General features: G+C 39.9%; 1 protein-coding gene and 1 pseudogene across 2 annotated transcripts in view; both read left to right on the plus strand.

The window, feature by feature from the left end:
- Positions 1 to 14,888: 14,888 nt before the first annotated feature.
- LOC144373844 (syntaxin-18-like) lies at positions 14,889 to 119,155 on the plus strand. The gene is given in 9 exon segments (XM_078036804.1): positions 14,889 to 15,102; positions 56,103 to 56,170; positions 72,271 to 72,386; positions 74,121 to 74,198; positions 74,362 to 74,405; positions 74,408 to 74,430; positions 86,175 to 86,290; positions 90,214 to 90,302; positions 113,794 to 119,155. Coding segments are annotated over 9 exon segments (657 nt in total). The 5' UTR covers positions 14,889 to 15,048; the 3' UTR covers positions 113,863 to 119,155.
- Positions 119,156 to 135,795: 16,640 nt separating this feature from the next.
- LOC144373842 (secernin-1-like) overlaps positions 135,796 to 144,179 on the plus strand; it is a 50,776-nt pseudogene continuing 42,392 nt past the window's right edge. The window contains exons 1-2 of the transcript XR_013433381.1: positions 135,796 to 136,103; positions 136,860 to 136,970. The product of XR_013433381.1 is annotated as a secernin-1-like (transcript). The remainder of the gene's footprint in view (positions 136,104 to 136,859; positions 136,971 to 144,179) is intronic.

A 144,179-nucleotide genomic window follows, 5' to 3' on the forward strand; every position in this document is an offset into this window, starting at 1 on the left:
GCCCAGAGGACTTAGAAGCAGGTGGTAGATGACTGCTCAGTGGCAGTGCTTTCTGGCAAATGTGGTTTGGAGAGCACAACTGGCATCCAGTGGGGTTCTCCAGCATTGCTGTATTTAATACAAAATTGATAACTGGTATGTATACCTATTGTGGGAGATTGAGACCTGCCTCACAGTCCAGCAACACATTAGACCTGGTTTGTTGTGTCAGGAAGTACTAGACAAATCTCACTCCTCTGAACATGGATGGGGATTGAGACTCCTGAGGGCTGTGTGGATGCCAGGTTCTTCCAGTTCTTTTCAGTTGTGCTGACTTTAAAAGGAAACTCGTCTTGGTGGTGGCAGTTGCATTATGTTGGGGAAGCATGGTTCTTGGAGATTGTTGGCTGAATTCCTCCTTCATTCCTAGTAGAGTCTATGGTGGGTCAAGGAATTCTCCCTTTCCTCACTTCTAGTTGGCAGGTATCAGCAGTTCAGCGTATCAGCTCTTAGGGTAGGGCTGCTGAAATAGGTTCCCTCAGTGTGACATTTTTAGTGAAATTCTCCCCGTTCATGGTCTGGTTTCATATTGGAATCAGATTTGTGTACATGTTCAGATAGAACCATCCATAAGGGCACCTATCAATCAAGCTTACATCAGCTTGTAAGTCAGAAAGCAGTTGACCCTGCATATCTGCCATCTGCATCTGTGAATTCAACCAAGTGAGGACTGAAAAGATTTTAAAAAATCGAATCTGTACAGAACACGTACAGACTTTTTTCCTTGTCATTATTCCCTGAACAATATAACAACTATTTACATAGCATTTATATTGTATTAGGAATAAAATATTTAGATTTACAATAGAGGACAATGTGCTTAGATTGTATGCAGCTACTGTGCCACTTTATATAAGGAATTTGAGGATATGTTGATTTTGGTATCCACAGGAGTTCAGGAACTGATCCCCTGCAGATATGGAAGAGGGATGACTTTACCAGTTTGTTCATTTATTTTGAACACTACAACCAATACTTAGAAGGTTACAAATTTTGGAAAATCAAATCATTTTTGAGCTTCTGCAATAAGTTGGAAACTCTATTATACCTGATCTCATTTATTTTTTCCCATTTTGGGGGAATAGAAATATAATATTAAATGATTATATAATATAGATTGATTGTATTATATCAATAATGTGATTCTAGAATTAATGTAAATTAGATGTTTAAAGTTTCTTCTGTGGAAATCCACATTTGCTCCCTCTGGTGGGTAAAGTATCAGTGAAGTCTGCAGATGTTCATTACAGCTTAAGGTATAAAAACTGTTTATGTTCAAAACATTAGGTTTCAAATTGACTTTACAAAGAGGTCTGGCTTGGGCTGGGGCTGTGGCTCAGTGGTAGAGTGCTCTCCTGGCATGTGTGAGGCACTGGATTCGATCTTCAGATCTTCAGCACCACATAAAAAATAAAGGTATTGTGTCCACCTACAACTAAAAAAAAAAAAAAAAGGAAAAGAAAAAAGAGGCCTGACTCCTGACTTTCCAGTTCTCAAGTCTGGGAATACTATAATTTGCCACCTCCTGCAGATCACAGCTAACATGTTTGTTGAAATGTTCTTATGGAACTCATAAGTCACATTTAACCAAGAGAGTCTTTTCACTTCACAGTGTTAAATACATTTCTACCCAATGTGTAGCCAAATGATAAGAAAGCTAGTAAAATGAACATCACCTTTTCTTGGATATCTTCTCCAGCAACAAGTCCTGTAGTCCAAGTAGCAGAGATAGGTAACAGCATATCTTAACTCAGAGCAGTTGAGAAAGGAATTAAAGAATATATATTTTGAATTTAAAGTACTTTTTGCAGCTTGGTACTTTTAATGATGTGATCTTGAAGAACTGCCAGGCTTTTTTTGAGCCTCACTGTTCTTGTTTAGTTGGAGGATTTGGCTGGATGGTCCTTAAGACCAGTAGGATTTCTCTGTGATTCAGTACTCTTCTCTCTGCAATTCCTAGAATATCTTTTTAGATGCTTTTTGCAATAATAATGCCCTTTGTCTTGTGATATTCTCCCTGAGGCCCTGTGTACTTAGAATTTTTCATCTAGATAAGAAAAAAATTTTTTTGTTAAAGGTGGCATTTTGTATGATTTTACAAATGTACTTAATACTTAAATATATTTCTTACAATGGGCTGTTGTCTGCAAGATACATTTTCAAAGTTGACTCTCTTTAAATCTGGTTATAAAAGTAGTTAAATGCTCATTAAACAGAATAAGGAAGGACATAAAGTTCATAATTGGTGCTTTAAGCCAGAAATATCCATTGTTACAATTTTAGTGTCTCCAAACGTTTTATCTATTAAACAAAAACAGGATTTTTGCAGTCCTTCTCTTCTTATTCCATCTTCTTTTCTTGATCATTTAACACTATATTATTGTGGACATTTTTTGGTGTCATTCCATATTACTCTGTATCATCAATTTGTTTGGCGGCCTGGCCATTAAAAATAATATCACATAATTGATTTACCTGAATGCCTGTTGAGAGACATTTAGATTGCTTCCAGTTTGTTGCTGTTTTAAACAAAACTTTATTTTTACCAAATTTGTTTCAAATTTTTCATAATCTCTTAAAAAGGCAAAAAATATAAATTCAGTTTGTGTTTATTCTTCAACAGAATAAATAGAAAGTTGAGGAAAATTACCACTTAGTTATTTGAAAGTATTCAATGTGTTACGACTTACTGGATGAGCGTGGGAAAGGGGGTGACTGGGGTCAGATTACTGAGGGACACTTCTCGGGGGAACAGACTAGAGAGCAAGTGCAGTTGGGGGGAGGCCAGTGTAAGTCCACTTTTTCAAGCCAGAGGATGTGAAGTAAGTCCAGGGAGGCCTGATTACAGAAGGCCTTGAGAGCCTTCAGACAAAACAAGTGTACATACTTCAGTGGTGATCCTGTATCTGTTTAATGACCACTTAAAATGCAGTGGAAATATTTAGAGTAGTAACACAAAGAATTTCTAGTAATAACTTTAAAAGAAATGCTGATGACCCAGTTGAACTTCGAAACTTTGCCAACAGATGCAGAGGACCACTAAGTAGAAACCTATTGTATACCTGGAATGGAAGGAAAAGTGTAGCAAAGGGATCAGCTGTTCCTAAATTAATTTGTAAATTTAATACAGCTTGGATCAGAATTCCAACAGAACTTTTTTGAGTGAATCTGAAAGTAGTTCTGAAATTCATCTAGAAAAAAAGAAATGAGAATATCTAATTGATTTTTTTAAAAAAGAGTGGAGGAGGAATGGGGACACTAGTCTTATCAAATATAAGAACATTTTAAAGCCAAAATATAGTAAAGATATGCACATATGACTTATTCAGGGAGACCTATTAGGCCAGGGTGTGTGTGTGAATTTTGTTCATATTAAAGAAAGCATTGTAAATCAGTTTTAAAAAAAGGAGTATTCAATAATGGTTTGGGGGTAGTTATCACTTTGGGGGGGGGACAAAGTTTGTTTTACATCCTTACCGCATAAGAGATACATATGAAAATAAATTTATAAATGGACTACAGTTTGTAATTATAAAAGCAAGACTGAAGAAAGTGAAAAGGGAATGTTGTCTTACCTTGTAGAAGTGGGAGGTCTCTGAGTAAAAGCAGCAGCAGTTTTCATGATAGTTATGGTGGTGACTATGGTGGCAGATAGCAGAGCTGTCACTTTACATAGAGATGCCTAGCATTTTCCCAGGTAGGGAGAAATTATTAGGTAAATATGGCTTACCAAAGAATATGTCATAACAAAAAATAATTGCTTATATTATCATATTAGGCTAAAAAAGTAAATACGAACACTGGTTATAATTAAAACTATGTATACAAAACCAAAAACAAATAATAAAGAAAAAAAGAATGCTCTAGGCATAGAAATACTGACCAGAAGGAAATATACCAAAATGTCAAACATGGCTACTTCTATGTGATTGGTCTATGGGTGATCTTCTTCTGTCATCCAGAATTTATTTAATGAACACATACTACTTCTGAAATGAAAACAAAACAGAACAAGTAAAGCTCCTAGCAGACAAGTTTTTACTTGTGGTAGGAATTGGAGAAGAATTAATAGCTTTTGATTAGAAAAATGTCATGAGTAAGCAGTATCTAATTATATTTAAAATGTGCAGTGGAGGAGACCCTATTTAAAGGAAGTCTGTGGTAAAACCTTTTGTAAAGGGAGTAATTTTCCTGTAACTCAACTGGATTTCCAATTTGGACTTTCTTAACTTATGCAGGAAAATCATCCACAAATGTTGGGTTAATGTCTTAGCTTTCTGGTTGTCATTCTAAAAATAATAAACGATAATAATAGCTACCACTTGTTGAACATGTACTCTACCTGGCCCTGTGCTAAGAGCTTTATAACTTGTTTGACTGTCCTTACAAGTTCGGTTCCATTACTCCTGAAGAAACCAAGGTTCAGAAGGCCAAGTCACCTTCCCAGCTGATGTCCCTGGTGCTGTAAGATGGTAACAATGATGAGAGCTTGCCTTGTCCCTTGATTGACTTCTGTTGTTGCAGGCTCTTGGAAGTGAATGGATTTGCCTGGGTAAGCGCTGCCCCCACCTGTGGAGCTGTATTCTGCTTGGCATTCTCTGGTGATTTGCTCTTTTGTATGTTATCACATCATTTGCTGTTTTTAATGGCACATTTGGTACATAATCACACACATTGAAAGTTCTTGGCTAGATTTGGGGAAAATATTACTACTATTGAATCAAACATTTCTTTCTTTTTTTTTCCTCCAAACCAAAAATTTTATTTGTTTCTCTCTTCCTATTTTTCCTATTTTTTTAATAAAAAATTTCCTAGCAATAACACATTTTGCATAGATTGTATTGAGGTATGCTTTTGGGGAAAAGGGGAAATGGTTTGTGGTTTAGTTAATAAAATTACCAAGAAGGAAGGAAACCCAATTTGTAGATTGTAGTCATTTGAAAAAGTCTTATTCCCTTTTCTGCCTTTGGGATAGTCAGGCCATGGAGAGCTCTGGTGTTTAAATGGCTTTTTAGAATTGTTCAGTCACAGCAAAGGGCCTGGCCTTTTTAATTATTGCACTGGCCAACCTTTCAATACCGGCTTGCCCCAGAGAAGGGCCCTAATGTGGGATGCAACTTCCTTCAGCACAGGACCTTGAGACACACAGGCTGTGATCTGTCATCAGCAGTTAGGTCTAGCAGTCAGTGGAGAAGGCTCTATCCTGAAGGTGGTCCTATACTACCTTTTAGCATTGCTGTAAGGATTGAATGAGATACTATCTATGAAGCTGCCAGTGTTGTATTTGGTGTATTCTTGATACTCAGGAAATACAATCACTTTATTATCACCTGTGTGTTGAGTGTCCACCTATGAATAAGGAAGGCACTTAGATTGGTTTCTCTTTATGATAGAAGGGTCAGTCTGATCATCAATATGCTTAGAGCCCAGAAGGGAGCATCCATTTTGTAAATGTCTATTGAGCATCTAGTATGGGATATGCTTGTTTTGGTTCCTAAAGGGCAGAGCAAAGGTAAAAGACACAGAACCTCTGCTTTCATGGATTTATAGTCTAATGGGAAATTTATAGCAAGCAAAAATACAGAAGCATACTTAGAGAATGATAATTTCACACTCATATTAACTTGTATGTCTAAGATATCCCCATAAGTAATTATAGAAATCTTCAAAAGAGGAACTTTGGAAATTCAGATGGAGAGATCACTTCTGGGTGAGGTGGAGAGAAGACTGGGAGGAAAGGTGGTTTTTGAGTGGTCTCTGAAAACCCATATGTTTTCCACGTGTGGGAATGAAGGGGAGAGGTGCTGAGTGTGGGAAAGCGTGGGGTGCTCAGATGAATGAGGAGCTAGCTTAGTGGGAGGACCATGAGAGGAGGCATGGCACATGTCATGTTGTGTTCTTTGACCCTTCTGGGTCCACTCTGTCCTCTGGGCTCTGCTCTTGTCGCAGGAGGCAGGTCTTCATGGATTGTATGGTGGGCTTTCATTGCCCTTGGCTTCCCCTGGGTTTCACCAGTGGCAGACTCCAGCAAGAGATCAGAAGATGGGGAGAGAGTTTTTGCATCCATAGCCCATAGTTAAATGTCCAGGATTTTTTCATGTATGTCAGTCATCCTGTGGGTTGGGATGAGATAGCCAGCAGGCTGGTTTCACCCAGCAGTAGACAGGGCCACATTGCATCCCTCCTCAGGTGACCCTGAAGACAGTGAGAAAGGGAAGTTCTCCCCATGGCCATAACTTTGGACAATTTATCTCTGTCTTTTTATCTAAAGTGGTTTCTGTATGAGGTATATTTCTCTCCCCTGTTTTCTAGCTCAGCATTGCAGTTGAAAAAATCAAGTATTTTAAGCTCCCACATACTTTTCCTCAGTGATGTGGCAGTTCATATTTTTCTTCCAGATATGACCAGAAAGGTTAGAGGTGGTAAGTGGCTCTGTGGCGTGTTGACTGTAAATCTGAACTGAAATGGAATCTGTAACCCATTATCAGATTCTGAATCAAGCTGCTATGTCCTTCTCCAGTTTTTGTTTTAGTGGAAATGTGTGTTTTTATTCTGTCCAATAGACAGTGTACATAACTAATATTAAAAGGGAATTACATAATGAATACTTGATATGAAGGAGACTAGTTAAGTACTTCAACTTCAAGGGATTTCATTAAAGTAATAAGGAAATTATATTTAATTTAAATGGTAGAAAGATTTTTTAAATGTTATTGCCATTAAGCCTTTATTACCCACGCTCAACCTTATTTTGCAAGTGAATTTCCAAGGGAGACTTCATCTTTATAACAGGTAGAAAAGAAATATCCTTGCAAAATGCATAATTCGATGTCTTCTTCTTAACTATGGAAAGAAGCATACTTTTCCAAAGAATAGAATGTGATGGTTGATTGGAAACCTTTGGAGTTACAGGCTTTTAGCTCTACCTCTTGTAATAAGAAAATATATATAAGAATGGGTCCCCAGATGGAGGCACGGAGGGATACTTTAGAGCCCTAATTGACTCCAGACACAAGCTGTGATTTTTAAACAAGCAGTGACAAGGGGAAGTTAAATCAAAATTAAATTAAGGAAAGTAAGGGGAAAAAAGATATCAAGGAGAGGTGATGAATTTTCTGAAACTTCTAAATACTGCATGTGGGTAAGTGATTGGAAATCTGTGAATGTATCTCAGTTATGTCAAAAATGAAATCTGGAAACATTTCAGTACTTGCAAAGATCTTTCCTCATTTTTAGAAGTCTTTCTTAATATTCATTACTTGGTACAGCTCAATCAGCACAGGCATATTTGCTTCTATACTTTTCTATAGATCCAATTGGCAATAAAGTCATTATCTCCCTTGATGTACATGAAATGATACTTTGGCAGGATTGATTTTTCTGTTTATATTTTGGCATTTTGATGTTGAAGTTTGTGTAAATAAAATTTCTGGGAATCAGCTCCTTCAAGCTTACTGCCATTTTTGCAGTTGTTTCTGTCATTGTCCCTTTTCATGGCCAACCCTGCCAGCTAATGACCAGACTGAGGGGACAGACGATTTGTCTCACTCCTTTGCAGCATGAAGCACAGTTCAGCACATATATGGAAGTGAGTTAAGTGAGTAAGTGCCTGTGTCTTCTCGCATCCGTTAGTGGAATAAGCTGTGTGGACTCAGTCCCTGATGTCCTGAGCCTGGGCTGTCGCAGCAGTGCCAAGCCCTCCGTCTCTCCCCTCCCACAACACAGAGAAGGCTGCTTTCATCACATTTTTTTTGGCTCAGAAGCCTTCAGTATAACTCATTTCCCACATAGTGGATCCTCAGATATCTGCTTGCTGTCTAGAGGCTCCCCCCTCTTCCAGGGTTGAACCCTACACTTCTCCTGCCCATCCCCTTCAGCTCTGATGAAACTGCGATAGTCGCAGTACCCTTGGCCTCCTTATCTCCTTGTCTTGCTGCTTCTGTTCTTCTTGCCTGGACTGCTGCCCCCTTCGATTTCTCAAATTCTTAACTTGAAAGGCACATTTGGGCCTATACTAGTCTCCTTCTGAATTCTAACTATTGCTGCCTATATCACTTACTAAATAAATAAATATATACGGCCTGTGACACCCTTTGTATTGTTTTATGTTACTTAAAGGTTACCATGGCTTGGCTTCCTTCTGTTGGAGTAGTGCTATTGCTATTGCTTCCCACATGATATTGTTTACTTTAGGGCATGGGGGATGGAAAAGGAGAGCAGGATTCCATCCTGCTGTTGGTTTATAGTGCCTGAAGTGGCTTTTGTTTCTAGTGGTACTGCCTTTAGACAGGACATGGTCTGTATCTTTTTCAACTTTGTATGACTTGAGCCTAGCACAGAGCCTGGCCCTTGACCCGCTTTCATTACACAGTACTGGAGTAAATGCTTGGGGAAATCCTCAGCTCTTGGTTCAGTTGTTTGACCTAAAATTGAAAGAATCAGCAGATATAATTTTCCATCTTTTAAAAGCCATAAAAATCCAGTTTTCATTTAGCTTTTTTCATCATTAACAGTTCTCCCTCAAGCACTTCTTCTCCTTTGCTGCCTTCAGCTTCAAACTGAAATTTAAATCAATTTCGTCTTATTCTTTTCCTTGTGAAATTGGAGAACAACTGTTTAGTCACCTCCTTATAAATAAGCCTTCAACAAGTTAAATTGCCTCTAGGACTTGCTTTCTCCAGATTAAATTATCCCAAAGTCTTTTCTTTTTTCTCATAAAGACCTTTTAAAAAAGAAGCATTCATTATTTTTTAATTTATTTTTCTAGCTCTTTATAAAATTTTATTTCTTTCATAAATGTACCACAGGATGTCCCTGTAAGGGCCTGATTGATGCTGTCTGGAATGGCAGGCTTCTTTCCACATCTTGAGCTGCATTCTGTTTGGATTTTGAAGTGTGCTGTTAGCTTTTTCTCTCCCTTCATAGCCTATCTCATTTAACTTAGTACCCACTCCCATTCACCATTTTTCTAGCATTTCTTCAAATATGTAGCTTGATTTTTTCCCCCACAAGCATGAACTTGCTTTATTGGGAGTCTCATGGTTACAGGTTAGAGACCCCAGTGCAAATTGGCTGAAATGATCAAAGGACTTGTTGGCTTATCCCTGGTTGGATTGGGTGGACAACACAGTGTTACCACAGGCCTGTTTTTTTTTTTTTTTTTTTTGTTCCCCTGGTCTGCCTTCTACAGTGCTGCGTCTCTTTGAGCACTTCAAGGCCTTGCGTTGTGATAGCCAAAGAGCTGTGAGGCTGGCAGACCCCACCTTCCATCAGAGGGAGAGAGGAGTTTGCTCTTTCCTTGTAGTACTTGCCCATATCTTGGGGGTCTGTCATTTTCACTGACTCAAATTGAATCATATGCCTATCCTGAAATCTACCCCATCTCCAGAGGAAAAGGCTTTTTTGCCTGCCTCAGTCTACTTTGGACCCAGTTTTGGAGCTGGAGCAGTGTGTCACTTCCCCTGAGTATGTGTGGCAGGGAATTGAGACAGGATGATTTTCAAAGGAAATTAGAGGGGCTCCTTTCTCAGAAGGATGGGAACAATTTATATGGGTGGCCAACAAGAGATATGCATACATTCAAAGATGTGCCCCTTCACTCCTCTCTAGACAGGTTATTAAAATCGCTATGAACTGAGAATATCTCTGAAAATAAGTTCTGTATTCTTTTACTCGTCATCACTCTGTTTTTTGAGTATCCACTATGTGCTGGGCATGTTAAGTAGCATACAAATGCGAGTGAGATACCACTGACTTTGAGAAACTCAGAGTCTAGTGAAAAGATAGACTTAAAGGCAAACAAACATATAGAAATAAGTGCTGTTATCAGAGTGTAAGGGGAGGGTGCATGGGAGAGGTGCATTCTCAATTGAGTCTTGAAAGGTAAAGAATGCCTCCTCCCAGATGGGAAAGGAATGACATCAGCCTGAAGGCCAGAGTGAACCCCAGAAAGCTTTCACTAGGGGACTGACACAATCAGGTGTGCTCATTCTGCTGGTCACTGGTGGATTCAGCAGGTGAGAAGTGGATCAGCTGTAAGCAATACAGAAATGGATAGCAGGCAAGGTTTCAGAGCCAGGCCTGTAGACTGGGGAGACCTGGGAGCAAATGGTGGTTGAAACATTGTAGCAAGAGAGGGTGTTCAAGGAGAATTTCAAATGAAAAGAAAAGAAGGCCTTGGAGTGGTTCTTGGGGAAAAACAATGTTTGGAGGGATGACAGGGTAAGAAGCCAGAGGGGTGGCTCCCACCAATTAACAGATTTGTTCTTTCTTTGATAAAGACAGCACCATCTGGGATGGTTTGTGGCCTGGGCTAAGAGCATGGACTCTGGGCTCTACTCCCTGCTAGCAGGTGATCTGTGGGCAGATTACTTCACCTCATCTCCTCCTCCTAGCAGGGAGAAACTAGTACCTTACTTGGGAGGATTAAAATGAGTAAAGCACCTGCAAGTGCTTCACAGGCAAGCCCACCCCTGCAGGTGCTGTGCTGTGTTTCTGCTGGTTTCCCACACTCTTGTGCCCGCTGACCAGTTCATCTGAAATCCAAAATTAGCCTTTTTGGGACTTAAATAATTTGCTCTTCTGAAAACTAGAGGTCCCAGTGCGACAATGCAAGTGTCTGACTCAAAGGTTTTTCAGATGATTTATTGAATTCTGTTTTTTTACTGGCTGACAGTTTTATTCCTGAGTTACAGTTTTGTTTCGTCCACATTTTACCTACTTTAAAATTGTTTCTAGTACTTCATAGCATACAGCTTTTCTTGCCTCTTCTTTCTCACTCTTCTTTTTTAAAGTTTCTTCCCCAGAATCATTCCTAAAATTGTAGAACACTCAGGTAGTCATCCTGTCAGTTTGTTCAGTAAGTTTCTGGCACGGTACTTTTAATCAGGCTGGTTTCTTTATCCATCTGTAGAAATTGGCAATATTTTCAACCCCTCTCCATTATGCTCAGAAATATGAACTTGCTGTCGTTTCTTCTTCCTCTTCCATTTTCCCAAGTAAATGTCTCGAACCACTGATTAGATCTGTGTGCCCACAATAACTTAAGCAAGCACAAAGCTGAAAACTGATTTAAAGGAGAGTACTGTGCAGAGTCTACTACTCACTGTTTTCTAAAGTCTAGATTAAAATAGAACAATACTCAGGATGTGAGTATGTCACTGAATCTCCAACACTCATTGAACCAGACGTCGTGTGTGTTCATTTCTAAATAACTGGGTGGGTCACTTTTTTATTTATTATGAACACAAACACTGATGCTAACAACTGACATGTGAAAGGAAAGCAGGCGATAGTGATGAAAACCATTTAATGATTAGTGAGGAAACAAATATTGTTTAATGAAAATAAAAACCATGTCTAAAGGGCCTAATGCTGACTTTTGGAAATATAACCATGTTGTGGTCTTTTGTGTACCCTCTGTCCTGTACAGTATATATTGTTTAAAATTGCTTGGGAACTGGAGCTTGCAATTGTGAGCCTGGAATGTCCTGCAGATAATTAAGTTTTGGTCAGGCTTTGGAAAAATAAAAAGTTCTCGAACTATGATTTTATAAACATGCTACAATAACATTTCTTTATATTTAACAGTTTCTTATATAAAGTTGATACTCTCATGAGGCATTGATTAAAGGTAAAACATCAAGAAAGAAAAAATATTAAATTAAAACTTCACTTAGGATGTTGACAGTTGGCTTGTAATATTAAACAGATGTGTGTGTTCCCGGGGATATTCTTCTTTCTGAACTGAATTGCTAAGTTGTATTTTTTTTAATGACAACTACAAATTTTTGATCAGTTAATAATTTTAAATACCCTTTCTACAATCTTCTGTATCTAACTTCGTCTGTAGTTTGACCCTTCTCAATGATATAATGACTGGTAAAGCCTTTGCTGCCTCTTCTAAAGCCTTTCATTTTCTTTCTTCTCTTTTCCCCCCTCTTAAAGCTTAGCTGGGCTCTTCTGATTTCATGATGCATTCTTGGAGACTGATTCCTTGAAATAATTTTGGGATCATTGAGTGGAATTCTACCCGTGCAGATTTATGTCTGTAGTTTCCTTCCATATAAGCTTTGCTTTGGCATTTGAGTGCACAAGTTGACCTACATTGTGGTATTGTGTTTGTGTGGTCACTTGTAAAGGCTTCATAATGTGTCTGTATAGCTAGCCACGCAGATCGCCTGTACCCCACACTGTGGGGCCAAAGAAATGTTAGTAAGGGGACCTGGAGGAAACCAGGCTGTGGAGCAAGAAGAGATTCAAGAAATTCTTTGCTTACAAGGTTTTTGCCATAGGTAGACCTTTGCATTCTCTTAAGTCTAGATCGATTGGAGGCATGGGTTAGGTGGGGCTAGGCTTTGGTAAACTGAGGAGGAGTTAGCTTGGATTTTGTAGCATGAGATGAAAAGTACTTTGTGTCTTCAGAAATTCCTCAAATCAATCTGTAATACTAGGTAAGTTGTACATTGTTGTGTTGGGCTGATGAAATGGTTAATTTAGAGATCATTTAGCTGTATGTCTTTGACATATAAATGTCTTATGTTTTCTGAACGATGTATTTCTCTAGGCAGGAGGGTTTGATTAACCTGGACAAACAATTTTGTTGCTTTGGATAGATTTATTGACCTTGGAACGATGTATTATTTGCACAGTTCTCTTTTGAGAATCATTGTTTTTTTCTCTGCTTTGGGGCAGAGAGGTATTTGGGGTATATGAGAGGCATTTTCAGTAAACACTCAACTGAACAAATATAAAAATGTATTTTGTGTTACAAAACTGTGTGTTTAACCTCAAGAATAATGGACTCATTTTTAATAGCACACTACTTAAATGTGACTATTTGTTCTTTAAATCTAATACCATGAATAGCTTCTTAACATCCACTTTGAGCAAAAGTACTTAAAGTGCATTTTACATGAAAGGATTTGACTCTTACACTTTTCAACTCTTCAGCTTTTGTTCTCTTGCTCTTTGTTTTAAATTACTCTTATCTTGTGTGTGTGTGTGTGTGTGTGTGTGTGTGTGTGTGTGTGTGTGTATGTGTGTATGTGAAGAAGGAGAGCAAATTTTTGTGTCTGATATCTTAGTTTTAGCAGATAAAATGAAATCACCACCATAATCTCTTGGAAATTTGAATTGCTAATTAGTGGCACCCTGTTAGAAAGAGTTGAGAACTTTGAGAGATGTTAAAAAATACTATGTTGTTTCCCTATGAGGAGCCATCCATTTTTAATTTAAGAATCTGAAAGACAGTTAAATGTGTCTGTCGTACTTGTATCCATTAGCTGTTTCTAGATCTTATATCATTTAATTCCATTTCTCTTCTAAGAAGAGAAGGAGTGTTGGGGGTATTTTAAATAGTTCTCTCTAACCAGAATTTGTAATTATTAACAGATTCAAGCAGAAAATGCTCTTTCACTTTACCATTATTACTACCCAGTAAATTGTATTGGTTTATAGATATTTTGGCTCGCCTCATAGGACTTAATTTCAGTATTATGCTTGACCTAGCAATAAGCTGCTGTGATCAGCTACAGGGTAGTATACTACCTGTATCCGTGTGGTAGAATGGTTTCTTCCACCTTCAAGTTAGAAGTGCATGGTTTTAGAATTTTTTTTTAATTTTAATGTTCAGTAATTCTACCACAGGGAGAGGGAATGTAGGAAAGTTTCAATGTCTCTGATGATTAAACTGTTTGAACCATGGATATTGAGTTTTTATAAAATCTCATTTGAAATCACTGTTTCTCTGGCTTGTGTTCAGATCTTTTAGCAGCTCTACAGAGTGAATCAGTTTAGCTAGGGAGAAGGGAATGCATTGCTCCTTCCTTCCTTCCAGGTTTGGGAATGGAAGGCATGTATTGGTCCCTAGTGGTCTGAAATGGGAAATACATCCTTGAAATTGTACTGGAACCTTCCATAAAGCTTCTTATTTTGTTCAAAACAAAAATGTTAATAATTTGAGGTAGGTTGATTGTGTTTATTAAAGGGTTCTTTGAGTTTCAGTTGAAATTACTTATTTTCTTATTCTTACACTGAAAAGTAAATGAACTACTTATTAAAACATGGGTAATAGATTAGTTCCTGTATGCATTTCTAGCCACTTAGAAAATGGAGGGAGATTCTGGAAATACTTGTATGCTAAGTAGATTGAGAAAACGCCATCAGGATTTTTCCTTGTCATCTTTTTGTCAGCTTTATCATGCTTAATTTTCATGAAAATAATGTGTTTGTTACTGTGGTCACACCTTGATTTAGCATTGGCTTGTGTATGATATTTTATTGTCCCTGTCCTGGAAAATTATAGCAGCTTTTATGAGGAGTGGTTTGTGGGTTCACACAACCCACTTGGAGTGCCATTTACTATAATTCTCTTCTAAAAGGACCATAAAACATCATGTAAATTGTTTGAAAAGGGAAAGGCCTTTTCTGAGAAGGGCTAAAAAGAGGTCTCTCCAGGCTTTCTTTTGTTTCTTATAGCCAGTGTCATGACTTTAGGCTCATAGTTTATTTAGAGCATTACTGTTGTAAAATAAAGCACACATATATGTAAGTAGAGATGGTTGTGAGCTCTACTTACAGTAAGTAGAGAGGCCAAAAATGGGTGTTGGTGAAAACTAATCATCAAGTTCATTATATTATAATTTCTAAGACTTAGGAAATGGAATCAAGGAAGAAAAAGGAAGAAAGAATTAATCGCACATATATCCTTTTAAAAAAAATCTTGATATTCTCTCTAAGGTTAATCTACTTTAAAACATAATTTTTGGTAACCAGTCTTGTGAAATCACATTTAAGTTCACAAATAGCTTTATCTGAAGACACTCTCCTCTCTCGGTAGTTTTACCTGTCAGCTGGCTTGCCACACTGTTTATGTGCCCTACAGAGAAAGCATAAAACAGGACAGCAACAGCACCAGAGACCTGTCATGGCTTTCTGTACAAATGCTGTGTTCTGATATTATCTTGGTTTGAGCATGAGCCCTCTGGAGAGCAAGGACAGAAATTGTTAATGATTTTCTACAGCATGCATATGGTACTCTGTGCTTCTAGTCATTTAATACAGGTATGTCTTATGTTGGAAAATGTTCTAAGAAAATCCATATAAATGTGAAATATAAAATTGGAGCAGTTGTTCATTTTGCATAGATACATTTGTAATAGATTTAATTTTAAAAGCCACTTTCCTAGTCTGTATGAGATCATTATATTTGCAACCACATTTTATAGGAACACTACAAATGAAATGATGATGGCTGATGGTGTAAATAGTGGTAAAACTTTACTTCTGCAAAATGTTGTACTCAAGGTAAAAATTTTAAAACACAAGATAATCTCTGTGTTTAGAAACACAAGTTTTGTGATAAGAGCTTATAAGTAGATCACATTTATGCATCTGTTTAAGACTGCCGGTTGCCAAATTTTCTTGAACATGGCTGTTAAATTAGAAATCTAGTAAATCTGCATTGGATTTATCTAGCTTTCTGAAGACATATTCTCTTCAGAGGCTGTTAGCTTTTTCTGTTTTAAGTATAAATATTTCTGTATGCATGTGACTTCATGAAGAATATAAACTTAGGTTTTATAACATGACTATAAATTCCTTTTTTCATTATGTGTGAAAACATAATACATACAAAATCAACTTCCTAAAATATGGAAACGTTTGGGGATTATTCCTTATTCTACATTCTTCTACAGTATCTCTGTGATATTAGGATATTTCTATCCAATCTGCTACACAAAATAGTTAACTGAAGTGAATTTTGGGAATAGGAAATGAAGCCATAAAGGGAGAGGAGGGGGTTGGTAAGCAGCACTGAATGCCTTACCTTGTGTGTCGGCAGGAGGTGAAGAGCAGAAGCAGCCTCGCTTGGCTGCCCCATAGCCGGGCTTGTCCAGCACTCCCCCAGCTGACCAGTATTAGCTGAGAACCCACTTTCAGTGGCTAACCGTACTAAGTGAAGAAGATGTCTTATGGCATTTTAAGTAATGTGGTGGAGTATGCTACAGACTTTCATAATTAAAAATTTTGTGTAGAGCGCTTTGGAAAAAATTGTTTCAATGTGGATGTTTGGAAATAGGATAGGCACTCCATGAAGGGAGCAGGCCCTGAGGTCTCCAAGTTAGATATATTTTTCACGATGAATTTCTTATACACAGCTATGTCATGACATCATTATTATTGTGACAGAGAATGCTATGTTTAGGCTTTTTTTGAGAACTTTTTTGTTTTAGCACCAACAAAATACTTCCTAGTCATTTATAGGTATTAAATAAAAATGCATAGGATTTTAGTAAAAAATGTTATGCTTTATAAATTATTCAATTTTAAGATAACTAAATTTATTTTGCAAAACTTATATCCAGAATCTTGATGTTTCTGTGTTTCTGTTTTTTACTTGAGTCAGTTATTTTTCTTGGACTTGGAGGGTACTGAATCATTTATTACCAAATAGCCAACATTTTTATGTGAAAATCATCAGAATGGCCAATTCCTGCTGGGAAGAGGCACAGTTTTTCAATTTTTCCCCCCAAAACTGCAACTTCAAAAATATGTAAGAGATGTAGCAATTAACCTACATGCACATTTATAATACTAGAAAATGGGCAGCTAGTTACATTAAAAGACAGGATCTGATAGACCCAAATTGCTTAAAACATCACAGTTATTGAAGATATACCCCAGGGAATTTGAGAAACCATTTAACAGATGAAAGTACATTTTGAAAAGTCTGACCTTACAGGCAATCATAAAATGAATCAAAACAGTGCTTTTTTCCCCCTGAAATGTACAGAGCCCATCTGTGTCTAATCCAGTAATTATAGACTGTGTTCAATTACCTTTTCAAACTTGGAGCAGACTGGAGACTAGGCAGTGAACAAACATAGGGTTTTGTCTAGACCTCAATTGACCACAGTCTAAAACTTGAATTTATATCTAATTTTATTTTTTGTTTGGTTTGATAGTTCTTAAAAGATTCATTTTGCTACTTGGTGTTTTACCTTCTTGGTTGTAAGATACTGCCTTTTTGTATCACATAAGTTTTTGTATTGGCTATAGCTTATGTTTAATCAGATGTTTGTTTTCTAAATACATACCTTTTTATACAAATCAGTAATTTGTGCTGGAGAAAAAACTGCATGGGATGGGGGAGTCCTGAGATTTTACCGTGAATAGTAGCTTTTACAAGTAGCCTTTAAAAATGTTGCTGCGGACTGTACTCATTTTTATGTGCTTGGAAAAAGTAATTTATTTTCCTTTAGCTTAGAAAACTATAGTTTTGCTAATTATCAGTTATTTTGTGTGCTTAAAGAGATGTTTTTAAAAATATGTGCAAATTGTTAAACCATATTTTTCTCTTTCATCAAGTGTGTTACATCTTTTTCCCTATACATTTTTTTGCATTTGCTAATCAGACTGGCATCCAGTATGAGGTAAGTGTATTGTATTCAGAATCCATTTCAAACAATTTCTTAATAAAGTCATTTTATGATTGGATGAATATTTGAATGAGAGTTTACTTGAACTGCCACAGCAATTCCAGATTTTTAAATTTTGTCCAGGAACTGTAGCAATTCAAGTTTTTGTTTATTTGTTAGTTTGTTTTTACAACACAAAGATGCCCACAAGTTTTAAAATAACCTATGAAGCATCAAAGCTCTTTTTCTTCATTATTATTCATAATCATTCACATCCCAATTAACATTGGAAATAATTGTTTAGAGATATTTATTGAAAGTTTTATTACATATTAGGCCATGAATTCTTCTAGAAATATTACAACCATTCCTAGTGTGTTATGTTATTTTTGAATAGTTGTATTCATTCAGGTCTCATCCTGCTTTGAAAGTTTTAAGGACTTTGTCACTGGGGAGAAAAGCAATTTTATAAGTGGTTATATGAATGTACTTTCTGGGAACTGTATACAGAGAAAATGAAACTTAAACAGGGTTACAAGTACCTTATGCTGCATGTTTCCATGAGGCGTTTGCTTAAGAACACTTGAGAATGTGATTCTTTCCCTCTTTCCTGTGCCCATATTTTATGACCTACTGCTATAGTGTCATTGGATGCTTCTTAGTATCTTCACCAAGAATGAAAGATAAGCCTTCCTAACTAGTGGTGGGAGAGACTCTTAGGAGCCACTCTTAGCCAGCCCTTATCTACTCCGTAGAAAGTGCTTTTGAGTCTTTGTTCATCCTGTTCCACAGACCAGCGCTCCCTGAGTTCCTGTATTCATTATCTAATATGTGAGTACCTCCCTCAGTGGTTTCATTAAACCTGTCTTTGCCACTCCTGCTGGACTGTAAGCTCCTTCAGATCAAAGCCTGGTTGGTTGTTATGTTCTCCCACCATAGTCCAGCTTCACACCCAGTGCTAGCTCGTGGCAGCCACTCCAATTGTTGACTGAATGGGGACAGAGTGGATCACCCATTCAGAGTTCCAGGTCAAATTGAAGGACTGTTAAAAGTTAATAGTCACATTTAATAACACTTAAGGAATCTTTCTTTTTTCTTTTTTATTTTTTGGCTATAACCAAATAACTGAAAGATAGAACTTTATGTTTCCACTCTAATTTTTTTTTAGTGTTTCTAGGGACTGCACCTAGGGTCACTTTATCACTAAGCTACATTCTCAGCCATTTTTCTATATTTTATTTTGAGACAGGGTCTCACTAAGTTTGCTGAGTCTGTCCTTGTGATCCTCTTGTCTCAGCCTCCCCAGTAGCTGGTCTATAGGCATTACATTCTAAATTTAAAAAAAATGAGAATGATAAAATAAAGTTTGTTCATGAAGTCTCTGTTTTCCATTGATTCTACAGTGTCTGTTGCTGTTCTTGACAAAAAGAGTTTATTGCCTAACTTATGACAGTTTTGTGCAACTGCTTTTCCCATCTGCAGTAAGAAGACTGAGAAACATTTCTCCGATTTGTACAATTTTTCCTGATTCACAGAGAGACCTTGCAGAAGTAATCAGTTGATAAACATTTTAGAACTTGCACTGCTTCCTTCACTGCTCCTTGATGCAGTGAAGTTATACAAGTCCTTGGGGTTGTGAGTTTTGAAGTGTGAGGTTGCCGATCATGTCTCCTTGAGGCTGGATTCTCTTCTGCAATGGAAGGTGGACTCTCAACACTTCTCCCTCCAGTATCAACACTTACATATTTGCCTGTTATTCCTCCTCAGGACCTCAGTGTCTTTATCATAGCCCTGCCTTCAGTTGAAAGGGAGAGGAATCATAACATTTATAAGAGCAATGATTGAACATTAGTCTTCTATTGAAAAATAAGAAGTTGGTAGTTGTCTAATCCCATCACCTACCTGCCAGTTCTTATTGTATCAGCAAGGAGGCATTCCAGACCTGTGGCTTTTCCCTGAAGATGGACATGCTTAGTGGGTTAAGAATCTCATTGGCCATTCCCTTTTGTCAGGTATCTATTAAGATGTAGAAATGTGATTTTTACCAACTTGGGGATTTTGGAAATTTTCAGTGTGCCACATTTAAGTAATAGCACTGTGGACTTTGAAAATATTGCTATTCCTGTGACTTGGTCACTGAGGAATGTGGTCCCTGAAACCATAACACCATAAGATCCAGGAACAACCCAATGAGGGCTTTGGCCATTATATCAGAGACTTCCACAATGCAGATTGAGATGACAAGGCAGGTTTGAAATCTCCCACTCTCTTTTACTTCTAGTGTTATTTAAACCTTATTCTATCTTTGGCCTAAGATGGGAGGCAGTATTTCTGAGATAAGGTTTCCTTCAGGTCTTGGAGGGTCCTTCTTCTGGAAGTTAGCAAATGAATGGGCAACCCCTACACACTGGCTTGCTGAAGGCAAAGCAGAAACTGGAGATCTAAGTCAAAGTCCACTTTATTTTGAGCCCCACTCATAAGGTATAGGTGCCTCTTTAATTCACATAGAACATAAGTGCTGGGATTTGATATTGAAAAACCCAAGGAAAGGTTTCCTATTTTCTGTCTTCTGGCGTAGGGAAGTTTAAAAATTTTTAAACTTAGATTGCTTCATTCCTTACAGTATGAATTGAATGCAATCCTGTCTGTTTGATATGTATATCATCATATTCCTGAATTTTATTCTTGAACCCAGTTGGAAAGTTTCAAGGCAAACATTTGGTTTTCTGTTAGCCCACAAATTGGGCAATGGTTGTTCAATTATGGTCTTCTGTTGATTGAAGCATGGTCACATGTTGAAAGTATATTTTGTTAGTATCCCACAAATCATACCAACTGTCAGTCCTTTGTCATGTCTGACTGTGAGCAATGTATAATAATAATAATCCCGAATTTCATCGGTGGATTGCTTAAATGTGTCATCCAGAAATCACTTTAAAGTCTATCAGTGAATGAAACCTCCAGCCATAGATTTTATTTACTCTTTTTGCCCACTTATTCAAAAGTTGATGGTGGTCTCCTGGTGGAATCAAATGCATCCTGGAGTATCCATCCCACAAACTGCATCGGGCAGAGAAAGCAGATCAGTTTGTTATGAGGAAGGACTGTTAGTACTGTGATGTTTGCTGGATGTTGTCCTTACTGGTAGTATTAAGTGGTTGTGGTGGGTACCTATTGTTCTTTGTCCCCAAGCCACCCTTCTGTCAACAGTGGCCCTTCCTCATTTTAGGAACTAATCCTAACTCTGACTTTAACCAGATGGTTCAAGTAGAAGCCACTGTGTTCCCAAATAACGTTTTCTACCCTCCAGGCCATGGACCTGGTACTGGACTTGAATCAGGCCCTGCAGGATCCTTTCCCTGGATATTTCTAAGCTGGAGTTGAGACAGAGCTGTTCTTTGTCTAGCAGCCTGGATTTTAACAAACAGAGCCCAGGAGCTGTTGGTGGCCATTTATCATTGCTGGGCTGCACTGAGAGAGTTAAAGCTAAAATGCAGAGGAAACAAGGACTAGGATCAAGGGAGACCTAGAGGTCTGAATGTCTGCTTCCATTTGTTTCAGAGACCCAGCTCTATTTTAGCCCTTTACTTGTTTGGATCATTTAAACCAGAGGTTCTTAACTGGGGGCGGTTTTGCCTCCAGGGCCTTTGCCAGCATCTGGAGTTATTTCTGGTTGGCATGGATAGGAGCTGCTATTGGCATCTGGGGCGTGGAGGCCAGGGTTGCTCCCAACATAACTATACTGTACAAGATACTTTTTCCACAGCACATTCTCCACCTCCATACAAAGAATTATTCAGCCCAAAGTGTCAATGAGAGTCAAGGTTTGTTTTAATTCATCCTTCACATATTCCGTAGTATCCACTGAAATCTCCCTGAGCCCTTCTTTGGAATGCTAGCTAGAAATATTTCTGTGCAGTAGGACCTTAGCTAACCTAGAGGTATACATGAATGAGTTGTGGAGTGTATATACATTTGTGTATACAATGAGTGTGGATTGGTATACATTTCTGTCCCATTTTTAAGATCTCTCAACATTTAGCTTTCCTAATATGCAGATCTCCCATCACCCAGGTTTAGGAGGACTGTTGATTTGCCTACCATTCAGGTTCAGGTAGATATTTATATATACCCTAAAGTTTAAATCTTTTGGAGTAAAGCCTATTCATAAATTGCTATTAGGATCACATCCAAAATATGCTGCCTGCCATATGATTTCTTTTAAGATCTACATTCAGTTCACATAGAAGGAATTAAATCACCATGTTTAGGAATAACTGATAGAAGTCAAGTGTTCAGCTACATGGAACAGAGTGCATCTCTCAGTGGCATCAGTGAAGCATTGCTGCATCAGTATTGCCACCAGGGGCTGCCTCAACATGGGCTGCACAAGTGGAGCTCCTCTTTGAGACTGTCAGCATTCAGGGTACCTTTGATTCACCTTCCGGTTCATGTTCAAGCCATAGCATGGATTTCTTGTTGGATAAATTGATGCGGAGAACATGAGTGAATGAGTAGACAGCATAGATCTGAGCCACTGAGCTGGGGTCTGCAGTTAATCCCCTAGAAGGACCAGAGTCAAGGTTATTGACATTTTACACCAAAACTTTTTTAAATTTTCTGAAAACTGACTAAATTTTTTAAAACCATGAATGCAGATTCTCTCTGTTTCTCTTCTCCCTGCCTTCCATCTTTACTCTGGATAAACTTAGAATTAAACTAGCAGAGGATTTTGAGAAGTTGGGTTTCCCCTCTGCCTGTTTATTCTTGACACATGGTTGACGTACAGTAGGTACTCATTAAATGTTTGTTCATAAAGTGATGAATAGTGATTTCATCCAGCCCCATGGCTTTAATATTATCTGTAGTCCAGAAACTCCAAAATTTATATGTCTATTACAGGCTTTTCTTTCAAAGTCTAACTTAGAGACCTGTATCATCTATGAAATCTGAAGGTCTCTCTACATCCAAGTCTTTGCTTGGATGTCTGCTGTAGAGTCTCTGCTGGTCATCACTCATGCAAGGTACACACCTATCTCAGGGCCTTTGTACTTGCTGTTCCCACTATATGGAATGCTTTCCCCCCAGATATCTGCCTAGAGATATGTGCCTGGCTGACTTTACCTGCACTTTGCGAAGCATTTTCTTGCCTGCCATCTTCTTAGTGAGACACTCTGACACTCACCTTAAAATTGTAATTCACTTCCTCTCCTGCACTCTGCTTAGGTCTACCTCACCTTGCTGTTCTTGTGTTCCAACTCTAATAACACACATCACCATCTAGACTCCAACCAGGGCCTCACCTACACACGGGGCAAGCACTCTACTCATGAGCCACACTCCCAACCTTTTTTTACTTTTTTATTTTGAGACAGGGTCTCCCTAAGTTACCCAAGCTGGCTTTGAACTTGCAGACTTCTGAGTTGCTTTAATTACAAGCATGGCCCTCATGCCTGGAACCATCTAATACATTTTATTAACCTTCTTCTTCATGACTGTAATTTTGTTTTTCATGTAAATGTAATGTTGTAGTATGTACCCTTTGCAACTGACTTCTACTCAGTTTGACTAAAAGAATAATGTCCTTTCAGTCCCTTCAAGGTAGGTGTGTGTGTGTGTGTGTGTGTGTGTGTGCATGTGCGTGTGTGTGTGTGTGTGTGTGTGTGCACACATGCTCCGGGCATAATGGCACATGTCTATAATCCTAGAAGTTCAAGAGGCTGAGGCAGGAGGATTGCAAGTTCAAAGCCAGCCTCAGCAATTTAGTAAGGTCTTAAGCAACTTAGACCTTGTTTCAAAATAATAGCTTAGTTGTAAAGCACCCTGCTTCAATCTCCAGTACAATAAAAAATATGTTTATCAGCAGTTCCTCCCCCTTTATTACTGAGTAGCACTCCATCCTCTAGTTATCTGCCATCACCTCTTGATGGACATTTGGGAATGTCCAGTTTTTGGCAGCTGAGCTGCTACAAATATTTGAGCATAAGTTTTAATTTCTCTAGGGCAGATACTTAGGAGTGACACTGTCAAGTCATAGTGTAAGTGTATGTTTTAACATAAGAAACTGTCTGTGTACAAATGTTCATAGCAGTATTATTTATAATAATCAAATAGTTCAAAGTCTATTAACTTATGAATAGATAAATAAAATGCATATCCATCCAATGAAATAGAAGCAGGAAGTAGATGGTTGCCTAATGCTGGAGCCTTGGGGGGAAATAGGGGGTGACTACTAATGGGTAGAAAGTTTTTTAGGTGGTGAGAATGTACGAAAATAGATTAGGGTGATGATTGCACAATTTGTGTACTAAAAAACCACCACATTGTACATTATAAATGGGCAAATTGTGTGCTCTATAAATTAAATTTCAGTAAGGGTGTAGTTTTAAAAAAAGAACAAACTTGCTAGCTTATTTCCCAAAGTGCATACTATTTTCTATTTCCTCCAGCAATGTATGAGAGTTCTAGTTGCTCCACATCCTTATCAATGCTTGATGTTGTCAGGAAAATAAAATTTTAACTATTTTACTAGATGTGTATTGCAGTTTCTAAATTAGCATTTCTCTAATGATGCTGAGCATGTTTTTTATGTGCTTTTTTTTTTTTTTTTTTTGGTCCTTGTCATTGAACCCAGGGGTACTTTACCACTGAGCCACATCCCCAGCCCCTTTTTAATTTGTATTTTTAGACAGGGTCTTGCTTACTGAGTCACTTAGGGCCTCCCTAAGTTGCCCAGGCTTGCCTCAAACTTGGGATCCTCCTGCCTCAGCCTCCCAAGTCACTAGGATTATAGATATGCACCACTGTGTCCAGCTTGTTGACCATCTTTTTGTGCCTGTTTTCCTTTTTTTAGTGAAATGTCTGTTTGAGTCTTTTGCCTCCTGTTAAACTGGGTTGTTTCCTTAATTTTAAGTTTAGAGATTTTTTACATATGCTAGATAAAAGTCCTTTTTCATATGAAATATTTTTGGAGGCTCACAATAAGCTTGTCTTTTTATTCTCGTAAAGTAATTCTTCGGCTGGGAATGCAACTCAATGGTAGAATACTTGCCTATTGTATGGAAGGCCCTGGGTTTGATACCCATCTCTGCCCAAAATAACAAAAGCAAAACAAAACTTCTTCATGGGTTGCGGGTTCTGTTTACCACATATCCTCAGTGCCTAATAGGGTACCCAGCACAAAACAGGTCAGTTAATGTCTGATGGATGGATGGATGAATTCCTTCTTCTGAATGATTAGTAACAGATTTTTTTCTGAGAGATAAGTACGTGAAAAGTGAACCTGAATAGTCACTTTTTTTAAGAGAGAGAGAGAGAGAGAATTTTTAATATTTATTTTTTCAGTTTTCGGCAGACACAACATCTTTGTATGTGGTGCTGAGGATCAAACCTGGGCTGCAAGAATGCCAGGCAAGCGCGCTACTGCTTGAGCCACATCCCCAGCCCAATGAATAGTCACTTCTTGATTGAAATGTTTCTTTCCAGTTATCTCTTTAGAAAAAAATAAAAATAAAATTAAAGTGAATCCCCAATAGAGTTTATAGAGCATAGCATGAACGAGCCTGATTCCTTGGACATTTCACCTCCACCTCTGAGCCTTTACAGATGCTGCTCCCTCTGTGAAAGCCCCCTCCCCACCCACACACACTCTTCTGGGCTTGTTCCTTTTAAAATTATATTTCTCAGCCCAAACATTCCTTTCATTCATTTATTCTAGATCCCAGGACTCTCAGAGTGAACATGACAATCACAGTCCTTCTCTCCTGAGGTTTGCCTCTGCTCCTTCCCCAGACTTCATTGGAAGCTTCTCTTTTATGCTCTCCTAGGATCCTGATGCTTTCGAGTCACAGAGCTGCATTTGTAAAGGTATTCTTAGTGTTTTTCTCCCTACCACATTATAAGCCAGTGACTTTTAAACATTTTTGTTCTTGTATCTCCCAGAAGAATTCTGAAAAGAAAAAAAAAACAGGTAACACTCTGACATCTTTCATTTTTCCCCATAAATTTAAATAGTTGCAAAGAATATAATTTCTAGCATACTATGAAACTTGACATTTTAAAATGAAACTTTTTTTCATTCATTTAAATGTAGCCCATGGAATCCAGATGTCATAATTTGTTAAAACTCTGACAAAGCTTTTATACAGTTGTAAATTTTATCACTTTTTCTCATGAAACCCATATTTCCTTTTTGTTTGGAAATTTTTCATTAATTATTCTATCATACTTCTGTGCATCAAAAATAGGTATGCAAGTTGAAGCTTAACTTAAAATAAATTCCCAGTGGTGACTAAAAGACTCCAAGTGTACTGTATTGAGTTACCTTTGTGATTATTATTGGTGCACATAAATTAAAACAGAAAATACAAGCCAGGCACAATGGCATGTACCAGTAATCTTAGTGACTCAGGAGGCTGAGATAGGAGAATCTGAAATTCAGGAGTAGCCTCAGCAACCTAGTGAGACCCTCAGGAACTTAGTGAGACCCTGTCTCAAAATAAAAAATTAACACAAAGGGCTGGGATGTAGCTTAGTAGTAAATCAGCCCTGAGTTCAATCCCTAGTACCAAAAAAATTAAATAAAAAGAAACAAAAAATACATTAGTTTGTCAGGAAAACCTCTCATGGCAATGGATAGACTCATCTTGTTTTTCTAAGTAGAAAACTTAGAAAGTTTTTCTAAGTTGCAGGTGGACAAATATTACCTTTTTCTGGAATGTGAAAGGGGTCAATATCAATTACACTATTAGTTTTCTTGTCTTACATTAGCACTAAGAAGCCTTATTTGCATAAATAAGGAGCTAAGAATGGAAGTTGGCATCCTAGCTCTGAGAACTTCCTCTGAGTTCCAGGTCAGAACTATCATCAACTGTTTTTTTTTTTCTTTAATGATTGGTCAAATAGCAACTCAGATCTTTCTTTAATTTTGTTTAATTGAATAAATTGGGAGTTCCTGGACTTGGGAACTGTGTTTCTTTCCTGGAGTGGGCCAGGGATAGAGTGTTGGGTGTGGGAAAGTCACCCTGCAGAGCTACCTTAGTGGAGAGGATGGATGTGGGGCAGGAGGGGAGCTAGACTGCAGTTCCCTTGAAATTATTTGTGCCAGGAACACTTAGCAATTGAGGATCTACTTGCAGGGATGTTTGTCCCCTTACAGGGTGGACTGCTGCTGAAAGCTACACCAGAGTCAAGAGTCGTGTGTGTTGTTGTTGTTGTTGTTGTTGTTGTTGTTGATGACCACAGTTTCCTCAACCAAGGTATGGTGCGAAAACTCAGTAAAAAACTTTTTTTTCTTCACTGGTATTAAATACAAGAAAAAACTTTCTCTGTAAAACTTGACTCCAAATCTATAAACTTTTCATTTTCTTTTGAAAAGATATAAAAGGAAAAGTATTTTATTCCTGAAAAGTCTTTTATGCTACAAGATTAATTTTCAGGAATAAAAATGTTCTTTTACAAGTAAAGTTTTTGTCGATTCTCTAGCCTCTAGCTAACTTCATAGTAAAGCTGTTTTCTCTAAACTTATTTTCTCTGTTTTCCTACCTATTTTGTTTTAAGTGACTTTTACTGTTTTTCAACTAACAAGATTCTATTCAAATTCTCTATTAAAACAACATTAGGTGTTTTGGTACTTTTCATACTAATGTGGTTTTTATACAGTTTTAAAAATTCATGTTGTCATTTGTTTTCTTTCGCCTTTGGTACTTTTAAGGTACCAGGTAGGTATGTTTTACCTCATAGAGGTCTCTGTGTGATCAAATAAGTATATTGTTGTTGCTAAGAAATATGTACTGCAAATTGGCAGCTTCATCTTTTTGTTGATGTTCAGATACTTTATGCTTACTAGTGTCCTGGAGGTTTCTGTTTTCTGTAGAAAATCTAATGCAGATTTTTGATTGCCTTTTAAAATGCTGCCCTTCTCCAGGAAACCTTAGATACTTTATGCTTACTAGTGTCCTGGAGGTTTCTGTTTTCTGTAGAAAATCTAATGCAGATTTTTGATTGCCTTTTAAAATGCTGCCCTTCTCCAGGAAACCTTATCTTCACTATAGCATATGGTTTGCTGTGAAGTCATAATTTTGAATCAGAATTTCCAGCTGTGGCATCTAGTTTTATGGAGCCTGAATTGAGAATCAAAAACTAGGTTATATATTTAAATACCAGAAGGGAATGTTATCTTCTTTTTATGAAAGAGTGTGGCAGTTGTATATAAGTATTTTTAATTTGCAAGGTTATTCTTCATGATCTGCTCCAAGGAAAACAGGTTAAGTGACAGCTTGACAGCTCTAAGTGAGCAGGTCCAGTTTTGTCCTTCTGCTAGTGTCTATGAACCTAAACATGTGGTGTCTGCACACAAAAGAAGAATCATAAAATGTCAGAACTCCAAACAGCCTGAGAAGTCATTTCATCTGACTTCCCTCATTTTCCAAATGAGAAAACTGGGGTCTTAATTTGCCCTGCATAGATAAAATGGTTACTAACTTGACGTGCAAGGAGTTAGATTTTCTCATGGTTGAATAGACACATTTTATACTACTCCCAGGAAAAAACTGTGGTGCAGTTTAAAACAACAAGCACAGTGGTGCATGCCTGTAATCCCAGTAGCTCTGGAGGCTGAGGCAGGAGGATCATGAATTCAAAGCTAGCCTCAGCAAAAAGCAAGGCACTAAACAACTCAGTGAGACCCTGTCTCTAAATAAAATACAAAAAAAAGGCTGGGCATGTGGCTCAATAGTTGATTGCCCCTGAATTCAATCCCTGCTACCAATAAAATAAAATAAAATAAAAATAAACTGTACCATCTGAATAGGGGAGGGGAGGCCAGGGCAGCACTATTGTAAGACCATTGCCTTGTGCCCAGGATTGAGGCAAACAGGACAGGAAGCACTTGGGCAAAATGCATCAGGATTTTAGAATGCTTCTCTCTTACTTTGCAATTGCTCTTTTTAGTCTTTTCCTTAATGAACTACAAACACAGAAGAAGGTTTAATGTACAGAAATACTCTGGCATAGCAAAATAGATATTCTTTATAGCATATTTAGTCCTTGTGAAAATTTAGAAGAAACAACTTGGTTGTCTAACAACAGAGAAATAGTTAAATTACAATAAATTTTAAAAATAATAATAAATCTAAAAAATTATTGATTTATTTTTATGTGATGCTGAGGATCGAACCCAGTATCTCACACATGCTAGGCAAGTGCTCTACCACTGAGCCAGAAGAATTTTTAATTTCATGTGAAAGTACTCATTATGGCATTAAGAAAATACGTAGAATATAGAATTGTATACATAAGGTGGTTTCACTTATATAAAGGATATGCATAACCTGGATAATAATACAAGAGCTAATTTCAAGGTGATGTTGTTATGGGTAGTTTTTATTTTCTTTGTATTTTGTGTGTTTAATAAATTCTCCACTGTATGCAGAAAATAAGGTTATAAAAATTTAAAATACAATTGAATAGGTAAGGTTTTATCTTTTCTCTTTTAATAATACAAAGTAACAGAAAAGTAATTTTAAGATCTTACTGAAGATAGCATCATAGATATGCAGTCCCTGAAGCCTATGCTTAGGATCACTCACACACACACACTCACACAAAGCTGCCCCACCTCTACCTGCAGTGCACAGATCCCACTGGTGTGAAACAGTGAGCCATTTGTGGGTTAAAGCCAAGATAACTTATTTAATTAGTAGTGATTTTATTTGAGAAAAAAAAATTTAAAGCCATTTCCCCCTCTTGAATGAGCACTCCTTTATTCTTTCATTTAACAAAGCATTTTAGAGCGCCTCTAGTTAGTTTTTCTGACTCAAAGGTAATTTTCTGCTGTTGGTGATTCTTTGCCCAGTGATTGTTTAAATTTTCAACAAATCTGCTTTCCAGAGTATTCTGTTATACAGGTAACTTGATACAGGTCCTATTCTTACCTGGTTTAGGTTTAATAATTCAGTTGGGTTAGCTATTAAATAATGAATAGTTTTGTAGAAGCTAGTCATGAATACCCATGAACTTGAAAATGCTGCTTTAGTCAGTGCTGAGGTTGGTGAGTCCATGCTGCTGTTTCTTTGCAGCACACCATGGTCAAGCAGCTGTGTAAATTAAATGCTGTTTTTCTAAAAGGTAAGCTTTTCCAGAGTACGGTGTGGTTTTCTTTGCTTTTGGAATTCTTTGAAATAATCTACGAATATTTTGAAGTCCTCAATTCCACTTTATAATTTCAAATTAATAACTTCCTACTACTGTAATTTCATACGTTTTATACTACCCCCAGGAAAAAAAAAGTATTTACTTACTTCAGATTTCTTATATTTATTTCAGTTGGTCTCATTCCACATTACAATTATGGCTTTCCATTCCACAAGGTATGGTTTAGACTTGTGTTTCAAATTTGAAATGGATCTTACATTAATAAAGCTACTGTTTTTAATTTGAAAGAAAGGATCTTTTAAAGAAAGTTTGTTGGGCACTGGGATAAAATTTTGGAGTGTTTGTCTTGTGTGAGTTCATGATGGCCTCAGAGTGTTACTTTTCTGCTAGGAAGTGGCACATTAGCTTCTTCCTTTGTCTCTTTGGCCCAGTTGTAAATTTTGTTCCCTGTGCACCAAGGGATTCTAGAGCTGGAATGTGCTGTGGAGGTTAACCTCCTGCTGTGTGCAGAACTTCTGGGAGGCTTTGTAAACCAGGCCAGGTCTTGTTCTTCAAGGCCTGTGGAGTGGAAAATGCCATTGTCCTTTCAGTGTTTGGCCTCTCTCTGGTCCCCTCATTGGAAACCTAGATCTTTTTCTTAGAATTCATATTTCTTTCTGTTTGCCTTATATTTGTGGGTATTAATTTATGCCCATATAGAAACTGTTTCTGATCCTACCTCTTAAGGGTCTTGAGTACCTGTATTATATGAGCTGATAATTTTGTTCTGTCAGTGAATTAATATCACAGCACTGTTTTCCTTTGGGAGTTTGTGAAGTTTTTAATTTTGGATTAAACTAATGATTTAGATAGTCCAAACACATGTACTTACTTTTATTTATTCAGTAAATATTTATGGGATATTTTTAAGCTGATGATTGAAGATGTATCGGCAGTAATATTATTATTTCCAAATTTAGGGAAGACCTATACAGATGAGTTGCAAATTTCTGGTGAAAAACAGTATGCATGGAGGGACGTTCTGTGGAATGAGAATCCCTTTTCTAGAAAAGAGTGATTCATTTTGGGCTTCCTAATGAATATTGTTATGAAGGTCTTACATGATTTCCTTTAGTATGTAGAAAAACATATCTGCCCACTTAGTGCAATTAATAACCCTGCCTCTCTTATACCATGTACCTTCCCATGCAATCACTTGTGAGTACACATTCTCTGCCCCAAAGCCTGGCATCTTCTGGCATTCGTATGTATAAGAAGATAAAGTTAATATGTGCTCAATTCCATAAGAACAAGACAAATTTCATTCTAGGTGTAGTTGATGGATCTCAGGAAGGTGTGACAGAGGGAACCAGCAAACAAGTTTGTCCTTAACAGAGTTCATGGTTTGCTTTCTTGACAGTTGAAACATGACAGGCAATACAGACAGTACAAAGGAGCAAATTCCACAACCAGGTTAGCTGGGTTATGATCCGCTTCTGGTACTAACCAGCTGAGTCACTTTGGGCAAGGTATTTAACCTTTTTGAGCTTCGGTTTCCTCTGTATAAAATAAGAGATGATGAATTCCCCTATGTGTAAATTAATAGCAACCACAAAAGGTCACTAATGATAATTAAATGACGTAATATTTGTAGGACTGGATGAAATTGCCTGTGCATAATGCCACAAGAGTGCTATTGATATTTTTTGGTATTGATTATACCAAATAATAATAAAAAGTAACATTATTGATAGTTCAGGGCCTGATCAGTCAATGCTGATGAATTGAGTGGTGACATTTTCCCCTGAGTTTTTCTTCACTGATGGTGCATTATAAACATCTTAGAAAAATGGAAGTCTGTGCTCCTCAGTGACATATTATCAGTGATTCTGGGAATTTAGCCTTAGCCTAGAATTGGAGGTCAAGCTGTGCTGGGTCCATCCCAAGGAGGCCTTTTTGTACAGGTACTGGGATGGGAGAGTCATCATGCTGTCACAGCTTCCCTGGCTCTGGAGCTTGAGGGCATTCTGGCAGATATGCTCTCTGTGGCCAATCTAGAGCCTAGATTCTGAGCCATTGTCCTCAGAAAATGCTCTGGTTGAGACACTGGCTTTGTGGAATTTGATTGTGTCAGACATGAAGCAGCTGGTGCTTTTGCTGTGTAGGCACTTGGGTGAAGCCTCCTTTCAGTTTCAGGCTGCTGGTCTTGGCAGTGTGGGAAGGAGTCTCCCCACCTCTTTGAGGACTTCAAGTCAGCTGCTTCCCACACACTGCATCTGGCTCTTTCAAGCATCTGATTTTTTTTTTTTGCATCCTAAGTGCTCAAGTCTTGCAAAATTTTAGTCTCCTCGATGACAGGATGATATACTGTGACTGGTAGCAGCCCTCCCCCTCCCCCGTTGGGTAGAATAGCATCATAAGTTTCCTTGAAATGACACACAGAAGCTACTGATTTTAAAATAGCACAAATATCCCAGACCTCAGCTTTTCCTCCCTAGTACAAGCTTGGGCGGGGCAAGCTCAATGGTGACTGAGAAAGGGGAGAGGCTGCAAGGCTGAGACTGAGGGATGCGCCAGGGGATGTAAATTTAGGAGCCCTTAAAGGTGTGTGATCTGTAGGCCTCTGTGAAGGGTTAGCTGTACCAGTTCAATAGGAGACAGTGGTGAGCTATGAGGCCTTAGCCTGACTCGCAGACAGGGATGGTCTCCTAGCCAGGACAGCTGGCTAACATGGGGACTCCAGCTGTAGGATTGCACTGGAGTAGCAAGATGGGATGAAGACCGGATAGTCCCCAGTGATTTTTGGATACCTTTTTGCTGCATAGACCCTTCCTCCCCCTTAGCTCACCACTGTTTAAGAAGTCAGTTCCCATCTCAGTTAACAGTGACCTGACCAAGTCTCTCTGAGTCTGTTTCTTCATGTTTAAATGGAGCATGTTATATTACTTGCTTTACCTTTCTTCTTGGAATATGAAGAATAAGTGAAAAAATATTCACCTTTTTGAACATATATATGGTAAAGAGCGCTTGATGAAGAAACATTATTTAAGGAAATGAAATAAGACCAGAGTATAAAACATTGAATCATCTGATAATCATATAATTTCTCATTTACTTTCCTTACACTTTAGAAGTTGGTGATTTTTAGAGCCCCCGGTATGATAATACTACAGAATTTTGTCACCTACCTTGAATTTTAACTGCTTCCATTTTTTTAATGCTGGGATACTATAAGAACCTTCTCTTTAAAAGCCAAACTTAACTGTTTTAATTTATTTAGCAAAATTCAGAATTCATTTATCTAAAATTGAATTTCATTGTGTCATTTTGGTTTTAAAAATTTTGCCTGAAATTGAGAGGCTGGAGATGGACTAATATAAGATTGTCTTTTTCTTGTTTTTGTGTTTAACCATACAGTTTAAATATATAAGAAGGAAAGTACAAAAACTTCCTTCTTGTGTTCCAGGATTGTAAGAGGACATTTTCAAGCCATGGGCTCACAGAGATTCCTTCCCTGGGCCTTCCAGCATTTGCACAGCACTTACTCTGTGCCAGACACTTTCCTGGGCCCTTTACATTTCACATACCTTATGAAGTGTACTCTGCTGTTGCCCTCATTTTACAGATGAGGATACTTGGTCAAGATAGAATAATTTGGGAATGGCAGTGCAGCTCATGAATGTCAGAACTGGTGGATCCAGATTGCCTGACGGCGAGGTACATGCTTGGCCACATTCCTGTGTCTCCTGCAAGAGTTATTCTCAGCCTGGCTTATGCAGAGAGTCATTTGGAGAGGGATCAGCTGGGAGAGCAATACATTTTACAAGGCTTTGCATGAGACCTTTTCTGCTTTCGAGGTCAAATACTACTCCCTCCATTTTCTAGTTCACCATAGTCTCTCCTGTCTCTCATTTCATGGCACTGTGGGGCTCCTGTGGCCCTTTGCAATTAAGGACATATAGCTTATACAGCTTTATAGTTTAGCCCCATAAGGCAGGCACTGGGGAGAAAAGAACAAGCTTCTTACCTTTGCATATCTTGCACAGTGCCCAGTAGAGCACACTCAACATGACTTGATTATTAATTTGTAGTGTGATTCCATATGTTGTTGCTTTGCATTCCAGGAGATTCCATAATGTCTGGAAAAAGCATGGAGAGTCAAAAGGACAGATATAGGTTTGTTTTTCTTATCCATGAAATGAGAAAGGTATTAATATCAGAGGGTTATTGTGAATATTAAATGAGATATGTAGAAGTTTGGAATATGCCTTATAATATAGTAGGTGGAAAGAAATGTTAATCCTTTCCCTTGCAAATGGAGCATAGTACACACAAGATGTGGATTTGAAAACTTACTTGAAAATATCCTGTTGAGTTTTCAGTCAAATGCAAGAAGCCATGGAATTTTTGGAGCTAGACTAGACCTTAGGGATCAGGAAATGCAATCCCTTTGTTTTATATGCAAGAATTGAAGCTCAGAGAAGTTACTTGATAAGGTTACACGGTAAGCCAATATGTAGTCTTTGTGCAGAATACTCATTCAATACTGAGTACAAGTAAATGGTTATAAATGCTTTCTTACTACTGTAACTTATTAGCTTTTATTCACAGTGTTTGCATTATCTGTCACCTCAGTGCACTCTTGTACAACTTTGCAGACTTAGATTACCTGACCCCAGTGTAAGGCTTTGTCTGCAAGAGAAGATTCTAGAGGGGACCACCATGGAATATATGGGGTTAAGAAGGGACAAGGAAAGAATATATGTTTACCTTGTTGGGATTTTTTGCATGGGAGGAAGAAGATTATAAAAACTTAGTCAAAAGCCCATGAAGCGCTTTCCAGTTTTCAGTTCCTCATGAGGATAGGGCTCTTGCATCTTTCATAAACTCCTGCATGTGTAGGCTGACCTGGGGGAAGGTGAAGACATTCCAGTGCTACTGCCACTAACACTGACATTTTGTTGTTGCAGCCATTGTGTGTTAAAAAATTTTAACATGGCATTGTGCTTTGAGATTATTTTAAACTATCACAGATAATATTTTTATTGGTATGCTAGCACAGACTTTATATTTTTAGCATTGTTGATTAATTGAATCAAAGTGAAAATGTATGTGTGTGTGTGTGTGTGTGTGTGTGTGTGTGTGTGTGTGTGTGTAAATTTGGGAACCAATTGCTGTGGAAATGCATAGACTACAATGAAGATAGTAAAAACTGTCATTTGAATCAAAATTCCTGATTTTTATCCCACTATGCAAACAAAAGCCCCTTTGACCATCAAGGAATAGCTTTTTGGACTATCAAAGTGAACGTGCTGTAGTGTCCTTAAATACAGTGGAAACGACCTACTCTTGCCATTTATAAATTCCGCACCATTTTCTGTCCCATTCTGCAACTCATTATATACACCAAGATGTCTTAATCTTCTTAAGTGCTCAGTAAATTTTTCCTCCGTAGGACTGTGAATTTAGCCATGTGCAATGGAGGAAGAAAATACCCATACTTCTCCCCAAAAGTGGGGTAGCTTACAGAAGGCAATGGATGCTTAGCATTCTTACCAGTGCATAAACTTCTGTGGAGAAATACCTGTTTTGGGCCTCTTACCTAAAAGCAGAAATATTTGTAGTTTGGACATTACTTGGTGTGTACAGTGTGTTAAAATGACTACTTCACAGGTATTTAAAATTTGTTTTATGATATGATCAACAATAGATTCATTTCCAAATGGGCAGTTTTTAAAAATATAATGAGAATCAGAATGTGACTAACTTTTAAAATTATTCATTATACAGAGAAAACCCAAAGCTACAGATTTTAAATCTCATGAAACTTAATTACATTTGGTAGTCTACAGAGTTCCTCAGCATCTGAATTTCATAAACCTTGAAAACTGACGTTTTAAAATGTTTGAAGGGTTTGTCTTTACCATCCCTCACATGCATGTGTTCTTGAAAAGAATGGTGCACGAGAGCATGGAGAATCTCCTGGCTTCCTGGCCAGGTTTTAAATCAGAAATAAACTTGTTTTAGCCACTGGGTGATAAGAAGAATTAAGAATATGTCTCCATTGCAGTACATGTGAAACGGAAAGTAACAGTCACCACCAGAATGGCACATGGTTGGATCTTCATGGGAAGGAACACTGAGTGAGACATGCAGTTTCCTAATAAAAACAAAGTCACTTCTGCCATGAGTGCTGCTCCTCATTGTTATTGTTAAGTCATTTTCTTGGCTTTTTCTTTTTCTGCTCTTACTTAGATGATCTACAAATACTACTTGGATCCTGTGTGTTTCACTTTCTTTTCTTATGGAAAGTTTTCAGTGGATATAGTCTCTGAGCAAAATCTTTCCAACAAAATATTTAACTTTGTTTGCACACAAATTTAAGAGCCAGCTAAATGTGTTTGATTAATTTATCACTGAGTACTACCTTGAGTTTAAAACAATTTTACTTGGTGGAAAATTCTTTCTGTTCAAAAGAAGGTTCTTATTTCTAAGAGCAGAGCTCTGATTTTAATTAAATAAGAACATTTTATGCAATTTTTTCCCTAAAGCTTAAGACTAATTTCTATGGTTACTAGGAATATAAATCTCTAGATTGCTTTAAAACAAAGATTTTTGTTCAAGGGAGAGTTGACAGCTCCCTTTAAGAGGAGCTATTACTCAATTTTACTTTCCTAAATTTAAACACATAAAAATATTTGTAATGATACCCCAAAGGCATCATAAAAATGTAAAATAATTGTACTCTAAAATATCTGAAATTGCAGGAAATAGACCTCATTTTGAAAATGAACTGGGATTCATGACTGGCAAACTGTGGTGTGATAGACTTCAAACCAGGATCTCTTTTCAGGAGACATTTTTTTTAATGGTAAAAAAAATATCTTTTTTTTGTTGTCATTATTATAGACTTTAAAATGTGTTCATTCTATCAGGAAACATTTCTTTTTAATTTCATTACCTTTAGCTTATTTTACCGTGTGGTTGCCTTAAATCCCCTGTGAGAAACAAGTTTCTGGCTCTAGAGAGGAATTAATTTGTGGATTATCACAGATACTCTTTAGACTGTTTGTAAATATTATTTTAAAAAGTACACAGCTTAGTTTTTTAAGCAGCATAGTTTCCGGATTTTACTTACCCAAAGTGGACTTCCTCTTTGAGTAGATAATGTGAATTAGTAAACTGTTCCCAGGTTAAAGCTTTGTCATATTTTAATAAATATACTACCAAATCTATGGTAGAGTTGGACACTTCAAGGAAAAGCCCTCATCTTTTTCAGTAAATGAAATTAATGCTTACCCTTGTTCCCACATTAATATTTCTTTTGCTTTTTTATTTATCATTTTTTTAATTAGGCCTTATGTAGTAAAACGTACTCATTAGAAAAAGCCAAATTAGACTTATAAAGTATTCAGACTAAAGTTTTAAAAGAAATGGCATTTATATGTGATATGAATGGCATTGAGACTAGATGTGCTTGTTAAAACATGTCTGCCTGACCCAGGAACGCTTTGCATTAAATGAGTTTATATTTTGAGAGCAAAATGGGGGAAAGGAAGGCTACTTTCCCTCCTTTTTTTTTTCTTTATGAAATAAGAAAATTAAGTTGAATGTAGATATTGAAAGTACTGCAAGATGAATGTTTGACCAACAAAAGTAAACAGTGATTATTGCAAATGTACATTTGGACCAATTTGCTTTTATCTTCCAAGCAAAACATTTGCCACAGTTTTTGTGGGTTTTTATTTAAGTTGGGAAAACTTGGGAAGTTTGTGTGAACGTATAAATAAGTTTGGGAAAGTCATGATTAGAGTTTGATAATAAACATGCAAAAGCAAATTGGGAAACTATATTAAAATCAGATGTAATGTTTAATAATGTTTTCTATAAAACTTATTCTCAGAGTAACAGTGATTTATGTGGATTTGGAACAAAGGCTTTGACTGTAATTTAAAATAAAGGCTAAATATGAAATTTTCAACACGGATGATTTGTTGTTGTTTTTCATATCAAAGAGCTTTAGTGATTGTTATAGGAGTGTCCAACAATGGTCGTTTCAAATTTTGAGCACAGAAATCACATATATTTATAGATTCCATTTAAAAAACAAGATATTTAGTTTTCAGTAAAATTTAAACTTTTTTTTAAACCACAAACATATATGGGAATTCTGTTTTTGGCATGGAGGAAAAAATTAGTTTTGTTTAATTAGTAAAATTTACAAACATATAGAATCTAAATAAAAATAAAAATTAAAAACCTTAATCTGTTTTGTTTTTAATGTGAAAGTTGTTGAGATTGGCTTCATATTAGCAAATTGGCATTCAGATGCTTATGCTCCAATTCTTGAGGAAATTTGTCTGTTTTCTGTTTTATTAATTGCTTATAAGTACAGGAAAATATTGCTTTGCTAAGTTTACACATAGGCATTTTGGAATAGTAATGTTAACATTTGATCAGATACTGACTGTTGAAAAGCTTCTGAAGAATTTCCTAAAGTTGTAAATTTTGACTTTCTTTTCTTTGGTGTACAACTGTGTGTCCCTTAAAAATGTTTGGGTATTTGTTGTTTGTGGTGGGGGGCAATTAGTGTTAAATTTTGATGATAATTTTTATTGCATATAAACTGATATGTGATTTTAAATGAAATTCATTACTATGATAATGAATGCTAATTTTTGTATATGTGATGTATCAAACACTTTACCTAATAAATGATCTGAAAAGTTGTTAAAAGGAATTTAAATTACATACACTTAGTTTATTTTCAAAGCTTTCAAACTGAGTTCTAAATGTAAATTTCAAATATGGGCCTTAAAATATTTTGTGTCCAGTGAAATAATAATTCTTAAGAGTATATTGAAAGTGTATAATTTGATTCTCAAATTTAAGGTCTATAATATACTACTCAGGACCTAACAATTGTTTTTCTAGTGGTTTTTATCAATATTTTTTCCTAGCAAGTATTTTATTAGTTATTAATTAATATATATGCTATTTTGAACATATAAGCTACAATTTTTTATCAGACAAGCTCTTATTTTTTGAAGTATAGTTGTTAGTAATTTTCTCCAACTTCTTTAAATTCTAGAATCCACTGAGTTTTATATGTTCTTTTTTTAAGCAAAGAGGATGTTAGAATGTTTTGTAACTTATTCCTTGGAATAACATTTTCTGCATTTGTGTAGGAGGGTACTGAAGTACTTAAAGTTACATGCCTTATTTATTCCATAGGAGACTATAATGAGAGAAAGGAATCTTGTCGATCATTCATATGTGTGTGTGTGTGTGTGTGTGTGTGTGTGTGTATTCTATAACATATAACTCCTCTTTTTTTTGCAGACTGGGAATGGTGGATTTTGCGGGAATCAGAAGAGTTGTCGTTGGTCGAGGCGATCATCCTCTGCACTTTATTGCCATTCACTTAGTTGACAGATGACTTTGGAGGGAAGGTTGTATATTTTGTTACCAAATGCTTTTCTTAGAGCTTCATGATAAAATGAACATTCATTCTTTTGCTTTTGTTCTTACTAAAAGAGAAAAGAAATAAGTTTGAATGGAACAGAATTCTTCTGCTTCTGGTTTTGAATGTTATCAAAGCTGTATGCTCTGTTGAGTGTAAATTATTGGCATCTATCAAGCAGTGTACAAGTGGAAGGTCTGTCCTCCCTTTGTACCACTCTCAGTTGCTTTTGCTGTTCTCTTGCTGATGCAAAGCAGAAACTGAACAAGGTAACAGTTTTGATGGTGAGATTAGAGGTAGCCAGGCAGACTATCTCCTGGATTTTAGATATCCTTGTAAGCTCAGGCCACCCCTGCCCTTTTGAGTTTCAGATTACAGGAGCAATTGATCTGCATGACCTATCTTAAGAACTTTAACTTTGCAGTAGAAACTTAAACCAAATGTATATCCTCAAGAGACAAATCATCTTAAAACCAGGCTGTTGTCATTTTGACGTACTGTACTACTTGGAGGAACGATGTGGTGGAGAGCACCACCTAGTGAATGGGACTTTTACTTGCCGCAGTGGGTAAAAGATTAGAAAATTGGTCTGCACTGGTGTAACTCTTGCTACTTGGCTTGCAAAGAAGCACATTTTTGTGTTGCTCCTAGCACATAATTTTAACCTGGGGTCAGGATTCCACGAGAGCAGTTTTGATGTCTTGTCTTTATTTGTGGCTTTCCCACTGCTACTAGGCCTTGCTGTCTTCACAAACATTTCCTCCTTATATCTGATATTATAATTCAAAGAAAAAAATATTGTCTGTTGGGGCAGTGTTCGGTCTTTGAGGGCTTCATGTTTTGAGTGCTGGTGTTTAACTTCAGCGATAGACTACCCACAAACCTCATACTGCCCTGCTAAGCACTCGCCTCAGAGGAGGAGGAGTTAGTGCTGACTGTGAACGGTAGGTTATAAATTGCTGACTGCTTACTAAGAGCATGTGTGCCTTTGTAAAAAACTATGTGAAAAAATTTCATGTATTTTTTTTAAACTTAAAAATCTTTAACACTTCATAACCACCAGTGTTTAAATATGACAGTTCTTTAATGTTCATTTTAGAGTGACAAATCCCTGATAAAATATATCACTCATTCCTTTGTTACATGTTCCTAGACATTTGTTGAGCTAGAAACTGTGCCAGTTTTGGGTAATCCAAAATGAGCATTACATAGTTCTTTTTGGACTTAGAATATTTAAAGAATCTTTTAATTCTTCATCACAAAAGGGAGTGAACGTATTCCTGGAATGTGGAATGCACTATAATACATTACTTGGTATTTTCAGCCATGGATTGGAAGAATTTAGAAGACGGTTAGCAAATGCTTTTTTAAAGTTGATGGATTCATTTTTATGAGTTTGGAGTGTGGTAGGTAATAGAAGGCTTTGTAGTAACTCTTCTCTGTTTTAGTCCTTCAACTCAAGTTTGAGCTTTAGAGAGCCAAGTTTGGAGGCACACAATGAAGAATCTAAGAGCAAGCTCTGGAGTCGATTCTGAAATCTATTCTAGACTGGGACCCTGACTTTCCAACTTATTAGCTGGAGCAGTTTCCTCATCTATTTTCTGATTGTTGTGAGAATTTAATAAAATAATCAGTGCACAGGCTTAATACAGTGCCTGACACGTTAAACACGTTGAACACTAGGTATTTATCGTGACCCATGACTCCATCTCTCCCTTCTTTGTGTGCTGTAAGGCAGACGTATGAGTGGCCATCATGTGTACTGTCTTGCCCCCACCCATCCCTGAGAGTGGCTGGTCAGTGTTGTTTCACAGACAGACTCTGCCAGCTGCCCTCAGTGCTGCACTGCGAAGTCCATCCTTGTGAGTGGTGTGTTACAGAAAGCTTGCATGTGTGCTGGCACATTTGTAATCAGAGTTTCTTAACCTGAGCCCAAGTGAGCCAAGTGCCTCTGAAGCTCAGAACGATGCGTAGAAAGTGTCTTGTGTGTGTGGATGTCCTTTTTTTCTTTTTTCTTTTTTTAAGGGGAGAGATCAAATTCATAACTCTATCAGTCTTAGAGGCATCCGCACCCTATGAAAAGGTCAAGAACTCTACTTTGGATGTTCAGGACTTCCTATAATGCCATTTGAGAAATTATAAATCTAACCCCTTCTAGAGAGTGAGACTTGTGTTTGAATATTTTTAAAGATATATATTTTTAAAGATATATAAGTAAATTTTAAGAATAGAATTGAGATTTTAAATGGACAAGCTCAAATATAAGTGAAATGGTTTCTTCCTCTCACCCATGTTGTCAAAGTTCTGAAGAGCAAGGAAAAGTAAAGCGTGCAGGCTCTGAGAGTAGACTCTGGTGCCTGCACGGCACTGCTACTTACTAGTGAGGCATTGGGCCAGCTGCTTTGCTTCTCATGTCTGTCAAATGGGAACAATAAGGTCATAACAGGACTGTTGAGTGGAGTGCTGGTTAAAAAGCTCCCCCTGGCACTTAGTGAGCGCTGCCATCAATTCAGTTGCACATTCACCCAGCAGACATTTATGGTATTTTCAAATCAGTTCCCTTTTATGAATTGTATAGGTGAATATCTTGTTGTCTGTTTATCCTACTCGTTATCAACATGTGAACAACTGTAAATACTTATTTCCTTTTTTTAATATTTTTTTTAGGTGTAGTTGGACGCAGCACCTTTATTTTATTTATTTTATTTTTTTGTGGTGCTGAGGATCGAACCCATGCTTCACACGTGGTAGATAAGCGCTCTACTGCTGAGCCACAACCCCAGCCCCGGAAAATACTTATTTCTTCTGATCAAACTTTCATATGAGTGGTCATCACGTGTACTGTCTTGCCCCACCCATCCCTGAGAGTGAGAGTGGCTGGCCAGTGTTGTTTCACAGACAGATTCTGCCGGCTGCCTTCAGGGCTGCAGTGAATTGCTGTGAGTCAGAGAGCCTTCGCAATTGAGAATCTTAAGTACACGGGGGCCTTAGAATCATGCTGAAAACTTGGGAAGCATAAACAGGAGTAAAAAGAAGCCAACAGAGTTTCCCTGTAGGAGCTTTCAAGTTGAAACATCAAACATCATCTTGGAATTTCTGAGCTGAAAAGCATTTCGGGGATCTTCCCCATCTGACCTTCGCAGCATGAGGATGAGAAAGCTCAGCACAGCCAGAGAACAGCTCGGAGTCACCCTGGGCCTAAAGGTGGCATTCTTGCTTCCTGCCTATCTACCACTATAATTTCAAGAGAGAAAAAAGCCCCCTGTGGAGTTCAAGTAGGAGCAGCCATTCCAGAACAAGCATGTAGTAATGAGAAGACTATTCCGTGGAGCAGAGACCCATACTGGGAAAAAGAAAGACATTAGGAGCAGGAGGAAAGATGTAGAGGAGGTCCCTAGGAACCAGTTAACTGATTAACTTGTGCTTAGCAGAAGAGAATACCTGTTGGCACTGAACTCACTGCCCACCAAGCACATGCACGCTATGGTGTGACATTGCAGCAGGGCTGGAGAACCCTATTCCCTTTACAAGATTTATTACGGGGCCTCTTCTTGTAAGAGTATCTTGCCTCACTGCTAATGACTTGAGCATCTAAGAATATGCATTTTCTCTCTTATCCTGACTCCTAAACTCAAAACAGCCATTTTCTCTGATAAACATCTGAACAAAAAGCTGTCTCTTCCTTCAAGGAAACCATTGAGCTTCTTTGAACTTCAGGTTTCGTTTGAGTTGTGTGTGCTGTCCACCATAACACTCTGTTAACCAAAGTCATGGGAGACCATGGGTTTCGCCCAAGCTCCTGCACTAGGCTCCAACAGACCAGGTCAAACCAACATGGGGTCACTCACGTTAATGCCACATAAGCAAACTGAAATTTTAAGGTGGATGAGTTTTTCTTTTATATAGGAGATTTCAGTCTGAGTATAATAAGGAAGTCCTCTCTGTTTAACCCTTTTGGAAAAATGACCTAAAGTACTCTAATGTTAACCAAGCAGTCATTTGATTTTATTATTCTGTTTCCTTGTTTATGAAACACATTTTCCTGCTTACACCAGTGGGAGCTCTCATTCTCTTTTGCACAGTAAAGGCTGCCTCTTAATAAATGGCAAGTTCCATCTGTAACTAAATTTCTTATAATTTTGTCAGTCATCATCATCTGACAGCTTAGCTTACCACAAGGTACAATTTGCCTCGTGGGTGAAGAAGAAAACTTAGAGTGACTGAGCACCTATCTTGTACCAGACACAGGGTCAGAGTCCTTACAGACATTATTCTTATTAACAATTTGTAGTCACTTTCTGCAGCCTTATTGACCCAAGCTTACACCTGAGATGCGACTGGAAGAGGCTAAGGAAACTGGCCCAAAGTCACAACACGAGTAGGGGGTACAGCTGGGAGCCATCTGGGTCAGTTGGGATGGGCAGTTCATCCCTTGTGTGTGCACCCTCCACACACAGTCTCGAAACCAGACAGGTCCTGGACTAGACATGTACAGCAGTGTGAAGCCACGGCAGACCCGCCCTGAGCTACCTACCCTGCTCTCACTCATCCCCATCCCTGTTCCTCAGTACCCTCTTAGTGCACCTGGCCCACACTGGGCCTGGCATAGTCATCAAATGGACAAATGAAAGGAAGGCATCCAAACACACAGAAGAGATGGGAATGATTGTTGACCAGCATGGATCTGCAAAGCCCCATACTCCCACCTCATTGTGTGCTTTTAGGCCTGTAGGAGTGAAGAGTGTTTGATTCCAGTAGGCAGTAGTTATCAAAGACTCTCTTGTGATATTTTTGTGGAGGAAAGATTTTAAAAATGGACTGCTAGGGTATCTAACTAGTTGATTTTCCACTGGGAGGGGTCTGGAGAACCAACGCAGGGGGACAGCCAGTCACTTGCTTTATAGTCTATGCACCTTCCAGCCTTTGTTAGGCAAATTGAAAGGGCAGATAAACACTAGGAGTAGACAGAACTCTGGAAATACAGGGAATGCATTGAGCAATGCCAAATAAACGCAGTTTGGGGAATGCAAATACATAATTAGATTATAATATTTAGAAAAAGTTGGGGCTGGAAGAAGAGAGGAGAAGGGTTGAATGTGTGGTAAGCAATTGATTTTTCTTCAGGTTGAAGAACGCTACACCAGTTTTAAAAAGGAAGCTGTACTGAGCTTCATGAGAAATGCAAGCACTGTCTTGGACTGCTCCGCTCTTAAGACTGAATCTTGAGTTCTTTCATCTCATCATTCACACTAAGAATCCAGGATTTACTTTTTCTTTTTTAAAAAATTTTTATTTATTTGTTTATTTATTGATATCAGGGATTTAACCCAGGGAGTACTTAACCAGTTAGCCACATCCCCAGCCCTCTTTTATATTTTATTTAGAGACAGAGTCTCACTAAGTTGCTGAGACTGGCTTTGAACTCGCGATCCTCCTACCTCAGCTTCCAAAGATGCTGGGATTACAGGAGTGTGCCACTGTCCCCAGCCTCTAATTTTTCTAATTTTAAAATTTCTTTAAGGAGGATAGGAGCTTAGTATTAGAAAGATAGCAGTACTTCTCAAGGTTTTAGAAAGTTGCTAATATCAGAATTAGACCACCACATCCATCTAACTCACGTTACTCAGCCTTGTCCCCTGGGTTTAACCAGCCCTATTGCCTGCTACTCAGCACTCTGTGAAGTTAGAACAAAGGGGTGGAATTCAAAAAATTGACTTTCTTTCATGCACATAGTTTTTTTGTGTGTTTCTTTAAAAAACATGCTATAGTCTTGGACTTGCAGTCCAATAAGATTAGTACAGATTTTCCACAAAATTGAGGAACAGGTTATTTAGCTATTTATTACAGTTCTCCTTGGATCAAAGTAGCCTTGTGGTATTTCTAATAAGATTTCCAGACTGATGGGATAAGGTACTTTATGTATTCAGCTAACATTTAGCAGACATTTAGAGCATGCCCTGGAAGACTGCATGCAGGCAGGGTGGGAATTAACCAGAAGCCTGCATTTTAGAACCTCCCTGGGCCCTGCACCTTGGAGTAGAAGTTGGAAGTCAGAAAGAAGACACTCAGGCAGAGAAGCAGGTACCAGAGTGCAGGGGCAGACAGGAGGTGGCTTGCTGTGCTGTGGTGCACAGGCAGGCTCACGCCACAAGTACAGGAGGAGGAGCCCTTGTGAGGCTTGGAGCAGATAGATGTTTAACAGGAAGAGTGGGTAGCACTGGTGGACCAGCTTCATTTGTGGGTGAAAAAAGAAGGAAGGGTCGAAATATTTGATTTTCTGACTTGGGGAATTTGGAAAGAGAGGATCAAGGGTTTGTCTTTGGGGCAATGGGTACAGGAGGGACAGAGGACACGAGAGAGTGGAGTGTGAGCAGTTGTGTTAGTATCCCACTGGGACATGCTGCTTTCAGAACACCAGAGAGATCCACAGTGGTATGTGCAGCACTCTGAGCCGGAGCATGGGAGAGAGGGGGGCTGGGTGGCTATTTACGGACCTGGCAAACAAAGCTGTGGGTTGGAATGAGGGGAGCAGCAAGGAAGTGTCAAGGAAAGAGCCAAGGGCTAAGTAAGGAAAAAAAGTCAAGTGTCAAGGAAAGACTGCCAAGGAAAGGTCAGAGGTTAGCATAGGAGAGAAACCTGTGAAGGAAGGCAGAGGCTGAAGAGAGAAGCTGCAGAGGGTGATGTTCTGGAAGACAAGGGGGCTGGTGCTTCAGGAGGGGCGTGGAAGAGCTGCAGAGGCTTGTGATCACAGAAAGCAGGCTGGTCAGAGCCCCTGCCACTGCCACCCCTCCTGGCTCCACAGTCACTGAGGGCCCAGCCCTTAGAACTTGCTTGCTAAACAATTGTCGAAAGAAAAGAAGAACAAGAAAGGAATGGTTCATATATTAGTTCCTAAAAAACTGGCTGCTCAGAGCACAGTGGAATGTCTGTGACTGTGCCAGGCTCTCTGTGGGTGACTGGTCCCAGGGAGTCCTCTTGCATAGGGACAGGACTCATCCCTGCAGTGTGACTTTAGCAGGGTCTAGAGGTATGCTAGTCTGAACTTCTAATTCAGACTTTTAGTAATTGGTATTGATGCATTTTTCAATTAAGGCTGAAGGGAGTGGATTTGGAATGTAGTTAGTGGACTCCAAATTGTGAAAAATCATTCAGCTTATCAGTAGTTGGCAAACGTTTGTACAGCAGTGGTTGTTCTGGCTGTGCCTTTGGCTGCATACTAAACTGAGCAGCAAGCTGTGTCCACTGATTGAATGAAAAAATAATGATTTTGTGTTACAGGGAACTTTTTACAATATGCCAGAGGGACCTACTGGAGTCTCTTTAATCTTGAACAATGCTCGATTCTTGCAGAGGCAAATTATGCAAATCATACTTAGTGTTTCATGATCAATCAGGTCTTTGTTGGAAGTGTTGTGAGTGCAGAACAGAATTCCTATCACCTCTGGAAGGGGAGGGGGTGCAAGTCAGACCACTGCTGTGATCAGTAAAGGACAATTGTCAACTGCTTTGAACTCGCCCTACAGTTAAAATGCAGTCATTCTTTGTGAAGAATCCCACCGTTTTGCACAGTCTTTTGTTTTACAGTTTATCTTGCTTATAATTTACAAAGTCCCCCTGAAGGAGCAGCTAGCCAAGCTGTTGTGTGGGTGACACACATAAACAGAGCTGGGCCTGCCATCTGGGATGGCAGATGGCATCCTTGCTCTGGAGCTCCCTTTGTGTGGACTCTGCCTAGAGTGCAAGGTTTTAAATCTTCCTGGACCCATCCAGAGTGCACAAGGATGTGTAAATCTAGGTCATTTCTGCCTCAGCATGTGCACAACTGTTAACCTTGATTAATCCTTGATTCTAGACCAAAAAGAAAGAGCCAGAGAAATGTTAAAACCTTGGGGAGGGGGGAATCGTGACATTTCTGAACAAGCTTATATTATTGATCCCTGCTGCTCGAATTCTTGCGTTGCCACCTAGTGGAGCGTGGGAGGAATGCAGCTGATTTGCCGGGCTTGTAGTCTATCTCCCATCTTAGTAGTTCTTGAAGGAGCTAGAAAAATCAAATCTATCTGGAGCATTAAATAATTATTGAGAAGCCAGGTGTGGCAGCACATGCAGTCTCAGCTACCAGGGAGGCTGAGGCCGGAAGATCTCCAGTTTGAGGCCACCCTGGGCAACTTAGTGAGACCCTGTCTCAAAAAACAAAAATTTAGGAGTCACTTTGGGCGCGTGCTTGAACAGTAGTATCAGACATGAAAAAAATTCAGATACGATTGTGACACTTCTGGAATCAATACACTTGCAGGAGGGTCTAAACTGGCCTAGAAATGGTGAAGGCTTTCCAAGTGTGAGCCCTGAGCAGAGTATTATGAGCAGGAGCAAATCAGAAGCCTAGATCAGGCAGTGGCAAGGGCTTTGTGCCTGGAAAATGCAGCAGGAATTAGATCCTGGGGGCACTGAGAAGTATGTGGGAAGATTTTAAAACATTTCTGTTTACAAATATTATAAATACTAATGTAGGAAAATCTCAAAGTGCAAAAAATATTAAGAAAGCAGTGTCCATGCCATACCCAGAGAGCCATTAGTGTTTCTTTTTTTAATTTTTTTTGTTGGTTGTTCAAAACATTACAAAGCTCTTGACATATCATATTTCATACATTTGATTCAAGTGGGCCATTAGTGTTTCAACAAGCAGTCCTGTGGATTCCTGTGGATTCCGTTTTAATTAGGCACGGCATGTAGTGTACACAGTGGATCACGTGGCCCATACTTTGGGCAAGAGCTTTGGCCAGCCTCCTTTCTGCCTGGGTTTATCCTCACCAAACAATGTATTTGTGGGAAACTGCCTGTGTCATAAGTCCCTGGTGCTGAGTCCTTGTCAACAGCAGATGCACCTGTGTGACCAGATGTCTCGTATGTACACTTTGGGTGTTTGTTTCTGTTTGGACCCTCCTACTAGAACCTCTGTGTGTGTGAGGACAGGAACATGAGAGTCTCTTTTTTTTCTCCCTGCCAAATGCCTCCAATAAAGGGCCCACATTGCTGCTGTTTTATAGTCAATTTGCTTGTATTTTATAATCAATTTGTGGAGAATTTCAGTGTCTTGATGCTTTGGAGAATTAGCCTTTTTTAAATGTAGCCAGTGAAAAGTGAATTTCATTTATCTTCAGAGAAAGAAGGGGGTGAAAAACCTGTTGTTGTAGAGTTTAACTTGCTTAGAGTGGTGTCAATTCTGTGCTGCCCTGGGCTGAGTATGCTGCCTTTCACCTGAATCAATTTGATCTCAGTACATCCTGCCTACACTTCTGGTAAAACTAGCCCTTAGAGATGTGATCATGCTAAGGCTAAATGGCAAAGTCACCTTCACGGGTAGACCTGTGGAGGTTGGAGGCACTCAGACACTGTGGGAGTCAGGCAGACTTCCATTTATTTTTAACAATTTGTACATAATGCGTTAGTTACCTCAGTGTATTCTCATCCAAAATGGAGTGAGAATGGGACCTACTTTCTGTGGTTGTTTGAAGAAATACATGAGGGAATAGATTTAAATTGATGCATGCTGCAGAGGAGATGTGCAGGGAATTAACATTAACTTGTGCTGCTACTACTACTGTTTTAAAAAAAACAATTTTTCCCCCTTCCTTTAGTATTGAAATCCAGGGAGACTAAGCAATTTGCTCAAAATTGTAGTTGTCAAAACTTAGGGGCGCTTATAAAATATAGCCCTTTCCTCTCAGCCTAGTGTTGGAATTACCTGAAAGAAATATACAGAAGAGAAAAAAGCCAAGTAGAGAACCTGGCTTTAGATTTTTGGCCAACTCTGGTTGGACTGCAGGCCGGAGTACATCCTCTCTGCTGTGGGCTGATCTGAGAACGGGGCGAGGGTGGGGGCCAGTGCAGCAGCTCATTTTTTTCTCCAAATGTCCTCTGGCTCCTTTCTCTGGAAGAGAAAGAGCAAGGAAAGGTTGGGAGATAGACCTAGAACCAGACTAGCCCAGGTCCCTGCACATAGGGTATCAGGACTCCTTCCACTGGGGGTGACCCAGCAGGGATCCCACCCTGAATCCTGCCAACCCTCTATATTTCTTATTTATTTCTCTTCCTGGCCCGCAGTGTCCCAAGCCCACACAGTCTTTTACCCAGGATTTCTTTTCTGCCCTATACTCAATCCCAGGTTAAAGGACAGATATAGAGGAGCTGTAGCAGGAAAGCCAATTCTGTATATTTCTTTCCTTACATGTTGAAATCATCTTTTGAAGTGTCTTGATGATTGATATTCAAAATGAACTGCTCACATTGTCCTACCAGTTTTTCTGGCCATCCTGTTTTTGTGTGGACCTTCTTAGCATCCATGTGACCTTGCCAATTCTGAGTCTTGTGTTGCAAACACAGGGAACAGTAAGTAGCCAGTTTGGGAGAAGATGGCTTTTGTTAGGAAGTCATACCTTTATTGCAGATCTTTCTATATCCATTGTAGTTTAAATTTTTTTCCTTTGTTATGGATTAAACCCAGAGTCTTGCTCATGTTAAGCAAGCAAAGAATTTTTTTTTAAATCAGCATACAGAAATACTCCCACATGAAACCCAGTTTATATTTCTATGAAAAAACTCTCAAATTTAGATAGGTAAAATATTAGTAATATATTAATCTTTTGATGGCATAGTATAGAATAAGTAACATTGCCCTTAAGTCACCTAGACCTATAGTACCAGTTCTGCCCACTTAATGACCTTGTGACCGTGCGTGGGCCTCAGTTTTTAAGCAGTATGGTAGGTAATGTCTCATCCATGAGATTATTACGAGGGATGGGAGTGGGATTGACTATGTGTGGAGTAATTTATGCACTGCCTAGCATACTTGTGGCTGGTTCTTGGTAAGCACTGATCTCTGTGGGTAAATCAAGTGTGTAAGGTGTGGCTGGCTGTAGTTGCTGAAGGAAGAAAGCAGCCTGAAATTGCTCATGTTGACTGCTTTTCCCAGGTCCTAGTCATGTTCCTTGTGAATATAGAACTAGAGAACTCAATCCTGGTACTTAGACTGCCTGGCTTCAATCCAGACTTCAACCCAGGGTGCCCAAGCAAGGGACTCATCTTTGACTCAGTTTTCTCATGTGTGGAATAGATACGATAACATTACCACCTCCCTGGGGTTGCAGGAAGGAGTAGATGAACTAATGCATACAAAGCTCTAGAAACTGTCAGCTTCAGAGTAAACTCACCAAAGGTTTTGTTGTCATTGATTTTTTAAAGTGACATTGATCCTATTTCATAGATGTAAGTGAAGATTGCAAGTATGTAGAAATAAATAACTAGAGGTTGTTGGAATTTAGTTGTTGGATTAAGTATGGATTATTACTAGTTTGGTAGCAGAAAATATATGCCTCAAAATGACTAAAAGTGTTAAAAGTAAGAAGGTTCTACATGGATGATTTTGAAAACTATTTGTGTTCTGTTATGGAAAATTTCAAGTGTTTATTAGAGTAGACAGAATAGTAGAAGGAACCTCTAGGTACACTTGTGCCCATCTGCAGTGACCTCACTGCTGAAACCACTGATCCTGTTTCATCTGTTGCATTCCCATCTTATATTGAAGCAAATCTCAGTTATTATATGATTTCATTTATGAATTGTTCAGTACTTATCTCAAAAGGAGAAGGAATTTAAAGCTAAAAAAGATAAATAAAAACATAGTCATAATATATAATGCCTTTTTTATACCTAAATGAAAATTCATCATAATTTCTTAATATCATTAAATATTAAGTGGGAAATTACTTGACCAGTGAAATGATGACAACAATACTCAGCAGGCATTAAAATGACTTTAACACCAAAGGAAACTAGAAAACACCAGCATGTCATTAATACTGGCACTGAGAGAGCCTATGCCAGCTCAGCACCGGTAGGGGCCAGTTCCAGCTCTATCATTCCTCTCACCTCTCAGAGTTTGGGTTCCTTCCCACTAAGAAAATCATCTGTTTCCACAGGTCATGGTCAGAATGAAATGAAACAACCCACTCTGCAGTGACTGGCACAGGAGATATAAAATAAATATTCATTCCCTTTCCTTTTTACTTTTCTCTTTTAGCTAGTTTGAATTTTTATCTTAAACTACAGTTTGTGTTAGAAATACAGGATTCTCTAGTCTTTGTCCATACCTATCCTCTGTTGGTGACATAGTTAATATCAAGGGGCAGTGCCATCAAACCACAGCTGTGATAAAAACTCTTTTCCACAACTGACTGTCAGTCAGGTGGAAAATTGTCCACTTCGTGGGGCACATGATCATTTTGTGAAGCGCATCAGACCGTAGTCTCAGTAGATTGTACATGGTCTGGCAGTACCTTATGAATACCCCTTGCAGTTTGGAGAGAACTACTTATTTGCACAAATAGGTGTCTTGTCCCTCTTCAATTGCTTGTTCACTCAGATATCTGGGTGTAGAATGTGCAATACCTTTCAAACCTTTTTGATCCCATCAGGGTATCAGGATCCATCAGATCGTGAGGCCTTTTTTGTTGAGTTTCTTTCCTCCTCACCCCTTCCATTTTTTCTCCTTTCCTTGTTTTTAAACACTTAAGAACTGTAGGGGATAAAAAAATGTATAGACAGAGATTCTGACCTCAGGAGCTGAACTAAAATTTGCTAGGGGTCACAGATAAATACTTGTCATGTAATCTGGACAGTGCAAACAGGTGTCAAAAAGGGAGGTGTTCAAGAAGCTTTTAGGAGGAGGTGGCAATTAAGTGAACCTGGAAGAATGAGCAGAGTTTCTCCTGAAGCAGTGGTGTCAGCTCCCCAAGCAGAGGGAGGTACACAGCAGTGACATGGGTGTCCCTTTGCTACGAGCACTCCCTATACTTAGCCCTGGCATCTTGTCAGCCGCCTGGTCCCACCAAGGGTTCACCAATGGTGCTTTCCTTTTTCTCCGTCTCTGGCATCTCAATTGTAAGAACACTAATTTTAAAGGGAAAATGTACTTTCTTTTTCTCTGTTCCCCTTCCAAACTTCACACTGGAATGTTTTTTTCTCCTTTTAAAAGAGGCATTCTCTTAAGTGTATGAATATTCCTACTTTATCATGTGACTCAAAACTAGCACTGTATGTAGAATCATTAAAAATCAAAGCATACAAGTGTTCAGCTGCTCTAAAAATTTGAAAATTGTAAGGGGCTCATCAGAATTGTGTGAAATATAATGTGGTATCTTCAGCAGTTAATTCAAAAACGTAGGTCTAAGCCTAATAGTAAACAGATCAGAACTTGGCCAAAAATCTCTGATCAAAGATGATGGTAGTGTGCGATTAAACAGTCATATCCTGTTTTGTAAAGATGACCCTGTTATACGATGCTTTTTTCTTTGTCATTGATTTGTTACGATTTTTTTGGTACACGATTTTAGGAATTTAATAGAAATTCAGAGCTCTCAAATGTCTGAAGAAATCTTAATGCTCCTATGTTTCTTTTCATTCTTGGCATTAAAATATTGTTTTATACAGCATACTTTTAAGTTTGAGTTACTGTACTGATGAATTATTAAGTCAGTAATTACTTAATACCTCTTAATTTACCAAGAATTCAATGTAATCCTAAACAGCCTTCACTCTATTTTAATAAACTTATTTTATCAAAATCTGCCATTACAGAGCACCTGAAGCTGGGATCACATTTTGTTACACTTTAACTGAAACCGCTTGCGACTGTGTTTTTATCAGATGCCATGGGCCTTCTTGTTCCTGGCACTCATTCCTTCACCATTTGGTCTGCTAGTTTGCAGAACCAAACTAACTAAAAATGGGTAGCAGGGGCAAAGGACAGCTGATCCAGCCATGTAGTAGATTCCTTGGACCTTTTAAAACATTTTATGCAAAGTTTTATGATTCGTAAAAATATTGTTATGGTGATTAAGGCTCTAAGTATATTTGTTTCTTATTTCCACTGTAACAAATTATCATAAACTTGTGGCTTAAAACAATGTAGAGTTATTATCTTGTACTTCTGTAGTTCAGATGTCCAAAAGGTGACTCCCTGGACTAAAATCTGGTTTTCACAAGGTCTGTGTTCTCCTCTGAGGGCTCTGCCCTTGCCCTCCCCACAACTAGAGGCACGCAAGTTATTCTGACTCTCTTCTGCCTCCTCCTTCCGCATTTAAGGGCCCTTGTGACTACCTTGCTACCTGGATAATCCAGGATAGTCATCTTATTTTAAGATCAGCTGACCAACAGCCTTAATTCATCTGCTACTTGATTCTCTTTGCCATGTAATGTATTCAGTTTCCAGGAATTAGGAGTTGGACATCTTTCAGGAGAAGGGAAGGCCAAAAAAGCATTATTCTGCCTTTCACAGTAGGTATAATCCTCCTGAGATTATTCAGTATCCAATGTTTATTCAACATTTAGTAAATGTTTCCGAGGCTCTGCTTTGTACCAGGAACTCAGTCTGACAATGTCTAGGGAGAGAGAGGACTATTTTCTCTCTAGGAGCTTTTAGGTGCTGAGACAGATACTTGGCAGTGCTTTATCATGGATGGGATCTGGCTGTAGCTGGGAGTGGCATGGGTGTGGAGAGGAAACAGGAGTTTTGAAGGGGAGGGGTTTGCCCTGGAGAGAATGGCCATGGGTTATCCCAGGGAGGAGAACCACTTGAGCTTGCTAGAGTCAGGAGCCCTAGATCTTGGACTCTGGAGTCTGGCAGGGAGCGTGGCAGGGCCAATACAACTGGGGACTTTGGGACCCAACTGTGAAGGACCTACCTTTAAAAGGGATGACAGCCAGTGTCTCATGGTGGGGGGTGGTTCTTCTTCCTGCTGAGGAGGGTGTAAGCTGCCTGAAAACTTAAAAGTCTAAAATAATTAGTGAAGAACAAAACATAAAAAGCCAGAAATATTTTTACAAAAACAGAGCCCTTGATACATCCAGTCCACACAAGAGCTAGAACTAGACAAAGGAAAGATGGCTCTGATGGTTTATTTAAGTGGGTACATCAAAGGTAGGGATAATGTTTCAAGGGCGGAGTCTTGCTTGGTGATGTCTTGGAGTCAGCAGGTTGATTGGCATCTTGGCAGGTCACACCCATCTCAGGTGCTGTGTGGGATCTTTGGCAGAGCTTGTGGGGGAAGTTCACCTGAATCAGATGGTCTATCCCTGTGGGGATGTCATGGGAAGTTCCCAGTGCCAGACTATCCCGTCACTAGGCTATGATGCACAACATAGTCCTACACAGCCCAGGGGCAGCTCTCCACAGGCCTTAAGTGCCAGGGATGAGAGTGTACTTGCTGCCATTAGTTAAGCCTTGAGGTTAGGCCTCAGTGGCCCTTTAGCCAATCAGCCAGCAGAGCTGCTTCTTTGGTTGCTGTGTATTTGGAAAGCAGACCTCATCCCATGTATCCTATCTACCTGCTTCCCTTGCTCAATCCTTTATGTGGTTTATCTGACCCCTAATTGAGGCCCCTAAAGAATTTTTGGCCCCTGGTAGCAGGGGTTGCAGGAAAGGAGATGGAAAACATTGAAGAAGAGTCACTTGATGGAAGCTTGTATGTAGTGTAGTCAGACATTGCTTGCACATCTCTTAAATTTTTTTCCAGACAAACTTATAAAGTCGGATTCCATGATGCAGCTTAAGTGCAAAATAGGAGCAGGACTGCGTAGAAGGAAGCTCAGACTGTCCTGAGCTTGAATTCAAGTGTATGAGCTTGGGTGAGTCAATTAGCTTCTGTGAGGCTAGCCTTGCCACACTGGCTAGTAAGACCAGAATAATCAAGACATGCAGCAGGGCTCTTGGAAAGAAAAAGAGACGACGTGTTGTTTATCTGTGAAATAAGCACAAAATATCTTAGCCATGTTTGTTTTCTTTGGTCCATATTCTTAAGTGTCTTAGGGTATCTGTCTGAACCACATTTATAATAAATAGTCTAGACCATGCAGGAAATTTAACTGAACCCCTGCAAGTTCAGCCTATCTCCAGAACTGAGAATGCTTCTTTTATGACAAGTACTATTTGATATTTAGACATATCCTCATTCCATGAATATTTATTGATCACCTTTTGTTCTTGTGCCTAGAATTGTAGGGAACACTGTGCAACTCCTCCTTGCAGAGTTCATAATGTCCCAAGAGAGGCACATGTGTAAAAGTGAAGTCAGAGTACGTGGATGCATGTAATTGATTGTGCCAAGTGGGTGGTGTGTAGAAGTCCTTTTAAGTTGAAAGAAAAGTGAAAATTGGCTTGAGTTAGCCTTGACAGGAAAACTTTATGTGTGGAAGAAATGAAAATTCAGTAGACCTTTCAAGGCTAGAGCACAAGTGTTTGGCAGGAGTACAGAGAATGTGAATGGGGACTGGATCAGTGTCCAGAGGACAGAGCAGACCTCCAGTTCATCACCCTCTCCTTCTGGAAACACTTCAGTCCCTGGCAGCTATGATTCCAGTTTCTCCCTGCCTCTACTTAACTTTGAATTCTGAGCTCCACACACAGTATGGAACATGGTAGAGGCTCCAGAGTGGATTTCTGTTGCAGCAAGAGTTGGCCAGCATGAGCGCAAAGCTTTGTACATGTACTTGGTATCTTGTTGTTCATCCATAGAAGCAAATCAGAGGGAAAACAGAGATTCGCTGCACAGGGATAATCATTCCTCCAGATCTTTTTTTAACCCTGTAGCATTATGGGCCCTACTTACACAACTAATTTCACCCTTAGAATCCATCTTCTGCAACACATGAGAGAAGAAATGCTTACTTGTAGATAGAAGACACACAGTTCCTGCAGTCTGATAACTCCTAGACAGGAGTTATCTTAGCTAGTCTCTGTATTCCTTAGAGATCACCTGTTCCTAGTGTCATAGATCACAGCAATGAGAGGTAGAAGGAAGGAACTTTTCATAAGAGAGGAGACCAGGCCCAGGAATGTTGGCAAGTCAGTAACTGCATGACTAAAACCTCAAGTTGCTCATTTCATAGCTTCCCATTCTCTGCAGGCTGCATTCCATTCTCTGTTAATTTGATTTTCATGGCATTAGTGTAGTCTATCTAATCTAATGAAATCCTTTCTATTTTAATTTTAGATTTCTCATATTGGCAAACTGAGAGATTTTCTTCTGGAACACAGGAAAGATTATATTAATGCTTACAGGTAAGTGCATTTGCGGGGAGGGGGGGCCAGGAGGGGGACTTGGTTTTGGACGGCTATGTTCTTTTTTGTTCCTATGTTCCTTTTGAGCTTAATTTTTTTTTGGTTGGGAGGAGGTACAGGGGAGTACTGGAGATTAAACTCAGGGGCACTCAACCATTGAGCCATATCCCCAGCCTTATTTTGTATTTTATTTAGAGACAGGGTCTCACTGAGTTACTTAGTGCCTTGCTTTTACTGAGGTTGGCTTTGAACTCGCAATTTTCCTGCCTCAGCCTCCCGAGCTGCTAGGATTACAAGCATGTGCCATCATGCCCGGCCCTTTTAAGCTTTTTGTCCTCACTTCTTACTTGACAACTCAGAGCTGTAATGAGGAAGATCAGCATAGCAGTGGAAGAACATGTGCAGAACCGAAGAAAACTCAGAGCTGCTGTGCCTGTGTTCCCACAGCAATGTGATATCACAACTTCTGGTCTCTATCTCCATGGGTGCCATTACATCCTAGCATGTGATACTCTGATTTCTTACCAGAGCAGTACATAAAACTGGGAGCACGTGTATTTGTATCACCTGAACCTTGAGGATGGGACAAGGTTTTCAAGGCTTTTGCTTGACTCTCTTTGTCTGTATTTTGCTGTCCCAGCCTGTGACACTGGCCTTGCTGTTTGGGTGGTGCCCTTGTGAGCATGTTTTCATCTCGCGCCTTCACTTCACTGTGTTAGGCCTTTCTTGCCCTTTCCAGTCTCAGTCCTCATGACCTCTTTCCTTGTCCTTCTCCCAGGCTTCTGACACTTGCTAGAGACATCAACAAGCTCACTTTGACTTGGCCTTCATTTTGGGGGGCTTATAAGTACTTTTATTCAGCCTCTAATGTAACTCATGATCATATTCCTCCTCTGGCTAGGTCCCCTTTCTACTTGGCAGCCATCACCTTTTGGAGTATCCCCTGGATTAGTCACCCCTAAGGAGACCCAGCGTGAATGCCCCACTGCTCTCTGTCAGCAGCAGCCTCCACACCTGACCTTGCCTGTTCTCGTCTCTTTCACACCATGCTCCTGCCATGGTGACGAGCATGCCAGCCTTCCTGGAAGTCTCCCTGCCCGTTCCTGATGCTGGCACAGGCAGCTGGTGTTGTTCCTCCTCTTCCCATGGTGGTCTTTTTTCAAAAGTTAGTGCTCAGCTTTAATGCTGTATCTTCTGAGAGGCCATCTTGGGCCACCGTTTATAAAATAGACCTGGGAGTTTTTGTTTGTTCCTGTACCTTATTTTTTTCATGACAAAGCATGATTTGTGATTATTCAATAATAATAACATAGTTTACTATTTATCTTTGTGAATAATTTTTAAGTTTTATGAGACTGGAGACCTTGTCAGCTTTTTATTCTTGTTTCCATAGTGCCTCACCCATACTTGGTACTAACTAAATATATGTCAGTGAATGAATGAATGAATGAACTCCTCATGTTGTCCATGATGAGCCCGATGTGGTGGTGCATGCCTGTAATCCCAGTGCCTCAGGAGGCTGAAGCAGGAGGATCACAAGTTCAAAACCAGCCTCAGCAACTCAGTGAGAACCTGTCTCAAAATAAAAAAAATTGGCTGGGGATGTGACTCAGTGGTTAAGCCCCACTGGGTTTAATCCCTGGTGCCAAATACATAAGGTCCCTGATGAGCCCATTGGTTCTCAACCACAGCTGATTTGTGGGGGACACTTGGCAATGTCTGAGGACAAAGAAGGAACTATCTGGCCCACAGTTTCAGTTGTGTTCATGTTCTCAGTGTCTTCCCATCTCAATCTATGCAAATTAACTAATTCATGCACCAAATATTTGTTGAATATATGCTCAGTGCCTGGTACTATTCTAGATTCTTAGGGCACATAATGGAATAAAAAAGGCAAATATTGCTTCTCTGCAGCTTGCATTCTAGGGATTAACAAAGACAAGCACTTAGGTCCTGTGGAACGGACACAGTAGAGTCAGGTTATGGGACCTAGGGTTGCTGAGGAAGGTGGTGGTTTATATCCAGAGTGGTCGGGACTGCCCCTGCTGAGGCCACCGCCTCCTCTGAGGTTTGGAGTGTTGGTAGGACTTCTCTCTTCTGCCTCTCTGCCTCCTCTCTTCTTTTCACCTGCTGTACCTATTTCTCCTCCGCTGTCCTACTGTCCAACTTGGGTTCCTCATCTCATCATTCCGACTGATTCTGGATCATTGCTACATTCCTAATTCCCCTCTAATTTTGATGATCACACTCTTTTCTTCCCTTCAGCTCATGCACTTAACCTTGTTCCTCCTGAAGCCATGTGCACTGTCACTTTGTTTCAATCCAGTGCCAGACTTGGGGAGAAAGTCTTCATCAGGGAATAGCCAACCTTCTGTAAAAGGCCAGATAGGAAGTGGATTAGGCTTGGTGGGTCACATATGCTGTCTCACATTCATCTTGGTTTTCTTTTATTGGTTTTGCTTATCGTTTTTATACAGTCTTGGAAACATGTAAAAAGTGCTTCTTAGCTATATAGAACCAAGCCTGTGGGTTGGATCTGGCCTGTTGGCTATTGGTCACTGACCTCTGGTACCTGATCCTTTGCTTCCTCACCATTCACTTCTCCCTGATCCTAACGGTGGAGCTTGGTTTTCATCACTTTCTGAGATTTTTTCTCCCAGAGCTCATCTATGCTTTTTAATTAGTAAAGCTGGTGGCTTTTTTCTCAAATTTAGTATAAGTGGAGTCATATAGTACACTCTTAGTGTATCTACCTTCTTTCACACAATATGCTGCTGAGAATATCACTAGTTGTTCTTTTTTATTAGTTATTTTTTGAAATATTCTGTTGTGTGAAATTGCCACAATTTGCTTATTCATTTACTAACAGGGAAAATTGGATTATTTCTAATTTCAGGCTATTATGAATAAGCTGCTTTGTGTGAGCAGCTTCTGCAAGGCTTTTTGTGCATATATGTGTATATTTCCCTAGAATAAACACCTAGGAGTGAAAGTGCCGGGTCACATACACAGCAGGTGTGTTCTTAAATTACCAGTTGCGAAGTGGTGTTGCTGCCTCATTAGCAGTGCATAGGGCTGCAGAGCAACTGGCATGTGGTGTTGGATGGTCTCTTCTTTTTAACCACTGTAGAGAAATAAAGTATGAATTAGTGTTTTAAATATGTGGCTCTCTAATGATAATGACAGTGCAGACCTTAACAGCCCTTTTCATCTCTCCACTTTGCTACAGCCTTTGATCCTGCTGACCACCATCAGTTTTGAGAAATTTCTTATTCCCTTTACTGCCACACTTAATAGCTTGTCCATCTGTATTAGCAAGGGATTGCTTCTAGGACCCCTCAAGGAAACCTGAACATGGGTGTTCTAGGCCCTCATGTAAAATAGCATAGAATTTGCCTATAAACTACCCACATCCTCCTGTTTACTTTGGATCATCTCTGGATTATGGATGATGCCTCATACAGTGTAAATGATATGTAAATAGTTGTTACAGTGAGTTGTGTAGGGAATGACGGCAAGCAAGTCAGGACATGTTCACTACAGCTGCACTTATTTTTATCTGAATATTTTCAGTGCATAGTTGGTGGAATCCTGTGTGAATGCATAGATAAATATGGAGGAGGACCCCACTGTATTTGGGGGCTCCTCTGACTACTCCTTTTTTTTGCCTCTTTGTTCTTCCATCTTTTCCTAAAAGAACTCCAGAGCTCTGTTTGACTCTTTTGTCCTGTCTGTTTCTACTTTGCATTACAAAAACTGACCCTGGCTTCGTCTGTGTATCTATCTACCTCCAACACACTCAGCCCCTCTCTGCCCCTCCCGAGTGCTTACTATGTGTGAGATACTCTGCTGAGCACTATTAGTATTTCATCTCATTTGGTCCTCACATCAGCCCTGTGAGGGAGACATTGTCATTGAGCCTGTTTGACAGGAAGGAAACTGAAACACAGGCGTTAAGGGACCTGCTGAAGACCACCACCTGGCAGCTGCTGAGCCAGGGCTTAGTGGTCTGGCAGAGCCAGGCACTTCACCACTGCTCTCTTACCCTTCATAGTGTCCTCTCACCACTGTGCCTTCCAGCATGGCATAGCCACAGGCTCCTTCAGTTCCACTTGCCACTGTCTTACCTATAAGCCACGTGGGCAGTCCCGCCTCCACGTGTGGCTCTGTCCACTTTCTTCCATACCCTCTAGGTGCTTTAGTGCAGTCTTGGCTACTGGCCTCATCTGTTTCTTCTGAACCCCTGCTCCTTGCCTCTCCCTCCCTGTTTCTCCTGAAGGCATAGCTACAGTCGTCATCACAGATGTGATCATTCAGTTCTCCTCCTTAGATCCCTTCTCTTTGCCTGCAGACATGTCCATACTTCTTCATGACCTCACCACACCTCACCACACGTCCATTCGCTCCTCCTATGGCTGCATTCAGAGGCGTTGGTGCCTCCAGGCCTTCACTCACCCGTTTGTCTGCCTTTTGTTCTTTGATTCATTACGTGCATTTCACGCATCCACCTGTTCCCCTGAAAGCCTCACTTCTAACCACCACCTTCTCCCAGATCCCGGGCCCTCTCTGAAAGCCATCTCCCCTGCCTCTGAAGTCTGGTACCTCTTTTTCTGTGCTTTTGTTAGGCTGCTTCTCACATGAGCCTGGTAAAAGAGTTATTTCTCCATGTTCTTCTTCTACCACACTTCTTGGGTGAGGTACTTTTATACTGTGTGTTTGACAGTGCTGAGGTTTGATTAATTGATTGATTCATCATTTCATTCATTCTACAGATCTTTACCATCTACCCTATGCCATACACTGTGCCAGGCATGGAGTATAAAATAGTGAGCACAGACAAACATTGTGCTCCTTTACCTTCACAGAGCTGTGAAAGGATTCATACATACGGGCAGCATTGCAGATAGGATAGGTACTACAAAAATAGAGGAGAGGAATGACTTTGAGGAATTCGGCCTTGTCAGGGAAAGAGTCCTTGGAGAAGCCATAGCATGAGCTGAGATCTGGAAGAGTGGGGGTTAGCCCAGTAACCAAAGGAAGGAGGGAATGGAGTTAAAGGTAGCCCTATGGAGACAGCGTCTGCCCTCTTGTGAAATACAGAGATGCAAAAGACAGTTTGCCACTCAGTGACTATTTATTGAACAGGTGGAGAAAACACCATTTGGAAAGACGAGGTTGATTTTAAAAGAGAAAGCCTTTTTTTTAATATTTATTTTTTAGTTATCGGCGGAAACAACATCTTTGTTTGTATGTGGTGCTGAGGATCGAACCCGGGCCACACGCGTGCCAGGTGAGCGCACTACTGCTTGAGCCACATCCCCAGCCCCGAGAAAGCCTTTTGACCATCGCTTGCACAGTGGCTTCTGAGGTAGAGTCCAGGCCTGTGCGTGCACTATAACGTTGCAGTAAGGGGCCCTATCCCAGCCGTCCCCTTCGACACCTTCCTCCTGGTTGCTCTGCAGCATCTCACCATGGGAACTTCTTTCCAGATGTGTCATGTAGTAGTGGAAGAATGGGTTTGACACAGGAGATGACATCATTAGGAGCATCTCTAGGATTTTAAAACAAAGTGTATTTTCTACTTCATAAACCTTTCTCTCAGGGCTGAGGTCGTGGCTCAGTAGTAGAGCATTTGCCTAACACATGTGAAGCACTGGGTTTGATCCTGAGTACCAACTAAAAGTAAAAAAAAAAAAAGGAAAGAAAAACCTTTCTCTCACAAAATTTGAAAATATAAAAAAATCCTCTGCATTTTCTTAATTTCATCAGTAGATGCAAACATGGAAGTGCTTCATATAAATACTCCAACAGAGAAAATAATATATCCCAGGTGAATTTTATTTTTTATTTTTATTTTTTTGAAGTACTGGGAGTCAGGCCCAGAGCCTCGTACATGACAGGCAACTGGCCTACCACAGAGCTTCATCCCCAGTCCCCAGTTGAATTTAAAATAAGCCTTGATACTTTGTCTACTTAAACTTCATATAAGGCAATTTTTATTTTTATTATTTTGGAACACATTAAAACAATTATTCTGATGCATAGAACGAAGTAAATCTTATGTTTAGCTTCTTAGTTAAAAGATTTGTTTAACGCTAGATGGCAGTGTAAATGTTTAATTTCTTTTGTTAGAATTAAATACTAATTTAATAGGTCATTAAAATGGAAGCTACAGTGACTTGTGGAAGCTTTATAGAATTGGTATAAAGCTGTCAGTTTCCAGTTCCTGACAGCTTTATACCAACAACTTAGGTTAAAGATGCAGTCATAGAGACCTTTTATACAAGTCCATTGTTAACTTCCCTTTGCCTTGAAAAGGCATCGAGTAGGGTGAATGCTGTGAACGTTGGCTTAGCTTGAGGCACCCCTTGAAAGCCATATGAATCTGGGAGAACCATTTTATCTTCCAACAGCAGTGTCTTCCTCTAGGCAGAGGTCAGCAAGGGTCAGCCACACCAGGCCTAGCCCTGCCTGTGTCCTCTCATCCTATCAGCTGAGAATAGCCTCATATTGTAAATTGGTTGGAAAAAAAATAATACTCTGACTTTACCACATAGAAATTGTATGAAATTCAAATCTCAGTATCCATGTAGAGTTTTAATGGCACATAACCAGCCCATTCATTTGCATATTGTCTGTGACTGCTTTGGGCCACAACTGTACAGCTGAGTAGCTGTGCAGACATAAGGCCCACAAAGTGTGACATATTTATATCTGGCTAACAATGGGGATGATAATCACTAGGAGTACTTAAGAGGTTCAGAGAAGTCAATATAATTGAAATTTAGAGGAAAAAATAGTGTAATTAAATCAGGGTGTGATTCTGTAACTGTGCTTGTTGGTTTTGTGGTGCCAGGGATTGAACCTAGCAGCACTTAACCACTAAACCACACCCCCAGCCCTTTTTTTAATTTTAATTTTTATTTTTTTATTTTGAGACAAGGCCTCTCTAAGTTGCTGAAGCTGACTTTGCATTTAAACCACTGGAATTATAGACATGTACCACTATGCCTTCATAACTGCAGTAGTGTTGAGGCAGGCATCCTCAAACCCAGAGCTCTGCTCCTCCACACTGTTTTTCCCTTTCCCAGATGCAGTTGCAACAACTGTGGGTCTGGACCAGCTCTGCCACTCCTTGCTGTGTGGCTTAAGCACGTCACTTACCCATCTTTTAGCATCACATCGAACTCTTAATTCCTAAAGCCTTCTTCCTCTTGAGCAGTCTGTGGCCATGTTATAGAAACTCAGTTCTTGCACTTTTTTTTTTGTGCTACAGTTCATTAACAACCCATGCACTCTGAGATCCACATCTATTCTGGCTTTGGTCCCTTTTAAAGAATCATACCTTAAGTTCCAGTCTCATTTCTGTCATGTGTTAGTCATATGAGTGAATATAGCTCAACACCTTTGTGCTTGTTTTCTTTCTAATGAAACGTGGATAGTGTGAGGATTGGATTTGTATGTGAGAGCTCCTGGCACACGGAATTGCCTTGATGAATGGAAGTAGAGCTGGAACCCCATCTGACTGCCATGTACTTGAGGAGGGGAATTATTGAACAAAACAAAACCCACCCATTTCCTGTAGGGTGGGGTGATGGAGAGAAAGAGAGGAGGGAGGAGGGAAAGACTGAGGATGCGAGAGTCACACCAGTGATATCAGCTTTGTCAGAGACAATTGAGAACAGCATCTTTATCAGCTTCAACATAGGTTGGTTGACATCTGAGGTCTGCAGGTAGGTGGCCTTGTGATCCTCACTTCTTAACCAGGGACAGACCCACTCAGCTCTTGGTGCCACTGAACAGTGTAGTTCCTGGAACCCAGAGAGCAGGGCCAGGCCCCTGTGTAGCATCTTGAGAGAGGAATAGGGCACAATACCTGCTGCCTACAGGTGGCAGCAAAGAGAAAGGAGTGGTGGCTAGGTGTGTGTCCAGTTCCTCTGCCCTGAGCACCACTTTTAGAAGTTCCTGCTTCCACCACCGGGGAGAGGTGAGGAGAGAGGACGTATCATCTGGGCAAGCTGATCCATGCAAAAACACCAGAAACATCCCACTGCCGACCTGTCCCCTCCAGAGAAAGAGAGGCCACCCATCACCTCCCATCAGGATCTCCCTCCTGCAGGTGGCAGGCTGTCTGCAGCCTTTCTTTTTCAGTACCTTTCCCTCCCAAAACAGTGTGCTGGCCTTGACCTGCTTCTGGGTCCATCTTAGATGGAGTACAATCCTGGAATTGAAAGAATATGCATAGAAATATTGCTTTCAGACCTGAGAGCCTTTGGTAGTTTGACATAATTAGGAAGCTATGATTCTTTTCCAGAATATAGAGCTCAGACTTCATTGACCCATTTAATTTTTTTAAATAATGACATTTTACTAGAGCAGAACAGCATGCAACCAGGGTAGCCTCTGGCTGGATCTCTGAATGATCTTAATTAAAAATAGTTTTCCCAATTCTAGTAGATGTACCTTTTCTAAAATATCCTGGCAACAGAACATACCAATTAGTGAAAACTTTCTTTGTTTCTGTTGTTGCCACTGAACAAGAAGAATTCTGTCATTTTAAAGGTTAGTGCATGTGTGTATAAACAATGTATCCTAAATGAACATCACCTTTTAATTGAATAAGGAACTTTATCAAATTAACCTTTAGACCTTTTCAAATTCACTGAGCTGGGTTTCCATTAAATCAAAATAATAGAGTAGGAGGATGTTAATCTAATGTCCTCGGAATCAGTCATATATAGGTCTGCTCTGTCCACAGGGGTATAACTTGGAAGTGAGTACCCTTCTGGTTTATGAGCCCCTGATCCCTTTAGCCTCTATTCCTGATGAGCTGGCTCCTAGCAGGGATAAGTGCCAGGCTCTAGGTGCTTCTGCTCACCACTCTGATTCCTCTTAGAAGAATAGCCAGTTGTGCCTTCACCATGTTCAGCCAGTCAGGTGAATAGATCAGGGTGCTAAGGAACATTGGGTTGGGGAAATGCTTATCCCTCACCCTTCAGTTTCACTGAGAAGAGGAACATTAATTCTCCAAGAGACTGTGGGCTTCCCCGCTTCTTCTAGTTTCCCCCCCCCCAAAATGTGAAAGTGGAGTAGGAAAAGGAAAGGGTCCATACCAAGGAGGAGAGGATGCCAATCTTATGGTGGGGGCTGGGAAGAGGAGCCCCATGCTTCACTCATCCCTTTCTCCTTTAGACAGGCCTGTCCTCAGGCTGAGCGTGGTCCCTGCTATATGTGTCTTAAGTTTTTTTTAGAGTAGGATGATGCCAATAGGTGTTGGGGTTGAAGGTGGGGAACCCGCTCAGGAGAGTCCTAACTAGAGCACAGTTGTAGCCACACATCAACCACATTCTCTAGTTTAGCCTTATCTTTTTATTTAGTTCATTCAGAAAATATTTGATTATTGATTTTTCAGCCTGTTAAATGCTAAGCATTATTTTTGGTGATGCAGATACATCAGTGAATAGGCAGACAATAGTCCTTGCCTTTGTGGAACTTAAGTTTTGATGTGGGGTGAGGGGACCCAGATAAGAAACAAAATAATAAGTAAAATGTAAGATGTTGAACAGAATAAATATCAATGTCGGGAGGAGAGAAGGGAAGGGGCATATGAAGGATCAGAACGGATACAGTTTTATAAAGGTGAATTAGGGAGGGCCTCATTAAAATGGTGACATTGACAATGCCTAAAAGAAGTGAGGAATTTGTTTGTGGGGTATCTGGGGAAAGAGCATCCCAGAAGGAGGAGATAGCCAGCAAGACTGAGGTCCTGAGATGGAGTGTGCCTGCAAGGTTGAGATGCTGGAGGGGACTGGTATAACTGGAGCCAGAGCTGGGAGTAGAGGCGAAGATGAGGCCAGAGACACAGCAGGGTGCCAGGTCTTACAGTTCCTTTTAAGAATCTTGTAAGGACCTTGGATTTTTATTCTTTGGTGAGAAGCCGCTGGGAGGTCTGTGCAAAGGATTAACAGGATTCAGCTTAGTCTCTAACAGAATCAGTGTGGTCTGTGGTCCATGGTCCATGGTCCGTGTGTTGAAGCAGACTCTGTAGGAGGCCACAATTGTAATGCAAGTGGGAGGCATTGGTGGCAGGCCCTAAGAGGCAGTGGTGGATGCGACTGTAGATAAGAACAGGCAGGTCCTGGGAATGTTTCAAAGGTAGAGCCAATAAGATATGCTCTTGGATTAGATGTGAGCTGGGAAGGAAAAAAAAAGAGCTACAGATCATACCAAGGTTTGAGTCTTGTGCAACTGGAAAGATTGGAATTGGCACCGGCACAGATGAAGAGGGCTGCTGGAGGAGTGTTTGAGGAGAGGCTCAGTTCTGAACATACTTGCAGTGCAGATTTTACATCTGAATGGAAATGTTGGACAGGCAGTTGGATATATGTGTCTCAAGGTCAAGGAGAGGTCTAGATTGAAAATAGAAACTTGAGACTGGTCAGCTTGAAGCCATGGGACTAGTGAACTCACCAAGGTAACAAGTATAGGTAGACAGTGAAGAGATTCAGGAACCAGGTCATGAACTGCCCATTGTAAAGTGGTTGGCAGTTAAGAGGTGTCAAGAAGGGCTGAAAACAAGCGGCTAGGGAGGGAAGGGGATGGGACCCTGTGTTATCATGGAGGTCAGTGCAGCCAAAGAGGAGGAGGAGGGATGAGTGCCATCAAATCTACGGGAAATAAGAAAGTAAGGTATGTACTGAGCACCATGACAGTTGCTGGTGATTACTGCTGACGCCAGAATGACAAGGGTTAAAAGCGTGATTGTATCAGGTCCAAGAGAGAATGGCCAGGAAAGTGGGCACCCAGAATGGAAGCATTGCTGAGAGAAGTTTTACTGAAAAGGGGTGACACTGAGCAGTACCTGGCAGGGGAGATGGAATGGGAGTGGAGGTTTGGTTTAAAGTTGTTTTTGTTTTAAAATTGGGGAAAATAACACCATGTTTGTATGTAGGTAGGAAATATCCAGCATGTAGGAATATTTTGATATTAATAGGTAATAAATTCATATAGGTTCACTCTGCCAAAGTCCAAGTATTGGATACATACATTATGTCATCCAAGCTTAGTGGTACAGGAGAAATGAGAACTGCCAGGGTCATTCTAGTGCCCAGGTGGAAGGAGTTGCTGTCACTAGGAGATGCTTCCACAGAAGCAGAAGAGCAGGTGTCCATGGGCCCAAAGATGCGGGAAGGAGGAGCTTATAGGAATTCTCAGAAAACTGAAAGCAGAGTGGTCACTGACACTGAAGATGAGGAAGGAGGCGAGGGCAAGTTGAGGAGACTAGAGATGTGGAATGGTCATTCAGGAGAGGGGCAAGCAAAGGCACCAGCATTATTGCCAGGTGCCATTAGGGGACCACTTAGCAGAGTGATCCGGTAAGGCAGTATCTCGATCTGTCTGTCTGAGTCCCACTTGATCCTAGGGTCACCTACCTGGAAAGCCGTTCAGTACTGATTCTTTTTCTGCTATTGGCCACATCAGGCCCTGACTCCCAAGTGTTTCTTTCTCATGGCCTCTACTCCTTACTTCCTATAGGCCAGGCCTGCCTGGTAGCCCTGAGATTAGAACACACAAAACCAGATAAATTAGACAAGACCCAAGCAGACAAGTTGCTCTGAGTGCCCAATATATGAAGGCTGTCTGCTGTGCAGTCTTTGCCGACAAAGGTTTTTCTCACTTCAGCTTATTAAGCCTAGCGAGCATTTGCCCTTACATTGTATGTCATAGTAACTTTTCCCTTTCCCCTTAATAAATTGTAGAACTTTAGAATCTCCTTTAATTTCTCAATATTTTAACAGGAAATGGCTGAAAAACCATTTGCCACACTTTCTTCTTTCAGAACAAAGAATCGGTTATGGAACATTTGGTCTCAAGAGCATTATTTCTTTCTAAAATTGTATCATAAGGACAAATGGTAGTAGTATTAGTTCCTTCCTTTCCGTTTCCAGTGCTTTCTTCTATTCCTTCTGGGTCTGTGTCTTTACTCTGCCTCTCGCTCACCTACGCACTAGATCTCACGTTCTGTTAATACTTCACCTCCAATGTCTGTTTAATTACTGGAAGTTTTACATCTTGGATCCTTCTCCTCTTCCCAATCACTTACCTCCCTTTTCCCTTTCTTAAACTTCATTTGAACAAAAATGTATTGAGCCCATACCTATCACATGATGCTAGGAATACAAAGATAAATAGGACAAGATTCTGTGCTTAACCTCCTCAACCCAGGACTGGATCTTCCCCATTTTTCCTCCAGCATGGTATTTCCACAGTTATCTTTACCAAGCTCAGCTTTTCCATTGTCACAGAATAAAATTCTGACTCACTGAAGGCCACCAAGGATACATCCCTTCCATCTGTCCTATGTCCAGCCAGTTTGAACCACTCATGGTTCTTCAAACTCAGGGCTCTACTCTTGCCTCTCATGGCCACACCTGCCTTTCAAGATTAGTTTATAGGTGTCCTCAGGAGAGTAAGTGCACACTCTTCTGAACTCTTCTGCCTTTTATGGCATGAGAGATGCCTTAGAGAGAGTTGTAACATCTGAGATCAGAGTAGCTGCCCAGGGTCACACCCCAGCTCTGCTGATGACTGCTGGATAGCCTTGCAAGTTGTGTAATCTCTCTGTGCCTCAGTTGCTACATGTGTAAAATGGGAATTTATAGTAGTACCTACCTCATAGAGTTTGGGGAAGTTAGTAAGCAAATATATGTGAAGCCCAGAACAGTGGTTAGTGTTGCTAATGAGAAGTGTCCACAGCCTCAGCCTTTGTTTATGCTGTATGAACACATACATCAGCCTTAGGTGTTACCTGTTGTAGTACAGTGTATTGAAAACAGGGTCTATATTTTGTTTCTATGTCTTAGAGAGTAACTTTAATTTCATAAATCATATTGGGTAGATTCATTTCATAATATACATACTATATGCCCAATATGCATTATAAAATTAATCTGTTGATTTATTATTTATAGTAAAAATCAGGTTGTAGTATATGACTTCCCACCCATACCTTTTCAGGAACCTTTACAACAGTGTCTTAAACATTCTCTTCTTCTCTATCCTCAGGAATGCTCTAGTTGTATAATAAATTAATAGCCAGGGCTGGGGTTGTGGCACAAGTGGTAGAGTGCTAACCTAGTATGTGTGTGGCACTGGGTTCAATTCTCAGTATCACATAAAAATAAAATAAAGATATTGTGTCCACTTAAAAAAACTAAAAAATAAATATTTTAAAAAATAATAGAAGAACTTCATGGTATTTGGTTATTTTGAACTTGTCCTTTCTTACAATACTAGTCAACAAAATAACATAAATAAATGTTCCTTTAAATTTCTGAACTATGGAATAAACTTACCACCCAGTTTTTTTCCTCCACTCTCCCTAAAGTAATTGCCTAATCTAAACTGATATCCAACATAGTTCCCTTTAATTGAGTCTAATTTTTAGAGAAATTGAGATCTCTAATAAAATTATCTCTCTCTACATAATAAAGAAAATAAAATTAAACTTTGATAAATTTATATGTGCATATCTTATGAGGATATATTTCTGGAAATATTTGATGGATATTTAACCTTTTAAAAAAAGTAGTAATTTTGTTAGAACCTAATTTGAAGCTGCATCATCAGCAACCTTCATTACTTTGATGACTGTTTTCAAGTGCCCACCATAGACCTACTGCTATTCTTAAAATATCATGGGAACATTGAGTTAGAATCCCTTTTCCAGCCAGTCTGTCTCCTGTGTGAGTCCCTGTATGTGGCCCACACCTTAACACTTCCAAACCTGTGCCCTCTTCTGTTTCTATGGCTTTGCATGCCCTCAGGAAAACCTAGAACTCCCTCTAACTGCTCCTTATCTGCCTGTGTACCCAGGCAATCTAGGCCTCAGATTTGTCCTCACCCCCTTAGACACTACCTGGCTTAGGTTTTTTTAGCAGTGGTCTCTTATCCAGGGCTGAGGGCACATGGTTTCATCTGCCTCCAGGCCACCCACACAAAGGAACCATGCAAATAGCAAATTCCCCTGTGTAAAATCCTCCAGTGGCTATTTCCATCAAATACACCCTTGATCCCAGCTTTGGTATTGCAGGGACCCTGATTCAATTGACGGTGGACTATTTGTATTTTGTATGACCACTGTGTTTTTGGAAAACCTATTGATATTGGAGAAACAGCTATTACAGAGTAACAATTTTAAATACATATATACATACTCATCATAATACCATCCATATTTATTTAAAAAATAGTGTAGACATAATGCTAGACACATTTGATGTAGAGATACTGACCACATGTGTATGATGTGCTGCCCCTTTGAAGTGACCCTTGGTGCCCCAGAGGTCCATCACTATTGCTTGGTTTCCATGGAACCAGCCTGTTTACTCCTTTCTCCTTTCGCTCAGATGTGCTCTGGTGTGGAGCAAAGGTGACATGGTTACTCTGAGCACCATCTGAAGGTTGGGAAACTTGAAGCTGGTCCTCCCTGCTGTGTTCTGTGTGGGTACTTTCCTTTTCCTTTATGAACTGTCTACTATCACTTTGGATTCCACATCCACCCCCCACACCAGCACCATTCACTACAGTTCCTTGTACTCCCTTTTTCTGTGTCAATCACTCCTATAGTTCAGTACCCTTTGTAGGGGTTGATACTGAGACTTGCTCAATTTTGAGCCCCCAGCCCCTGGCCTAGTGCCTGACATATGTAGGTTCAGCATATAAGGCAGTGAATGAATACATTGTGAGGACTAAATACATACATAGGGTACCTGTAAGACACTGAGAATAGCATGTGGCGTATAGTAAGTGCTCAGCTCATACTAGTGCACCCACACTGTGCCAGCTGCCATTCTGGGTGCTAGGGAAACAAAACCAGACAAGACACACACAGTCCTTACTTTCGTGAAGCTTGCATTCTGCTGACAGCAGAGAGATATAAATATTTACTCTTTCAGGGAATAATAAATACAATAAAGAAAAATAAAGCAGGATAAGGAATAGATGGCAGTAAAGTTGGTTTGGGAGTCCTAGCTTGCTTCCGTGTCACAAAGCAGAGAAGGCAGAGGGCAGCTTTGACACTGAGAGACAATAATCTGACCAGCACAGGTGGGAAGATGTTGTTAGACAAGTGCTGTGGGGAACCTTGGGGGGACAGGTGTTGTGGGGAACGGTCAGGAAAGGTGACCCAGGGCAGCCATCCAAGCAGAGGCCCAGTCTGAGGGGAGGCAGGAGCCTACTTAGTCCCCTGCTGCTCAGTATGTGGCCAGTGTGAAGTGCCTGAGGGGTGAGCCACAGGAAGCGAGGCTATGGGTAGGCGTGGGATGACCAGGACTTGGCGTTTTGCCCTCAGTGAGAATTGGTGGCTAGCACCGACACATTTGTAAGGTCCCTTTAATTTGCTGTATTGTGATTCTGAATTTCATGTGGAGTCCAGAGTGTTGAATTGGACAGAGCAGCATCATCATTAGTAATGATGCTGCCACTCCTGCTCGGCTCTCACAACCATGAGCGCTGTAATAAAACTACCATATTTTGAGCTTCAAGCTGCTGTGTAACTAAAAGTGGCAATTTTAGGATGGTGTAATTTAATATCAAAGGAAATTATATTTTTTCTTGAAGCACCTTTGTTGTGAGTTGTGAAGACTGTTTGTTAACATCAAAGGACTGCATCCCAAACCAGTTTCTCACAGATATTTCAAGAACCCCAAATCCATTCCCTGTCCTATTCTCCAGGCAGTACCCAGGATGAACTGCCAGTCATTGGGTTGCACAAAGCCATTTTGGAGCCCCCAAATGTTCTAAAGTCAAGTCCTCTGTTCTTTCCAAGCCCCGCAGGCTTCTGCCTAAACCATCTGTCTCTCCCTCCCTTAACTGACCTGCAGTTGGGGCTATTTGGGAAGCTTTTTCTGCCTCACAGCCTTCATTTGCCACCCTCTAGGTCTTTCTCCCACTTCTCAGCCCAGCCGGTTCCTCCTTCTCCTCCAGGTCTCAGCCTTGGTGTCAGTGGATCAGGGAAGCTGTTCCCTTCCCCCTGCCCACACTCCCTTGGGTTGTCATTTTCTGCTTCCCTCTTATTTTCTTCCTCTGTCCTTATTTAGCCATATCATGTCTGAATATGGGAGGATGACAGATGCAGAACGTGACCAGAGAGACCAGGATGCTCAGATATTCATGCAGACCTGTTCAGAAGCAATCCAGCAACTCAGAACAGAAGGTAAAGTGCTCTGAAAGATGCAAACAGCCAACCACAGATGTGTCAAGTAGTTCAACAGGATTCATGAAGAGCAACCACCCACAGTCCCTCTTAAGTTCTTACTGAGAGTCAGAGTTTAAAACTTCAGAATATTTCCTGATCCATGTTTTAACAAACTAAGCCAGTCAGAATCACAAATAGGCCACCACTCAAGTTAAACAGATGGGAGGAAGGAGATGGATGGACCTTATCAAACAGAACCAGAAATTTACTAAGTGGCCAAGGTCAGAAAAGGCAAATTATATGTGTGCATACATGCGTGTGTGATGTCCACGAGTGCCTGCAGTGTGTGGCAGTTAGTGGGGCAGGTTGGCTGGCATGTGGATAATAAAGTAAGAAGGCAGCTTATGCTCCACCTGCCCTAGCAATAGTAAACTGGTGTCACTCTCTTGCAGTCAAGAGGAAGGATCTGAGCTGTTGCTGCTGAGAGAGGCATCCACACTCTGCCATATTTGATCTCTGTGGCCTGAGACAAGTCACTGAATCTTCCTGGGCCTGTTTCTTCCTCTGTAAAATGCAAGTGATTATAGAAAGTATATCAGCATTACTATGAAAACTGAGCTAGATTCCTAGAGCTGACCCTGGCACCAGAGGGCCATTGTCACCTCATTCTTGCCCAGTCTCATTCTGATTGAAGCACTGGGATGCCTTCCCAAGCTATGTGTCTTCCCCACATCTTTTAAAATGTGTTTAGACAGGTAGAGCACATGAAATGATCTAGCATTCCAAGTGTCCAGGTGCCATGTGTTCAAGACACAGACTTCTCCTGGGGAAGCTTCCATGAGAGCTGATGGGCCATCAAGAGAGTCTGGTGAAGCTGTAGACATTCTAGAAAACACAAAACACTGTGCAGTCTCACAGAATCCCTCAGTCCCTCTGGGATCTCAGCTCTGCAGCCCTACGTAAGGTTATACTCTTCACCTCTGCGTTTATTGAGATGCCTAGAAAGTGTATGTAAACATTAATAAAACCAGCCATTAAGTATCAAACCACAGAACCTGAGGCTCCTTTTGGCCTCCAAACCTGAGTTTCTTCATGTGAAAGTGGATATAATCAGAATTGCCACCTGGTCCCTTCAAAAGGTGGCTGTGTAGGATGTGAGCTCAGTGTCCGCATACAGCAGGCACTTGTCCCCTCCATGAGTGGTAGTTGTCTTACCAGACTAATGGGTACAGACTTCAATCTGCTAAGTCTATCAGACTTCTGTGTGGTAGTCCAAACAGGAAAGGAACCTCTGTGACTGGGCGTCATGGAAGGTTCCTAGAGTGGAGAGTTCACCTCAGTGTTGAGGGGTCCTGGGAGTGTGAGACTGGGAAGAGCTGGGGCTTTCCAAGCCAAAGCACAGTGCAGGCCCAGAGGGGGTGTTAGGACTTAGGCTTGATTTCAGCATGTTATTAAAGGTCAGCGTGGGTACTGATGCTGCCAGTACACATGGGGTCAGTCCTCAAGAAGGGACTGCATCAAGGACTGTCCCTGAGTGCTATAATAAACCATGAATTATTTGACTAGTTTTCCTCTGGCTTTAATCTTTTCATCTGGCAAAGCCTTATCTTACTGTTAAAAACAGTTTCACTTACATAAGGCTTGCTCTGTGGTTGTGTTTTTAAAAATACCTTTAATAAAGAAAGGGAATCTGATGCATTGTTTTTAGGCTCATTAAATACAGAAGCCTGAATGTTGTCTTTTCTGTTACAGCCCACAAGGAGATACATTCCCAGCAAGTGAAGGAGCACAGGACTGCTCTTCTGGATTTCATTCAAGATTACTTAAAAAGTATTTCATCTTCCCTTAAAGGTCAAATGTGGCCTTTCACAATAAATGAATTCAGAATTCAGCTTTGCTAGCTGAAGATGGTAGTGTCTCATTATATTTAATGATACCTTTGCCTGATAAGCCATTTTAAATGATCTCTGTTCTGCTATTTTCCTTTCAACAGGAGTGTGTAAACTTTACTCAGAACAGAGAGCCATTTGAGTTAAATTCGAGTGGTGGATAAGAAGACATTGTAAGTATGGCCTCTGTTGGTATTTCTCAGTTAATAATAATAATAATAATAATAATAATAATAGTGGTAACTCAAGTTCACAGAGCACTTCCTCTAGGATGTATATTGAGATTGAATTTCTTTATAAAGTGCCTTAGCTAGTGCCTACTGCGGGCTGTGTGCCAGGTGCTATGCTCACCTCTGTTGGCTCACAGATACTGTTACTCTCCTCAGCTGAGGCTGAGCAGGTTGGGCTACTCACCCATAGCCCCACAGTCTGGAGGTAGCTGAGCTGGGATTGATTTGAAATTTGTGCTCTTACCCAGTTTGCTTCTTAATTATTCTATGAAGCCATTTTACCCCAATCTCTGTCCCCCACATATTTCTTATTATCTTTGAAAGAGTTTTCCTGAGGGAGGAGCTTGGCACAATGACCAGTGCTTCATAAGGCCAGTGTGACCCATGTACTTGTGAGATGCCACATGCTCTGAGCACACACCTGTTTTCAAGCCCAGCACCCATTTCACACAGGCACTTTTCTGACTTGTCCAAGGCCACACGGCCAAGAAGTAGCAGACCAGGCACCAGTATTTCCTGTGGCACCTCTGTGTGCCTCTGTCCACCTTCCCATCTGGGTTCACACAGCCTCCTACAATGTTGGGCACAGTGCACAGTGGCAGCCATCTCAGCAGCCCAGCCCATCATGGAGACTGAAAAGCATCAGTGGGCTGGATGTGGTAATACATGCCTATAATCCCAGTGGCTAGGGAGACTGACACAAGAGGATCACAGGTTCAAATCCCATCTCAGAAACTTAGTAAGACTCTACCTCCAAAAAAAAAAAAAAGGCTGGGAATGTAGCTCAATGGTTGAACACCCAGGTTCAATCTCTGGTACAAAAAAAACAAACAAACAAATAAAACACCTCAGTGAGTACTGTGTCCATACTCTGAATCTTGAGCACTTCTCAACTAACTTTGGAAATATTCTAGAACATTATGAGAAGATAGCATGACATAATATTTTGGGACAGGTTCCCTTATATCATGTCAGGTGCCCCTGATAGTGCTCTCAGGTCCAGGACTTGGCCTCAGCTCTGCTCATGACTGGTTTCTCATATTGAACAGATACAGAGAGGAACATCAAAGGGGGGGCCTATGGGACAAAATCCTTATGAGACCAGAACACTTAGGAGCTCCCAGGACACTTTCTAGGGGAGTCACACAGCATGTGACTCGTGACAGTGGGTGAAGTGTGGTCTACCAGGGAAGCTCAGGAGTGACTCACAACCCAGGGATTTTACTGGCACCTGGTCACATGGCACCTTCTCTCTGGCCATATCAGAACTCCAGATGCCAGCAGGAAAGCAGGGTTGGGCATCACAGCCCTTCAGCTCACATTGTTTACACCCAGCTTAGTCACGGGGAGCTGCTCCTCTCAGCTAGATGGCACAACTCCCTGAAAGTCCAGGTTCTCAGATGCACCAAGAGCAAGCCTTGCAAGCAGGCCCTTCTAAGGATGGCAGTCTGAGGCCTTCCATGTGAGCTTTTCTCTGCACACTTGTTAAATAGATTTGAAACAGTAAATGCCAATGGGTAGAAGCATTTGGGGATGATAATAAGTAGATCAGGCAAGTTATCTGTCAGCAGATAGTTACTATTATATAATGTACCAAGAGGGTAATTTGAGAGAAGCAAAAAATAAAGTCGTTGTCCTCAGGGAACTTAGAGGCAGACTGGGCTGCTATAAAAACTTGAAAAATTAACCAACTTAATCAGGACATAATATTTTGGGACAGGTTTACTTATATCATGTCAGGTGTCCCTGATAGTGCTCTCAGGTCGGAATCAGTGAGGCCACCAGGAAGTCCAAAGAGAGAAGCGGCTTGGTGGAGGGTGAGCACAGAGCCCGGGGCCCCCAGTGGCCAGACAGCCTGTGCTAGAGTTCTGGCCACACTTGCCAGCTATGTGACTTGGAGTAGATTGCTTTATTTTTCTGTGCCTTAGTTTCCTTGCCTGTACCATGGAAGAATTAATAGTATCTATCTTCATAACTATAGTGTTGTGGGAAGAAGATGAGTGGATACATAAAATACTTGGAGTAATAAATGTTAACTTATCATCTACCATCAAGCACCTGCCATATGTCAGGCAGTACGTTAATTCATTTCCTTTAAGCCTTGCAACCACCTTATTAGTAAATATTAGTATCTCATTTTATAAATGAGGAAAAAGGGGCTCGGCAAATTTGAGTTTGCTGCCCACTGAACTGCACTCTGAACCTGAGTGATTGGGCACATTTTCAAGTAGTGGATCCATGTTGGCTTTGAAAATTCCAGGAAGCGGGCAGTCCAGGTTTGGGGAACCGGTGAGCAGAACGTCCCAGGCAGAGACCAGTTTGTCTAATCAGGTCCTGGGAAGCAGTTCAGACTCCGATGGCATGTGATGGACCCTGAAGGTGAGAAGGTGGCCACTAGACTCACACTGCTACCAAGGAGGAGCAGCAGATGTCACTGCACAATGCCAGGTGGAAACCCAACAGGTATAGGAGGAAAAGTAAGAGGCTTTTACTGCTTCCTCCTCCATCTGCCCTTGGCAGAGGTTTCAACTAAAATACACATTAAAATCAGTCAGATAAGAAATCCTCTGTAGACAGTGAAATGCAGCACCGTTTCCTGCCAGCTACCTGCCCTGCACCAGTTACTTTGCGCACAGACCTGGAGGGAAGTGGGGAGCTGTACATCCCTCCACAGTGTATTCCAGCCCTCTACTCCTGGCTCCTCACCTTGGGCAGTGGGCTCTGTCTGAAGGAGGTGGGCTCACTCCCTTGCTTGCTGTGTCTCACAGAGCCCGGACACAGCAGGCATTCAGAGCCACAGCAACTTCACCCCAGCCTTGTTTCTTAGGCAGTCCCCAGTGACACATGCTCGGCCAGGCCCTACCACAGTTTTGCCCTAAAGACACCTTGCTCTTTGAGGCTCTTGGGCCTTAACGCTTGCTGGTTTCTCCACCCAAGAATGCCTTTCATGTATGCTTATGTTCTGTTTCCCCCACCCACACCCAATTCATCTGGTGAACAAAGTTCTGCTCATCCTTCCTGCCCCAGTGAAAATTGCCTGCTCTGTAAAGTCTCTTCCAGATCCTTCAGGCAGTGCTATGGCTCTCCTCATAAGTGCCCTGTGTGCTGTTCACGGTCAGGTGCATCACATTGTCTCTTCAAGATGCCACTGGCTTCTTTGTCCCTGTGCCACCTCAGCTCATTATACAGCATAATGCCTGTCCTTGGGGGAAGCCAGTAGTGGAACTGGTGCGTTGTCAAGTCGAATCGGTAGGTTTCTTTTTTTGTTGTTGTCAGTGGTTATTGTTAAAAAAATGTTGTTCATATGAAATTTATTTGAGAAATCTGACTGCAAATATTTTATGGCATTATTGTCACTCATATGTTGGTTAAGGAACATCGTGATTGCTGTAATCTGTTCATGGTGTAGGAAGAAAGATATTACATGCTAAGATTATCTTCGTAGAACGGTGCTGTCATGTTAATCTACCATTCCAAAGGGCTCTCGTACCAAACTGGATGAAAGTACTTTTGTTCATTAAGCCATAAACAGTGTCAGTTAAACTTTCTGCATTTTTCTGACCATGAGTCTATTTTTTTAAATGTGAGTACCATTATTAGATAGAGGTTCTTTATCCATCCTCGAGGCGTTTCACTTCTGGCGTGGCAGTGGCACCTGCCAAGCTGGACAGAGGGAGAGTGATCACTGTTATTGGGGTCTTATGTCTGCTCTTCTGGCCCTTCCTCCAAACACTTACCTTTCACTAGTACACTGATGTTCTTAGAAGTGGAAACTTTGGGCTGCTTTTCCTGTCTTAAGGGCGAGCTAAGAAGATTGAAATCCGTTAGTGGGAGGTGAGGGTTTCTCCCATCACCGAGCAGGTTACACACCAGCAGCTTGGGAGGCCAGAGCTCTGCAGCTGCTGCAAGGCCCTCATGTGGCCCCAAGCTGGTGCTGAGCACATGGACTATGCATTCTGGAAGACAAGAGCTCTGGGGAAACCCTGGTGACTTCAGTGAGGTGTACTTATCTGATCTTACCTAAAACTTATGTAGGTTTATTTATTTCCATTTTCAGACAGGTTAGAGAGGCACTTAGTGTTCAGAGTTCTCAGAGTCTATGCAACCTCCTACCCCAGGCCTGCCTGCATGGAGCCACAACTGTGCAGACAGCTGGCCAGTGCACCTTAGAAAAGGCTGCGTTGATCCATGGCTAGGCAGGACATCTTGAGTTATTATTAATTGCTTCCTAATATTGATATAAAAGATCAACATTCTACTGCATTTCATTTCTTCTCCTCCTTCTATAGTACATAATATCACAGTACTTTTCTGGTAATTGAAGAAGGCACTTTATATTATAATTTAGCCCTCTCACCCCTTCCGGATTCTAAGACTGGTAAGGAGAGGATTGTATCTTTTACCTCTTTGTATCCATCACCTCTAACCCAGGGCCCTATACTTCGTAAGAGCTCATAAGTTTTGCCAGTAATTGGGGATGATGATAGTGGCAGTGATCAAGATGAAGAAAGAACAAAAAGAAGCTCTGCCCTGTGACAGCAGACCCATGACAGAAATGTTGCACTGTTTACTCTGTAACAGGGCCTTAATCATTGCCTAGAAGAGAGATCAACAAACTACGGCCTATGGGCCAATCTAGACCTTGGCTTTGTTTGTACAGCCCTCCAACTGAAAGTTTTTTTTTTTATATTTTTAAAAGGTAAAATAATAAGAAAAGCTGTGAGACAGACACTACATATAATCTACAGAGTCCAAAATATTCACCCTGTAGCTCTTTACAGAAAGTCTGTGTAGACTTGGCTCAGAGCAGAGTCCCTCAGAACCATTTCTTTGATTCAGTATTTTGTTGTCTATTGTGGACGAGGTGTGTGTTCTACAGCATGTGACAGGTTCTGAGGTTATGCCACAGGTGACTAATCCAGCAGGCAGATGACACTTGAGCTGATGTGTAACCTGCTTAATGATGTGAAACAAATGATCAGAGGGCAAAGTCAGAGGGCTGCAGGTGCTTGCTCTTGTTTTCTGTGCTTGTCCCATGACAGGCCATTGTGAGCAGTGTGTGACTGGTCCTATCTGTGCCCATTGCGCCTTTGCTGTGTGAGGGACAACTTGGTCCAGGCAGCAGGAGCCATTGCCCTTTGCCTGGAAGCCATGTTGGGTGCTGAAGACAATCCTGTGACAGACTGAAAACACTCTTCCACCCAGAGCCTTTGTTTGGGGCAGGAAAACAGCATAAGAGCAGTCCTTAAATCTGGAAAAAGAGCCATTTCTCTCTAAGATTTATATGGGCCTTATTTAAGGTTTGCAAAGAATTTCTCCCATGTTTTCTTATTTTAAAGCCCAAAAATCTCTCTCCCTCCCTCCCTACACCTCCTCTTTTACATCTCTTTTTGTTCTTTTCAAATTTTAAAGAGAATCCTAAGGTCCTCAAGGTGGGACCTGGAAGCCTAATGGGCAGAGGTGGGCCTAGCCAGGTCAGTGTCTGTCAGAATGGGGTAGATGCTGATCCTCCCAAGAACTCTTAAAATGGCTGTTTTCAAATTTCCTTCAACTAGTTAATTTGTAATTTCCCTGAGGATCTCAGTAGATACTCTGTGTATAATTAGAATCTGTTTTTATCAGTTAAAAAAGAAAAAAAAAGAAAAAGGCACTCCCCTATGTCTCAGTCCACTGCACTGCAGGCTTTCATTCATTTAAATTGAAAACTGGTACATTGCCATCCTCTGGATACAGAGATGGCAGATGTTAAAGGAACCTTCATCAAAAAGTCAATTATGCTCTTCCTCTTCCAAAACAGTTCAGTTCTGGAGCCATGAAGTGAGGTGGGATAAGAGGGGTGCAGTGTGGGCAGCTGAGGTTTCCCAGTAGAAGAAGGTCAAGCTGAGCAGCATTGTCAACACAGCAATCAGAGCCCCAACAAGAGGAGTGGTGCATCCCCACCAGGAGGAGTGGCGGGCAGCAGGATGAGGGGTGAGTGCCTGTAAGGGGTTGATCAAGGAAGAAATAGAGGAGGATAGGCAGGTTTCTCACTATAGAAGTGAAAGGGAAGAAGCCAGAATGAGGCTAGTACCTTTTCTTCTGTCCCTGTAGTCATGGGACAGAAGGAAAGGTACTAGTGTGAACTCATAGTATCTTATTTCCACAGGCAGCATGGAAATGAATATGGTTGTGGGCATGTATGTATGCATACATATGAAAATGCATGCATGTGTCTTTTAATTCTGTTCCCTGGGAGGGCCTGGATGCAGTGACACCCCAGTAGCAATAAGCAGATCTTGGTTTCTCAGTTTCAGTGTCAAGAAACCACCCTTCTTGCAGAAATTACTGGTTCTTAGGCTGGGGCAGGGAGAGCACAAAATGAGCCTGGAACTTTTGATTGTATCAGAAAGCAAGGAAGGACTCTAGTGATAGGGACATGTCTAAAGTGTAAAAGGGTTTCTCCTGGCCCACTTGGAGACCACCAGAGCCAAAAGAAATGACAGCAGAGTACAAAATATTTCATGAAATAAGACATCATGAGTCCATTGGAATATGAATAATTAATTAATTAAAAGTTTGAAATATATAATGTGAAAGCACCCTCCCCTCAATGCTTGTTAATTACAAAGGGGAAAAGATTAATTTTTGTGGTGGGATGCCCGGCAATTGCCACCTTGATCAGTGGGCATAGTGAGAGCACACCACCTGGTGGGCTGCCATGAGGTTTCAGCAGCACTTGTGATGTCTGCCCAGCCTGACTCCTGTCACCAGGAAACGTCACACTCAAATTCAGAGACATCTTGCTGAATAACTGGTATATTATTATGTGTCAAAATCATGGACTCAAGAGACACTGAAGGAACTGTTCAAATGAAGGAGATTGAAGAGAAATGATAGGTAAATGCAACATGTAATTCTGAACTGGATCCTTTGAACAAAAGGAGATTATTGAGTTGGTCAAAAATGAACCGGGATATAAGGAAAAGATGGAAGTCATGTATTGATATGCCTTTTCTGATTTTGATGGCTATACTCTGGTTATATCAAAGAATACATTCAATAGTCAAAGGTTATTCAGTGGTACATGCCTATAATCCCAGTGACTCAGGAGGCTAAGTCAGGAGGATCTCAAGTTCAAGACCAGCCTGGACTACTTAAGACTCTGTCTCAAAATTTAAAAAAGAAAGAAAAAGAAGAAATGGGGACCATGCTTGTATAATTTTATCAAAATGGATTCTACTGTTATGTATAACTAAAAAGAACCAATAAAACTTTTAAATAAAAAGAGAAGGGGGGGGGGAAGGAATGGTAATACAGTGGTAATACACCCATGGGTTCGGTTCCCAGTGCTGGGGGAAAAATAGCCAAAAATAAAGAAGCATCAGTTTGGCAACCTACTCCCTGATGGTTCAGAAAAAAAGGGTTCTTTGTACTATACCTCCTTGCTGCATATAGTTGTTTCATAGTGAAAATTTAAAAAACCACAAAATACCATTTCATACATTAGAATGAATGAATTTAAAATGATATATGAAGTGGAGGGCATGGAGCAACTGGAACTCTCATATGTGGCTAATGCAAATATGAAGTTATTCTGTCTGTATTATAAAGAGCCATATAATTATCCAAAGTTAAATGCCATCCTGTGACCCAGAAGCTCGACCTAGATTCTCTATGCCTAGAAGATCCTTTCTCCCCTATGCCTGGCAAAGTCTTACCCTTTTCAAGATCTTAACTAAGTGACACTTACCCTGTGAAGCTTCCAATAATTTCTGTGCTCTAAAATAGTAGTAGTAAGAGTTTATAAAGCCTTTATATTTTACATGGCACCTTTGGAATCTGTGTTAGTCTTTGTATCCACTCTGAGTGGCCAATGTGAAAGTGGAAAAAGCAGATCTCTCACCATCAGGAGGTGAGAGTGAGAAAGCCTCAGTGAGCCACCTCACCAAGAGGGAAGGAGGCTGAGAGTTCAAGAGGCGCCCTAGGAACGTGCCTGCTGCAGACCAGGCTCCACGCTAGGCCCCTTCTCATTTCATCTTCGCCACATCCCTTTGAGGAGGGTGGCATTTTCTCAGTTTTACAGATGAAGAAAACTCAGAGCAAGAGGATTGAAGCAAGGTCATGCAGCAGATAAATGGCAGGCTAGGACCAAGCCCTCTGTTGTCTCCTTGCCCTCTTCTAAATCTGTCATTCTCTGCCGATGGCTTAAGGATCCAGCCTCCAGATGTGGGGGTCTGTGGAACTGCTGGAGGAACCTGATGACCAAGGCAGTCTGCAAGGGCAGCAGGTCATCTGCTGAGCACCAGGGGCCAAGGAAAAGGCTGCCCACACCTCTACCCTGCCAGTCTGTCAAGGCTCCTCCTGACCTTCCACTGGTGTGCCAGCCGAGGGATCTGCTGCGAGTGCACCAGCGCTGGAAGACCCTGCTGAGTCACTTGTGCAGATCACTCAGTGCACCCGCTTCTCAGCTCTGAGTCATGAATGGATTTCATCACTTCTTTTCCTCTGATGGCCTGCACCTTGCCGGTGGCCATGTGTGCTGGACGAGTATTACTTCAGAAGAAATTTTCTTTATCAAACCGCTACCATTTCTCCTTCCACAGTAATGGCAGTAGGTGCAACCACAGAACAGTAGCAGTAATAGCTAGTACTGTGGCTGTTGGCTGTGCTAAGGAAGCATTTGCAAATAAACAAGGAATTCGACAGGAAAGATACCCTCACAGCCCCATTTTATAGATGGGAAAACAGGCTAGGAACTGTTAGGCCATTTGTCATTTAGTAACTGTAAAAAAAACCCTGAAAATTCTGGTTGATACATGTCTTATTTTAAGCTAGTTTCAAAATTGGCTAATGTGTCAGGTTACTAAATTATCTTTAGCAATATCTGAGGTAAATTGTTAAGTAGCAGATGTTAAATTTTATAATTATATTTATATACAAAATCAAATGTGGAACGTTTATTCTTAAATAGATTCGTCCTTGGAGCTGTTTGTGTGATCTCTTTGCGTACTGCATCTTTTAGGTCTGTCCCTGCTGCCCTTGTCAGGAACTCCCTCTTTGCTGCCAGTGGTGCTGCGTCGCAGGCGTGTGCCACAGCTGGCTTGTCGGGTCTCACATGGGCAACTTCAGGTTGCTTCCATTTCTTGACTAAGGCTGTTGTGAGCATGCATTTGCAGACCTTCATGTGGATACCTCTTTTCATTTCTTTGGGATGAATACCTAAGTGTGGGTTGCTCTTCCATGTGGAGATGTTTCTTAAACTTAGTAAGAAATTGCCATAAGTTTTTCAAAATAGTAACACTGTTTTACATACCTTCTAGCAGTATGTGCTTACATACATTTCAGGTCCCCACTATGATCAGGGGCTGATTGTTTCCTAAGCTGTCCCAGTGAATGCTTGGGGGTTTCTCATTGTCCCACTTTTTCGTGTGTTATCGACCATTTGTATATTTTTTCCTGAAGCATCTATTTAAGTATCTTACCCACTCGCCTCCCCCTTTTTTCTTTTTCTTCTTTTTGGTTCTTTTGTTTTGTTTTGTTTTGGTTTTGTAGTTGTGGGAATTGAACCCACGTGTGCTATACCACTGAACCACATCCCCGGTCTTGTTTGTTTTTAAACTTTGAGTATCTCACTACGTTGCTGGGGCTGGCCTCAAACTTGCAACCCCCCTGCCTCAGCTTCCTGAGTCACTGGGATTAACAGACGTGCCCTATGTCTAGCAATATGTTACCCATTTCTTGTTGAATTATCTGTCCTTTTGCTGAGTTCTTTATCTATTGTATATACAATTCCTTGGTCAGATACGTGCTACAAATAATTTTTCCTGTTCTGTGGTTTGTCTATTTTCCTAATAATATCTTGGATGAATAGAAACATGATTTTGAGAAAGCCAGATTTTTGAAATTTTTGCTTTCTCTGCCCAAAGGTCACTAAAATATTCTTTTATGCTTTCTTCTAGAGTCTTTTTGACTTGATGGTTTGTTTAGGTCTACTGTGTGTGTCAGATTAATTTTTTGATGGAGTGAAATGGGGTTGGAGTTTATTTATTCTATATAAATATATACTCATTCCATCAATGTTTGTTAAACAGACGTTCTTTTCCTTGTTGAATTGACATAGTGTGGACTCCAGAGCTAGGTCCCTAAGGTCCTGTCTCAAACCAGCCGTGTGTTTTATGACCCTTATGAGTGTCCAAATTTCCTCAGGCCTCGGTTTCCTTCTTTATAAAAAGGTCATTACTACTAGTGCCTTCTTTTGATTGTTTTGGATTTGAATAGATTTATCCATGTAAGTGCTTATTAGAAAAATGGCCAGTATATTAGCCCCCAATAAACATTAGCTGGCATTAATAAGTCACCCTCACATGTTTCCATTGTTCCCTTACTTACAGCCTGCCTGGCAACATGGACTTTATCACAGACCCTCCTAGCACTATGCCTGGGATTTTCACAGTGTCATATAAAGCTGTTACAAGGCCTGTTGTTTCATAACGGGGCCTGTTGTTTGATATGGCTGTGTCACTGTAGTAAAGCATAAGAAGTAAAATCGAGAATCAATAAATGGGATGGATTCTAAAAAGCTTCTTCTCAGCAAAGGAAGCAGAGTTTTTCTCTCTCATTAGCCATTTACTGGTATTTGTAAAGCATCCATTTATTCAACGTGTACTTACTGAACACTATCAGTTTTCCATTACTGTGACAAAATACTTAAGATAACCAACTTAAAAGAAGAAAATGTCTATTTTGGCTCATGGTTTCAGAGGTATTGGTCACTTAGCCCTCTTGCACTGGGCCTGGGGTGGCAAAGGCAGTCTGTTCACTTCATGGCAGCCTGGAAGTGAAGACAAACAGAAAGGGGCCAAGGTCCCAATATCCCCTTCAAGTGCATATCAGTGACCTGAGTACTTCCCACTAGGACTCACCTTTAAAGGTGCTTATGGGCTGGGGACTAGGCCTTCGGCACATAGGCCTTTGGGAAACCCTTATCTAGACCATCAGCAAGCACTGAATGCCAGGATCCAGGGCTAAGCAGCAAACGTGACTCATGAAGGCAAAGAGCTGCTCTCACAGACGACAGATAAAAGACAAGGCATGACAGACTCATCACTGCTGCAGAGGAAGCAAGCAGGTGCAGAGGAGTGGCAGGGTCCTTGGGTAACAGGGAGAGCCTCTCTGAATAGGTGTAGCTACACCCCCTGGGTGGAAAAGGAGACCCCTTGTGGGAAGAAGTTCAGGAAGGAAGTGCAGAGATGGTTCCACCTCGAAGGTATTAAAGACTTGTGCTTTTATAGTTAAACTAAGTTCTACTTATATGTGGGTATATAATATGGGTCAAAATTATGTTTCTACTGTATATATATGTACACACACACACATATTCAGAAAGACTTTTGAATTAGTGTAAAACTAGTGGATTAGTGAACACCTGGCTTTGGGTTTGTTGAAGGTAGGGCCTTCACTGCCCATTCACTAAGTGTGGTGTCCATCGGGGGCATTTCAGACTTCAGCCTCCTACTGATGCTGTTCCCATGCTGTGGCTGGGGACACGGAGGGTGCACAGCCCCTGCCTGAGGCAACAATGCCTATGCCTCTTTACAGGTGCCCTGTGGAGGTGTGTCCAGATAGCCGTTGGTCCATGAGGCAGTGACTCTCTTCTGTTGTCAAAAAGAGTAGCATAGGTTTTACAGCAAACAATTGTTTATTTTTAGATCTAAGCTGGAACCTGAGCCAAGTACAAAGACAAGAGAATCCACATCCTCTGAGAAAGTTTCACAGAATCCTTCAAAAGACTCTGAAGAAACACTTGCCACTGAAGAGCATCCAGGTATGAGTTAAAGTTCAAGCCTTGCCCTGCATTCCTTCCTCACGGCACTAGGCAGAGTGCAGAGGACAGAAGCGGCAGCCCAGCCCCTGCCAGCTGCGTGTGTGGTTGCTCGAGCCAAGGCCGGCGGGAGGTGGCCGTGGTTTTGTCTGTCCACAGTTGGCTGAAAAGAGCCATCCAGTCACCTGGGAGCTGGGGTCCAGATGAAAGGGCCTGCTTGAGCTGTACACTGCCCGGGGATTGGGCTCTGCTGAAGGGCCGAGGGAGGCAGTGCTACCCTCCAGGAAAAACCCTGTGCTCTCAGCACCGTCCTGCCAGTCCTGCCAGGGTGAGCGTGTAATCTCAGTGGCTTTTGTAGCTAGTCAAGCCAGCAGGACAAGGTGCAAGAGTGAGTTTATGTGCTGCCTGTCGCTGTGGATACTAGGTACCCCATGACTTTTTAGACTTTATATCCTGTTGTCATGGACATCTTCATTCTGTGTGTACCCAATGCAGAGGACACCTGTTAGTGCACGTAGCACAGAGATATCCACACTATGTGTCTCGCAGGCAGGGGTGCTGGGGCCAGGAGAAGCTGGGCACCTTTGCTTCCTCTGTTGTGATCTGTCTTGGGGTGTGGGGCTCAGGCCCGTTTGCTCACAGGCATGGTTGTCACCCTCACAGAAGCCCCCTGCAGGTACATTCCACGAGCCTTCCTTACTATGGAGAGGAATCAGTTGCCTCTGCAGGGTAGGAAATAAGTGGTTAGAGTGAAAAAATGCTGCATTTAATGGTTAAAGTCCATGTAAGCACGAGGCCATCTCCTGTCTAACCCAGCTCTCTTGGCCTTCAGGAGAGCACTGTCTGGCATGTTGGAGACAGAGGGCATATGAAGAGTGCCCCTTTGAAGGTGTCTGGAGCCCAGCTCCAGCGCTGACAGCACTCAGATATCAGTTCACCCATTTTTAAAATGGGGATGATAGTACCCACCTTTCAGGGATGTGGGGAGATTAGTGGTAGTCACTGGGGCTAAAATCTTTCATGCTTCAAAGGACCTCATCAAAAAAGTGAAGACAACGTGCAGAATGGGAAGAAGTGTTTGCAAATTATATATCTGATAAGGTGCTTGTATCTAGAATATAGAAAGAACTCTTTACAACTCAGTACTACAAAAACAAACTAGTTAAAAATCAGCGAAAGATCTTAAGTTTCTTAAAAGAAATTTCAGATGGCCAGTAAGCACATGAAGAGGTGCTCCGCATCCTTAGTAATCAGGGAAATGCAAATGACAGTCCCAGTAAAGAACCAGCTCACACCTGCTAGGACTATGGGAGAGTGCAAGAGCAGGTAGCATCAGATGTCCCCAAGGGTGCAGAGAAGCAGTGCTGGGCAGAAGACTGTTTTTTGTGGCAAAATTAGGCTTTGAGTTGAAGCACGGTAAGAAGCCACTGGTGGGTTTGAAGCTAGAGCATGATGTGGTCTGGGTTAGTTCCTAAAATCCCTGATACTGCTGTGAGGGGTTAGCACAGAGGCAGACAGATGGGCCAGGAATCTTGCAACAGCCCAGGCACAAGGTAGTGTGGGCCTTTGGGGAGGCCATGGTAAAGGGGTGAGAGAAGCACTTGCTGCATTTCGGAGCCTGAGCTTATCTGGTAAGTGGAACATGAGATGTGAAGGATAAGAACAACCGGGGGTGAACAGCCTGCAGGCTTGGGGTTGGAGCAATAGGTAGATGGTGGACGGGGAATGGTGGCCTTTCTGCCTGAGGTGAGCACAGCTAGAGGTGGGGTTTGGCACTAAAGCTCAGGAGAGTGGGAAGGAATCAATACAGTGGCCTGCAGGCCTTCTAAGATGCCCTTTGGATGTACACAGTATGTGTTGGAGTGAGCAGGGAGAGCTTAGAGCTGGGGTGGGGGAGGGGGGTTCCTGAGAAATAGGCAGTTTGCAGCCATTGGCCTGGATGCATCCGAGAGAAAGAATGGATGAGGAGAACCCAAAAGTAACGGGAGTTAACTGTGGGCTGGGCTAAAGCACAGAAGGCCTTGAACACTAGACCAAGCATCTGAACTCGACACCACTTTGGGTGCGGCATGCAGTGAGCTACAGGATTCAGGACAAGGCTTCGGATGGCCATGGAATCAAAAGTGCTATAAAGACCTAGACTGCTTGGTTCAGACATGAACAAGGTTTATTTTTTTTGTTTTAAAAAATTGAAATGGGCACCATAATGAAAACAGACAGGAGACAGCAAGCTCTTAGGGGTGGAGTAGGATGGATGGAAAGTGCAACTCCCCTGCCCAAAGGATGTCATCTCAATGAAATGGTAGCTTGGTTTGTAAGGATGCGTTCAGCCAGGCCTTATAAATATATTTTTCCTGTGATGACAGTTGTGGTGAAAACAGTTTTCCTGCACTGTTGTGGTGGAAGTGGAGGATTTTTGTGAAGATTTCTTTCCAGTGACAACCACATCTTTCATGCCTGGTCTGCTATCTCCAGCCTGCTGCTGTCATGAGTCCTTTTCATGTCAGAAGACCCTGGACTTGTGCTCATCTCTTAGGACTGAGATCAACTACAGGAAATTTACTGAGGTTGAGGAAGAAAGGGAAAAGAAATGGTATTGTCTTTTGAATTGATGGCAAGCTCAGAGGTACTGCTGAGATTCACACAGGCACATTTGGAGGCAGAGACCTTTTTACAGTCCTCCTGGAGGAGTAGCCCCTGCCCTTTCACTGCTGTCCTCAAGCCCTGGGTACAACCCATGCAGATCTCTCCAGCATTGTGCTGAGAGCAGGCGTTTCTAGGAGCCTGCCTTCTCAATAAACTTCATCAAGGAGCCGTCACTTGACCAACCATGATCAAAAAGTTCTCTAGATTAAACTCTGTACACCCTCCTGTTCAGCAGTTCTGTGGCCAGGCACCCGTCTTGCAGAAACACTCCACAGGGGCATACAGTATTAGACTAGTGAACACTGACCTAACTGAAGGTTTACCAGTGGAGTTACAGTGACCTAAACTGTATCTGGTCAGACACCTATGCCTACAGCTACTCAGGAGGTTGAGGTAGGAGGATCTCAAGTAGGAGGCCAGCCTGGGAAATTTAGTGAGACCCTATCTCAAAATAAAAAGGGATAGGGGTGTAGCTGAGTGGTAGATCATTTGCCTAGCATGTGAAATGCTCTGGATTCTATCTCCAGTACTGCAAAAACAAACAACAACCAAAACAAAACCAAAGAAAACCTTGTATCCTTACAATGGAATATTAAGCAGCAGTTTAAAGAATGAAGTCAAGCTATTTGAACTGATGCAAAATGATCTCCAAGGTAGATTGATAAATCTGAAAAGCAAGTTTGAGGACAGTATGTTATCATTGATATCTGTGAAGAATGAGCCACTGCACTCACAAGACTGTATTATTTCTGAGTGTGGGAGATATACAAGGAATTGCATATCTATATGTGAATATGCTTAGAGAAAGTCAAGGAGGCTACATCAAAGCAGTGACTCTCAAGAAAAGGAATGAGATTGGGGAACAGAATTTCATATATATTTTTTATTTTCCCAGTGAAAGCATTCATATGTTGAATAACCTTTTAAAAGTGGAGGGAGGATGTTAGCATGAGAGTGTGTTGTAAAATGAAATGTACTAAAAAAAAACTGGTTCTGAAGAATGTCCATTTAGTCTGTAGCCACTGTTGAATTCAGTGCAATATTGAAACTGTCCCTATCTTCCCCACCCTCACACATACACATGCACACATCCACACAATTTAAGGCCTAAATATTGCTGCATATTGACCAATGGATAAATAGAGACAGAGCTGCAAAATAACATTCAGTCTCTTGTTTGTAACACATCTGTATCCTCAGTGACACTATGCTAACATGACTATTTGGCCTTCTATTTTCTTTTTCTTTGTTGTTGTTATTTTGTTTTATTTTTTTAACAGAAAAGATTTTGACCAAAGCACAGCCTGAATTAGGAACCTGGAGAGATGGCAAAGGTGAAGATGAATTATCCCCAGAAGAAATACAAATGGTAATGCCATTCTCTGCCTCATTATTTATTTTTAATGAGTTATCCTAAGACCATTTCATTGAGTAGTAGCCATCTTAAATGCCCTTCCCTGATATTTGTACCAAAGTTTTAAAAATATAAATATATATTTTATGCATTCCCACTTGATTTCCTAATTCCGGATATGCTTTACATGTGTTTTAAATTTGCAATAGCATAATTGAAAAAGAAATTGCCTTGGGATAACTTTACTAATAATAGATGTTATTTCACCAGCATTAAAATCATCTTTAGATTAAATGGGTCTTTTGTAATTGCCACAATGGTACTTTGTAATTGTTGGAGTGACTGATGCTATGGTAATGAGGGGAAAGCTAAGTAGCACCTCATTGCTGAGATCACCTCCGTGTGGTTACCATTCCCCTGTGGCTGGCTGCTCTCCTTTGTCATCTCTGGGTGGGTTTAGAAGAACACTAAGAGGTTGGGCCAGTGCTCTGCAGCTCATCCTCAGCACTGTCTGCCTGTGGCTCCTCCCCCTGTGCTACCAGCTGCTTCCTGGAGTTGCCCTGATGTCATAGTGTCCTTGTCCAGCTTGGAGAACACAGTTCCCACACAGCATGCTCCAGTAGCAGGGTCTGCCAGTCAGAGCCCCTTCATGATTTCTGAGCTTTCTAGTGTCTATTTTCCTCTTAGTGCTCTTGATAGTGGCATGAAGAGGTGGTGGGGTGTCACCTTCTTCTCCTGCCTTTGGCACAAATTCGGAAGGGTCTTCCCAAAGTGCCCTAACAAATAGGGAGTGAGTCTAGATTTCTAGTCTCTGTGCAGAGGAGCAGTGCAGCCAAAGCCTGTCCAGAGAGGACAGCCTGGCCTCCACCCAGCCTGGACCCCCACAGGTTGCTCCACCTGAAGGCCCTTTTCTCTCACTCCTGTCATGTCTGAGGTCTCCGAGGTTATCTCTTCAGAGAGCCTCCCTGACCAGCCTTCCTGGCCTGGCTCCCAGCCCCACCCCAGTGCTCTACTTTATTTCTCTTCCTCTCCACATGCAGGTGCCACGCAGGCAGCATCTTGGGAATCATTTGTTGGCAGATAAGTGACTCTATTGAGCACAGTGTAAAAGGCATGGTCTGTTCTAACAGGTAAAACAGGCTCCTCAGTAGTAACTACTGGCATGCTGTCTTCTCATGTAAAGTGATTATTCATATCTGTGAATGCCCATCTGCCAGGCCTTTCACACATTGTCTCGTTCAGTCTTCACTATGATCAATGAAGTAGGAATGGCCACTATAATACAGATAAAGAAAAGGAGGCACGAGAGCTCCTGACCCCTGCCCAGGGTCACGGGCCAGCAGAGCACCAGAGCCAAGCTCTGGGCCGTAAGTTTCACCTCCAAACCCGGCACATTCTGTACTGTGTCCCTGGTGGGTTCTGTGGCCTAGGTGCGTGGGACCGCACATGGCTAGCACAGCAGAGTGCCGTGGGTGGCTGCCAGAGGAATCCATACAGCCCCTGGGGCCCCCAACATGCTGAGACCCAGGGGATGGCCAGTCTGTGTCTGCCTCTTGAACACTTGAACCTCAGTTGTTTGGAGCACCTTTCATACAGGTGTGGAATGACACACTCTTATCCACCTCACCTTGGAAGAATGAAACTGATCCCAGTGATCGTTAACAGTGACCTTCCCAGGGCTTGCCTGAGCTACTTTCTTTGCAGTTATAAGCAGGCTGTTTTTGACCTGTACAGACAGAAATAATTGTGAGCTAAGAAAGTAGCCCAGACGCCTTGAGGCCATGAGACTCCCATCTTCCTCTCCAGCAACACTCCAGGTCCAGAGTCTACCCTCTGACTTTCTTTACATGCCTAACTCAATGCATCCAGTAGGACACATGCCTTGGGAGCCTTGTGGCATGCAAGGTGTAGAGGTGGCTAGAGACTACTGCAGTGAGGACTCACTGAGGCAGCACATGCATCCAGGCTGGCATGGGGGCTCCAGGGAGCAGCACTGAAGGGAGAGAATGGAGACAGGTACCTTAGTGGGGCACGAGAGAGAAAAGAGGAGCCTGAGCTTTCTCACATAGACAATCAGGAGAAAGGGGACACAGACAGTGGGCCGACAGGGAGATGTTCCCTTCTTATAGATAAACGATGGCAAAGTTTCTTAAAATCTCGTAGTTTTTCATCAATTTACATAAAATGATTTAATTAGTGGAAAGGATGAGATGTGTTCCTCCAGACATCATGCTCTTACCACACCCCTTTCCTGTAGACAAAGGTGTGCAGCCCTGGCTCTTTATTAAGAAAGAACACATTGTTCCGGTGGCTGTAAATTCTGGGCTGGACTGTCTTTGCATACACCGCTGTTTTTTGTGAAGGAAAGAGCCAGGTACACATAGTTGTCTGTGAGAGGACTTTGCATTGGCCCCGTAGGCAGCAGTGAGCAGCATGAGTGGGAAAGCCCCCGGGGGTGTGCTGCGTCTGGCAGTGTGGAAGGATACAAGGAAGGCTGGCAGCGAGGCCATCTGCCCTCACCTGATGCCACAGTCCCACAGAGACAAAAGAACATGGGCTCTGATGACAGGGTCTGTTAGGAATCCCCCCTTGTCACTTGCAATCTTGTAATCTGGGGAAGAAAATCAGCCTTCAGCCCAATCAGAGTGGATGCCCCATAGCATCGTGGCAAGTGCAGGGTGCAGTGGCACCTGGAGGAGCCTGTGGCAGGAGCGGGCACTGAGTCTAGGCTCAGCACACACCCACCTCACATCAGATACACGTGGGAAGGCAGAGGCATGTTACTCAGGCTCCGCGTGTGCCACACACCCAGGGCAGCACGGCCCTTCCTCCCTTGTGACTGGGAGTTCCTCCTTCCACTCCTTCCTGTCCTGAGTCATCAACTAAACACATGGCCTGGGACCCTTCCCACTAGCTCTGAGTATTTCAGTGTGGTGGCATCAGTGACTAAAGCCACTGGGACTTGGTAATGTTTTTGTCACTATGAGTGGTTAGGCAGTGCTCCTGAGATAGGCTAAGGTCTAGGTAATGTCTGTCTCATTGGGACTCATAGCGAAGTACCAATTTTTACAGTGTGACTAACTCAAATCCTATCAAAAAACTTAACTCTGAAAATGAAGAGAAAGCCATACCCTACTGTTGGTTTCTAAATTGGAAAGCGGTGCAGCAAACTGGTCATAATTCATAGTCACTCTTTCAGAGTTTTTCCTCAGGGTAAAAGAATGAATTAAACCCAATACTATATTAAAATAATTCATTATTTCACTCAGAGGAGCAATGGTTACATGTTGCAGAACGGTTTGTATGATTTGCATTGTGCATTTTCATTTCTGCCTCTTGATACAGGTATACAAGAGCTTGTTAGTTAGCAGGTATTCTGTGGTCAGGCTGAGTGGAACCAAATTGTTTTCTAATGTTATATCAAGAAGTCCTCCTCTTGTCATTTAACTCATGCAAAACCACCTACATTTATTGATATATTTCTTGGGAATGTTTAAGACAAGTGACCTCTGTCTCTTGGATATACATGAGAAGTGTCCCTAGTGAGTGTTGCCTGTGTTGTCCCATGAAATCCCAGGCAGCCAGCTGGCAGGGCTTACCATGCATGGCCAGGCTCCGTTCATGCATCAGGGACATAGGAGTTGTACAGCTCACAGACCCCAGGCCGGCTCTAGGCTCAGAGGGGCACCAAGTGAGCATTAAGGAGAGGGTTGCAGAGTGGGACATGTTGAAGGGCTTGTCATAGAGAAACATCCTGGCCGTGAGCCTCTGAGCTGAGGGGCCAGACAGCCATCTAGGAGGCCCAGCGTCCTCACTTGGCTATTCTTGCTCTTTTCCATGCAGATTCTTCTCAAGCCTCATTTTATACCCAAAGCCTTTGAAGAAGAGATTTATATTTTTAAAACTATAGTGACAAGGATTAGATTAGAAAAGGATTTCTATAATGATATATCCACAGTTTGGAGCTGGGGATTTGAAGCCAGATTAGAACCCCTTCAGCAGAGCCCTGCTGAGAGGGCTGCCCGACCCTGAGCGAAACGCAGTGGCTGTCACAGTGCCAGGTGCTGCTGTATGCACATGGTCCAGGTGAATTTATGTAGCCACATGAGAGAGAGGGTATTGCTAGCCCTGTCTTACAGAGAGCCTAGGCCATCTGTGCAAGGTCGCGTAGCTCCCTAGACCCTGAAGCAGAATGCTGCCTCACTACTTAGAAGGCAGAGGTGGGAAGGGGGTCTGGCTGGAGGAAAGCACGTTTGACTAGGAGACCTGACAGTCTGGAGCAGGCAGACCCTGGCAGGAGCCAGAACAGCAGCTGCCACTGTCTCCTGCTGGAGGGCCTTACTTGTCCCCACAACCCATTTAGGACTCTCGTGCTTCTTTTATTTACTTTCATACTGAAGTAAGTATTCCTGAGACTGTAGCCAAATTCGTCTTCTGGGGCATATACACAGCCTGCCCGTGGTGCTGACTGGGCCTTTCATTCAGCACTGCACTGGCGAAGTCCCCACTTGTGTCGAGAGAGGACGTGGCCACATGCTCGAAGAGGGACAGTAGAAGAGGGTGTATGTGTGCGTGTTTCCCAGTGCCTGAGTGAAAGGGCCATAGCAGCCTCTAGAACTTGACCAGACAGGTGGAGGGGCTTTGAAGTATCTAGCCCCTCACCGTGCACGTCTAGAATCTGCCTCCCGTGGTCATGCTTCCTGAGAGCTTACGGTGTGCCGTGCACTGTGGTAAATTACTCACTTTGGTTTAACTCGGGTTAAATTGATAATCATAACTTGAACTGTTATGGAGGCAGTATTATTGAGAAGGAAGAAGCCAAACAACAAAGTAGGATACTCAGATACTTGCAGTTTATGAAGAAGAAAAAATCAAGTTTAACTCAGAGATTTAAAAGTCCAAGACAACAGCTGTGGTGGTACACCCCTGTAATCCCAGCGACTCAGAAGGCCGATGCAGAAGTATTACAAATTTGTGGACAGCCTGAGCAACTTAGCCAGACGCTGTCTCAAAATAAAAATAAATAAAAAGGGCTAGGGATGTAGCTCAGGGGAAAAGCCCTCTAAGTTCTAGCTTCTATACCTAAACAAACAAACAAATAAATAAATGTATGATAAACATTCTGGGCAACACAGCCCTATTGACAGAAGAAGAGTTGGGAGGTAATATTTTGGTTTGGATTCACATTGGATAACATTTTGGCCAAGACAGGATAATTCGTTTTTTGAAGTTAGAGGCTTAGGTTACTATGGTAGTGGGTTTAGATCCACAGGGACAATTGGGTTGTCTTTTGTTAACTCACCAGTGTTCCTGCCTATCACCTCATTCTGTCATGTTTCATAGGAAAAAAAGCTGGAATCCAATTTTTCAGATTTTTTCCTTGGGTGATTTCAGGATATATTGTTCTAACAGGAGGCCCTTTCATGGAGTTCAGAAGGCTCAGTACTTACTTCTCCCTGGGGCAGCTACAGTCTTGAGTTCTCACTGCTGTCTTCCCTGCTGGGCGCTCTAATTTTTACTCTGACTATCTTCTAGACTAACATTTTCTTCCAGCAGTCCTATAGGCATCTACTCTTATAATTTCTTGTACTGAATCCCATTCTACAAAAAATTTCTAACCAGCAATGTTCTTGAATCCTGAGACTAAAGCATCTTCCATGTGAACATGATATGAATAATGACTGAGAAAGAGATACTGTGTGTGTGTGTGTGTGTGTGTGTGTGTGTGTGTGTGTGTGTTGGAGAGTGAGTCAAACCAGTAAAAGACGTAGAAAAGAAATGACCAGAAACTTAAGGGAAAAAAAGGAGCAGATCCTGTAAAGCAAGGCAAATGAGTCAAACTGTGAGGCCAGAGATAATTTTTTTCAAGTAAAGGGACAAAATAGAGAAAAGGAGAATGTACATTGAATGAAAGGTATAATATTTATCATGGTGAATGACAACTTACAGGGGTTCAGTAGTAGTGTAATGATATTCCTACACATTTAACTCCAGATGCAACTACAATGATGTTACCAGAACAGTGGCCTGGTTAGATGATCCACATTCCTGGAATTTGGTTATGACAAAGAACCAGAGTTGTCAAAATCCCTGAGTTTATAGAGGGAACCCCCAAAACTTTCTCTGACATATAAAGCAAGTTTTTATGTGGTCTTGAGAAAAGGCATTTGACAAATTTACTAGTGGCATACCAGGCTTTTAGCAGGAGACAATATCTTGAATAACTGTGCAAGGCAACATCACCCACTTATAGGTGATTAAATTTATGTTAATCTGCATAATTCTGTAAGATCTCTTTTTTTAAAAGAGGGAGAGAGATATAATTTTTTAGTATTTATTTTTTAGTTTTTGGCAGACACAACATCTTTGTATGTGGCGATGAGGATTGAACCCAGGCTGCACACATGCCAGGCAAGTGCACTACCACTTGAGCCACATCCCCACCCCAAGATCTATCTTTTGTGGCATAGTTACATAGTTAAATGGAGAGATGACATATTTCTAATTTTTCAAATTTGATCTCTGAAATATTATTTTGATTTTGTAATTATTAAATGGAGGGGCTAATATAGAAACTTTCACTTGGAAGTTCATACCTAACTGCCCTTACTCCATAGATCCAAGAGCTAAAGTGAGTTTGCTTCCCATTGTTGAATGTAGTGTTTGCATCCACAGACCTTTTAGCTAATCATAGGTGTGTTTACAAACCCCCTCAGTCTACTGCAAGAGTGACTCTTACTCCTTCTGCCTTATAACATAGAGCTATTACTTTCTCAGGACCACACACCCACTCTCAGGACCATACTGACACCATCCTGCCATGGGAACTATGGGAAGTTGTGTTAAGCTCCAAATTAGTCTAATCATCTGTGAAGAATCTATTTGCCATATTCTATACACAGCTACAAGAGATAATGGCTTTCACTGGAATTCAAAGAATAAGACTTAAATGTCCTTATTGTGGTAGTGTGTTGGGGATATTCTTGAGGCTATCTGTCCTACCTTTAATTGAGGATCTCTTGTCTGTGAAGTGACTCAATTCTTGGAACTGAGTAAGTTGTGATTCTCTACTGTATTGATAAGTTAAGACTGCTCACAAAAAAGTTTCTTGCTTTTTTAAAAAATATGATAGTCCAAATATGTAGGAATATCATAATTAATTAACTGCTAGTAGTTATATCTGTGGGTAGAGCTATTTTGGTTAGTGCTATAGTCATGCTGCCTATTCTGATAATCACCTATAGGTGTCCCTGAAAATTGGGAAATCACTGAGCCCATTTTGAAGGAATGATCTCTAAGTATCATTACTGCCCTGAAATATATTAAACTTTTTGAAGATGTTGGCTCTTTCCTTTCAAGTAAATTTCTCAATGTACTGCTGAAAAGAGTGTTCTCTGGGCATACCCAAGGGTGGGTAAGTGGGTAACTACAATAAGAAATATATATTAGTCTTGGCCCCTAGTTTCTGAGACAGAGCTCCTAATACTCTCATAGATAGAGTCACTAGAAGAATCTTTTGTTCTAATAGTTGGTCTTGGCCCTTGTTCCTGGCACATAACTCCTCAAATCCTTGGCATCACCGAAGTGTTTTCTTTTTGTATGCTATTGAGATGACTAAGAGCCAAAGGCTCCTGGATAGCTATATGGGAGGCTAGTTGTCAGGGGAGGTAACCAGGTGATCAGAATTGGCAGTTTCTCTCTTACCTGTCTGTATCCTCCAGGGGAGGGCACAAGGCTGAAGGCTGAGTTCATCAACATCACTTGATGACTTAATCAATTATTTCACATAAGGAAGCCTCCATAGAAATGCCCAACTATTGAGTTGGGGGAGCCTCTGGATTGCTGAATATTCAAGGTGCCTTGAGGGTGTGCACTGAGAGAAGGCATGGGAGCTCTGCTCTTCTCCCATATCTTGCCCTTTGAGTCTTCCATCCAGCTGAACATCTATGTTATTTGTGAGACCCTTTATAATAAACAATTAAACAGAAGAAAAGTGTTTACCTGAGTTCTATAAGCCATAGGAGGGCATTGTGGGTAACCCTGACTTATAAGCATGTGTCACATCCTGGCCTGCTGACTGGCATCTGAAGTAGGGTGGTTTGTGGGACCAAGGCCCTCACTTGTAAGACTAATGCTAACTTCAACCACATTGAGGTAAATGGTACCCTGACAGTGCACACTGAGAATTGTTTGATTTCTCAAATTTGCTGAAGTTTGAAAAACTGTGAGGATAGAAAGCCCCCAAATTTAGTGCCCAGAGATAAGGTCTTCTACAGGGAGTGAGAATTTAATTTTTAAGTGTATATTTTTTCTTCAGTCTACATGATAAACTCACTCCAGATTTCTATTTCCCCAAGTCTTTAAATCCCTTTATCTATAATATACCAAAGATGTTCTGAAATTCAACTTCATTCAATTTGTATACATACGTGCATAGAAGAAATAATAAGACATACATGAAAATTATAACATAGAAATTTCAGGACAAAGTGTGCAAAAGGGAGAATGGGGAACTGGGATCAGAAAAGCTTTGGTTATAATTATGATTCTAACCAATTTCTGAAAATAATAGACATATCTGAAACAAAGGCAGTAACTTTGTTGGATCTTGATGGTGTGAACACAAATGTTTGTTTATTCTTTGACTTTTCTGTGTTTTCGAAATATTTCATATTAAAATATTTTACCATCTTAAACAATCAATGAATCTAACAGTTATAACTAAATATGCTCATAATACAGATCATATTACAAAATTTGCTGAAATTTGAAAAAGTCATTTTAAAAATAAATACCCTTGCAAAGATTGTTTTTAAAAAAAAGGTGATTTGCCACTGAGTATAGCTCAGTGATACAGCATTTGAGTAAAATGATGAGACCCTGAGTTTGATTTCCACCAAAACAAACACACACACATACACACACACACACACACACACACACACACACACACACACAGAAACACAAATTTCTAGGAAGACAAAAACAAAGGGAAATGAAAACAAATAAATAAATTTGTTTCTCAATTAATTATTTATGAATAGATCCTAATTATGTGGGTTTTTTTGATGACTAGTTAGGCCAGCCTGATAATTTTAATCAGCTCTTTCTGGAAACCTGCAGATTCCTGAGCTTCCTTCTTCCTAATGTATACTAAAAGTAGGGAGGGGAAGAAGCACAAGAATGGAAAAATTATAGTCTACCATTAAAGTTATCTCAATAATTAACACTGAGCACATATGTTTTGTTTAACACTTTTCACTTGCAAAGGGTTTCTCAAAGCGTGAGTTCTATGTCAGAAAGTCACCTCTACCTTGATCATCATACAATGGCAGCTGTGATTAGTATTGTCCTTTTCAGTGATTGCAATAGAGTGAAATGAGAGGAGCTACTGAAGTGAAAAATGCTACCTATCCTGATTCGGGTTCATATATTCTATGGGATTTTTTGTATCTTTAATTCAGAAAGAGTTTAAACCAAGAATCATCAAAGAGGAGAAAGGCCCAGCTCTTAATAATCACTTATATTATTAATAATAATAGAATAATAACTGATCAGGCAAATCAGCTAGATGGAGATACCTAGGTAGTAGAGTGAGGTTTGGACTCAGATGCGCTGAGTTCATACAGTATGACAGTAATTTGAAAAGGGGACATTTAGGAATGCCTGAGTAAATACATTCTCTCCGCAAACTGAACCACTGGGCTCCACCCACTTTCCCCTACCAGGTTCCCTAAGGGAAGGAATGGACCAAGACAACCTGGGTGATGGTCCTAAAGCTTTGGAAGTTCAAAGGACTTTAACGAGGCCTGTTTTTATTTAACCCTCTCATTCACATGCAATGTAGAACTTCATAATCAGGTGCAGATGCCAAGGCCTAACAGGCTGGATACAGTTCCAAGGTCTCACAGGCAGGTGATAGAGCCTGGCCTCCAGTACCTCTCTTTGACACTTCATAGATTCTTCATTCTTTTTCTCTACATGTTCTCTTGGTCTTAACCTTATAATTCCAGGGAGCAAGGGAGAAAATCTAAGGTAATCCCCTCTTGTAATTTTTTTTATCAATTTCATAATTCATTAGAAATGACCTCTAGTAATGGTTGTTTCATTACCATAAAACTAATGAAGTTTGTCTGCTTTGACTAAAGTAGCTGATTGTGGAAGATGTTAACCACACATGTATCCATACCAAAAGCTCTCATTTTGTATAGAAAAAGGTCAGATCAATACCAGTCTCTCTTAATATATAGCCAGATTTTTTTTTCTTTTAGGAGAAAAGCAATAAGTAGAGTGGGGAAGGCTTTTTTATACAAAGTTACATGACATTTTCTGCTTTTGATATACTGATAAATTCATCATCTACTGCTTCCTAACATATCACCCCCAAAACTTAAAAGCATCAAACAACACACATTATCTCAAACTTTCTGACAGCCATTTGACTAGAAGTCTCTGACTCGGGATTGTAAGGAAGGTGTAGGGAACATGTGGAATGGGGCTGTGGTCATTGAGAGTCTAACAGATCCACTTCGGGGTTAGTTCACTCACATGGTGAGAAAGTTGATCTTGGCTGTTAGCACCCTCAACTCTTCTTTACACAGAACATTTATCTATAGAGCACCTTGCTCCCCTCAGAGCAAATGATACTGGAGAGCAAGACAGAGCAAGGAAGAGCTTCTGAGATGGAAGCTGCAGTCTTTTTATAATGGAATCTAGAGTAATGTGTCATTCTACTGCCATATCCAGTGAATTATAAGTGAGTCATTAAATGTAACCCACATACAATGGAAGGGAAATTGGGTTGCATTTCTTGGATCAAGGAATATTATCCAAGAATTTGTGGACATGGCTTTACAACCTTGCTTTGACCAAATGCTCAACTTTTGTAAGAGAAAGCACATAAAGTGAATTTATTTCTTTTCAGAGGGTTCACATGCTGGTAAAACTGATAAAAACAGATAAAAGCTCTCTTGCTATTTCATTGATAGTTCCTTCTATTTTCTTTGCAGCCACCCCCTCCTCTGCAGGCCTTGGAAGGCTGGACTTTCCCAGCTGCTCAGCCTCAACTTTATGGACACTTTTACCTTACAACTTCATCCCAAACTGTGCTTTATATACCAGTCTCTACTCCATCACTCTCATATTTCTAACTTCATCCCTGATCTCTCCTTTCAATTTCCATTTTATATATCCAGCTGCTCCTTGACATCTCCACACAGACGGCATCAATTTAAAATGTACCATGGCTAACAGAGAACTCTCGGTTCCTTCCACTTCTTTCCTGGCCTTATCATTTTTAGTAAATCTACCCCCATGTTTAAACTCTTCTTATTACATATCTAATCCCTGAGCAAGTCTTGTCATCACTTCTTTATAAATATTTTGCCCGAATCTACCAAACTCTCTCCACCTCCATTGCCACCACTCTGGCCCAACCTAACTTTCTTTCTCACCTGGACTACTGTAATAGCCTAAAGAGAGCCTTTTTCCTGATTCTCTCCTTCCACTTCTCCCTTCCTCCCTCCTTTTCTTCTTTTTCCCTCCCTTTCTTTCTTCCTTTTTTCTTCCTAGTTCCTGTAACTATTTTCCATTACAGCAGTGGTGGTATTGTGAAAATGTTGTCAGTTCATTTTACTCTGCCATTTAAAATTCCATGTGGCTTTTTATTTCATTTAGAACAATAAATCTCAACACTTTGGGCAGATTTACAATCTTTTACCTGTCCCTTGTCTCTGCGAACTTTCCTCCCACATTAATCTTCATCATTAGTATACACCATGTGTGTGTGTGTGTGTGTGTGTGTGTGTAGGTGGGTGTTTGCATGTATATGTGTGTTATGTGCATGCTGTGTGTATTACTGTATTAGTGTGTGTGTCTGAGAATGTGTCTGTGTGAATTGCGTGTGTGTGTGTGTGTGTGTTTGTGCACAATGGTGTGTATCTGGTATGCTCTTGTCTACACAAGCCATTCTGATTGATAGGTAGTTTAGATAGAATAGAATAGAGAGCACCCTGGAGAATACTCAAGAGACCACAGACATCCTCTCTCTCAATATTTATATTTCTCTGGAGATTCATTAAGTTTAAGTGGTCTCTTGTCAATTGCATCTTGCTCTAAACTTGGGTTGTTTAATTATATTTCTGCCTGTTTAGGGTCCATGTAAATAAGTAAATAGCAAATATCACAGAAAACTGGATCTTGCTATCATTCACTTAGCACAGTGCCAGAAATGTACAATGAACTCACAAAGAAAATGAATGAATACACCTATTTCACAGCTTGCATTTCATTATGACCTTTTGGTGTACTGTTTTAACCATAGTCGAAGTACCATGCAATTGTCATTCCTTAAAAAAGGATCTCTTTGCTTTTAGAAAATCTCTTGGAATTTGTGTAATTTTAAGCTGCAGGCATTATGCTGTCCCTTAGGGAAAGCTGCACCTCACTGTTAAATATACAGGGTACACTGAGCATTGCATCGTGTGAGGAAGTTTTGCCTCCTTTTTCTTGGAGTGTCCAAGTTCTTCATGTGGTAGGTATAATGATTAGTATGAACCGGAGGATATGGGTTTGTATACATCTGGGATCTTTATAAATTACAAAGCCAAAGACATCAGCTTAGTCCTTTGGAGAAAAAGGAAAATAGATTAGAAGCTCAAACATATAGTTTGAAAACAAGAATTTAAAATTCTTGGTATCCCCTTTAAGGTCATGATCAAAAAAGAAGATAGCTTTTTGACAACCGCCCCATCAGACACAGTCATGTTTAGGTCTAAAACAAATTTACCTAAGAAACGAATTGTATTTTAAGAAAAGATCTGTTTCTTTTTCTTCTTTTTTTTTCAGTTGTAGTTGGATGCAATAACTTTATTTTACTTACTTATTTATATGTGATGCTGAGGATCGAACCCAGCAACCTGCACATGCTAGGCAAGTGCTCTGCCACAGAACCACAACCCCAGTCCCTCTGTTGCTTTTCTTAAAGTATCCTAAAGAAGCATAGGTTTTTAATAAATTTGTAAGTGAATAAACAATGAGTTTTTCTTACCCATGTGAGTGCCACAAATCACCAACTCATAGCTTACCTTTTTCTTCCTTGTGCTAGTGTGAGTTCAGTTATTCTATAGTATTTAAGTTTAGAAACAGATAATGCTCTATGGAAATGCCAAGAATGCTACTTCTGATGATTTCCTTTAGGAAGATTTATTTAAAAGCCTATATATTTCTACATTATACATTTCTGCAATCAACAAAAAGAAAAAAAACAACTTGAAGTTCTAGTGATCACAGGGAAAGAAAAATTTTTGTTCAGGATTTCTTTCAAACTTTGTTTCAACAGGGGTTAAGATAGATAGAACTTCACATTCTGCCTATCTTCAAACCTGTGTGTGGTGTGTGCATATGAGCACATCCATGTGGACACTCTTTTCTCAAAATTTCTCTCATAAGTTTGATTTGAGAGGGTTTAGTCAGATCTGGCATCACCATGACCAAAATGCCTGATAAAAACAATGTAGAGGAGGATATGTTTATTTGGGGCTCATATTTTCAGAAGTTCAGTCCATGGTCAGCCAGTTCCATAGCTCTGAGCCCAAGATGAGGCAGGACATTATGGCAGAAGGCTGTGGCAGAGGACAGCAGCTCAGGACATAGCAATGAAGACACAGAGTGCTTTGCTTGCCAGGGACAAAGTGTAAACTGCCAAGTCACAGCCCTGAGACCTGTCTTCTCTAGTCACACCCTACCTACCTACCAGTTAATCCATGTCAGTGGATTAATGCCCTCATCAGGTCACAACTCTCATCATCTAAACATTTCACCTCTGAACATCCTTGAGTCGTCTCCCACATGAGATTTTGGGGGACAACACATAACCACACCATAACAGAGATATAATAAAGATAATTAATTGCAAAACATCTACATAAATTTTATGACAATTTATGATTGCAAACACAAATGGAATAGAAGAAATTACCCAAGAATTTGTGTTTTTATTGTATTGCTTTACCTGTAAATGCACTGGGTGTTTAAGTTAGCTTGTTTGGTTTTCTCTTATATTAAGAAAAAGCATTTGTTAGGCCTGAGATTTTAGGATACATTTTGGGCATTGAATATATTTTCCTCTTATTTATGAGAAGACACGGAGAAATGTGACAAATTGAACACAAATGCTAGTGATTCTAAAGCTCATTTTAGTTTAAATTTTTACTACAGTCAGGAAAAATTATAAAAATATTTTATTAGAATTGGGAATACTCCAAAGAAACTGAAGATATCCTCACTTTTAAAATTGTGGTCTTATTCTTACTCTTCTAATTTAGTTCATTATTATCATTTTAGCATTGAGGATAAATTTAAATTGAAATACTTATAATTTGTGGATGTATATGATAGGGAGAATGTCCTGAATTAATTTTGGTTAACCCTTCAAAACTCACAAGTTTATATCTAATAGAAAATAATTGCATTAAAATATAATTATATTCTCATAGTCTTTACCAATAAAGTGAATTCTAGGTAAACTAGTTAAAAAAACTGACACGATGTTGAATTCTTCTGGTCTTCTAAACTTCATGTCTCCCAAATGATATCTGGTTCTCAGTTCTTCCAGTCACTCATGGCTTTCTCACTCTCATTAGTTAGCTCTTGCGCATTTGGATAAATAAGCACATTTCATTTTAGATAGTGGAACAGTCTGTTATATAAAAACATGCCCCTTATTCATAGTGTGGTGCGATTTTTAAATTAATTTACAAGCTATGTAGTCCTAGCTTGGGAGAGAATAAAAACACCCAGAAAAACAGTTTTTAATCCTCCCATAAGGCAATTTGGAGAAGTTGTATTATTTTATAATAATTCTTAAAAATTAGAACTTATCATATAAAATTAAATAAAATATAAAACTTTTGTAATTTTTTATCAGGATTTGACAATAATGAGCTGTATGTAATACATTTGTGTTTTACAGTTTAATTTTTCATGTAAAAGAAGTTTTGTATATAAAATTAATTCAGTGAATAACACATTTAGTATTCAAGTTGAAGAAAGGGGAAGACTGAAGTGGAAGGTAAAGAGATATTATTAATAGAGCAGAGTTATTTTGGAGCATAAAACAAGCAAATGAAACCCAAAGAAGAAGTTTTATGGCAAGTAGTTATATCCCAAGTACTATTTTAAAAGGTACATTAAATTTTCTACAGTTCCATATAAAGCAAATGTTGGTATTTACACCTTTATTGAAGCTTTTTATTTTGGGGAGTACAAATAAAAACTATGACAGACAGAAAAAAATTTGGAATTCTTTATGAGGATGAAAAAATCCAGGAATCTTTGTAATTGTACCATATTAATTTGAAATACTGAATTGTGAAGTTATTTTTCCAATTTGAATCTCTCTGCACCTTATTTTGCACGTGGTATTAAATGCCAATAGACATTTTACTGTCACTTTCTGAAATGTTTGTCTGCAAAAATTTAGACAGATACAAAAGATAATGAAGGGTAAGAATTATGATTACTGACATTAATTCCAAAGCATTTCTGTTCCATTATCATTAGCCTCTAGGAGTTGAACTGTGAGTCAATTAGATATACAAGCTTAAACTATAGCCCTGACCTTCAACTTTGAAAGGTTTTGCAGGCTTTGTTTAGATAGGGGAGTGAGACAGGGTGGATACTCTAACACACAATTCTGTCTGTTGCTGTAAAAAAGAAACAAACTAAATGTGTATGCTGTACCAAGATGGAGGTGTTGGAAAAATCTTTGTCAATTAGACCAGCAATATATTTCATAGTTGTTTTCCATTTTATTTTAACTTACCAATAGTTAACCATGAAATTATTAGCACATTTTTCAAGTTAAGAAAGAAATTATGGACCAAATGGGAAGACAAACTGATTGTCTTTTGTAATGACTTTGCAACCACTAGATTATGACTATAACCAGCCTCCCTCTGGGTCTCCCAACATTTCCTTTAATTTCTGTTCTAGTCTCCAAGAAGCAATAACATCAACATTTTTATACAATAGAATTCTATCACCTAAATACAGGATTTCATTTAAAATGTTTTATTATCTAAATTAGGAAAATCCAGAGTCATTATTTTTCAGTGTTAAAGTTTTCTCAAAAGTAAATGTGGAATACAATTACCTAATGGAATGGTACATGTAAAGTGATTATTACAGTGTCTGGCATATATTTAAGACCCAATGAAGTTAGCAGGAATTATTATTGTTTTTATCTTTTCATGGTTATTTTAATCATCATTATTTTGTGCTCACTGTGAATGTATTGAAGAAACTGCATACTGAAAAGGATGCATTAGGATTTTAATTCTATGGTTTGCACATTGATTTCTTATCAGGTTAACTGAGGATGACACTATTATAAATTTAGATTGAGTCCTATGTAAAATTGTGATGTACATGATATTTTTACTTTTAAAAGGTTTATATCTTCTTCTTTTTAAAAAATTCTTAATACCTTTTTGATTGTAGATGGACACAATATCTTTATTTTTCTATATTTATTCTTATGTGGTGCTAAGGATCAAATGCAGGACCTCACGAATATGAGGCAAGCACTCTACCACTGAGCTACAACCCCATCCCTGTTTATATCTTCTTATATAAAGTCTATAACGTCTTCTGTCTCTCCAAGCAGGTATCTCTGATTGGGAAATTAAACAGATTCATTTACTCAATTCATGGTCCATTCAACATCAATTCTTTGTATTTCTTTTTATCATTTCTTAGCCCTAGTTTCTTATTCTGCTGTGTTAGGGTCCTGTTCTCTGTTGTACAGGGAGTCTCAGAGATATCTGAGCAATCTAATAGTGAATGATTATTAAAAATTGATAATAGGTTAATCTACCTTTTGGTGTTGCCATTCACAGCTCTAAGAAAGCAATTAAAAGGATTTAAGCCATATTTTAAAATGTTTAACTGTCAATTAGAATCTCCTCCTTTGTATCCCTTGTCAAGAGGTTTATCATTGTCATTCAGGGTTGCTCCAAATCTCTCTCTAGATCTTTAGCACATTCATTCAATATCCTCCTTCAACCATTCCCATGTTTTGGAATTGACATAAACCCCTAAAGCCTACTTTGTGGTGAGTGCTCCTGATAAGAAAGAAACTTACCTTTCTTCTCAGATGTACTACTTTGTTGACTCATTCTTTCAGATATTTCAATAGAGCTTGTGATGTTAGGATTCACAGATGCATTGTTACTCCTGCAAAACTATTTTAACAGCTTTCTTCACTTTCTCTCACATTGCAGTAGGAATGGTGGAGTTCATACTTGGTAAAGGTTAGTTTTTATTTTCATTTATTAAAAACATGTTCAACTCTTACATGTAAAGCTTTGCCTCTCTTATCTTTTTTTGTTTTGTTTTTCCTTTCTTATTTTTCCTCCAAGATTTATGTGGTGGCTCCTCACCCCCATAATAATAGAACTATTGCTACCAGAAAGAGGATTTGAATAGTATGATGGAAAAAGTTGAGAAAACACTTTGAAGAACACTGTCCTCCTATAACATCTGTTGAAGAGATGTCTTCAGGAGACTGAGGCAGAAGACTGCCTGTCACTATGGCTGAAAGAACACTGCCTTGTAAGAATGTGAGTAGCAGGGTGAAGCAGAGAGAACTTTGAGCTATTTTTCTATGTAATCCCTTGAGGAGTTTTGGTCTGGTTTCTTTTTTCTTTTTTTGGTGCCAGGAATTAAACTCAGGGGCACTCGACCACTGAGGCACATCCCCAGCTATATTTTGTATTTTATTTAGAGACAAGGTTTCACTGAGTTGCTTAGCACCTCGCTCTTGCTGATGCTGGCTTTGAACTCTCAATCCATCTGCCTTCGCCTCCTGAGCCTCTGGGATTACAGACTTGTGCCACAGTGCCTGACCTGGTCTGGTTTCTTAATCTCTGTTTCTCTAGCATCGGTACAACATCTAGCTCTTCCCAAGTATTCAATGAATGGAGTTTCATGTAGAATACACAGTGGGTACCTAATGGACTTCCACAGAGAAACCATAGTTAAAAATGGTGAGGAACAAGAGGCACCTGCCAAAGAAATAATTAGTGTTGAGTAGAAAAGAGGGTAAAGGCCACATGACAAACCAACCATTAGCAGCCATGGATCCCACAGTATTTCAAACAGAAAACCTTTGACAACAAAATAAGTTTTATAATTGTCTTAGGCTAACTTGTTCAAAAATTAACTCTTTGGAGAAACTTTTACTGTCTCAAACACAATTAGATGAGGTAAAGTCAGTTTAAACCCTCATTTTAAAAATAACTGGTGTGCCTACACAATTATGTTGAAAATTCTGATGATATTTACACAGTGCAATAAACAATGTTGTACTTGTGTGTTAATAAAACAAATACCCTAATAACATCCTATTCAAGAGAACATGCTTTATTTTTTTTTAAGAAGATTCTGCGGATCATCTATCTGACATCAAGAACCCTTTATATTCTTTTGAGAAATGTTACTGGCATTGATTAATATCACTCCTGGAGGCTATTTCCAAGCCAATGTTGTAACTAAATTGAAGGAGCAGGCAGGTGTGTTGGACCTTTTTAATGCAGGATTGACACCTCAATAAATCAAAGGAAAATAATTAACAAGAAAATACAGAAACTATTTACTCAAAAAATCATACACAGCACTAGCTAAATCAGTTCCTATTAAATGATTTACTTTGTCTTTTTCCTCCTTTTACTAATAAACACTTAACATTTTCTTGCTCTTTTTCTCCTCAGGATATTAAAAAGAAACCATCAGTATGTGCATATTATTAAAATGAATGTAAGCCTATGAATATATATTATTCATACATATACATAAGCTTATATTCATTTTTTAGAATATATATATATATATATTCACATTAAATATTCACACATATAGCTAGACAAATCTCTGTTTTCGTATATAGGAAAAAAAAATCCTTTGAAAACTTAATGGAATTCTGATCAAAACTACTATCTCATAGCTTATATTTTTTTTCTTTACTTATTTTCTTTCATTATTTTTTGGTAGTAGGAATTGAACCTAGGGGTGCTTAACTACTGAGCAGTCCCAGGCCCTTTTTATTTTTCATTTTGAGACAGGGTCTTGCTAAGTTGCTTAGGGCCTCGATAAATTACCTGAGGCTGGCCTTGAACTTGAGATCCTCATGCCTCAGCAACTGGGATAACAGGCATGTGCCACCATGCCCATCTCAGAGTTCGTTTTTCCCAATCCAAGTGGTAGTAATGAAGAAGTTTATAAGATTCAGGAACTGGCCTTACTTAAATGACCCTAATTTTTCTGTTAAAATTTCTTCCTAAATCCCCACTGTTGATGTAAGGCTGCTGTGTCCACCAGTTCAGACTAAATTTAAGTGTTGAGTTCTAGTCCATACATGTCACAGGCTTCCCCCAGGTATGAGTGCAGTGCATGTTAGATTTTGTAAAGAAATGAAGTCTAAGGAAAAAGGGCAACTGTCAACCACATTGTCCTGTTCAAGCATGCACATGTTTTATTTAAGTATGCTCCAAAGGTCTATTTTTTCCAGCACAATGCAGGTATTATGCTATTCTTTGAAATAAGATATATGAACTTCAAACAAAATCGTCAAAACAATGACCTTATTTATTCCATATGGTACACAGAAATAATTACATTTCACTTACAATACAGATGCACTTAACACAGCCATCGATAGTCACTCACCACCAACACAGTATATTTTTTAAATCACCTAAAACATCAAAAAGTTTTTTTTCTTTTCCAAACATATAAATAAATTAATATTTTGGTTAAGTGATAAATGAAAAGAGGAGGAAGAATTGTCAACTAAAATAACCTAACTGCATTTTCCTTGATATAACACCAAGAACTTGAAAATAGAACTTCTTGTTGAGAATCAAAAGACATTAAGTATTCCTGATTGTAATTCCTTAGTCTAGTTTTAAAAAAATGTTTTCAATAAATGCCATCAAAGAAGTTTCACTATATATTTTCTCTAGAAGCATGAAGTGACAAGAAGCAGGTGTTAATATAATTGTTAATATTCACACTGCTGGAAGATTCGTAGCTTTTTAAAAGACATTCTAGGAATAAAGCCAATTCTTCCCAAGAGACAGTAGTTTATCTTACTTTCACTCAGCAAATGTTTATTAAAAGCTACTATGTGCACAGCATGGTTCTAGAAGCTATTCTAGAAATGGGAAGCAAGAATTTCTGACTTTACCCCAAAAATGATTGGATTAATTAATTTTTATAAGTTATGATAAGCATTTGAAGATCTCTATAATAGAGGGATAATTATTAACTCTTTCCATGTATAGAAACTAAGCTTTATTCCTTACAGTGGTGGCTCAGAATGAACAAAACTTTATTTGACATAAAACTTTTTTACACTGTCTCGTGCATTCATGTCTGCTGATTTATTTTAAGGATGTAAAGGTACAAAGACTTTTCACTTAAATGTACACAGAAATCAATCTTGCATCATCAGGCTCCTGTCCTCCCAATTTCGTGGAGAACGCTGCACCTGGCCAAACACAGGACCTTTCTGAGATAAATTGGTGCCCCCTTCATGAATGGCATTGGCCGAATGTTTTCATCAAATACTGTGACATGAAGCACTCCCATTTATCTCTGCATTCCAATTCACATTATATATTCTCAACATGTATTCAAGATCTAAAGCAAAATAAATAATACATCAAATAAGATTCTGAGATCATCGATCCTATGATATTAGTCCCAGTCGTCTCTTCAGGAAACACATCCTAATATATCTAGTATCTGGGCTTTTCTATAAACAGCAAAGACATTAGAGACAATTCATAGAAGTCAACTCCTTCTCTCTAGCTTTTGACAAGGGGATTGATGACAATCTACTTAGGAGATAATTTATTGGGGAATACAAAAGTAGGAAAGTCACTTGAACTACACTAAACACTGATGATAAACACTGTTTATCTGATTATAATGAACCCAATACAAAGGTACCCTAGAAATACAGAATGCACTGGGTCACAGCAATACAGTGGACCAAAGAATACTACTGAAAAACATGGATGGCACAGTAGTTTGGGATTAAAAATTTACCTAAACCTTGCAACACCAGAACTTTTTCTATGGATGTGGCTCTTACTGTACCTATAATCTGGAAAGTACAACCACCAAAAAATCCAGATTCCTGATACAACATGTGTGCAGTGAATTATTGCAGTTGTAACAGTCACTAGGTGCAAGGTTAAACAATAATACTGAACTATCTCAACACTTCAGATTTACTAGTGAGCATCCCCATGAGAAATGCTGCAGTTCTAAAAGGAGTTTATTTGCACAGCCCACCATGGAACAATCAGCTTGTTGTAAGTGTACAGAAATTCCCCTTTCTACAATTATGGTTTATCATGCCTATTCTGAAGACAACATAAGAAAACTGAGATCACTGCTCCAAAGAATCCTAGCATGCATTATGATGGTTTCCTTCAGTCAATACAAATGTGTTGTATGAGTCTTTTTCCCATATGTAATAATCTTTGTCATAGCCAATGTTCATGGTTTTAACAGGAAAAATTTTTATCAAAACTTTTTTCATATTTTTTTTTGTTTTTCATTCAACTGGAACATTTTTATTCAAAGATTTATTTTATTTGTTTTGTGCTCATTCACAAAGTCAAAGGGCCACAGAATATTCCTCTTTACAACAGGTCAAACTCTGTCTAGAAATGTCATTGGTGGTTTTATTCACATCCTCGAGTTTAGAAGATTTATTTTTGTTTCACTATCAGCCTTCTTGTTTTGCTGTCTTAGTCTGCAAAATATTTATTTTTTTTTCTTTCATCTACTTTGAGATTCTTTCCACAGCCAGGGCTCAAATTCTCTTAAACCTAATCCAATTGTCTTACAATGCAGACACCCTGACAATATTTCCTCCTGAGTACTCAGGAGATTCTGGCCTGTCATCATCTTCTGGTGTGGTTACTAGAGATGTTGGGATGCTTATTATTGCTGTAGTCACATAAGGTTGTTCACAGTTTAGTTTAACACACTCTTCCATTTTGGCATTTAAGTTGGATTGGCTGATGAGGAAAAAAAATAGATTTAAGAAAAGAAGATATTTATTTAATTTTTCTCATAAAGCTGAAAAATGTACATTTTAATGCATGTAAGTAAAATTTTAAATATTCAGGAAAATTATCACATAAAAATGAAACATTAAAACTTAATATGAAACATCAAAACTTAATGTATAGTATCTTGAACATTAACAAGTTCATTAACGTTAAAGACAATTCTTAAAGCCAGCTCAACTGTTTCTCAAACAAACTGCATTATAAATGTAAGAAAGAAAAAGGACCAGGTAAGATCTGGACAACCTGAACTGAGCAAAGTAAAATAACTTTAAGATAGAAACTCAGAGTTTGATATTTCATGTGATTTCTCAATTCCTTTGTCCACAAACTCCTTTCATCATTATGTCTTTTCGAAGTACATAATGCAAATAAACCCTCAATTTAGTGATGATCATATCTTAAGAAGCCAAAAAAGTTAGCTGTTCCCATTTAGTAATTGAAGGTTTTCTCAAAATATATTTTTAACCAGTATGTTATACTCTTTGGGAGAAGGAGGAGAAGGATCAAGAAGAGTATAAACAGGAATTGAAACTATTTTCATGGAAAATGACTAAAATGTTTATGTCATAATATTTTCTTCTTAAAACTGTCACCATTTTCTACTTTGTTTTATGATAGATGTAAAATATCTTAAAGATAAAAATTCTTCATTGTCCTAAATTTTAAAATTGTGGTCCAATTTTTATAAATCAACGTAGTCTGAATTCAGAATCTCATCTTGGTTTTCAACATAGCTTCTTAAATGCCAACAAAGAAGCAAGACTGAACTTATAGAGGGTCACTCTAATAATATATGCTCTTCAAATAAAAGAATGAAGTAAAAAACATTTTGGCAGAAGTTGATCTTTTTAATGTATAATTTAAATATATTGCTTTTTATTAGACATTTATGGTTAAAAAAAGTAAATAATGAAGAGTAAAGGGAAAATGTCAGTGTAAAAGTTTCACATAAATTTTCCATAAATTAACTGGTAAACAATTTTAGAATTTAACTTATCTTTTTGATATCAGATTGATTTTTGTATTTTATGTGGCCAAAAAACATCTTTTGGATCAAAAGTATAGATTAAGAAAAGATTTGTGTAGGCATAGTTTTAATTTTCACTGTTCCATTGAATATGTTAGTATATTTTAGGTACTATTGAATAACTTTCAATCATATCGATGTCGGTTTCACTTGTCTTTTTTAGTAGTTTTGACTGTCATTTCAGGCTCTTTTAGTTGACATATGGGGCTCCTGGGTATAGAGGTCCTTGCTCAAACAAAAAATTGTAGAGTTGAAACAATAAAAACATTGTTAGTCATCTTTTCTTCTTCCTGTTGTTAATACTAACATAATTACTATTTTTGACCCCAAGGGATATGCCAGTGGACTCCTTCTCCTACCTGCTGCACAGTTTTGTTCCTTTCTCAGCCCTAGGAGCTAGGACTTCCCTGCTCATAGGTGGCAATGTGACAGCAGGGACAGAGCCTGTGAACCAGTAGATTCATCCAGGTACCTGTTAGATAGAGGAGTTCTGTCCACACACCGGATTGGAATCATGCTGAGTTCCTGCATGCTGCCTCCATGACTCCCAGATACGTCGGCATTTCGGATGCAGAAAGTTTTTTGTGTCAATGTGAACAGCAAGTGCTGGTGACTCCTTGTTGTGAAGAGAGAGATGGGCTGTGACTTGAAGGACGGTTAATGGTGGCAACTTCCATGCAGCTTTCTTCAAAGACTTGTTTATCCACGAATTCATGATACTATTTCAGAGTTGAAAGAAAATGTGAAGAAAGCAGAGAAGCACATTTAAAATTAAAATAAACAAAATGTATAGCTTTCTTTTACTAACACCATTTTCCAACAGATTAGAATATTAGAACCACTTTTCTTTGATACTTGTGTGGAAATAAAATCTCTCTAGTTAGACTGAGGGATTGACATGTGCCAGTGGATCCAGTGTTCATTGGCAAATTAACTTTATCTTAGAATATAATTTATGAATTTAAGCATAAAATCAGGAAGTCAGAAGTTAGAAGGGAAAAACCCTTGAAATGAATATAGATAATATCTACAGGAAATTTAAAAATTTACATTGACTTTTTTTTTTAAACAAATTGAAATCATGAAAAGAGGTTATTTTATAGAACACCACGAGTAATACTGTTAAATAATAGCAAATATCTTCACATGGGAATGAAAAAAATTTAATCTGAAAATAAGATATTGAAGACACTTCCAATTTCTTTAGATGCTTCCCTAAAATTTCTGGTATATAAGAAAATATAACTTATTAGCTAAGAAAATAAAATATTTATCTGTAAAATGGGTCACTGTGCTTGACTCAGAATGAATGAGCACTGAACTCTCATGGCCTCTTTGTGATATATCACAGGGAGAACTCATGACCTCAGTCTGTGTTCAGGGTGTGTTTGTGTGTGTGTGTGCACATGCGTGTGCATAGTGCTGGGGATTGAACCTTGGTAGAGAACACTGCTCTACCACTCAGCTACATTCCAGCCTTCTTATTTTTTATTTTGAGACAGAGTCTTGCTAAATTGCCCATGCTGGCCTCCAACTTGCGATCCTCCTGTGTCAGCCTTGGGATAAGCTGAGATTGCAGGCTTCCACCACACTGCCCCAGCTGTTCTCCACCCACTACCTTCTAGCCCATAGGCAATCAGTAATGGGCATCATTTCACACACCCTATTTTATAGGTGCACAGGGTCAATTTTACTTTTAAAATGTTTAGTAAAGAATTGACTCCTAAAATGCTTATGCAAGAATTTTACCTCAGAAATAGAAGGGAAATATTTTGGTCTGAATTGCTAGAGAATAACTTCAATTACTGTTTTTCCTTTGTGTGCACAGAAATGGCCTTCTAATGGAATACTTTGCACATATTGAATTTCACTTAACCATCTCTCATCCTAAAATATTAGTAAAACAATTGAAGCAATTCACTGGATAATAGGAAATAGATTGTTTTAGTTACTCATTTGTCATCTCTTTGCTGAGAAAAGCATTTGAAACACATGAAATTTAACATTCTACTGTTTTGAGTCCAGAGAATAATTTGATTAGATAAGGCAAAATTTCATGTTAAATATTACATTTTAGAGGAAAAAAAGTGCACAAAAGATTCATAATCTGATTTCTTCTTTTACAATGTACATTTCACACACATAAAGCAAGTTATCCTGAATGAGATTTTAATTTATCTCCTAGCAATTAGAATTGAAGGAGTCATTCTGTTATTGGTTACCCTATATTTTTATAGGTGGTGTTGAAAGTAATTTTTGATTTAAAAAAAATAGTTTTCATTGGTAAAGTAATTGAAAAAAGAAAACAAGACAAAGGTAAATGCATTCTACCATTATCATTTAAGTTCATCTAATATCATATAAGCTCCAAAGTATCATTCTTTAAAACTGAATACAAAGTAAGCACTAAGAATGTACTAATAGATTATAGACTTCTCCATATCTTCGTTTAAAAATTCAAATATAATTATGTATTATCCTGTTAAAACACTTAACTGATTTCCATCTATCAGGACACAAAAATCAAAATTGCTCACTTGACTCCAAAGACTGACATTATCCAGCCACTGTCTCTGCTTCCTCTTGGGCCATGCTACACTTGCTCCTTTGAGTCACCCTCAAATTCTTTTGGCTTCTCTTAAGCCAAGTTCCTCTTTCTTCATTTCCTTGGTTTCTTTGACTACCAGCCTTTCTTCTTTCCTTCCTTCCTTCCTTCCTTCCTTCCTTTCTTCCTTCCTTCCTTCCTTCCCTTTCTTCCTTTTGCAACTACTATATATATATATATATAATATCACTCCTATATAATATCAACTGTTTGTCTCCTAAGCACATTTCTCCTATTCATCCCAATTTCTCAGAAATTCAGTTTTGCCTAATCCTCTAATCTCAGCAGGATTTCTCAAGTCAGTTGCAAGGAATGATACGTGTAATGCATAAAATCCAAATGAACCATATAAAGCAAATCCCTGGTTCTGTGGCCAAGACACAATTGGGGAATGTTGAGATGTTAGTCAGGTTTTCCCCAAAGCTGGGTTCTTCACGACATATGTGAGAGTAAAAGGAGGATACAGTGTACAATTTTTTTTAAATTAATTTGACATGAAACAGACTCCCATGCTGACAAAGCATTCAGAAATGAGTATGCAAGGTAAAACAATGGCTTTTAGCAAGGAGATGATTCTTAGTTATGATAAATAATATTATTTAAATTTATAATGTATTTTCCGGAACAGAGGCTGAGCACCAATCAGAAAAAGATCCCTAACAAAATACCTTTGAGTTAGCAATTCGCTTAAATGAATAGCCACCTTCTAAATAAGATGTGCTGCAGATTGAGGGAGGTTCCTGGACCATCTTGTCATCAAATCACAAACTAGTCTCAATACTTTTGAAAAATTAAGGTATCCCAGGCAGCTTAAGGGAGAAAAACAGAAAATCTTTTTCCTTGGTAATCTCAGCCAATTACTTATTCCTCAGATATCAGCCTACCATACTTCCCGTACCATGTGTTCTGGAATTTTAATGTTTGGTTGTTTCTTTCATTTATGGTTTAGTAAAAAGCTTCATGTGGATTTAACACATTAAGCTTTCTCAGCTTTTAAAAAATTAAAGAGTTTATCGGAATCTTTTCATTTGCTAAGGAAAGTAACAGCCCTAAAAATGAGATAAAATTTTAGTACCAAACAATAATAAAAAAGTGAGAGTGGACGGAAGTCAGTGGAAGGCAGTAGATATTTCCTGCCTGGTGATTCCTGGGATGGCAGTGCTGGGCAGAAACAGTCAGGGAATTGGGTCAGCTGAAGAAATGACAGGATGGTAAGAGGACTCTGGGTAGGTAAAGGTAAGAACTGAAAGAAGATGTAGAAGGGCATCAGAAGCAAAATAATGCTTCCTATTTATTTACTTTTTGTGCCAAGTATTGAACCCAGGACCTCTCACAGATACCAGTGCTATTTTGTGCCACACATTTACTGCACTATACTCTTTATGGTGGAGAAGAGGGACATGATAATAGATTATACATACTATTGTGGGAGAAAAAAAAGGAGGAATCAAGGTTGCCTACAATACCCAGAAGAATTTTTATGGAATCAGTGATATGTAACCTAAGTGTTGTACCCTGAATAGGAGTTTGCCAGGTGGCAACATTAGGTAGTGTGTACAGGAGTGAAGAGCTAACAGCAGAGGTGATTAAACAAGGCTAAACCTAGAGAAGGTAGGGAGAAGCGTGTAATCCAAAATTCCTATGTGAGTGTATAGCAAGTGATCATTAAAATATAGACAAATTTTAAAAAAACTAAATTATCCACAGAAACTTGGGTAGGAATTGAATAATTTTGTTTTTAGTAGTGGATAATCTAAACGAGATCATTCTCAGGCTCCAGCAAGTATTTATTTCTTGTCTATGCATTATTCTAGAATTATGTTTAAAAAAATCTTCTGATTTGGACCTTGCTGAGTATACTTGGCAATGGTTCTTAGAGTGTGATAGCAGTATCAGTATCACCGAGAACTTGTTGGAAATGCAAATTTTTAGGCTGCAACTCAAAACTACAGAATCAGAAGCTTTGGGAAAAGGGTTCAATTTGCGTTTTAACAACAGGATCCAATTTGTGTTTTAACAACAGGATCCAATTTGTGTTTTTACAACAGGATCCAATTTGTGTTTTAACATGCTCTCCAGATGATTCCAATTATGAGAAGTACCATAGCAGGATGTGATAAATGACAGAGTATCAGTAACATCTATCTGTATGAATCTAAAAAATCTTCTCCATGTGAGAATAAGATATTCATATATATTGCACAGTAGCTAATTGATTATAAATTTCTCACTGTATTTTGAGTTCCTTACAGAGAAATCCCTTAGGTAACAGAGAATTCACAGTATGAACAATGTAGACTTTTCTGGTCTTGGACTTTAATCAACAAATATGTGCTTGTGTGCAAGTTAGCTGTGAAATGGAAATAATAATATCACCCTCTTTCTAAGTTGATTGTGAATATTATAAAGCACCTGGGACATACTAGACATTCTAAAAAGAGTTTGTTGTTGTTACTAGTATTTGTAAATTACTGTTATAATCACCATTGTTTCTATGACATGATGAACAAAGGTTACCTGGTGAATCTGAAAATTATGTATGACCTCATTCATATTTCAAAGCAAGGTGTACCACTTGCTTTAAAATATCAATCCTACCATCTGTTGGAAGGTATTCAATAAACAACTATTGAGAGTATTTACATGTAGCTGAGTGCAATGGCACACACTTGTAATCCCCACTGCTCAGAAGGCTGAGGCAAAAGGATCCTAAGTTCAAGACCAGCCTCAAAAAGTTAGTGAGACTGTCTCAAAAAAAAGGGCAGGATGGAATAGATGGTAGGGATGTAGTTCAGTGTTAGTGTGCCTCTGGGGTTCAATCCCCAGTATGTTAAGTAGATAAATAAGTAAATTATGTTTACATAAACAAAAACATTACATGATAGCCTCCAAAATTTGTGTAATTTTTATGTTTTTATGTATCAGTTAAAATAAATTTAATGAAAATAAAACAGAATAAAATCATGGTAACCAGATTGTAGTTGGAGAGACCTTGCTTTGTAGGATGCACACATCAGCTCATCATAATACTTGGCCCCACACAGTTCAACAACTAGTAGCAGAATATTAATAATCAGACAGGTGAAAAGGATCATGAGAGAAGTGTAAAGTAAGCATCAGTGTGAGGGGGTTGCTGGGGAAGAAGATCACAACCAAGTATGATTATAACTATTAATGTCATCAAATACCATTAACAATAATGAACATTTATTTGCTAATTCTAATAAATAATATACTTGTTCCACAGCTAGTCATTTAACATGCCTGATCATCTCCACAATGACCAGGGTGGTAGTTACCATTACCATTATCCTTATTTAACATATGAGTAACTTTGAAAAGAAAAATCTAAATACTAGGGTCCAGCTCAGAGTTTCAATGTCTATTTTCTCTGTTGTTACAACTTTTCTCAAATTCCCTTGCCTAAGTGTATCATTTTCGTTATTACATATATTTATCTTTCCTATTCAGGATGCAGTGTTTCTGCCAAACTTGTTTGCAGTGTTTTAAATCTTCAAGACTACTTTATACTGATTTGATTCTCCTACAGAATTGATTGGAGGCAGTAAATAAATTTTTCAATGATATACAAAAATTAACAATTCCCCAAAGGAGAATTTTTAAAGTTTTATTTATTCATAAAGGGCACATAGTGGTTTGTTTTAGCTATAAATGTCTAAATGTAAAGCAAAAGGATTAAAGTCTATGCATGTGTATGTATTTATGTGAGTGTATGAACCTGTTGTGTGTGTATATGTGTGTGAATGTATGTGTAAATGTGTGAGGAAAATTGTTATTTTAAAGCGTGAGAGAATATGGTAATGACATTAGCTCAAAGGTATCATGATTCTGCTACAGTTCCTAAATACACTGGTTATTTCGGGTATGTTTTATGTATTTTTATTTGCTTATTTACTTACCAAGAGAAATTATGTGAACTTTTACTTAATACTTTTACATGATAAATTAATTTAATTACATAATAATCCTACAGTAAATAATCCTGGGGTAAAAAGGCAGGTAAAAACATGGCTTATCTATTTTGAAGAAGTATCAGGCTCCCTGTATTAAAAAGACTTCTATGAAAGTAAATATATTAGTTTTCATGCATCTCTGAACTTTGAAGTAGATAACTTAATAGTTAAATCATACTCATAGAGAAGTTTAACATATGTTTAGCTCTTTTTAAACGAATTCAGGCACATCAGTTATTGTTTAAAATTCAATATAACTTGGTTATAATAATTTGCCTAAGTAGAGTGAGTTTATTTTGGAGTAAGTGTTGTTTTGTTTTTTTTTCCTTGCCTTTGTGCACATCTTATACAATAAATTGTAAGACTTTCCATCATAACCTGGTCAGGTCTGAATAAATTAATGAAAAACAAAGAGCCATTGAGAACCAAGGTCATTTTCATTCTTTTTTATAAAGAAGGCATCCTTTCATTTTTTTCTTTTCTTTTTTCCTTGGTATAGTTGAATGCCATTTTTCACAGAAGTATCAAGGGTAGCTGGATTCTTTCAGAAGATGAATAAAAGAGGAAGGAACCCCATTCATAGTACTCCTAGACTCTCTGTATTCATCAATCAATGGCAATTGTAAATAGAGACACTGAAATTTGTTTCTTTAATCTAATGTTTTCTTCTTGCACTTGCAATGTTTTCTATTTTCTTCTTTTTAATGCAATCTCAGAATGTGTTTCTATTACCAGTTGTCTAAAGTTTAAAATTATTTGAGCTTGGAAACAGCAAAATTTACTATTCAATAATATTCTATTTAAAAACTTCTGTTTAAAATGAGATTTTAAAGTTGAAAAAGTACTCTAATAAAAAGCTCATTTCACTGTCAATATTGTTTAATTTTGCAAACGTTTATCACAGACTTCAAAATGTGTTAACCCAAATTTGGGTGTCCCTGGGCTAAATAGTATAGGCAGGTGCATCATCTCCAGAGTGCTCTGTAAAACATGACCATCCCACCCCATAGCCTTTCATTTGTGCTTCTAGTAATTAAAAACCACTGCTAAACAGAAGATAGGGTATGAGTGATAGAACATCTTCTGAGTACATGAAAAATAACTTTTCTGTTTGTCTGAGTGTGAGTTTGCTCAGGACCTGCACTCTTTTGCATGTTAGGACCTTTACATGCCTGGTGTCATCCAATATTTTTGGATCAAGACATTATAACTTACTGTATCAATTCCTCCTCTTCTTATGGTAGAGAAAATTAGCCTAATTCTGAAAATCACAAGCTTTTCTAAATTCATGGCCAATATATTAATAAAAAAAATTGCTTAGATTTCTGAAGAAATTTATACTATTTTTTAATAGGAAATTTCAAGAGAAAAATGCTTGGTAGGAAGGCTTTGCTCTTCTATGTTAAAAGCACAAATGGTTTTATCATGTTTCATTTTCTTGGATATAGTTTTGTTCTTTCACTTCCTCAAACTATATTAACTGAAATCTTACTGGGGACTGGTAACCTGACCAGTGAAAGATAAACGTGTTCCCTACCCTCACTGTTTGGACTCCAAATTATATTCTGTGACTGGATATAAAGGATTATAAATGAAAATGACTGAGTCTGTCCATCCTTCTTTCTTTTAATTTGCAGTTAGAATTCTGTCCAGTTTTTATGAGAGAATGAATGCCAGCATTTAAATGAAAAACTCTTAAAGTTTTAAACATTCCTGGAGAACATTTACTTTTTTATAATTTCTGTACTTATAAAATTACTCAAGAATGTCACCATTTAAGGGAACAAAATAAATTATGCTATTGGAAGAAAAAATTATTATTACAGACATTACTTTAATGTCTGTAATAAATAGGTAGTCATAATTGCCTGAATATGAACTTTGTGAACTTTGTGACTAAAGCAACCACTTTAGGATCTTATCTCCAAAACAAATCCTTTTCAGTGTTTTGTCCCCCAACAAATACAAACGTTGCTTTTGTATTTGTTTCACACCTTTATAATTAGATGTTCAGTTTACAAAAAATAACAAAGAATAGTCATGACAATAAGAAAAATAAAATGAAGACTTCCTGACTGCTGAGCTAATGCTCTTTAAGGAACCATATCATGTGACTATATTCTGATTGTTTGGCTTCTGTTGCCATTGTGACAAATTCTATTTTATGCCTGTAAATTCTATTTCCTAAATTTGCATGCACAAAGCACCATTTATTACACCAATGATATGTTTCCTGGTACTCTTAATCTAGGTTGAATAGTTAGTTGCTTTATTTCAAATCTTCACATAATATATATGAAGTTACAATCTTCAAAAACATAAATATTCTAAAGCTTATTAAAGATTTTTTGCCTCAAAAAACATCCATATATCTTTAGTCAACAGACCAGGAATTGCTAAAGTTAAAAATTTAATTATGTTTTTAATTTCTAACACATTGACTATTTAATTATTCATTCAATCAACATTTAAGGAAAGCATCTACATGAGATATAGATTCATGAAAAGTTCCAAACATTCCCTGGAAGAGCAATTAAATAAATAATGACTTATAACTTCTGGAATTCCTCTGGCAAGTCTTCCTAAAATCTCCAATGTTGAGTTCATAGAATATCAAAAAGAAATACTCTGTTTATGTGCTCTTTTAACTAATGTGTCTATCCCAAATACAGTACAATGTTGCCAAATACAAATTTAGGTGCATTAAATTAAACTATTGGAGAGTTGTGTTTGTTCAGTGTAAATCAAATCACTAATGTGGCAAACAGAGTAAAAATGCACTAGGTAAAAAACAATGAATGCTTGCATTTTCCCTCAAATAATTTTATGTCTTTTCCTGGTGAAACAATACAAGTCTTAAAAAGTAAACTCAATGTTAATTAGATTAATTCTTGAAAAAGTTTAATAAACAAGACATTAACAATGAGGTAGAATAGCTACACTTCATTTCATAGACTCAATGAGAAACTAACCTTTTTGAAGAGATATTAATTCAAGAAGAAAATTAGATTAATGGTCTTTGGAATGGAGAAGTTCAAATGTTTCTCCATCATCTGCAGGCATTTTGTTTTTTTTTTGTGAACAGACTTTACTATATATCATTTGAAAAAAAAAACATTTTATATATAGTTGTGGAATTATGTGTTGTAAGAAAACCACTTGATATATTTGATTCACATTCTGATTCTAGTTTCAAGTTTAAAAAGTGGATAAATTGGCTTAAAGCATCTCAATTACAAAAATCTGGAATATTTATTCATTATAATTTTACTGTAAGGCATCATGCTCTCTGATACAAAGTTTGACTTAGAAAAATTTCTGACATCATCTAGAAGAGTGCACCTTCATTTTCCTGCTTTGTGTATAACATGCTCCTGGGTCATAGTCTAAGAAACTCTGGAATATAGGTCATCTATGTGGAACACTCAAAATTTGATGCATCTTGCCTTCTGAATATGACCTTTTGTGTTATCGGTGAAGCTAGCATACAATTATTGTGATCACTTGATAATGTGATCACTTGGTTGGTTTAATCTGTATTTTAAATGAGTGTGATCTCTGTGATCAGTTGTATTGTAAATGTAGCTGTCGTGCTTAGATGTTGGGAAATAAAGCAAACAAGGTGAAACTAAGAACAGCAAGGGTGATGAAAATGATAAGGCATAGAAACCTGAAGGATGCTCTGTGTGAGCCATCTTGATCAAGCAAGATATATTTGAACCTAACATACATATATAGGCTCATAAGCATACAATGCACATTCATCTTAAGGCAAGTTTCACAAAATGTTTACCTTTATTTATCCCACTAAATGCAAAACATAGATTCTATTCTTCTATTCTATTATTCCACTCCACTGCACTCTACTCCACTCCATTTAGTTTGTTCATATTAGTTAAAAATATAATGGGGCTGGGTGCCGTGGCACAGACCTATAATCCCAGCAGCTCCAGAGGCTGAGACAGAACACAGCCTCAGAAACAGTGAGGTGCTAAGCAACTCAGTGAGACCCTGTCTCTATATAAAATACAAAAATGGGCTGAGGAAGTGGCTCAGTGGTCCAGTGCCCTTGAATTCAACCCTTGGCAAGTCGTCCCCCCCCCCCAAATAAAATCAGTCCCTATGAAATAAGTAGACTTCATTTTACTAATGGATCATGATACGTAAGTGGGGGAAAATGTGACTAGTGTCAGTGAGTGACTCTTGATATTGAGCACACAGGTAGTTTTTCTTTTAATGAATTATTTTTTTCTAATTTGTTATATATGATGGCAGAATGCAATTCATTTCATATTACACATATAGAGCACAATTTTTCAAGTCTCTGATTGTACACAAAGTTTTTTCATGCCATTCGTGTCTTCACAAATAAACTCAGGGTAATGATGTCTCACTCATTCCACAGTCTTTCCTACCCCCATAGGTTCTCCTGTTCCCTCCTTCCCCTTTGCCCTATTTAAAGTTCCTCCATTCCTCCCATGCTCCCCACCCATCACCATTATGAGTCAGTATCCTATATCAAAGAAAATACTTGGCCTTTGGTTTTTAGGGATTGGCTTACTTCACTTAACATTATATTCTCCAACTCCATTCATTTACAAGAAAATGCCATGATTTTATTCCCTTTTATTGCTGAGTAATATTCCATTGTGCATATATACCAAAATTTCCCTACCCATTCATCTACTGAAGGTTGGTTCCACAATATAGCTATTGTGAATTGTGCTTAGATAGTTTGAAGATCTTGCTAAAGCTATGGAATGATGAGGGGATGATGATGGGATTCCATTAGATTCTTTAATAGATTCATGACAGCCCTTTGAAGTAATAAAAGCTAAATGGTATAAAGCTATTTACACTTATTATATTATCAAATTTATTTGTATTATCTCATTTAATCTTTACAACAGTGTTTTTAGATTGGTCAAATTATACCTCAGTATTATAGTTAAGGGAATTAATGTTCAATGGGAGGAAATATTGTTTTTTATTCACCAACATCATAAAAATAAATAAAATCTTAATACAGAAAGTTTGACTCCAAAACTATTTTTAAGCTTGCAAAATCCAGTAAGATATTTTATTTCTTTTCTTTGTTCCAACAAAAAGATTTCTTCATGACCTTCTCTGTGCCATGCACCATGAACATAAAAGTAACTGACTGCTCTGATAGCATTCATTATAAAGAGAAGGATAAAAAGAAGTCAGGGTTGAAGGGCATTCCAAAACTAACAGAAGAGGCAGAAAAACATATTCAGTTATACATTGACTATGGAAATAAGGTAATTCCTTTCTTCAGAATTTTTCTTACAGAATAAATCTGTAAGTTTATCAACAGAAGAAAAAACCATGCTGGATTTGATGTCTTCCAACTTTGTACACTAGGAATCTGCCACATTTTTCCTACTGTGAAATTTTTGGTTTGGAGTGGTGCACTATCATCTGGTCACCTGTTAGGTTTCTAGCCTCACATACATTCTCTTGAAAGTCAACATATTAATTCTAGAGTTACTGTTTGTAGTAAGGAGATTAATTGCTCTTGTTGCAGGCTGTATGGAAATCTACACAGTCAGCAGCAGTGTTCTGGTTATGGGAAATAAACTCAGGTGATGCAGGACTGTGATTCATTGCTACTAAACAATTTCAGTAAAGTTCATAGTCTTTAGGTCTAAGTGTAACTCATGAAACTTACCCCTTACCTGTCAGCTTCTCTGACAATATAAATAAAATTTTAGATTACAGCATATACAGAACTCTGGACAGAATCACGTGAGGCTGAATTACTTATTATAATAGGCAACAGAACTCAACCTACAAGGTAAAAGCTTACTTTCCTTCTGTAATTTCACACAAATTTTGATAGAAACACCTTTGCAGCAGAATGATGCCTAACACATTATAATAATAATAATAATAATTATTATTATTATTATTATTATTATTATTATTATTTTATGAATACAATGAATGTAGGTAAAGAAACTAAGAGTAACTGATTCCAGTTAGTGTTATCTGCTAAAATGTTTGATATGATATGAAAGTACTTAGATTTTAAGATAATGTCAAACTAATTATAAAAGCAAAGTTATTATGGGAAGTTACAACTGATTTCAACTATTCTAAATGTTCTTCTTGAGTTTTCTTTACAGTCAGTTAAAAGCCATATGGGAAATTATGTCTATTGATTTCTAGTCCTTTCATAACCTTCGTCTAGTTTTGAGCCCAAATTTATATAGCATACTTTGGTTTTTGGAAATTTAGTTACTGCTGAAAATTAATTAATCTTTATAGAGCAACACTTGTCACCATTCAAAAATTTCCAATAAACTCTGAAAGCAATTCCAAAAGAAGGGCCTTGCAACATGACAACAAAGTATGGTTCACCCGAGGCAGATTCCCAGAGCTGCCCTATTCCCCCCCCCCAACAGAGTCCATATACAACTCAATCAATCCAGCATCACAGCAATTATATACAGCTTAACTCAAATCATCATCTCAATGGTTCACTGGCCTCACCTTTCAACCATTCCCTCTGGCAATATGCCAGGCATCATTCTGACTCGGCTGTGGCTCTCAACAGGTTCCAAAAAATTTGTGCTGTTTTAAGTCACTACCTTTGTGCTAATTTGTTACATGGGGGTTGAAAACTGACAGTTACTGGCATTCTTCTTTAAACACGGGGAAAATTGAATCCAATGGGGGGAATTCCTCTAAGTTAGGTCCCCAGGCCAGGAAGATCCCACCTGGATTATCTCTGCCCTCTGGGAGCTTCACTGTGTCTTCTTGCTTCTGCATGGAAGGGAGCTTGTGTTAGTAACTGCATAGCTTGTTCAGCCCCCTCCTGCCAGAGATCTGGATAGTTCTGAGCATCTTCCCCTGTCTTGAGGTTTGTCCCTGTCAGTTCCCACTGGCAGCTCTCCTCCTGATGAGACAGCCCACGTCCTAGTGGGCCCCTTGGATGCCTCATGAGACAAAACGTGCTCACATCTTGCTGAGGTAATTCCTTTTCCATTTTCAGCTTCTTCTGGGGTGTCTGAAGGATAATTCCAAGAAGCTCCCTGGTGGCTGTCTGTCCCTTTAGGTTCCATATTTATAGCAGTCTTTCAAAGCAATCTAGGCTTTTAAAATTATTATTAATCTCCTCAAAATTCTAGCAGCTTTAGTTTACCAGCAGATTCCAAAACACTTTGCACATATTTGAGGTTTTGTTATGGTAGCATGGCTGGTATACCAGAGTTTATATCAGTGTTCTTTTGCTTCCATATCTATGATCACAAACTTAGAAACTAAAAAATGACCCACTCCTTACCTCCCAGTTTCTGTGCACCAGACATCTAGCAGGACTCAACTGGGTTCCCAGCTCAAGGAGTTACAGCAGGAACAACTGAGGTCCTGCTGGTCTGTTTCCTTCAGGAATATCAGGTCCTCTTCCAGCACCATTTTTGGGACTGGCGGAATACAGTTCCTTGCAGTTGCAGAGGAAAGTTCCCATGTCCTCCTGGGTATTTGGGCAGCGATCATTCTTGGCTCCTTGCAGCCATTCTCCAATCCCTATTTATGGTCCTCTCCATCTTCAAAGGCCAGCAACAGTGGGGCAAAATACAGTTGAACAAATATTCTCCCAGACAGTCACCCCCAAGGTGGGGCTTAGTTCTATAATCTTGCTTGAACTGGGACTTTTCTTCATTTAGTTTAGTTTGTGATAAGTGAGCTCCTGATATCACTCCCTACAATAAACTTTACCATGACTGTCCCTGCTCCCATCTGAGCATATTTTGATTATGTATTTCTCTACAGGTTGCCGTGTGGCATCCAATGGCAGCACCTTGGTTTTCCTGAAGTTCAGGAACTGTGCCAGGGTTTCTTTTATGTAACTTGTGTACATATCGGAAAGTCCTGCTTTTTTCTTATCCATCACAAATTACAGACTGAAGTGCTAGACACTTATGTAATTGGCATTTCTAAATTCTTCCGGAAGCAAATAATGAATGCACATAAAAAAGTAATAAAATATTCTTCATTAATTTCACTTTAAAGTTAGCCCAATTAAACTAACAGGGATTATAAAATCAGTTCACTACAAAAATTCTATCAAATAAGAAATGTATCTTGAGTAGATTTAACTGATGCCAATTATTAAGTTACAGTAATTATTAAATTATTTTTGCAAAATGCTCATATGCATCAACATGTTTTAAAGCACATTAATTAAGCAAAAATAATATCTGCTTTCTTCATTGAGGGAAGCTCCTTCTACCCATGATTGCAGAAGATAAAAAACTATTTGCTTTTTACCTCCTCAGATTAAAAGATTGTAATCAGAGACAGAATGACAAATTGATTAAAATAAAAAGCTTTTTATAAAACTTGAAAAGTACTATCATCTTGTTATGTATTTATTCCTATGGGTAATGTTCTGTTTGAGGTGAAACAAAATATTTTCCAAAAGTTATAAGTTTCTGTTGAACTACTATATTTCAAGTTTCTCAGCCTTAACTTCTGTAAAAATCATGTTATATTGAATAAAAAGGCAATTTTTAATAAATACAGTATCTCACACTGAAAAAGGTACAGATGGACAAACGTTTTTATCTTGTGGTTTTCCTGTTTATTCATGTTAAACAATATGTAGAATTAATTCCATAAAAATGGAAGCTGTTTGAATCAGACCATCCTGATTCTAAGGTAACACAGAAGATCAGCTTTCTTTAAAATAGACAGAGAACTGGTATATGTGTGCTTTTTGTTTTTCTCTGGTGGGAAATTAATATGAAATATCAAGTTTTCAAAGGTTTCCATTTGGGTTCTTTAAAAAAACATAGCTGTAATTTTGTGAACCTCATGCCAATAGCAGTGGGATTTGCCCCCAACTCTGATGCGGAGCTGTCCTGGTCAACTGCCTTGACTTTTATAAGATGTGACAGGAGCTATGTGGGGCAGTTTAAGAATCTAGACCTCACCAGCTTTCAGAGCTTTTCACAACCTCCTTCCCCACTGCCCTTGAGGAACTCTGGACCCCCAGGAAGAGAAGAAGTCCCAGTACCGGATTTTAGGGTCTCTCAGCTCCTAAACTACACATGCAGTGACCTCCCCCCACCCCAGGGAAGCTGCATGAGGAAGCCCAATAGGCATCAGAGCAACCAGCTGGACACAGCATTGTGAGAAATATAGGTAAGGGTTGTTTTCAGCCACTAAGCTTCAGGTTAAGGGATTCAGTGCAGCCACAGAGTCCAAAAATCTAATCCTCCACCAAAATCTGGTACGAAAAAAAATGAGTCCTCTTTCAAAAACTCCACTTAAGCACAGCCTTCTTTACAAACTGCTATATACAAAGAGATTCTGTACCAACATTTTAATGATCTTTTTCTATTCAATGTGTCAAAAGGAGGTAATATCACATTCATCATTTTCAGAAAAATGCATTAGAGAATAATATTAATAGAAAAGATTATTTTTATACTTTGAAAATTTGTAATTAATTTCTCCTATTCAAAAATTATACTTATTGTATTTTTATTTTTAAATAAATTAGAATTTATAGTACGTTTTATCAGTGTAAGAGCTCGAAGGCTTCAACCTATCTTCAATTTCTCAGGGACAGGCAGCCAATTCTGCAGGTGATATTTCCTCCATTGTATTGTTATCTGATTTCTTCTTTTTCTTGAGAATTTTTTTTTCTCCTTGGCTTAGAGGAGTGAGAAAATCTATTGGGGTAAAATTCACCTAGACTAATGTGAAAAATGAAGCCCACATGTGGAAATCTAGGCTCTAGATTGAGAAACAAAATCATTGTGACAGATAGTTTCATTTTAGCACAAAAATTTCATCCTTAAAGTTTAGATTTTTTTTCACTTTATTTTTATCACACACACACACACACACACACATGCATACACATATATTTATTTTTATGAGGTGCAGAGGATCAAACCCAGTGCTTCACATGTGCTAGGCAAATGCTTTACCACTGAGCTGCAACTCCAACCTCTAAAGTTTAGAATTTTTCAATGAGCAAAGCAGAATTACTTGATGAATCTCAAATTAAAGACAAACATGCTTGCCATAGGCTAAAAATAAGTAATATTTATTTACCTCTTTGAGATCATTGATTTTCTCAGGTAGAATTTTCCCCCAGTATCTGAAAGTCCGAAAGGAACCTTGCTACCTGTCCTACTGCCTGTCTCACTAGCAGAGCCCCACCTGGCCTGGCTGTCTGGCACTCCTTTCCCAGGATGCACTTCAGGATGGACAATTTGGGGAATCATATGCATGCACCACAATCCAGTTCCTCGGCCTCCCACTGTCCTTCCCTGGGCAGTCCCAAGCCTGGCTTCCTCTGGCTCTCCACTTCCCTATTTCTGCTCCACCATGCTGAGCTACATAGAATGGCAGAAGAAAGACATCAGGGTGATTTCTGATGGCTTTGTACACTATATAAACTAGGCCTCCCTAACTTTTTGATGCCCAAAAGAAACACCCCCTCATGATCAAACCATTGTTTGGGGGCTTTGTTACCCATACTCAACATAACCTCTAACTATGTTCCCAATCTGATGCCCTATAGTCCCTGAGAAGTGCATCACAGTCATTTGAATAATGTCACCTGAAGTTGTGCAGTACCCAGCCTGTGCAGTTATCTGTGGTGACCCTACAATGTCCTTAAACCATGAAGCATGGAAGTTTACAGTTGTAGTGTCATGGGAACAGTAAAAAATTTCAGATGTGGAACATTTTGGACTTCAGATTTCTGGATTCAGGATGCTCAGCCTATGTGTGGACCGTGAAGTTGTTTATTGTTTCCATTTGACAGTGTTTAACTTACTTACTACTATTTCACAACCCCACACCCAGAGCCTCAAAACATCACTGGCCTTGTCAGCCCCTATATTTCTGGGGTTCCTGGGGGCTCAGCTGGACAATTTTTTCCCTGGTCTCTCTTGGGGTTCTTCATAAAGTTACTGCTCATGGTGGTGGAGGCTGGAATCATCCCAAGACCCACTGGGATGTGGGCTGGCTGGGCCTCTCCCTGTCCCTGTGATGGCCTTTTGGGGCCACTCTGCACTGCTTCTGAAGGGGGCGGGGCAGACCTTTGGTTTAAGAGGGAGCAGCTCAAGGCAAGGCGTGAAGCTGCTGTCCTCCTCTCATGGAAGCCTGAGTTGAGTGTAGGAATCTACACACGTGCTTCTCAGAGAATAATTGCAGGGTGGCATTTCCAGTGTTCCTGGCACAGCAATCAATTCTGCCAAGGAACTGTGCAGTTCAGTTAAGTCACAGGGTGGAGAGTACAGTGAGCTCTTCAACCAACTTTGTCCAGACTTGTGATTTTGCTTACACCCTTCTGTCAGAATGACCTTCCTTCCTTCCTTCCTTCCTTCCTTCCTTCCTTCCTTCCTTCCTTCCTTTCTTTCTTTTTTTCTTCCTTTCTTTTTTTTCAGAAAGGCTTAATCAAAATTAAATTTAAAAAAAGAGAAATTTTAACTCCCCAAAGGAAGGATTATGAATTAGGCAACTGACAGTGCTAAGAAATATGGAAACCTAGAAGAAACTGACCAGTAAAAAATGGACACGTTACACCAGGGGGCCATGTAACGTCCAGCCTAACTCAGACAAGGTGAAAGGAAACATTCAGAGAAACTGAGGACCCTGCATGGGACTCTTGGTGCTGCTGGGTCCTAGGCCCCATCTGAGCCATCACCACAGGGAAATGTGACAGTACCCTGCCACCTTTGTGGGATGGAAAACATGGTCTCCCAGGAGCCTCTGTGACCTTAGGAAAATGTCTCACCCCACAGACGCTGCTTCCAAATTATTTTTGCGTTTTCCATAACATTTTAATAATTTCCAAATGAATCTGATAAACCTTCTTGAGGTCAACAGTGCTAAGGCATGCCTGTTGAGCAAGTTACGGAGACTTGGAAAAAGAAAAGAAGGAGGTATGGTTTTAGAAGAGCAGAGACTGAGGACAAAAAATAATCCTTTTTATTTTCTTGGGAACTTGTCAAGTTAATAATAAATTATGCACAACAAGTGAGTAATTTATCTGATTCACAGAAATCTCATCAGAGAATGCATAGTGGACATAATAAATTATAAATGTCACCTTAACAAATGACATTTACCATTAGATTCAAAGTAGTATAATTATATGCAATTATTGTTATTACTATGTATGACCACATGACATGGGAGTCAGGAAATCAACTTGTTACTAAGTCCGCTTCTGCTAGTCTCAGATACTTCAAATATAGTTCGGAGAATACTCATGAGTGACATTTATCAGTATGAGGCGCCTGAAGACAGGCTGAGGGAGACGGCTGGCATTAATAAACTGCACAGAAACCTGTAGTAGAAGAGGTGGGAAAATAAGTTCTGAGAATCCAGTGAATAGACATACATTAGAGGATTCTATTTTCCTTTTTAAAATTCCTTGCTGTATACAAGGAATGGACAAGAATGTGAATTCATGTTATCATGTGTACTATAGATGTAATTTTGGGGTTTGACTGAGTTTTTGCTCTAGCTTAGGGGTCTAAGAAACACAGGTAAAACGTTGTAATCAGCTACTTGATAATCATTGCTAGCAAGTCTTCATCTTGCTTAGCTGGTAATTCTGCAAAATGAATCATATTTGTAGGTTCTTTTAATTTCTTGAAGGAGAAGCTTTTGTCTTTCACATTTTATAAGTAAAGACTATTTTAAGACATGCTTTCAAGAACAGCACTGAATAAAGCTGGCACCTAATTTTTTTAAAATGTGAAATTTAAAGAAGGGTTCTTTTAAAAGAGTATTTAAGAGAGCAACACAGCTGGCTATCCCTATCAATACACTTATCAGGCCAATCAAATCTTTTGCATGGTCTAGGTCTCCCTCAAGACCCATCAACATAACTAACATAATGCATGTGTTTGTGTAGATAAGACTCTTATTAATATTAGCATTAAAATCATTTGGGATGAGTTTGATAGACCTTCCTTGTCTTAGTTCCAGCGTCTGCCATGTTTAATAGTGTGTGAGAGGACAGAATTTAAATTTGTGGGAAAATATGAAAGATGGCCAGTGAGAAATTTTTTCCTGAACCTTTCCAGATTCAAAGTAACTAGAATACTGTGGGGGGTGCTATCTGAAAATAAGTAAGTACATATGGCTTGATATGGGAGGTGGTACATTTGCACCTCCAAGCAGTCCTGGGCCTGGTCATAATCAGAGAACTTGGGAGGCCACTGATGCTGCTGGGACTCTGTGTGTCAGCCTAGTGCCTAGCGTGCTGTGGACTGCTGCTGCCAGTCTCCACACACATGAGCCCCACCAGGCTGCTACTTCTGAGACCCACTGGTACATGTGGAAAATCTGATGAGGTTTGTCTGGAATATGTGAAATAGAGATAGTTTTGCCTAGAGCGGAGCGTGAAGCAAGTATGCTGAATGCTTTTGTACACTGTGGCCCAGTCGGAAAGCCTGCTGGGAAGGCTCCTGAAAGCACTCTGTTGTGAGTAAACCTATGGACCTACTAGTTAAACTGCAGGACTAACACAAACCTCTACATTTTCATGCATTTCATTCAAAATCATTGGCACTCTAAAATGAGATTATTTACCTTCAGCAGCTTTAAAGTCTTATAATGACTGAAAACTGAGCTTACAAATAAATTGAAATTTATCTCTGCCAAAAAAAAAGAAAATCCATGTACTCTATGAAAAGAGCATAAACTTTATAAAAAACCTAATTTTGAAATGTATAATTGTGCTTTGGGATACTTGAACTTGTGGGGAGAATCTTTTGATGGAACTGCTGCTTCTAATTGGAAAAAATATATATTTGGGGCTGGGGATGTGGCTTAGTGGTAGGATCAGTGCTAACACACAGGAGGACACAGCTTCCATCCCTAGTACCACAACAACAACAACAAACTATATTTTGTATACAAATGTGCTAAAATTGAGATGTCAATCTGTGCACTCTACAAATTTGCTTAAGATCATCAAAGCAAACAAATTTAAAATATATGTTGAGCTTCCTCTTGTAAAATATATGTTGACGTGTGTAGCTCTAAGTTTTAAAAAGACAATTTCTAGGGAAAGATTTAAGCTGAACATTTTGTTCTTCTTAGTATAAAGAAACCAGAATGGAGAATATATTAAGCAGAGTTTGCTTTGAACATAGTAGATACCTTCCTACAAACAGATAAAATTTTTGATTTAAGATTCTATAGAGAAGCAGTAATTGAAGGTGTCAGTAACTTCAAATTTATACAGTTGTGAAGATAAATTTCAGGAAATCTTATAAAGAAAAATAAGAAAAGCCGTATGAAAAAAAAGGCATTTTCTGGAAAATGCCAGTACCTACTATTGGAGAAAATGATGGCTAAGAAACTGATTAAACAATGTAAATAGTAGCAGGAGTAAGAACTCTGCTCATGCTATTTATAGCATGCAGGTAATTAACAAAAAGAAGTAATATAAAATTTTTACTATTAAAGCTTTTCTATTGAGGAAATTTGCTTTCCTCAATTTTTCAGCAATAAAAAATGAAATAAACTTTATTTATTTATTTTTATTCTTTTTTTTAAAAAAATATTTACTTTTAAGGTGTAGGTGGACACAACACAATGCCTTTATTTTTATGTGATGCTGATGATCGAACCCAGGTACCGCCCATGCTAGGCAGCACTCTACCGCTGAGCCACAATCCCAGTCCCTACTTTTTGATATATACATTTTTTAGCTGAAAATGGACAGGATACCTTTATTTATTTATTTATTTGTATGTGGTGCTGAGGATTGAACCCAGGGCTTTACACATGCGAGGTGAGTGCTCTACCACTCAGCCACAATCCCAGCCCTGAAATAAAATTTATTTAAAGTAAAAAATTAAAATCTAGATGGGCTGAAGACTATTAACTGCTTAGATGTAGCTGATGTTAGAATAAACTGTATTCCATGCTGGGGGATAGTTATTAGAAAGGCCCACCAAACCAAGTTTCTGGAATTTCCCCGTCAGGTAGAAACTATTTTAATTATCACACTAGCAAGTGGCTTAATGGAAATGAAATGTGATATGCATGTTTCTCATTTAAAATTTTCAGTAAACATATAAAGTGACAACTGTGAAACTGGAGTCAATCAGTGTTGCATGGCAAACTAAGTCATGATTAAAACTGCTCCATTTATTAAAAATAATAAATGCACCACATTTCCCGCTTTTCCCGCTCCGTCGGTTGACACACATCTATTTTCCCAGCAGATCTAGACCTCTGGAGGGCGCAGGGCGAGCCAACAGCTGGCGCCTCCTCCATGCAGCGAGGTGGCGGATGGCGCTGCAGCGGAGCGTCCAGCGCAGCCGGCAGCGTCCCCCCTCTGCCCATCCCTCGTGGAGTTCTGGGCTAGGAAAGCATCCCTGGACCGAAAGGCGACCAGGCCCGCGCGGGGCTGCGAGCTCAGTGGCCTCAGAGGCGCGCATCGAGGGAGGGACGCGGCCTGCAGGACAAAGGCAGGCTAGCGGCGGAGGGAGGTGGGCATGGGCCGCCAGGGAAGCGGGGAAAGGGCTCAAGGGCGGGGCCCGCGCAGCTCAAGGGGACCTGCCCCGGCGAGCGAAGGGAAAAGGCACAGGAGCGGGGCGCTCGCCAGCGAGTGAAGAAGGGCTGACGCCGGGGCGTGGCCTGCTCAGGCGGGTGAGGCCGGTCGGACTTGGGAGGCTGGGCCTCGAGGGCGGGCGGTGCCTGGGCGTGCGAAGAAAGGGCGGGCGGGGCCTAGGGGCGGAGCTTTGGCGGCACAGCGGAGCTTGTGGGTCCTAGCTGCCCTAGACAGTCGCTGCCCTAGACAGTCACTGCCCTGATGGCGGCGGTGGCAGTCGCTAGCAGGTGGGGGTGAGGAGCTGAAGGGCCGGGGCTGCTGGGGCAGTTGGAGCTGGCCGTCGCAGGGAGCCAAGAGGCGAATCTGCAGCTGGGAGCGCACCGCAGCCCGGCAGAGAAGGTGGCTGCAGCCGGATCCGGGAGCGCTGCTTGAGGCGGCTTCTTGCGCAGCCAGGGCCTGAGGCGGCGGCGGCGGCTGCGGCGGCGGGGCCCCAGGTACCGAGGGGCGGCGGTGGCAGGGCTGCGGTGCCCAGGGTCGGTGGCGGCGGGAGCGAGGCCCTCCCTTGGTCGGCAGCACGCGGCTGTGGCGGGGCTGGCGGAGACCCCCCACCCCTCCGCGCCACCTCCGCTCTGGGGCGCCCCGCGCCGCGGGCCAGGAGGGTTGGGGGCGCCGCGCTGGACCCCGGCCCTCCCGCTGACACACCCCAGGGACGGGGCGGGCGGCGGCAGGCTTGCGGGGCCGCGGGACAGCGGTGCGGGGCGCAGTCTCTGCCAGGTGGCCAGCCGCGGTGGCCCGGGCACCGGACCCGGACCCTTTTGTCTCCCGGCCGAGCTGGACTCAGGCTGCCCCGCCGGCGCCGCTGTCCCGCGCCCGTGCTCTGGAGGAGTTCGCCGCTGCGTGGAGCGGGAGGTGGCGTCAGACCCTGTCCTGCGTGTCGCTCTTGGTGCGGCACAGGGAAGGAGTCACGCTGTAGTGTGTTTGATTCATCATTAGTGGAAGGGATTGTCCCCTTCCCGTTTCTGTTAACCAGTTCCCATCCCGCCGCAACCCTGGGGTTCTTTTCCTAGATTTTGCAAAATACCAACAAAGAAGTGTGGCGAGTCCAGTCGACAGCCCCTGACTGCCAGGCATGGCGAGCTGAGAGCGCTTCCTTGGAGGGGTTGTTCCACCAGAAGGCCTCAGAGCCTTCTGGCCAAAATGAAGGGTGTCACTCCATCAAGTGCTTCAGGTCTCTTTCTCTCCCTTTCTAGGGTGAAAAGATTTCAAAAATCGATATTAAATTATTAAAATCTGGCTGCTTAGGAATTACAACCATAGAAGAAAATAATGCAAAAGGGAAATAGAATGAGTATCTTTGAGGGGTAAGTGTCCCAACTTATTGAAAGTGTCAGAGATGAGATGTATGGATTTTTGAGATTGATGGGTAAACTGTAAATAAGCTTTTAATATATGGCATTTTGCACTAAGATATTTTTGATTGTTTCATTTTATTTACTTATGGAAATTGTGGATTACCTGGACATCTTAAGACCCAGGAACCCATTTATTAAGAATCTGCTGTCTTGAAAAATGCACTTTATGAATGCTTTGGATTAAGAAGGTGTAAACAGTGGTTTGTCATGTCTGCCACATAAGAGATAATCTGAACCAGTTCCCTCGCAATTGCCCAGATGCCAAAAACTGGCAAGAACTAGTACTTGGAGTGGTCATCCTTCAACAGGAAATACAGAGCTACCTATGTACTATATCATTAATTCTTAACCGCAAATATTGAGAGCAAATGCTGTGTGTTTTTAAGAACAGTTCATAAAAAAATTTCATACAATATTATGTGTTTCACCTAGTATCAAGAGTAAAATATAGGGAAAAATAGAAAGAAAAACTGAAGAAAAAGTAAATAGCTAAAAAAGTATCTATTACTAAATCAGATGAGCTGTGTTAGGTTGATTTAGGGAGATCCAGCAGTGAGCAGAGTAGGCAGAGTCCTACCTTCATGGAGCTTGAATTCTTATTTCTGTAGAGCAAGAATAGCTGAGGTAAATAAGACACATTAATTTCTGTTGTTGCTTTTTCGTTGTATTTTTAACTAATTTTGGAGTTTGATGATTTTTCCAATTCTGTTGTTAGTGGAACTAAGTTGAAATAATCACGTTCTTGGACTGGCTTCTTCCATTCCTGCCCCTTCCGCTTCTGTTAGGACCTTATGTGTCTTGTTGCACGGCCCTTGTCTAGAGTTGGCTTAGAGTGGAGCTCCCTTGGTAACCTGGGACTGCAAGACGCCTTCTAGTATCCAGACCTGGGGAGGGGCTGGAGGGTGCCTGGGCTGGGTCTGGTTGGAGCTCCAGGTGAACCTACTCTCGGGCCTTGAACTCTGGGATCTTTGTGGGAGGTGTCTGGCACAGAGCTGGAACTCCCGACCCTCACTGTGGTCATGTTAGAGCCTGTGTTCATTTCAGGCCAACATCTGCAGGACCAGGAGTGAGTCTTCTGTGTGTGGCATGGCTTCCTGTGTCGCCCTGTGGAGTAGGAAGAAAGAGTGTCTTCAGGGCACCCCATATGAAGCATAGACAGAATGAAACTGTGATGACAATTTAAGATCAGTTGTATAGGTTTTGAGAGTTCAGCAGGAAACTCAAGTCCATGGTGGAAGGCAGCGTGGCTTGGTAGGACAAGATGGCGAACTGGGAGACCACCCTGACACTTGTTGCTGTGTCAAATAAGAGTCCCTCAATGATGGACTGTTCTTTCCTAGTTTTTTATCTGTTTCTGTAGCATTGATGGTTCTTCACTTTTCTCTCTCTCGACTTCTACCTTGAGTTGTCCTCGTACCCCTTCTGTTAGGCATATGTTGTATCTCGTACCACTTCTGTTAGGCATATGCTTCTTTATGACATCATTTCTGATGAATTTTTTATATGGACCCTCGTGCTTTGGGTGGCACTTTACATACCATAATGCCAACTGTCCTCTGAGGGAGAGCAGCATAAAATGCTGCTGCCCATCTAGACTGTCGCAGCCTAGCTGAAAGAATGCCCAAACTCTTCATAAGAGAAAACAGAAGTAGTTGATGATTTAGGTCAGTTTTAACTGCAGACTAGGCTGGTATGGTGATTAATTTATTAACCTGCTGTCTGCTGTTGAGCATGAATATAGTTTTAAGTGGCCAGATAGCTGTCTCCTGTCTCAACTGGCTTCTGGAGTTTTGGGCACAGTCAACAAAGGGGCTCAGAGCAGGAGGGCTGCTGCCTTCTTGCCCTCACTTGTGGAGTGTTTTCTCCCCAGAATATTCTCCTTCCGTAATCCGTCTTGTACACCTGGTACCATTTCAGATAGCCATCGCTGTCCATGCTCAAATATTGTCAGATGAAAAGATCACTGAAAAGTATTGGGACTGTCCAAATTTAAAATAAACAAATCAGTGTATTTTCAGAAACAGTTTTTCCAGTCTGAGGCCATTTTCCATGGTGGCCCTCTTGCTTTAGACTTGGAGCTGTGTCGGGTGGACTTCAGCGTGGACTTCCATTTATCTCAAGCCTCCCACCCCTCCTCCACCCTTTCTCTCCATGCTGGGTGGGTTCCTGGGCCTCACAGAGAAGGCCTCCTGCTTTGTTGTGTGCTCTGGGCCACTTGCTGTGCCTGTTGTCCTGGGCCTCGGCCACCTGTGCTTTGGTGGCTCAACACATCAGCCCTTTTTGCATGTTGGTCTGCTCAAAGCCAGCCAAACTCTCCGTTCTCCTCTGCAGTCTTGTACTTTTATTCACTTTGGATAAGTCGTGTTTTTGCTTGTTTGTATAGGCCAGAGAGAATACAGTGGTACACTACAAATTCAATATATTCTCTGCCCAATTCAGGAAGTTTCACACACATATTCCGATTTTTGTGTGTTCCTGAGACAAAAAAATAAAAATGTCCATTTTAACAGTATTGGATTCTTACTCCCCTGAAGTGGGTCAGCTGCTGTTTGTATGGGGGAGGGGGCATGTGCTGCATGCTCTGATCTGAGCCAAGCCCCGTCCCTGCTTTATAAGAGACCATTTCATTTATTCCTGTATGACAGCCTGGCTCTTGGAGACATTTTCAAACACACCAGGCTGCTTCTTCCTTCAGATGGGCAGCAGGAAGGCTTGGGTGTGAACAGGGAGTGCTGTCTCCTCCCTTCCTCCCTGTCTCCTGCTCCTCCTGAACCTCATAAAATCTCCCATTTCCAGCCGGAGGCTTAGCCTGTGGCTGTGCTCAGTGCTCCATCTGCCTTGGCCCAGAGGCTGTGTTTTAAAACATTTTTTTTTCATTATTTGAGTGTTCTTTCTTTGAAAACCTCCTGCTGACTGTATTCCTTGCTGTCACCTCCGCTAGGTTCTCTCAAGAGTACCCCTGAGAGGTTCATTTGATGTTCTTTCTTTGTGTTTCCCCTACATTATTTTCTTTCATGGCTCCAATGTCCACATTAATACAGCAAACAGATCTGCTCCCAGAGCCTCTATCTGTTCTCAGTAGCATCTCTCTGCACGCACCTGCCCTTTTTAACCCTGGAGTGTTCAGACCTGCTTCTTTTCCAGTATTTCTGTTTATTCATTTCTTAAATCCTCGGTACAGGCCATGTGCCAGATGCATGCTAAGTTAAGCATCAAGACTGAAGTGGTGCGCCAAGTAAGGCACCGAGTTAAGTGGGAGGAGGTACACTGAACAGAACATCAAAACTGGACACACAAGTTATATTTGGTGTGCACCATGAAGGAGGCCATGGCATGGTGGGAGAGCATGTGATGAGATGCTCCTGCAGTGTCTGGAGTGCTGGGAAAGCTGATGCATAGGAAGTTCTCCATAATGGCTCCATTCTCTGTGTCCTTTCTACTCAAAAGTGACGTGAAGATAGCAGTGCTGGCCTCACCTTGCAGGTCGATGAAGAGTCAGAATCTCTGGTTCCTAATGCAGAATCTGCCTTGTAACTGCACCCTAGTGTCCTTGAGATTGAGAAGCACTGCCCTAGGCTGGATTCTAGCATTTTCTTTGACTCTCTCCTATTATATTACTCCTGTCTAAGATATTTCACCTGTTTCTTGGATTAGTTCTTGAATTTCTTTACTAATTTAGAATTTGTATTCACCTGTTCCTGGTCAGTCTGTTGGATTCCTTTGTGCACAGTTGCCCAATGCCTTCTTCAGGTCCTTCCTCTTGCCTGTGGTAAGCTGCATAACCAATGCAGAGTTCTCTGCTTAGCATTGAAAACTCTTCATGACTCAGTTCTGCCTCCTCTCAGGTGCACAGCATGTTTCTATGACTTCAGCAGAGCATATGTAGCACATTCATTCTTTTAAGAAATATTTTCTAAGCATAGCAAACAGTCATTTTTAGTGATATGGACAAGTAAGCGTATTCTTATTTTTCTTAATGTTAAGTAAGAGTATTATATACTTGGTGAAACTATGAAACTTTTTAAAAGTTTATTTAGCCTCTTACTTTGTTGAGTGATTTTGCTATTTTTAATTTTATGAAATACAATTGCTTAATTTTATGAATTAAAATAAGTGAATACTTGTTGTCTTTTCTTACAAATTTCTGGTTGGTTGTGATCATTAGTCTCTATTGATCTTATTGATGTCTTCAGATTTCATCATTTTCTTTTAAATTTCAAACCAATTTCTCTATCCTGTTATCCTAATCTCATAAAGATCCTAAATGTCATTGCCTTTCTAGTGCACCATGTCTTGATTTGACCACACTGACCCTGTGTTGGCTGAGTTACTACCTGTGTCCTTTGTCCCTCTGAGTACCCATGGTCTTCATCATATGGAGAAGTGGGTATCTCCTGCCATGTGATTCTGGCTCAGCCCTGAGGTTTACTGTGGTCAGTGGGACATTAGTAAAAATGACCTCTCAAACAGAGGCTTAAAGTGGGATTTGTCCTCCTGTGTTTCTACCATCATTTGCACAAGAATCTACCCAGGATTGGAGATGGTCCAGAGTGAGGACAGAGGTGAGGAGGGACAGACCCGTCTGCACCTTTTGTCCAGGATAGAGCAGATCAAAATACACAGACAGAACAAAGGAGAAATCATTGTTATTTTGAGTTTTGGTATTTTGCTGTACCCTTGTAAGAAAATAGCTAAAACACAGACTGAGAACATAATATTCCAAAGGGGAAGTCATTATTTCTTTGTTAAGAATCTGAGCATCGCTGTTGATTGCTAAGCTGTACTCAGCCCTTTCCTGAGCCCAGGGCTCCTTTGTCCTCCTCCTCCTGCCTGCCATCCATGGTTGCTCCTAGGCCACTGTTTCTTGCCAGAAGGACCACAGTAGTGGCCTCCTCGCCTGCCTTCCTGATGCTGGGTCCCTCTGTCTTCAGACAGTCCAAGCCTCAGATCATGTTGCTGCCCTGCTGAACCCCCCGAGTTTCTCTTGGTCGGCTCCCTGCCTTCCTGATGCTAGGTCCCTCTGTCTTCAGACAGTCCAAGCCTCAGATCATGTTACTGCCCTGCTGAACCCCCCGAGTTTCTCTTGGTCGGCTCCCTGCCCGCCCTTCAGCCTGCTGTCTCCCTCTTGTGCTCCTGCTCTGTGCTCCTCCCGCATGGTCCTGTTACCTTGTGAAGGAGGTGAGACCAGCCAAGAGAGGTCTGGCTGGCTGCCAGCCTGTCATGGCTGGAGTGCCCTCTTCAGGCCTCCCTCTCCACTGAGCTCTGTGGAGTCTCCCTCTCCAGTCAAAACCACATCTCCCTACTTTGTCTTCTTTCTGAATTGTAGTATCTATCATGATCTGGAGTATTTCTGTGTGCATTCTCTTCTGCCTGTTGGAATGAACAGAGTGAATGCCTGTTTTATTCTCCTGTGTTCTTAGGCCTTAGGGACTCAGTAACTATTGCTTGCATTAATGGATAACTACTTATTTTAATTTAAAACATTGTCATTTTGGTCAGTTGGTAAGTTGTATTGCTTTAACCATGTCAGCCTTTTTCATCCATGGTTGTGTGTGTGTGTGCTTGTGTGTTTGTGTGTGTGTGTGTGTATATGTGTGCAGAAATTTAAATATACATGAAAGATAGTTATAGGTGAAAAGGATCTGTTTTAAACCAGTACTTTTGATTATTTTATTTCTATTTTTCAAATGATGTTGACATTCCCTTTTATTGACTCTTTTTTTAAGGACATTGCATCAGATTATGTCATGTGATGGAGTCTCTGAGGTCACCTTTTACCTGTCCATAAAACTATAATTTCATCTGTGGGGTTCCTATTTCTGAAAGATTATCAGTAAAAATACATATTCATTTGGAAAAAGGGGAAAAACTTTTTAGGTCTACTCTCAGTCAGTGTGTGTGTGAAGTTGCTGAGAGAAATAGACGTCACCCAGTGGACCTAGTGGGATTCACAGGGAAAAGTAATGACACCAAAGGAAATATACAGTTGGAGAAAAGGAATTTGTGGGGCAAGTGATAGATTCCCTACCTGAAAGTGTTTCAGTTAAATAGTGAAATAAGTAGAAAAGCAAATACACATACACACCCACTTTTTTCCATATTTGCTTCAAATCTATATTTGATTTTGTTTTAAAGAAAACAATCTACACTTTAGGAACCCTGTGTGTCCCTCCTAAATCCAGCCAGCCCTAGGTGAGCATCCTGTGAATCTGTTCTTCAGCCACGTGGCTTGAGCACAGAGGAGGTGTGCAGATCGGCTGGTCAGGGTTTGTTCTGTAGCCATGCTTTTGAAGCACCTTCATTCTAGTTACCCTTTAAACTCAAAATTTATTGAGGATCCAAAGAGCTGTTTTTTTATGTAGGTTATATCTATCAGCATTAGCTGTATTTGAAACTTAAATTGATAATTTTATATAATGTTTTAATGTAATGAGAATAATAAAACTATACATGCAAACATAAATAAAATTTTGATGAAAGAATACCTATATTATCCAATGAAGAAATAAGTGGGAATGAAAAACCAAAACCAGCACTTTTAAGTGGCTTTTTCATTCTTTGCAAATGGTTTTAAATATTGGACTTAAAGGACAGATGCATTTCCAGCTCTGCTTCTACATATGTACTCTGGAAAACCCTACCTTGACCTTGGGACAGAGTGACTTTTTTGAAATGATCTGAGGCCTAGGGTCCCCCAGGCCTATCCAGCTTACACTTAGCAAACTGCCCTTGTGTGTGGATGGTGCCGCACCCCTGGTGTCACCCTGTTGCACCTTCTGTGTAACACTGCCCTTTAGGTGTGTCCTGTTACATGGGGCTAATGATTCACATTCACTAGTGTATGGGCAGAATTCTGTTCTGTGAGCCATTACATATTCAGTTCTCTGTTGTCTTGTTGTGACTCATTTGGAAATGTGCGCAGCTGTATAACTTCATGAAGCAGTGCTGTGCTGCTGAAAACATTCTCAAGCATCCTTTTGAACCTGTACTAGGAGTAAAAGAGAGGTGCTGCAGCCTGCTTGCTGGGGGCCAGGTTGCTGGGCCGTGGGGTGTGCATTTTCATCTTCCACTCTGTGTCATGCCTCCAACTGCCCTTGGAACTTCTGTCCATTTATGGGCTTGTAGTAGTGTGTATTGAATTTTCATTTTTCCACTAGG

Source organism: Ictidomys tridecemlineatus, unplaced genomic scaffold (assembly GCF_052094955.1).
Source record: "Ictidomys tridecemlineatus isolate mIctTri1 unplaced genomic scaffold, mIctTri1.hap1 Scaffold_51, whole genome shotgun sequence".
Classification (NCBI taxonomy): Eukaryota; Metazoa; Chordata; class Mammalia; order Rodentia; family Sciuridae; genus Ictidomys; species Ictidomys tridecemlineatus.